Genomic DNA, 144,179 nt, shown 5'->3' with positions numbered 1-144,179 from the left:
CATTGGTGTGCAGTTTTGCACCACAGCTTTGCATGTTGTTTGCATGTTGTCTTTGTGGGTTTCCTCCCTCAGTCCAAAGACATGCAGGTTAGGTTAATTGGCAACGATAATGGTGTGAAGGTTGATGGTTGCCTACATGTGTTTACTATGTGGCAGACTGATGACATGTTGTACCCCAGCCTCCCCACCACATGCACAGGAAAGGCCAGTTAGAAAATGGATGAATGGATAGATATAATCTCATATCATGAAAGGAATATAATTATTTGCCCTTCTGTGTAGTCACTTTGCAGGTAGTAGTTTCCCCTTTTGTTTTGTTGCTGATAAACCTGTTTGAACAGGTTTTCCCAAAAGCTTTTCACTCCTCCTTACAATTTAAAATCTTCTGTGTTTTCTCTGGAAGACAAGTTCCTCATGATAGCCTTTGTTCAGAGATTTACAAGGTAGACTCTTGTTCTCGACAAGGGAAACATTTGATTTATTAAGCTGATAACTCCATATTAGGCACAAAGCTCTGAGGCACAAACTTTTCACTGTTGGCTCGTTTTGAGTGAATGATCTGGTTTCTGCCTGGAGACATTTAAATGTCAGAACAATTCAATAGAAAATAAGACTTAAACAAGAATTGTTAGAAGAGTTATGTTACTCTTTGTGAAGTCTTTTGTCCATTCTTAACACTTGATTTCATGTCCTTTGTATGTTTTATATAGACAACATCATTGAGTAAGAATGTCCATTAATTACTATAATCCTTGGCAACACCCACATCTGATTACAGGAGCAACAAGTAACTTTTATGTACTTTTTTCTGGTAAATATGCACAAACATTTATAGATCTTTAACTACACAAGCCATCTATAGCTATAGTGTCCTCTAATTGGCAGAAAACCAGAATGTCAGATTTAATAATAGAGATGAGTAAGTCAGCTAATTAGAGGAAGACATCCAACAAACAGCTCTAGTGTAGAGGTAATGTATCGTGATGTAAAACAAGTTCTCAGTGCTCCCTTTTGTTTTTTGTCAAACAAACATAATGCAAAAAAAAAAAGGGGCTGGGCGTCATTCATCATTTACCGAACAAGTCCCTGTCACAGATTAAAGAACAGAGGAAGGCTTTGACAGCCACACACGCAGAGTCAACTCATAAAAAAAAAAAAAAGAATGAGCAGGAAGAAAGGATAGAGAGAGAAGGCATATGTGTGTTTGTCGAGCAGAGCGTAGAAGAGGTAGAATAAAGGATATAAGAGAATTAAAGAGAAATGTGTGTGTGTGTGTGTGTGTGAAATCAAAGAGTAAGCCTGAGCATTTTTGATCTTATTGTCATATAGAAAAGAGTCCCACGCTCTGTATGACACTCTGTATGAACTCAGGGCTCAACACACACACACACCCACACACACACTCACACACACACACACACACACTCATGCCGTGTTACTCACACAAGAGCTCAAACACACATCTAGTGCCAGCATCACATTGAGCTTCAATGGCTAACAGTGTTTTGAAGTGTGTTTTTTGTATTCATGGCAACTCATGGTCATAATGACAAAAGGCTGCAGAACTGTGACACACATGATTGATTAGATGGGTGGATTCCCACAGATCAAACACTACGGCAGGAAGAATGGATTTAATGTAGTGAAAAAAATAGTTTCACTCCTACATGTTTTTTTTATCCTTTTGATTTTATCTTTCTAATTATATTTGCTATATTTTATTATGTTTTATTTTGGACTATACACATTATTGTTATCTTTACAAACGAGATAAGAAGACAGAGGACAGCGGGAGGTGAAAAGTCTGAGCAGAATAATGTTTGTTCTCTGTAAATCCGTCGGTGTAAATGCCAGATGAAAAATGTTATGCCACAGCAAACATGCTCTCACCAGTGTACAAGGTACATGTGGATTTGGGCTCACAGTAGGAAGCTGTACTTTGGTTGTACTGGAGTGTAACTGGCTTCATTATCAGAAATCCTAGCATGTTGACTGTGACCTGACTGAGGCCAGCTTTTTATCAATAATGCTGTGATTTATGCTGAACAATTACTGTATGATTTTATTCTGACTTGTGAGCGTTAACACGTTATTTCAAAAAGGGCTACAACCATTGTTAGCCTTGTTGAGCTTCATGAAAATTAGCTATTTTTGTTGTACTACTAGTAGCAGTTTGTTAATAAGTGAAACCCAATACAAACATAACTCCTTTAATTTAATTAAGTGAAGATAAAGTTACTGTCAAAATTTCCTAATTTCTCTCTCAACTCATTATTACACTAAAAATCACTGGGTTAAAAGTTTACCCAGTTTGGGTTAATATAGCACCAATACAACACTGGGTTAACTTAACCCGGTAGCAATGTGTTATTTTGACCCAGTGTTACACACAACAAGCTTTAGCTAAAAACTATCACAAATGTATTGTTTCTTGTACAAAATGATGTGTGTATGACATTCAAAAGATACACAAGTTATTAACAATCAATAACAAACCATGACATGTAATAGTGTAGATTATAACAAGCTTTAGTTTGGGTAAATAACCCAACAGTAAAATAAAAAATAACACTAAAACTTGGTCAAATCAACTCCTTGTCTGGAGTGGCTTTCTGGGTAACATTAACCCAGTGTTGTGTTGGTGCTATACTGGTTGATATGAACAACTTATCACTACGCTTCTCGTAATTATGATATGACATACGCAATCTGGCTGGCCTGCAACAGTCTGCAGATATAATGAACCATACACTCTAAACCATACACTGCTAAACTCGCTAACTAACTAGTATTTTGTATATTTACCTGTGGACAAGTACAGATAGTCTTAATTTTACAACTGGCATGTACCCAGTGTAGATCTTTGTACTGGTGTCTTGTCAGGAAACACTGGTATAGGCGCCATCATTCATTTGCCCAACCAGTAACCAGTAACTCGACTTCCCACCCACAAACACTAACAATTGTGTAATACATGACCAGGATGGAGGGTTTTGGCAATAACTGACAAAATAATCCAGGTCAGAAAAGGAGCACAAAGAGCACAAAAACAGCAAAAGAAAAATACATGCATGTAGGTTTTTTTGGTTTGTTTGTTTTTCTTGTCTTTGTCTTTATTTTCTCTTTCTTTCTTGCATTTTCATTCTCAGTAAAGGTTCGTTTCAGTTTTCAACAAGACTGAGGCAGAAACAAAATGAAAGAGAACAGACAGAAAGAGCCACACACACACCGAAGGAAAGAAGATTAACCTTGTGCCAAAGAAGAAGAAAAAAAACCTGACCTTGAAGCGGGATATTACGGAGGTCGAATACCCAATTGAGAAGAAATAATGAGTCTCATTTAATCGCTGCTTTGATGTGTCTCATGTTATGTATAGAGGTGAATTATGCAGATAGTATATCTTTAAAGTCTTAATCTTTGATCGTTGCGCAGCATCTCATCACACCAACTGTCACATGATGATTGATTTTACATGGTGGATTATGTCAGTGAGTCTGGACTGCACTCCAGTACCAGGACCAGCATCCAATCTGCTGCTGTCAAGCTGTTTAATTATGTTCTACTGATTATGGCATGTTTTTAAGTTGAGAATTAACAGAGATTACATTTTTTTTATATTTGTGAATGAAAGCAACTCAATCATGTCTGTGTAATTAAGACATAAAAAGAAGATCTGATGATGAACTCGAGATAAAGAGTGGAGGAAGTGAGAAAAGGAGGAAAACGGTTAAAAAAGAGGAGGAGAGACAAGTGAGAGAGACAAAAAGAATGATTCCAGATTTACTGGACAGGCACCAGAGTCTCAGCTGGTTGTTGGTAATCATGTTATCCCAGTAAGTAAACAGATTAACAGAAAAATTAACATCAAATACTCATAATATGTAGCAAACCTGTCACCCATTTACTGTTCTCCACACAGATATGAACAATAATGTTTTAAAGGGGACGTATCCTGCACATTTCCAGGTCTATAATTATATTCTGGGGTCGTGCTGGAATATCTTTGCATGATTTATAGTTCAAAAAAACTCCTTATTTATCTTATACTGATTCTGTAGCACTCAGTTCAGCCTCTGTGTGAAACAGGCCGTTTTAAGCCCCAGGGAGCATTTTTAGCATACGCATCCGACATCCTAACAGTTTAAAAAATAACACAAAAAGCATAATATGTCCCCGTTAAAGAACAAAACGATATTCCAAACAACTTTTGTGTTTAAATTTTCTTTGTCTTTTTAAAAAAATGTATTGAAAACTGCGATGAGAGCAAATTTAGTGAAAAAGACAAAAAGAGAAAAGCTTTATACACCACATGTAGTCAGAAAAATTTAATTGTGGTCTTTACTTACACTCCTCACTCACTTCTCACTACCACAAACACTTTTCTGAGAGTTAATGTAGGTCAGTAAGAAATTCACAGTGTCACTACATTTACATTTACATTTAGTCATTTGGCAGATGTTTTTATCCAAAGCAACTTACAAGCGAGGCAAAACAATTTCATTCTCCCGTTAAGAGGATGGAAACTGCAAAAGGAAAAATCACTATAATAAAGATGCGGTAGCTAACAATTTGCTAAATCTGGTGTTTTTTGTAAATAACAGCAGACTCGGCAACTTTAAAAAGTGTTCTTTGAAGTTCTTACCATATATTCAAGTACAAATTACAAATATGAATCCATTGTACAAAAGAAAGAAACAATCCACATAGGTGTTGTAACTAACAATTCTTTTCATTATCAATTAATCTGCTGGTTAATTTAGTCTATAAAATGACAGATAACAGTGAAAAATGGCGGCTGTAATTTTCCACAGCCCAAAGTGACATCTTTAGATGTCTTGTTTTGTCTGATCAACAATCCAAAACCCAGAAATATTCCATTTACAATTATTTTTAAACACATAAAAGCAGCAAATCTTCACATTTTAGAAGCTGGAACTAGCAAATGTTTGGCATATTTGCTTAAAGGACGACTAAAATGATCAATGAATTATCAAAATTGACTTATCGACTGATCGTTGCAACTCTAATCTTATTTCTAAAATAAATATAACATGTTTATTTACGTGTCACGTGTTGAAATGAAACCCTGCATGTGACCCCGAGTTGAAAGGTTCCAGTTATGACTGTGACAATATCCTTCATGCAGGGTTTAAACCTATTTTGTCTTGATGAATCCCTTAATTCATTGTCTCCTCACCCTCACACCCTCCCTCCATCACCGCTGGAACGCACATAATAATGATTCCTATCATCTACAGTAAATCCTCTGTGCCCTTCATGTCCCTTCCCTCTTTATATCTCGTGCACGTGATGGCTTTTCCTCTCCACCTCTCTCTCTCTCTCTTTCAACCCCTTTCTCTTTTCTTTTCTCCTCTTTCTCTATTTCTGTACTCTGCCTCTCCTCCCCTTCTCTATCATTCCTGTTTCTCTCCATCTTCTGTCTTTCTATCTCTCTTTTCAGCTGAGCTCTTTGTCTTTTTCTATAATCCTCTTTCTGCAGTAGTTTAATCTCCGCTTTTAAAAGACAAGTGGCTGTAGGCCTTTCGATGGCCCTCGGATAACTCTGTGTGTGTGTTGGTGTGTACGAGTGTCAGATTCTGCATAAAGAGACACTCGGTTTTTATTTCTACTTCGGCCCCCATGTCACAGTTTAGCCTCCAATAATAAATCAGAAAAACAACTTGTCAACCAGCATGTCTGTGTCACGGTCAGATCACATGTCTCGGCTTCCCCCTCGCTGCCCTCCTGCTCCTCATTTTATTTCTTTCTCTTTGCCTCCATCTTTTTTCTTTTGCGCTTCTCTCCTCTGGCTTTATCTGTCCTCAAGGTCAAAGCAGAGGTACGTCTACTGATGACATCCATAATTATATAGTGATCATAAACTGCAGACAGTCATATCTCTAAATCGACTTAGCTTGAAAGGAGTTATTGCAGACCTCGCAGTAGTCAGAAAATTATGTTAAGATTTTAGTTTGTGTTTTGAGATGGGTGAAAACTGGGGAGGAATAAGATTTTAGTATGAGTGTGTGCAGCAAATTACACGAGTTTAAGATCCAAATAAAACAATTTCCTTCATCGATAGTCGGCCACGTTAACAATCAGTAGTGGATTTATGAAATACAGTGGATCTTTTTCCATTATAACCACTGACGTGACCTATATTCAATGCAAAGCACATTAGAAATTTAAAGAACAGATTACATAAACACTAAATTACTTATGTATAACACAAAATCACTCCCATCTGTTACTATTCAAAGATTGGCCCGACAAACCTGATGGTGCAACAGGGCACTACAGCAAATCTACAGTACAGTTTAATCAATTAAATAATTAACTGCAATTAATCAGTAATCGATTAATCATTGACCTCCCTAGCTTAAATTAATGAAAGTTTTTCAACATCCAACACTGGAGCAGTCTTTAAACTAGAGCTAAGCTGTAAAATAGTGAACTTGTTAACCTGTCTGGTGCCGTAGTGCTTTGGTTCCCAACCTTTTTTTTTTTGCCTGTGACCCTTTAATATAAAGCAATGTCTCCATGTGATCTCTCGTCATTACAGGTTGCACGATTATAAACAGTGAGCAGTTCAACCAAAGAGAGATTTTCCCTTCTTAGATTATTTCATTTGAATTCTCAGAAAAATTGACAGAATTTCATTTATCAGAATTGTGTTTTTCTTTACTTCTTATTTCTCATCTTGCAATCTACTAGATTCATCTGTGACCCATTGTAGGGGTCTCGACCCTCGGGTTGTGAACACATGTTTTTGGTCATTGAAAACAGCAACCTGAGCTCCTTTCCTTCAATAAAACCAGTCCTTTCATGCTGTAAATAATAACACATTTGAGCCAGCTGGTCAGATGAATAAGAGTGCTTAATATTTAATATCCGTCCTGACATGGATATTAAAAATTGTCAAATTGATATATCTCAATAGTGTCAAAGTTATTTATTGGGCTGTCCAATCAATAAGCTTTTAAATCAGACATGGTAGGAGTCGGCGGTGACAAGAATTATGAGAGTATCAAATTGCTTATTTAATCAGCCAGGTGCTTCGGTGTTTGGCAGACTATAGCTCTCCCTTTCTGTCTCTTCCTTTCTATCTGTGCTAGTGATGAGTGATGAGTATCATACACATTCTGAGAAGTAGACATCGGGTTACTGAGGATATTGCTCATTCTGAATTGTGACTGATGTCTAAGATGTCACTCTGGTAATACTCCCGGGTAAGATGTAGAGCGAAATGTTGGTGTTTTCCTGGTGTGCACAAGTTATGGTTATTCATGCTGCCTTTGTTCTAAATGAAGTAGATTCAAGTCAGATTTAGAACAGATTTAGAGTTTATAGCCTCCAAATATTTCTTGAAATTGTCTCTTAACCTGCAACGACTCATGTTTCAGACTTTATTTTTTTTCTATTGTAAGTGTAAAGAAAATTCTCCAAACAGTGAGAGCAGTTTTTTTTGTCCTAGTTTTGAGAGAGAACATGAGACAAACATGTTGTGAAGAAGGACATCCGCATCAATGTATGCAGTAGTTTTCCTGTCAAAACTTCTGCTTTGTATATTTTAACATATATTTGGTTACAGCCGCTGCCAGTCAACTACAGAATAGGGAGAAGTGATGAACTGTATTCTAATGAGCCTTCTGAGTCTACAAGGTTTCCACTTCCTACAAGAAGAAGAAAAAGAAAAGTAGAAGTTGTTCTTTGACAGCGTTTTTGTTTGTTTTATGAGCATCTGCTCTTGACAAGGCTGACCTCTCGCTCTGGACCTCATTAGTCTCTCTCTCTCACACACACACACACCTACACACAAAATACACACACATCAGAGTCCAGGCTGGGTTTCTGGACCTCATTAGTTTTCCAATTAGCTGCTGTCATCTGTCAGCTGTCCTTCTGGTTACTCGGGGCAACCATGACACCGCAGCCAATTCTCTGCCCTGATTCGTCTCACTGGGAACAGGTGGACTTCCTGTTTTCCTTCCAGGACAAAGTCAAGACGATTCCTTTCTCTGAAAGTTCAAATGTTCAGATCATTTCGGAAACAAAATTTTAAAAGACAGCAGTGTTGTGTTCGGACTTAAGTAGCGAACACAGAGGATGTGTTTACCTTGATATATCATTGTTCATCGTGTATATAAAGAAGCCTGACAATCCCTGACGAGATGTTTTCTACGTTGAGAGGCTTTGACAGTCATGACGCAGCAGAATTAGTTTATGTAAGTTTAGGTTTTATATTCATTTACAAGCACAAAACTGATAAAAGAACAAAATCATGTGGATCAATAAATGTGAATATGATTGAACAACTCTTACACGTTTTCCCATTTGCTGTCTTTATGGTTATGTTGATAAATTATAAATGTGTTTATGTTAGGCAACTAAAACCACTTAGTAAAAAAATTACAATAAAATCATGGTCATCATGACTAACCTTGACCACGATTTTAAAGAAACTAGTGCTGACTGCTGGGAAAAGATAAGCAGCAACTTCCACATTGTAAAAATATGTGGTTTGAATCAACAGCCAATGATTTCATATTTCCCAGGAGTTCAGTCATTATTTGCACAAAGTCTTGTTGCCTGGCAGAGAATGTAAACATTGTTCATTTAAAGTAATACGAACAATAAACCAGTGCTGTCATTTCCTGGTGAGGACGGTCCTTTGATAAGTTTACCAGAATTAGCAAATTTAGTCATTTGTGTTATTCCCTGTCGCCTACTTACACATGAGGAGATGCATTCATTTCTCATGAGTGCTTGATATATCGTATTACATACAGCATCTGTTCAGATTTGATTCATTTTGACTGATAATTGCAGCACTACATGACATATTTACAATCATTGAGTTGTTAACTATTAACTTTGTTCATTATTTAGGTATGTAGTTGCCTTTTTTGAGAGCACATTGCACCTCTTTTGCCAGTTCTTTACTGCCCAGTGATCAAGTGTAAAAACAGAAAATGCTAAATGCTAAACATGATGTAACGCCGAAAATAAAACTCTAGTATGACATAAATAATACGTTTAGATTTTATTTTCATGTAAAATAAACTCGTAGTCGGTAAAACAGTTTAGTCAGTGAACTAATCAAGATGTTGACGTTTATCTGAACTAGAGATTCTGGGACTTAAATACAAAAAAAAAGAAAAGAAAAAACACAATTGCGAACGTCACAACAAAACACGGTTGTCAAGGGTGTGTGTGTACGTGTGTGTGTGTGTGTGTGTGTGCATATGCTGATTCACACGCCTGTGTTATCATGTGAATGTGGAAAATCTTGATGATTACTTTCTGAGGTGTGGCGCACAATCACAGACACGAACATGCAGACATACACACACACACATTTTTTTTTGCCAACACACATTAGCCATCAAACAGAGTAAATACAAGTTCCACTTAATGACTGTAATGTGAGCTGTTAATGATTCACTTTTACTTAATAATAGTGATATCACTATTATTGCTACTATTGCTATTATTGTGGTTCTTAGTTGTTCACATTGGTCGCTGTTCAGCTCCCACAGTGAGAGGAGAGGTTTGTCATATCACCAGTAAGCCTTAGAGTATGTTATCTTTTCACACACATCACTTAATATATGTGTATTTAATGGAGGGGGAAAATATAATTCACAGGATTTACAAAAAACTATAATAATAATACAGAAATACCTCCCAAACAGTAAACCTTTTTGGTGTGAAACAACAAACACTTCCATTGTGTGGTTATTGCTTTGTGAGGAGAGGTCCGAGCGTTTATCATCAATCACATAGTGTAAGAGACGACAGCTACCAACAAGTTCCAGAGGAGGCAGCACTGTTTAAGTTAGTCTGGACTTTGTTTTCAGTCTTTTCCAAGTAAACCAAATTACCCAAAACATCTAAAAACCTCACTCATCTGCCAGTAGGTTAGTTGAACCAGACACTCTCATAATAACTTGACATGATTTGAGCCTCTTCACATTTAGAGTTTGTTTTTTTTTCATTGGTCAGCATAGATTTTTTTATTTTTGGTTCACAGTCAGACCTCTAAAGCAATGTTAAAGCAGGTCAGTTCTATTTTCCTTTACTAAAACTAATTAGATCGTACTTGTCTGTGTCTCTCGACTGTATTGGTTTAAAAGACATGAAGAACTACAGCTGAACATCTGTCTTTCATTATTTTCCTGTGTTTGGCCATGATAGATAAGTGCTTACCCATTAAAGGCTCGTTTCAGTTGTAAAAATCTACCACATTTTTACAGAATATTTAATAGTAGCTTTTAACTGTGCAGCTTGGTGCTCCAGTACATACAGAAGTCAAAAAGTCACATATTTATTTCCTCATTTTGTAAAATTACACATCATCTTATGTCAACAAAAAAATATGTTGATGATATTTATTAACAAAATTAAGGCTGATTTGGAAAAAAAAAACACAAGAGGTATACTCTGTGTGAATACTCAGCCCCAGGTTCACTCTGATCTCCTTCCGTCTTCTCTGCTCAGATCAGACATGACATGTTGCCGTCAGTCGCAACGCGCAGCTGTTTTCTTTGTGTTTTAAAGCTGTTTGTAAAATCATTCAGTTGTATTAAGTTCCTATCAGTCACCAAAAAGAGCCTCAGGGGGGTTTATGTGAGAAACTGAACCGCCAATTAGTTTTTTTACTCTGTGATGAATCTGTTCCACACACACACACACACACAATAACTTGTATACACAGTATTTCTGTATTTGTTGCATGAGCATACATGCACAAAAATGCACGTGTGCACACAGGACGGTGTAGACTGTTTCGTACTGACACTAAATACAAAAACCTGATTTTAATGTTCATTCAAGAGGCTTCTTCAAGCATCTATGTAGTGGAAAGTTTGACTCCTTTTATGAGCTGGTCGTTAAAGTGACCTTGAACAAGACATTTCCTGTACAAAAAAGCAATAAAATCCAAAGACAGAGCAGAACCCTGCGTGTAGTTGTTGACATGTTAATTGCGCGTGGCTGCTCGTCTCCATGTTTGAGGTTTTCTTGCTCTGGAATCTGATCGGTCTTGGCCTTTTAAAGATATTTTACAATATTTTCACACCACACAGTCTCATAAGCGATGACATTCATACAGGACAATTCTGTAGCATCCAGTTTATGTCCAATGTAAACGTTCGCTGCCAGTGCAGGCAGCAGAAAAAGAAAAGAAAAATGTAGGTACTTTATAGGACAATTATCGGTTAATCTGTCAATTATTTTCTTGATTAATCAATTAGTTTTTTGGTCTATAATGTCAAAAAATGGTGTTCAAATGTTTTGTTTTGTCTTGACTCAAAATGATTAATTGTTTACAGTTGGCAACTAATCAATTAATCAACTAATTGTCGCAGCTCTAGCGCTTCAACGAGTATTATTCTACATTGATGTGTTTTAGGTTTTGCAGGTGTTACAGATTTCCTTCCATCCTTTTTTTTGCTTTCCCCATTCCTTTCTTGATTTATCCTCTGTTTTTGCGATATTGATTATAAAATATATGATTATATATGTTGTATGGAAATTCTTTGGGCCCTGGGAACTACAATTGTTTTTTCCACATTTAGATACTTACTTTAACACTTACTTTAATACTTTCAAAACATTAAATTCTTTTGTGTTGTAACAGTTACACAATAATTGTAGAGTCTGTGGAGAGGAGACGATCTGAAGAGTGATAACAGAAGTTAACAGCATGACGTGAAATGACAGCTCTCTCTCTCTCTCTCTCTGTCCCTTCACCCCAGGGCACTGCCATCTGGCCCTGCAACACACACATACACACACATACACAATATGTATGTATGCCCATTATATTCATGCTGGCTCAGATTAGATTAACTACCACAATCAAGTTTAGGTTTTCCTTTTTTACATAACCACATAGTATCAGATTTTCTCTTTTCCCCAAACCACCTTCATCAGATACGGCAGCGAGTGCAGATTTTGCTTCGCTGTTCCCTCACAGTTTTTCTTGTCTTCTGTTAGTCTATTCTCTCTCTCTCTTTTTTTTTTTTTTTGCTGTCGGCTCTGTCTTTAATCACAGAAGCATGTGTGTGTAACACATTACTGTTTCACTATCAGCACAAAACAGACCTAATTACAGTGCTATGGTGGCCACAGCTCAGACAAGAGCCATTTTGTGTGTGTGTGTGTGTGTGTGTATGTCCATTCCCGTCAGTGATGGAGGGCCATGGCATGTGTTGCTGCCTGGTCGGCTTGTAATCCCTATGGAACGGTTAGATAAAAGTTATGACCTTCTCTCCAGACCAGGATTAAATAGCTTCATAATTCAAATGTAAGAACAAAACTAAATGTTTGCTTTGTTGAGGGGAGCTTATTTGACCGCAAGGGATGACGTCTCACCATCTTTATTTATTGACTCAATCCTAAAATAACAAGCTTCATAATTGAACTAGAACTTCTGGGAACAAAACCTTATTCACAATCCCATTTATATTTATAATTACAGAGCTCTCTTTCTTCCAAATTTTACATCTGTGAATAAATTACTGCACAGAACTCATTAGAAACACTTTTATGAGGTAAAATGAAGTCAGGGATCACTGCGGTACTAAACACTGAGTCAGCGATGGCATGACTGAATGAATGTAACTGAATCATTTTATGACATTCACAAACTTTATTTAATGTGGATCTGTCACATCATGGCCAACATCAATCTGGAATATTGGATCAGTGCGTCTCTAAATTGTGCTTCTAGCGGTGTTTACTGTAATGAACGTCCACACAAGCCTGACAACGTCATACAACGAGACTGAGGCCAGATACAAGAATGAACAAAAGGTCTGAACGTCTTAGACATTTGCTGCTCTCGTAAACTATAGTTTTTCGAACACTAACGAGGGAATCTTCATTTGCTTTCAGACAATGAGAAGTTGCTGCCGCGGCTGTCAGCCAGAAAAAACAATATTCTGTATTATAAATCGGCAGCAGAAGGACACAATCTTAGACTGTATATAAAGATGGACGTAGCAAGGTGCGACATCACCCGTTGCTTTGCATTGGAACCAGTTTGAAGTCCAGAGTTGGAGGTTATGGTCCAAATCTTAACCACTGGAACCAGGACCTTCCAAATAAGGAGTGCGGGGTGTCGCCTTTCATGCTCTGGAAACAGCCCCCAGCTATCTCGGACCGCAGCGAAGGCAAGCTTCCTGGGAACACTGTAACATTAAACTTAACAAAATATTACGACAATAGTCTGACTCAGTGCAAATCCCAGAGCAGGGGAGAGCAGCAGGTGAACTAACTGTCAATCACAGCTGTCAATCAACACCCACACGGCAGACACCAAAGCTACTAGTCTTCAAATCTTATTAACGGAACAATAACCTCCAAAACAACCACCTGCACACTTATCAGCTAGCGGGCATCTGCGGCATTGCACTTCAGGGTATTTCCATATCAGCTTCAGCCTCAAGCCATGGTAGTTGGGCACAATGTCGCAGTGTTGTTGATGTTCCAGTGGGACAGCTTCAGGACCTCGGGTCTCTTTTCCAACATGAATTATATGCACCTTTTGCTGCCGTGCACATGCAAGTCATAATAGAAAGTTTGAAGATTTGACGAGTAATAACAGCTCCAGCAAGAATTTACTTTTCCCCAAAATAGTTTTCTTTGACATCACAAGAGGGTTAGTCTTGTAACATTTACTCAGCAGGAGATAGAGGGTTAGTGTCACATCAAACCACCACCTTTGAAGTTAGATGATGAATTACGTAACCACTGCGTCAGCTCTTATAAGTATTTTTATTCCATTAACAGTCGTGCAGTTGTCACTTTCTGGAAGGGGATTTACAACCAAATGATGACACAAATCCGTACGTTTATCTGCACTGCTTTTTACACAGTGTTACTACATGTTGATTGCTTCTCTTCTGACTGCTTTTATCTCTTGTCTCTGCAGTGCTTTCTCATCTTGACATCAGGATTTGTAGATGCAAATGTAGAAGCTGGGAAAACCAAGGCATGCAAAAGCGTTACTGAGCTCCTGTTTTGGCCTCTGTCTGCCTACTCCAGGTTGTTTTCATTCACTTTAGGGAAAAGGTCAGGCTTGCAGCTCTCGCCCAGTAGAGGAAAAAGGTAAGAGGAGAAGGTTTTTATAACTAAGGACCTAACTTTGAAGTTTGCTGATGGATTACAGAGCTGCTGTCAAGGCTCTTCTCAGAATGATCCATTCATTACAGACTCATACACTCGGGAATCCTCCTCCAGCTTCATTTGCAATATTTTTTCCTACATTATTTTGCATGTGTGGTCTGTTTACATGTGTTCCCTCTGTCAGTTTGTGTGTGGCAATCCTTGAGCAGTTCAACCTCACGGTATGTCTCCCAAGAGTCTTGAGAAGGAAAATAAAACGCTGAAATTCAAAATGTCAAAGTATCCCTGTAATTTTCAACAAACCGTCCTGCTGGGAAGAAGGTAAACACAGATAGTTTATGTGAACATGCCACTGCCTTCAATGAAGAATGATGAATTTCAGATCTTCTATCCGGCCCCGTCACGCAAACCTCTCCTCCGTCTCTGTCTTGTTTATCAGGGCTGCTTTTATTCATTTCACAACAGTTTGGAATCATTTTGTTGAAGCTGAGAAAAATGCTCAAATGATGTTTTTTTTTCTTCTCTTACTTAGCAGGGAAATAACTCATCACTGATTACTGGTAGGATGATTGAGTGGGCTCCAGGCAAACACCCTCCAGAGTCCAAAGAATTCACTTTTAATCTAACAGGAATGTGATCCTCTTATCTGTACAAACGTTGATGATTTCAGCCTGTCTGGCAGGTTTGAACTACAGTTTTCTATCAACAGACGTGAAGTTGGCACTATTTGGCACTTTTTCAAGACTGCCCCGGTCAAGACAGCAGCACAAATGAGTGACAGGCAAACAACATGAGACTGATAACAATAATAAGTCAGAATTAAACAGATATCCAAATAGTTATTTATTATATATATAGTTATAATAGTTCACATGATGAAACCTGAGCCTGTTCTATTCGCTGACGAACACCATGAGATGCAGTTGAAAAGTCCAAAATATGATATTAAGTTTGAGGACAAACTTCCATTCTCAAACAATAATTTTCCAGTTTAAAAACACATTTACAGTATATTTAAAACGACACAGGCACAATGTTAGAAATTGTATCTTATAATTAGCATGTACAAAATATTCTTGTGTGGAGTAAAATTATATTCATTAAAGTTGCAGTTATATGATTTCTGCCTAATGCAGCATTTCATTACTCAGGTAATTACCACTTCAGCTCAAGCACAGAGAGGCAGAGTATAAAAATAAGAAGCAATACCTCCACTACACTGGTAACAGAGATTACAATTTAAAAAAGAAAAGAAACAAACACATTCACTCATCTCTGATTTCTCTGGAATTTGTGTTCTCACATGTTTATGAATGTTGTTTACACATATGGCAAACCTGTTTTCTTGCAATTTCATCCGAAATGTTGCACAACTACCGCTCTCCATCCCTCCTGTCTTTGCTTTTTATCATTTTCTCTGCATCTGTTTATACCAGTATGTTTTTCCTGCTAGCTGACTATTTTTTTTGGCTCTGTGCGTGTGTGTTTTATCTATTTATTTTTTCTTGAAGTGACTATTTTGCCATAAAATGTAAAAAAAAAAAAAACAACCTTAAATTGTACACATTTGTTTTCAAAAATCAATAATTTTTTTTTTGCATGTAAACCACAAGAGGATAAATTGTTTGATAATTATCTCGAGTCTTATTAGTTGTAAATGTAAATACACATCTATGCAAGGATGAGAATATTTCTTTAAAAGAAAAGAAAAAAAAAAAAACATGCTCTAGTTTTCCCGACAGCAGGTCATGTTTTAGCTCTAAGCTCATTAGGCATTTTAAATTTCAGCTCAGAAAATAGCAACATGTTTTATTAATCTTGGATAGCGACTAAAATACATGACCTCAGTTTGTTTTATGATGCCAGTGAAAAACAAGCTACACACTGAAAACAGGGCCTTAGTTCACAGCATCACATGACATTTACATAACACATGAGCACGAATCAAGAGTTTACAACCGCTGGAACAACCTCTCATCATCTTTGGCAGACTTAAAGTTCACCTTTATAGACTTTTTTGAGTTTTTATGTAATTAGTTGATTACCCTTGACCATTTTATGCTTTGCTTCTTGTTATGACTCTTTTTTTCACACTATGTAATTAATCTGCCGCACGTGTATGAGAGAGAGTGATTTATTCAAGGTTAGGGCTGAGTATATCAATACTTTTAACACAAACTATGTTGACAATACCTCACACTTGTAAAGTGGCAACAACCACAGCTTGAAGCTGAAGCAGTGCAGCAGAACCTTAAAGTGCAATTCTAATGGCCACTAGAGAAAATTCCTGCCTCCAATTCAAAAAGCATCAACTTCTCTCTAGAAATACTGTCAATCATTTTTTCAACAAGTCATTATGGTCTCAATCACTGAATTCAAGCCCTCTAATAAGTGTGCCAGTAGTCATTTTGGAAATGATTGCTCCGTTAATAAAATTTGAAACTAGTTTCAGAACTCACACTGAGTCAGACTGTTGTCGCAATATTTCGTTAAGTTTAATGTTACTTGATTACGATACCTGCCCTGTTAGCACAAAAAACAAAAAACAATAAGTGACGTCACACCTCGCTATGTCCATCTTCATATACAATCTATGTTCACAGTATGATGACAAACTGACAGTGGGCTCTCTTTTGCTTTTGAAGAGAAACAGAAGGAACTTAATCTGAAGCTGGATTCAATAAGATCCAAACAGAACTGAGACCAACAGCTGCACTGATCCTTTAAGTCATTAAGATCCAGATGCTTTCCAGCAGACAGTCCACTTCCAGGATAGTTTGTTCAAAGACTTTTCCGTGGGTAGTTAGAAAACCAAAATGACTGCTGAATAATTTCCTCAAGTCAGGTTTCACCTCGATCTTAACCAGAAGGCATAAAGTTAGTCGGCTTCAATACTGCCATTATTCACCCAAACTAAACACGACAGGCAAAAGCAGAATAGTAATTGATTCTCTGTGTTCTTTTTAAATTAGTTCACTCTCTCAACACATTGCTATATACAAATGTTCACCACAATAAAGAAAAGCCCTGTATAGCTTTCAAGGTGGATTCGTTCACATGACCGAAATCAAACATGCAGCCTCTCGGCTTTTGTCTTAATCAACTCGACTTGAACAACGTGAAACAGAATCTGTCTCCCAGCATCTTTCAGTGCTTTTATGCACACATCATAGATTCCTCTACTTCTGCTTTTATTTCATGGTAGTGAGCACATAACACAAGACTGACTTCACTGATCCTGCCCGGAGGTGTCACCTGATAACTTTGTCTCCCACCCATCTTGAGAGGGTCAAAACTCCACCAATAGTTGTAGTATAAAAAAACAACTTTATCGTCACACCAACATGCTTAGCTTATGACCTTCAGAACTTTGGGTCCGCAGTCTTTACCGTCAACTTTTTTACCTGAATTATATATATTTTTTAGAAACTATACTGTAAGCAAAGACTCATAAAAAAAGGATTAAACTGTTCTTGAATCAAACCTCAAACATTTTTGGTTCAGACCAAAAGTATCAAAGTAGAATCAAAAACTGTCACATGGATGATTCACAGTAATCTTGTTTAAACAACGTTTAAAAAGAAATTGAGAAATTTGGCTTTTTTTGATTTGAAAAAAAAAAGAAAGAAAGACATTTCCTGGAATTGTAAAAATAAAAAACTTTCATAAATCTTTCAGTAGTACCTTTCTAATCCCCATCCAAAGTACTCTCCTTGAGATGTGATACAGCGCTTATCCCATTTCTGGAAATATGTCCTGCAGTCATCTTTTGTCAGCGTGTTCAGAGCCTCCTACGTTTCTTCCTGGATTTTTTCCACAGTGGTGAATCTTCTCCCTTTCCGTCCCATTTTTAATTTCACCAAGCTGTAGGCAAACGCTACCTAGCAGGAAATCCGATAACTACACCCTATTACTGTTGATGGCTTCCGGGAATGTTTGGGTCACCTAATACTAATGTATTAGCATTAGTAGAAGAAGTTTAAACAATACCCAGCCTGATATTAAATACACTATCCTGATTGCTCCCTGAGTTTATAAAAACATGAGACATTTTTACCAGGTGGACAAACAAATGGCTCTAAAACAACCCTACGGACAAAACAAATAAAGACAGGAATGCCACAAAACGGGAACAAACAAAAGAAACCAAATCCCAGATGATAAACTGAATTAGCCAGCCTTCGGTGGGCGCTTTGGTGATCCTTCTCCACCGAGATTTTCCTATATTAGATTTTAATAGAAGAGAGGAGTGAAGAGGCTAAGAGAGGATAGAAAACCACAGAAGAAGAAGATGATAGCATTATGAAGCGGTACAGGAATACTGCGGCGATGCCAAGATTCCCTGAGGGAGACGGAGGGGGATACGGGGGTACAGGAGAGGACAGGCTCAGCGGAGTGCACGTGAGACTGAGCGGGGGTGCGCTTAGAGATGATGAACACGTTTGCAGGCAATAATCTATAAGCTGTGTGTGCAAGCAGGGGAAGAGGACCGCATGAGCATGTGAGCCTGATGATCGTGCACGCAAAGCCAAGTTCTCCTGGGATAGAAGAGAATGATGATGAATGTGGATGCACGTGAGCTGGACTGAGCTGTGTGTGAATGTGTGAAAGAGAAACAGAAGAGGGAAAGATGGAGAGAGGTTGTTTGACTTGTGCTGAGGGGAAGTGGCGAAGAGTAAGGCTTCATATACAATATATTATACATACAAAAAAAAAGTGTTATTAAAAACATAAAATCAAGCAAGTGCTGGTCAAAACAAGGTGACTCTTTAACTTAAAGGATACAGTAGTTCACAATTTTCCATGTCTGTTTTAAAGCAATAATTAGGTGCCCATGTGAGCATTGAAACAGCTTTTTCTTGCGATAATCATCCCTCCTGTTAATACTGATCATTAACCTGTAAAAAAAAAGATGTATTTCTGGGGATTTATTAGGTCAGTTATGTCAGAAAGCTGCTGCAGAACCACGGCTAGTGTACAGTTTCTTCTACGCTGGTCTTTCTGTGGTGACTTGCTTGTCTTTCCTATCTTTAGAAATAATTTTACTTATTGTTGCATGTTGTCTATATGTCTGTCTCTGTAGTTTTTACCTCATGCAGGATGAAGCTCTTTTTTCTGGGAACTTGTGACAAAAATTTGTGACAACTTGGCAACAACAAAAAAAAATGACAGCAAGATATTGACTGCTTCAACATTCTGAGTGATATTTTGTTGCATGAGAAGGTATATTAAGTATAACCAGTAGAACCAGTATGCCAGTCAGTAATCTACGTTTGTGCGTCAGAGACATGCCTTGTTTTGTAAGACACCTTGGTCTTTTCAGGTAAACCGCCTTAAGAAACAGCTCAGGAGATAATTATCTCCTGAAACATGTGTTTTTCTTTTTTTTTGTCTGGAAACTTTTGCAAATAAACTCTGGCACACAAACACGTGAACGTACACATTATGTTGTTTGAGCAACTGTCAGTTTGGAGTTTGGCTGAATGACTTGACGACAGCGTAAACGCTCAACCGCACTCTCACTGCGAACTGAGATTTTGAGTGTTTACAGACGGACACACAAATAGTAACGTTTAAAGGCTTCAGAAGCTTCTAATTATGATTCAAGTTTATGGAGGTTGAGCAACTTGAAGATGTGGAAACAATTTGGTTTCACAATACCAACAGTTTGCTAAACATATTCCCATAATTGATTCCTTAAGATAAAAATAGTTATTTGGAATATTTTCCTGTTCTGCCATTTGACAAAAAAACCATCATCGGACCAGATCATACTGTCCTCAATAGATGATTTAATCTGTGCTCCAAGTCCTAACACTTTCCATTCACTTTATAAAGAAAGCTTTCATTTCCTATGCAAACAGTTGAAAATATGTTTGTATATTTTCTATATCAAATTCAGTATAAATATGAATCTGCTACATAAAAGTTTGGACTTTATCCCTGCAGTCTTTTTAATGATTAGTTGTTTTAGTGGCTGTACCAAATGTTGTTTCTGTACTGTATGTAATGCTACAAATGCATTTATATACAGTACTGTGCAAAGGTTTTAGGCACTAAAAGTAAAATGAGGATGTTTTCAAAAATAATGCCATGAATAGTTTTTATTTATCAGTTAACTTTATACAAAGTTCAGAAAAATAGAGGAAACCTAAATGAAATCAGTACTTTGTGTGAGCACACTTTGCCTTTAAAACAGCAGCAGTTCTCCTCAGTACACCTGCACACAGTTTTTCAAGGTATTTGGCAGGCAGGTTGTTCCTGTTACCACAGTTCTTCTGTGGATTGAAGCGTCTCAGTTGATTCTGTCTCTTCATGTTAATCCCAGACTGACTCCATGATGTTGCGATCAGGACTCTGTGGGAGCCAAACCATCTGTTGCAGGAATCTTTGTTCCTCTTGTTGCTGAAGATAGTTCACAATACAATAAAGCTCAAGAGCTTATTTTGATGATGATATTTCATTATGGATAAGAATTTAAAACATCTGAACTGCTTCAAATGTTTGTACAGTTCTGTATATCTTGATGATTCACTGTGATACAGTATGTTAGCTGATTAAAGACATATGTGCAGTTTTTTTTTTCCCCAGGCAGCCATACGTTTACATTCTTACTGACATTTGCTCATTGTTCACAGAGAAGCCTTTTCCCCTGTCATTCATCGTCAGTCTGAAAAAGACATAAACTGTCTTCATCGGTCTCTAAAACTTGTAAATCTCAGTTTAGTCCTCATGTGTGTCATATTAGTGCTTCCTGCAGGTTGCCACTGAAATGTGGCTCACCACAAGTTCACACTGTAAACAAAACAAGTCATCAGAAGTCAATCTGTTTACAAAGCTGAAAAACAAAGGACCAGATTCACTGTCCATCAACGTCAAATTAAACATCTTTACTTCCCGACTTATACTGTGATTCCCAGTCTCCTCAAAAACAGTTGTGCAAGTGAATAAAAGCGACATTAATAAAGTGAATATTAAAAAACAAAGGGAAAATTCATGGTTTGTCTGTTCAGCCTGTAAATCAACATGGATTGCAACACTTCACACAGGCTCATGTCACCAAATATTCACCAAACATATCAGACATTCAGAATATTATCCTCCACAGCATGTTTAGCCTAATATGGTTTCTCCTGTGAAGTCTGCATATGAATTTTCACTATCCCTCCCAAATGTTCTTACGTGTCCAGAAATCCCCACTTACGAAACACAAAAAAAAATGCATTTTTGCCAAGTGAAAATTCTGCTGATCACTATCATTTACTCCAAATTATCGTGTTTCCTCACAGACACCCTGACTGCTGGGTGGACATTTCCTGTTGCAAAACAAACATCTCGTCTGTTGTTTGCATGAGCGACGCCAGCATGCAAACAGTGCCTTTGCTTTTTTTGCAAGAAGTGCGGCGGCTTCTCTCTGCGAAGCACGTCTCTCACTTTTTTTTTTTTTTTTTTTTTTTTTACATAAATTTACCTTTTTGTCGGGCGAAGAATATTATGCCACATTAGTCAAATCCAAGCTATGTCACCAATAATGTCATTTGAATATGAAGACATGAATCATGCTTCCAAGTTATGGTCATGTTTTTCGTCTTCTATGCTGAATTAGTATTTATTTGCTGTCGGCGTGACTGCTAATCACATTTATTCCACTTTATACTGCTAATTTAATATTCACTGACATGTTACTTTTGGGTCACTGATGGTCATACATGAGTTTCAAAGTAAAGTATGAAATCTTGTATCTGATTTGGAGTAAATGTTTATAAAAATCTACAGAGTCTTGAATATCTAGTCTCTCTGACCCAATGGTCCATCATTTTTTTCAAGATTTTGATGTGTATGAATCTGTTTTTAGATCCAAACTAAGTCATACTTTGCCCATTTTTATATTTTATATTGACTCATATTTTGTCAATTGCTCAATAAATAACAGCAAGTAAATTAATATGAAATATTTAGTTCCTTTAACAGCAGACAGTCAAATGTTATGAAGAATGTGACATTATCAGATTCAGACTCTATAAAATATATGTAGTTTCTACTTCAGACACAGAGTTCTGGCTATCAAGTATATAGAGTATATATAATGTTGAATCTCAGCACGTTTTGTTTTTTTCTGATACTCTGTTGGGAAATGAAGCTTCAGATCTCATCACTAAGAGGATTGCTTGGGAGAAGACTCTGATATCTGGGAATGACTGTACAGTATGCTCATAAAATCCTCTGTCATTCATTCATCCCTGATGACACAAGATGACTTCAGGATGTGAATTTCCTCCGATTCTTGAGCACGTGAATGGAATGAGGCGGTTCAAAGCATCTAAACCTTAATCTGCAAATCATGAATGCACAATGTAGACTGAGCACAAGCACCTGAAAATATCAAATGACCCTATAATACCTGCATGCACGTCACTTAAAACTATCTAATAGTTCTTTTTCTTTAATTATAGATCAACAGTATGTTTTCTCTGATCAGAAGAAGAATACAATGCAATGGTTGAAGCAAAAATAATTCAGATTAATGGGATGGGTGAGCATTTAAAGTCTAATATTTCTATTAGTAACATTATTCTTCATTATTGTCCAAGTAAATATTATTGTACTGGCATTCTTATTTTTTTAATAAATAACAGAGAAGAAAAAAACATTGAGCTATGATCACTTATTAAATTATTGAACTGATAAAAGAATATTTGCAGATAAACCACTGACTTGATGGAGTAAATGTTAATTGATTTTGTAAGTATATTACATTAACAGGACTGAACTACAAACCAAAACCCAAAAATCATCACAATCTCATATCAGATGGGGAAAAAAAACAACGTGTAAGGATGTGAAATAAACTCATCATCAGATAAGTAGTCCTCTCCTCATCACTGAGTCTGTCCGTGCCGCAGCTCCCGGAGGCATCTCAGGAAAAGCACATCAGGTTCCGTCTGGCTCCAGCAGCGGTCCATGGTGACCTTCCATGAGACAGCTGTCCTGGATGGATCGAGTTCTCATCTCCTCACTACCTACCATCTCACTTCACCTTGTTTTGTCTCGCCTGAGGCGGTTGTGATGTTCAGTGAAATTAGGAGGTGATACATCGAGTGCGCCTTCTGGTAGGATTCATGGTGCTGTGGGTGAACCCATTATGTAGGTGGCCGAAATGTGAATGCATGGAGGAAGTGACTGTTGGCCTCTGAGTTGCGCAAATCAAATGACTGTGAGAGGAGGAATATGTGATATGTGGCTTTATACAACAAATTATCAAACTTTAAATGAACTTCCTCATCTGTTTTGAAGAGAAAAGTTTGCTTTCTCTGACCTTCACAAACACAAAACCCTTCAAGTTGGCTGCATCATGTGCAGAAAAAAAAACAGTAGTTAGTCAAATTTTAAGGAAACACACCCATTCCGATTCCCAGGATTTTCCCCTAAACTGACGGCCTCAGTGGGCTGAATCTGGACAATTTCTGGTATTTCACATCCCACCCTGCCATGAAATTCTCTAATGCAAGAATTCTCTTCAGGGTCTTGTCTAGTTTAGTTAAAACCACATGCTCATGTGGGTTGGCTTCCTCAGCTTCCCTCCTTCAGTGAATCCTGTGACTGTGTCTTCATGCAAATATGTTGCGAAGATGATGGCGAGGATAAGACGGTGAATGGCTGCATTGCAATGAAACCCACTGAAACGCGGCGAGCAGCTAAAAGTGTGTCATGAAAAACTATGTATGCTGAGTAGGCGTTGACTGATTCTGAAGTACGTCGATCATTTTACACAGCCATTGCGGGGGAAAGAATAGGACGCTTTGTTCAACATCAAATCGTTTCCCGTCCAGCCCAAAAAGAAAAGAAAAAAAACAGCCAGAAGCCACATAAAAGCATCAGAGTGACTCAGATTTAATAGAGATTCTCATTCAGTCATCATCATCCGGAAGAAGAAACAACAGAGCAGTGACTCAACACAGACGCTGAATCTTTTGTGCTTCCTTCCCATTCTTCAGACCTTTTTGTGTTCTTCTTTGGCCTCTCGTGACTCATAAAAAGACATGATTATCAACGTCAGCAGTGGCCAGAAGTGTAGGATTGTTATTGACGCTCTTGTGCACCTAATGCGCAATGCTGCGTCTCATTCTTGGTTTTGCTACCTCCAGTGCCGCCTTCATTCTTCTGTGTTCTGTATGACTCATTGACGTATAGCCAGCACTATCGAGTTCAACAAAAGAGCAGTAACATCAAGCGTATGACATGTGATAGGAAAATAAAACAAAAGGACCGTTGAAGTGATTTTTATTAAAGAAAAGTATTACATCATAAGTACATCATTTTAGATCAGACTGAACATGAGTTTGTCTCATTTAATTTGAGCAGAATTGATTTCTGAAACAGTCCGTGTTTATTTGCACCACACAGCTAATATACCACATGTACAGACATTAGCTGTAGGTAGCTAAACAATATGCTCTGATCTTAAAATTTAGCAGGATAGCCAATTCCTTCTCTTTCTTGTTTCCGCACATTCATGAACCGGAGCCAAACAGTGGACAGATGAGCACGAAATTCACTTAAGTTAAAATTTCACGCTGCCTCAAGTGAATCCATGTCCGCTTCATGTAAGGTGTGTTCACCCTGAATACGAAACAAACTTCATATAAAGTCAATGCTAAGATACAAGTGGATACAAAAACAGAGATGTACCGGTTCTAGGCAAGTGAATAGAGGCAAGGACACGTCCATGAAATATTCCAAGGCTTTATTGCTCCACTTCATGAATGCGTAGAGATAATAAGAAAGGTAGAAGCGTCTGGAGGACTAGAATAGCGATTTTCCATATTTTTCCTGTTGTCAACAAATCTCATGTGCAGCACCAAAACAACTTGCCAAACTCTTGAGTTTGTACTGAAGTTCTTTGAGAAATTTACAATGTACAATGTAGTGCAAAGTCAAGAGGTTGTGGCACAACAAGATGGCAAAGCTCTGTAAACTGAACCTTGTCTGTGGCGTCTGCCGTACAAGGAACTACTCTCCAGAGACTGATCGCTGTTATTAGTCTTTGGAGCCGTGGCAAAGGAACATGTCATCCGGTGCAGCAGAGTGGCTCACTGATGTGTTTTTAATAGTTTTTGGACAACAAAAGAGGTCTACAGCACAGAGGAATAAGATATATCAGACTTTGGATGCACATACAATACTTGTCAGTAGGATGAGTTCATTGTTGGTTTGGCTCTGCACATGAGACAAGAAGAAGAATATGGACAATCGCCAGCAATATCTGGCTGAACTGTCACACAAACAGCACAGTCACACTCCACACAAACACAATCGGTGCATAGGTTGCTAGCTAGCAACAGCTGAAGTCTGCACTGTTGGTACATTGACTGTTTGGGGCAAATGTACACGGAGTTCAGTGGTCAAATTTACATAAAACGGCATCACAGAGCCGCTAGCATGGCGTAGATTCTCTGTCTTGTTTAACTGTACTTCCCTGCCATATGTTGGATTTTGTGTTTTGTGTATCACTGCTGCCTCTAACTACCCAGTCGCTTATTCTCCTCCTTCAGGCAAACCAGTTTGAACTGGAAATGTACAATGCCTCACTTCCTGTGAAACAGAGGATACAAGTATTTCCATGGAAAAACCTACCTGACACCAGGTTATTAGATGTATGAGGCCAAATGTTCAGTTTACAGAGTGTCCAGGAGGGACACACACATCCATCCATGTGTGTGTGTGTGTCTGCCGTCAGCACTATTAGGCCAGTGGACATCTGCCTGGCCCGTGTTTGCAATCCCAAGTAGCCTGAGCCCAACAGCTACATAATGAGGGTACAAAGCAGCTGGTCTCTGTATGTGTCGATGTGTGAGTGCGTCCTTGCCTTAAAATGTGGACACAAAGCAGTCATTAGGTGTGTTTGTGTGTGTGTGTTTAGCAGATAGTCAGGACACAAAGCAGCCTTTATTGACAGAACGAAATTGTCCCGTTCCCCGCTGAGAGGGCTGTCTCAGGACAAGGGTTTCTGTGTGTGCATGCGTGTGCGCGTGCGTGCGTGCGTGCATGTGTACGTTTAAAGAATAAGGTCGACACGAACCATCGTCATTTGGATGCATGTGTGTGTTTTGAAGTGTGTGCATGCAGCCGTGTCTCAGTGTAGGTGTTTGTGTGTCTGTTTATGTGTGTGTGTATGCATAACTGTATGAGGCATTCGTCTTTGTGTGTGTGTGTGCGTGCGTGTGCATGTGTGTGTGTGTGTGTGTGTCTGTCTTAGGACTGAGTGTCTCATTCACAAATAGTTTCCACCACAGGTCAATAGCAGTTGCTTGGAGGCCGGTTGAGTTTGTGTGCCAGTCGGCATGCACACGCACACACACACACACACACACACACACACACACACAGTCACTCACTCACAGCCCGGGCTAGAGGTGGCTGTGTTTTTTAGAAATCTCAGCACAGCAAGTGGTATTCAGCTTATTGCGAAAGCGAAGTTCCAAACAAGTGTGTGTGTGTCAGTGTGCAGGTTCTGTGTATGTACATGCATTTCTGTCTGTACATTCTTGCATGTGTGTGCATGTGTGTGATATTCAAATTCAGCTCCTTGCTCTGGGTCAGTGGAGGGTGAGTGTGTGTGTGAGTTTTGTCTCTTTCGTAACATCCCTCAGCTCCTGCAGTTCAGGACTGACAGACAAAATCTTGGATTTGAATTTAAAATTCACTTCATTTTCATCAAAGAAATGAATTAGCACATTTTATTTACAAATTTTAGCAGTTTCGTACAGATGAGGTTCACTAAAAAAAAAAAAACAGATTTTTTTCAAATTATTTTTCAAACATAGTAAATCATCTTGATTTATTTACACTCTATTATGTTCCTCCTAAACAAAACGTTGCTCTCTTTGCTGCTGCACACTGTTCACCACATTTTACACTATTTACATGAGAAAAAACATGCTGATGGTTAGCAGGTTTAGTTTAGTGTGTTAGCGTGCTAATATTTGCTAAGTAGCTACATAACACAAAAGGCAGCTGAGGCTTGGTCACATTTGGTCATTTTGAACAGATTGAAATTTTTACTTAATGAGGATTCAAGATAAAAAGTTGTTTAAATTGATCCTTAAGGGGAATATGATTCTCTGTCTACAAACCAACATTGTCAACCTGCTGGTGGTGCTAAAGAAAAAGTCAGAGGATCATCAAAGTCATTAGGGTTCATCTTCAGGGGAACATGAATGTCTGTGGAAACTTTCATGACAATCCATCAAATAGTTGTTGAAATATTTCAGTTTTGAAAAATGTGGTGGACCGACAGAATGAAAGGAAATGGGGAACCCAGAATATTTCAACTTTTTAAAAATGAAAACAGTAAATAATGACCCTTCCATGATTGGGGGACACAGATTTAAAATATTGTTAAAATTCAAACTATAATTCTGCATCCTCAGGAGACTGCAGTCCCTTCAAAGAGTGAAATCAGAACAGTCAGCTGCTCCTTTTCTGTGTGTCTTTTCTGGCGAGCGTGCCGCCATTCATTCACATCGCTTTGTGTTTGTGTGAGTGGCAGCAGCTGAATGACTGTCTGCTCGCGTGCAGGTGAAAACAGATACTGTAGCTGCGTCTTATCTGTCACTACAGGTTGTAGCTGCAGCTCAGTGACATTGTTTTCCCTCCTCGTCTCTGCTGGTCATTGTTGTACCTCCGGCTCATCTGTCTATGGCAACAACAGGAAGTCTCAGGTGTCAATGTGTGTACTAGTTTACTTGTGTACTTGTATACATGCTTTGTGTTGTTTGTGTGTGTGTGTGTTACTCATGTATTTAACAGGCCCTGAGTGACATCATTCTGAAGTATGACATGTGTACCTTAAGGTCACTGTGGTCAGAGTTAATGAGGACAAACTGGTAAATAATTAAGCCGCCTCATCATGAACATAATGCAAAGTTGCTTCAGACACAGAATTCAAACATGAGGCAAGAGGCAGTCAATCAACAGAGGATTCAAAATGTTTGTTCTTTTGAAAACACAAACCTAAACCTATTATTATTGTTATTATTATTATTATTATCAGTTTAATTATTTCAGCTTCGCCTCTAAGACACCTGTCAGTTCGGCATATGGCTCTAAATACTACAATACCCATGATCCTCAGAGAAGAAACCCTGTCACAGCTGCAGCAAATACCAAAAAAAAATATATTTCTTTTGTATTCGTGAACAAAAAAACGGTGCCACAATTGCCAAATTCATCCAAACCAGAATTTTAAAGTTAATTGATTTAAGCTACAGATTGTGTTTTCTCGTTTTCTTAAGAGCGTATTCGTCTAGCCCACCGTTAGCAGCGCAGGTAACAGAATCTGAAGCTCTATGATTGAATGTTTCTTACCAAAATGCATCTTGGAAGTTAACTTTGCATTTTACTTTTTTTTTTTGTGTAGAGGCTTGTACCTTTGAATGTTTTTAAAAGAACCAGATTTTTGCGGTTTTTGCAGTTGTTCATCTCTTGAACTGATGATTCAACCGAGAAAGTTTCATATCCATTGGTCCAAACTTCCAAACCAGTCATTCTAAAGGAGAGTTACAAATAATGCATTATTTTATTTAATTTGTAGGACTTGATGAGTTTATTTGTGTAGTCCAGTGTCACTTAAAATGTCTTAAAAGGCCTTTCAACCCTGCAACTGGGCAGGTTCCTGATCCAGCCCAAGAAGTCTAAGAAGAAAAACCCTGATCCTCTTTTATGTTAAACTTCTCTCATGTTATGCCAGTTAAAACTCTACCTTAGTCAGGACGCTTGCATCAAGGTTTTAACCATTTTTTGCAACGATAACATGCATCTTAGTTTAGTGATGTGACATTTGATGGACATTCACTTGTGTTAGCAGCAGGACGTGGACATACGATATATGATCAGACAGTATATGAAACAACTTACTCAACCCCCCAGTGCAGTGGATGTAAACACCACCATGTTCATGTATTTTCCAAACAGTGTTCATATGTCAGAACATGAGATATTTACATCTGCAGTAGGCGACTCGATTTGTAGACCAGCAACGCATCAGTAGAAAACCTTCTCTGTTACTTCAGTTTCTAGGTCCTTGCCTACGCCAACATCACAATGTATATCCTGGAGCCTGTGAATGAGTGGCCTTTCAGTGTGTGAGATCTCAGAGCTATCCCATTACATGACGTGTGAATTATTCAGGGGTCTGGTCATGTTTCCATGGGTGTGCACGTTGTCTCGTGCCAGCATTAGCTTTGTGACCTATATCATGTTCTCAGCCTTTATGTTTACTTGTACAGCCTCGAGTGGAAATAAATCTGTCAGCGTTGTTCACCCACCACGAATGTAAGACTAAATTGGATCAGATGAAATATTCTCTCTGATCCTGACATATAATACATACAATAAAAATGTAACTCGTTTAATAAAATCTTAATAAACTCTGACAACCAGAATATCTTTTAAAGTTCTTGTGATTTTGATTCTACTAACAAATCCTGCTTTGTAATAGGTCTTTAGATTAGAAAAGGATCTTGGTTGTGGCCAACTGAGGTTAAGGTATGATTAAGTTTGTGAAAAAGTGAGGTACAGATTTAAAATAATACAGCTTTGGAATTAACAAATAGAAAGTATAATACTTTACAATTTTTAGATATAGCATATGAAAAACAAGTTCAGTAAGTATCTTCTATGTCAGGATGAAACACTCCGTCAGAAGTGACGTTGTAAGCTAATAATAATAACTCCTACGTGTTTTCATTGTCTTGATTGCCTGTCACAGTGATAATGGTTTTCTGTGAGAACAAGATTTGACTGACACGCGGTTTAAAGCTTCTCTGTTTGTTTAACAAAAGTCAGGAAAGTAACAAATGGTTGCAGATGTCAGTTTCAAGGTGCCAGTTTAACGTCATGAGCTCTGACTAAGCTCTTGTAAATTGTAGGTAAAAGCAGTCAGGAATGTTGAAGGTTAAGCAAGTGAGTGACTGTGGAGACAGCGGGCGACGCACCGACAAGCTCGATAATTACTGTACAGATCAGACTGTTGTCCTTTGATCGCTGTGTTCAATCCAGGTTAGAAGTATAGCCTGTTTACTTTTTAGTTTGTTTAAGAAAAGTTGTTTACAGTCCATATTTTATCATGAAACAATTTAATACTCCTCATGGCAGTAACTTAGAATACAGGTGAACACCACCTGTTTCAATAACAATCACTTGAATAAAGATTTAATTTTTTGTTTTTTTCAGTAGTATTAAGTTGGGAATTTCAGTCCAACTAAGATGCAATAAATGTAAACTGAACCAAGATGAGATTTCATTTGAGTTCTGTTCATTCTGTGCAGATCTAAGGAATATATCTCATATCTAATCATGTGTAAACAGAGCTTTCACTCATTTGACCTCTTTGGCACATTAACCGTTCACTCTTAGAAATGTGTTAATCAACCACAGCTACGATTTAGAGGAACAGTTTGTTTTCCCATCCATGTTTTTTTTCTTCCCTTTCACACTCTTGCTCCAGAAATCTCAAAAATTAGCATTTTTTCGACACTGTTTATATTCATAATAACAAATTATGTGTGTGCACTGATGTAACAAGACAGTCTGATCAGGTTCAGCTGAACCTCTTGAACCTCCTGAGAGCAGTTTTAGCTCAAAACAACTGCTGCATTTCAGAGCGAACATCTGACACTTCTGGCTTAAAAGTTAACTACTTGGAACTCACATTTCCAGACATTCAAGCCCTTCTAAAAAAGGCAAAAAGGTGCTCAGCTCGTTATCGCTACAAACATATAAAGTGTAATTTTCCTTGTCACGCTTTCCGGTCATTGTAAACATGGACTTGCACCAAATCTCATAATGGCTATTTTGTCTTACTTGTAAATATTAAACTAAACACCTTTGAAGCTTTAACTTCCAGGTTCTGACTTGATTCTTGATTCTCACCTTCCAGATTTTCACCTTTTGCATTTTAGGGATATTTGTGCAAACTTTTACATCAGAGTGCAAAAATACTATGAGGAACACTTTGAGCCCTGTGTTTAAGGTTTTGTTTCACCATAACTAATAGAAGTGTCATATTATTTGGCAGTTAGTCTCCTTGGATGAATAGGAAGAGTAATGTAAAATATAAAATATTATGTTTTGAAAGAGGCTGATCCCTAGTTAAGGTTAAATCTTTGTGCTGAGGAATGATACCCGACCTTTTTATGAACTATGGTAAGGGAGGCTGACACAGCTGCTGTTTTGTCAGTTCACTGTGTGCCGGGCACCTCCTGGTTGTTATTAGTCCGTGACTCACAGAGAAAATAAAAAAATAGCTTTGTTTGATTTTATGTGGTTGGAATAACCTCAGAAAAACGATTTTCTAATCAGCAATAATCACTGTGTTTTGATGAATCGGACATTTCAGAGTATTTGAGCCAATGTTTGACACAGACAGACACATGTGGATGCTATTGCGAAGGTTAAAAAAAAAAGACAATGAAAACAACAAAGATAGTGTGTTGAAACTGGCTGTTCTGATTATTGTAATTAGATGATGGGGAAATTGAGATGCTAATGATGGACTGCAGTGACACTCTGTTCAACTTTATTCCAGCTTAGCTGCCTCATTTTGGACTGGAACTGAACCTGAATGAATCTTTATTTTGTTCAATGAAATAAAATAAAATATTCCCTGTTGCCATGAAATTGAATTATGTAAAGAAGGTAAAAGAGGCAAAAAAAGAAGCAACATTACTACTTTATTTTCAACAATAAGAAAGGGAGGTTTTTTTATTTATGTATGTAGAAGCCAATACCAAAACCTCTATCTGATACTTTGATCTTGCTCAGGAAAACCCAAAAGATATTTGGTTTGACATCACAGAAGACAAAGAAAAACATAAAATCCTCACATTTGAGAAGTTGCAACCAGCAAATGTTTTGCATTTTTGTGTAAAAAAATGACTACAATGATTATTTGATTAATTTGCAGTCAATTGACTAATCAATTCATCTTCGAAGCTCTAAAATTTAGGGCACTTCAGCAGAGCAGACGCTTTCTGACACAGACACTTGAATCCAGATCCTCCAGATGAACATAGACCTGAAATATACAGTTGGCTGTTCTGTGTGTTACATATCTGTAATTATATCTGAAAATTGGGAAACTTTCTGGATAGATGCTGCATTAAATTGTGTCCAAGGAATTTCAAAACAAACCGAGATGGACAGTCTGTTAAATTCTGTGCATTCTTGTGATGGTTACACACTCCATGGACCAAAACCCTCAACTGCTGATTAGTGGAAAAAGAGACAAAGATTCTTTGGAAATGTTTTGCGTTATGACTATAGATGTTTCTGTTGAATTGCGCCTTTTCACTTCTTTTGTTTGTTTGTGTTAGTACAGGCCAGTGACAGCGTGAGAGGAAGCTGTTGTGATTCCTAATGGGCACCAGTAGATGTTAATAAAAGCCATTGATCACTTAATGCCCCTTTATGATGATGATTTAACAAACACAAAGAACCAAACAGGGTCAATAAGAAAAGAAAAGAAGCTGGAAAGTTCTGGTCCTCTGGAACTTGATCAAGGGCGTGTTTTATACAGAAAAAGTTTCTCGGGGTTTAGATTCCATCATTTAAGAGATTATTAGCATAACTGCGGCTCTGTAGCCTCATTAGCGTTAGCTGTTTATTTTGGAAAGAGTTGGACAGGCGGCGTTTTGGCCTGAAACAGGAACACTCAGATTGTTTGTTAAACCACATTCAATCTGGATCCATTCTGACATCAGCCATTTACATTTTTGCATTTTTTCCTGTTTGTCTTTTGTGATGTTTGGCTGGATCACAACAGCGGGGCCAGCCCTATAAACGCCCAAGACTGTGACTGACTGACTGATGGTTGTGTGTCGAGGGTAAGCCTAGATTTGCAAAACTCTCACAAGCCGCATCGAAATATTCTTGTCTCACTGTTTTATGATGTGACAACGCTGTGGTTAAAGTCTGGTTAGGTTTAAGCACAAAAACCACCCAGTTAGGGTTTGAGAAAGATCATGGTTTGGGTTAAAATGATCACTTGAAACGTTGTGTGGGATAAAGTTACTATTAACTACAAATCCTGTGAGAGTTTTGCAAATCTATGGGTTACCATCTAGACCATCGGTCAGCCAAATGCCGTCAACTCCAGTATCTGTTTCAAAGTAGAAGCCCTCTTTACTAGGTTTTGACCTAGTGTTGTTGTTTTTCATTTGATCTGTTCGCTTTCTTTCTGCCTGCCTTCCCTATAAACAGATCTCTCTCTTTCTCTCTCTCTCTCTCTCTCTCTCTCTCTCTCTCTCTCCAACAGTTTGGGAAATCTGGTTGTTTAGCTTCGTATTCACAGTCAGATGAGGAGATAGTTATCAGTCTCAAGTTCCTTTATCACAAAGACAAACATGTTTAGACTAACTTTGCATAAAAGGAACATGAAAACATCTCGGTGACAAGAAATCTGCCTTCCAAACAACACAAACAACATATCTTACAACTACAAACTACAGCAAGAATCTAATAAATTCATATACAAATATTTGGTTTGTTTTATTGTTTTCAAAGTAATTTTGTATATTTATACAGTGTGCAAAATTAGATGTATGATATTTTTTCCAATTAGTTTTTTATTCAGATCCCAGAAAACTCAAATGTACAGTTTTCTGAGTTAGTAAAGGTTTATTTATTATTTATTGTTTTATTGATAGGTAACAAAAACACAATATTCAAAGCTAACAGGTCTAACATTCAGGTTTAGACTGAATAATTCAGCAGATACAAGAATCTCAAGTAGAACATGTTGTCTTTTGTGTCCACATAGTAACACATCTTGTTTATAACACTTCTTACACAAAACATTTTTTTTTTTTTTTTTTTTTTTTTACATTTCTCAGCATGAAATGTCTTTTCCATGTGTTTTATTGAGCAACATGGTGCATGTAAGGACAGCACACTTTTTTTTTTTTTTTTGTACTGACTTTGGACTTTTTTTTATAACACAGGAAACAAACAAATGGATAACATCTCTCTTGCATCTGTTCGCTGAAGCCTTCCATCTGTTTTGGCAAAGGAGGGAAAAGATAAATTGATTCAGACCAGATTTCAAAATGCAATGCAGAAGTGTTTTAAGTGTGTTTCTATGCACAGACTTGAGATTTATCATTTTATTAATCCAATATGAATGTACTTAACTGACAATCAGCCATATTAAAATGATAAACTATCAAAAAGAAATCCCCCAAAGCCTCTTTACATTCATCAGGCTTAAGGAAGTATCAGTAGGAAATTTTAAAGGGGAATTCCAAGACCTGCAAACCCTCTAAGAGTTGTTCACTGACTCTAATTGCTAGAGCAGTCCTTCTTTAATGCTTCAATACTTGCTGTTTTGATAAGCAAGACTCAAGCCAGAAATCAGTCTCACTAAATAAGTAGATCTACATCGTTTGACCATATTTCATGTTAAAGCTCCATATCTCTTTATAGCTACAGTTCAAAACTGGATTGCATATTAATCTTTATGGCAGACATTGTGAGTTCTGCAGCGTGATGTCCTGAGGCATCGTAGTACTTCCAAAGAAATCCTCTTTGAAGTGTTTTCACCGTGGAAAGCTTTTTATGCTTAGTTAGATCTTGTCAGCTGAGCCGTAGACTCAGGACAGAGGAGAAGCTGTTTTAGACACTTTTTGCTTTTTCCTCTCCAGACGCCAAACATCAGCGTTTCTCAAAAGAGTCGAGTAGACAAAAACAACAACATGGCAGATACCGGCTCATGATACTGTAACGTTTGTATTCTCTATTCATTAGAGGCAGACAGGTATATCTTTTCAGCCTTTACAACTCTACAAACAGGTTATTTCGGCTGCTGTCATGTTTGAAGCGGAGGAGGATACAAACTTCAGGGTGAGTCATTGCAGTTTTTGTGGGCTGCACTTTCTCACCAACACGGATCGTATTTCCACCTTTGGCTGCAATCTGATCACGTTCATATATCATATCATTGTACTGCATGTCGTGTGGGTTTACACTCTGCACGAACTTGTTTCACCTCATCCAGACAAAACGTTCAGATTTATATCACATTATGATGGGGATGGCTGCACAAACATATGCTTTGATTACAGTGTAGACTTAAAGGAGAACTCCACTGACTTTACACATTAATACCAGTTTACCAGTTTATGCAGAGTACTACTCAGCCCATGAAAACACTTGTATATTCTGAGACTCTGGAGGAGGAATGTCAAGTTCATTGCATGTTACAATGTTCTAGATGGGTCTAATAAAATCTCAATCTGTATCAGTTTGAGGCATGTCAGATGATGCGATGAAACCCTGGTGAATTATAACGCTACGATGTTAATAGAACAAAAAAAAAAACAGGTGCAGATCTAGAGAAATATCATTAACTCACACCATCCATCTGCAACGCTCTCATGTTTTGAACATGCAACAACATAAACTGGCCAAAGCACTGTAACTTCTCTGCACCAAAAACCTCAAAAAAGAAGAGGAATGAAAATTGTAAAATTGATTTTGGCAGCCCGTCTTTGTTCACAAAAGCTTGACATCAGTCATTGCTGGACTTTTTACAATATGATCTAAGACCACAGTCTTTGATCCTTTGAAGCACATTTCTCTCACAAATATTAAATGATATCCGGGACGACCCGAATCACACTGCGTAAAGTTTTGTGTTCATTGGATGCAGTCTTTAAAACCCTTTCCCCTCTCAATGCTCGCTCAACAACATTGTTAGCAAACCACAAATAGAGCTCTGGTTTCCCAAAATGTAGGGCGGTCGTCATATAATGAGGAAACAGATCTAAGTTCTGAGATAACCTGAGGGAAGGGTGGAACATTTAATATGTTATTTTGTTCAACTGTCTAACTTACATACTAGTCTAAGAGAAAAAAAACATCAGGTAAACATACTGTACCTGAAAATAGCCCCAGGTCCATAATCAGGTCACATCAGAACTGTTCAACTGTAGATTTTGTTCTCCCCCCATTGGTGCAGCTCTGTTAGTTAATGAAATATCTCAATATTTTTTTGCTTTGATGTTATCTAGGGTAAAAGACTTCCTTCTAGAAAGTTCACAAGTCCTGGCAGAAACTTGGAAAACACTAAGCCTGAACAAATCCCAAATCAGCTGCAAGCTAATAGATGAAATATGATTGCTTAGGGTTTATGACTGGGATAGTAACACCAAATCACTCTCAAAAATATTGCCAAGAGGTACACTCCTCCATGTGTTGTGTGTTTTCTGTGTGTGTGTGTGTATGATTAAAAATGTTATCCTTCACCTGCTGACTGTCTGTCATAAAATATTGAACAAACAAACACACACAGAAACCCTTCAACTTTTAGTGAAAATACATCATTCAAGCATCCATATAGTTTCATGAAGCACATACACAAACTGCTGGTCAAATGGAAGAATGATAACTTTTTACCTGTCACTATAGTAACAGTGCCTTAGTCAGACTTTTAGTGCGTCTGTGGGACCAACACTTTCCATGGATGGAAATTAGCTGCAGATATTCATGGTCAACGGATGATGGACACTAATGTGACCTCCTGACCTTTTCATAATTCTTGAATGTTAAGCCTTAATACTGATAAAGGTTGCCTGTTTCCAGACCTCTCAATCGCAGCCCACATGATTTGTTCAACTGCTCAAACTGCTTTGTTGTTGTGGTTGCTGGCGGCTGTTCACCCCATTTGGAGAAATGATTGACCAATCACAGTTTTGTAGCTTGTTTAAGATTAGTGTGGTCCTCTTTCTGTGCCTGAAGAACAGCTGCATCCATGAAAAATAGTGACAGAAATACAAAGGTCCACAAAAATGGGAACAAGCAGGATTTCTGTCCATCAACTTACAAAAATTACAACTCTTAAATCTACATATTTCTCAGAAAATCTCAGAAAAAAAGGTCAACTTAAACTCTCCTGGCAACCACTACCACAGTTTACGCTTTGACTGAGAATGACATCCGCAGGAGGGATACATTGTTGTTACTGTGTGTGTGTTTTTTTAAAATTATTTCTTAGTTTCCTTATTTTTATCCCATTTTACTGTTTTTCCCTCTGCTGCCTTCAATTTCACATGAAATTCTGTTGTAATTTCATGAATTTCCCTGCTCAGTCAGCTGTGTCCAAAGTAACCCAGATGCAAGTGGAATCAGCAGTCAGCTTTTAGAATCTGCCTTAATATGGTGTAAAAAAAAAATTACATAACATCCACATAAGCCAGGATCAGTGTCATAAAATACCTCAAAATAGCACACGTTCTGGGACTGAACAAATGCTGCTTTCATGGTGAATTTGATTGCTGTCAGAGCCGGTGCCTGATGGTGTGGTTGGTTTTTACTGTTGACCTAACATCCATGTCATCAGGGACCTCCGAGCACATTTACACACCTACAGAGATGTGTGTGTGTGTGTGTGTAAAGGTGTCTTTGAGGTCTGAATTGTTGCATCAAATAATTTGCCATCATAGTTTATTCTTTAATTGACTTACAATCGATCAATCAGTCAGAATTATGCACTTCACTCTGACTCACATTGTCATTCGTATTTATTCTCATTTCTTTTTGGCTGTGCTGCTACGGATGGAAGTTTTGTGTTGTTTGTCTGCCACTTTGGTCGAGACTGAAATATCTCAATAACTGTTTCCAACTCAATGAATCCAACTAACTTTTCCTCCATTTTTGTTTTTTTAAAAATGTCTCCACATCTACTAGATGGATTGGCACAAGTTTTTGGTTCAGACATCCCAGACAATAAATCCTAATAACTTGTGATCCCTGAACTTTTCATCTCGCGCCATCGTAAGGTCAACATTTTAATTCGTCCAATTCTTATAAGCAAATACCTGCAAAACTAATGACAGTTCTTCTCCAGCCTCAGCTGTATTTAATGTAACATGCTAACACTCTAAACTGAGATGATGAGCATGGTAAACATTACAGCTGCTAAATATTTTAGCATTGTCATTGTGAGCATGTTATAACACTGATGTTAGCATTAGTTTAATCCAACACATGGACCCATTGATTCTGCCGCAGCCGTGTGTTGATGAGTTTTTCACCTTTTTTGTGTTGAGCTCAACAATCTTCTCAGCATTAGAAACAATCCACCATGTTTTTTCACTTTGTTTCTCATGTTTTTCATACCCTCTGTTCTGTTTGTGTAGTTTTTATTCCACATTGATACAACCTGTACAGTATTATTACTACCCCTGCATATCCTGGGTCTGTCTTTCTACACAGATATTTTGGAAATACTCCCAGAATGCTCTTTTTTTTTTGTTGTTTCACCCTGGTTAGATCTCATACACCTTCAGTCCTGTGGACACTGTGTGCACTCACCATCATTCCACAGGAATATATGTCAAAACAGATCAACACTTGAGTGACCTGCTGAGCATTAATGGCCTGTCTGTTTACTTGGTAACTGACATGGATATAAGAGATTTCAAGTGGGAATGTCTACATCCACACACACACACACACACACATATATGCTCACTCTCTCAGCTTTTCACTCTCACTCTCTATAAAGGAATTTACAGACGAGAGACAACTTAAATTTATGAGAAGTTTCTCTTTTAGAAGCCATGTGAATCCAAACAAGTTCAAACTGATGGCATGTTTGTCTTCTCTGTTATTTTGTGTCCTAGCAAGTAATTTTATATCACTGCACAGGTTCAGCCTGTGTAACAATCACTCAGACTGCGGACTGTAAAAGGAACGAGAGTTTCTTTGAGGTCTACAGCATTACACCAACAGAAGAATTTAATTTTGGCAGTATCTATGGTGTGAGAAGGCTGTTCATTGAAAAATAATTCAGGGCGCACAGAATACAGATCTAAAATCAGTTTTCAATTTCATGTTAACTTGGAAACTAAATGTTGTATTATTTTAGTCTTCCAGATATCATTTTTTTGTTTAATTAATTGCATCATTGTAGTTTCACCAGTGCAGTTCATTTGCTCATATAAAAGTAATACAACTGTCTTAAACAGATTTTAAAATACAGTTTTTAAAGGTTTAAAAAAATAAGGGGCATTAAACAAAAACATCCCAACTCATATGAAACTGATATTTATTCAGCTTAACTTAAATGGTAATAAGAAAGTCTTGTTGTTGTGACCCAATAAAAGTCTGGCTCACAATCCCTTGTAAAATAGTGATCTGCAGACGTGCTGATAGGTGGATTGGACAGAGCTAGGCTAGTAGTTTCCCCCTGTTTCCAATCTTTATGCTAAGCTAAGCTAACCGTCCATTGGCTCCAGCTTCATATTTAATGGACAGATTAACATAGATCTTCTCATCTAATTCTTGGCAAGAAACCAAATGAGTGTATTTCTCAAAATGTCAAACTATCCCATCATTTTTACTTGACACTTGTGAGGAAAACTTACTCATAGGTCGTTTTAAGAGTTTGAACAAACAACCAGTTCTAGTCATCAAGCCTCCAGTCATCCTCTCCCTTCAAACCCTTCCTGCCACCAAAATTTAGCCTGGTGGCTGTAAACTTATGAAACCAACCGTGATGTGAACATGACAGTTTAAACAGCAATTACATCTCTGCCCAGGGCAGTTAGCCTCTCCCTCCACTCCACCTCAGTCACCTGAGAGGAATTATCCTCTCACACCTGCCTGTACGCACCTTTTTGCATACCTCTCTGTCTGTTTGCCTGTTGGTCAAACTCAGACTCACGCAGAGCTACAGATGCATTTGAATGTCCACAGACTTCATGGAGATAAGCTGTGCGTGCAGGAATGTTCTGTCCACTGGCTTCTGGAAAAATCTGTTGCAGGGAAACAAACAGCAAAACAGCCACCGCGTAGCATCCCATTATTACCAGTAATTACTTCCCAGCATCAGCACACCTGTCTGCATGTCTGTATGAAATGTCCCTACATGCCTGCATTACCAAACATGTAGAAGCCCTCATTATTTCCTGCAATTATCTTCCACACCTGCCGACCTGTCTGTCTACCAGATGACCTGTCTATACGCAAATAGTCTTTCTCTGTCACCGTATTTGGACTGTGGAAACAGGAAACAGGAGGAAACCCCACAAAAAACATGCAGATAGCATGTAAATAAGTAGAATGCTACAGTGAATGTAGGGCATTTAGCTAAAGCAAATTTGTCAAAATATATGAATGTTACAAAATAATGAAAATATTCTCGACATATACTCCCTTTCATTAGGAACTTACATAATATAATTTTATGTTTTTCCATGATTTAATGCACATCATGCAACAGAGGACTAGACTGTGAGTACTGTTCTTTCTTTTAAATCTAGATCTTTATAAAGCTTCATTTCCACCTATTCAAAGTCAGTAAATCAGTGTTATTTATTGTTATAACTTGAAGCAATTGACACTGATCTGACAAGCCCCATGATTCATTTTAATGCTGTAATACCAAACAAGCAAACGTTCATACCCGCGGGTTTATATAATTTTATATTTGAGGAGTTTTTTGTCTGCTACAATCACATCCCCACACCTACTCCTCTAATCTTAACCCCAAACTACCCCCAGAAGTGAGGATTAGCTAAAATTACCTGGCTTCAAAAGACAGTCAATCACACAGTAGACAAACAATAATACCAGGTGAACCCCCCGAGCTTCAGGCACGATGCCCCCCAGAAAGAGAAAATCCATCTTTAATGAGAACGGAGAAGAATTCTGTTTATGTTCAGTTATTCTTACTTAACCAACAATCCAGCAAGAGAACAGAAGTTGTGCTTGTAAACTGATGATGATGCAGTAACTGTTTAGCTAAGAGGGCTCTTCTCTACCAGACAGGCATTCAAAATGTTTAGACGTGTTAGAGACACAGTTAGTCAGTCTGCCGCTTCGTTCCAGACTGAAATATCTCAACAACTATTGGATGGATTGCCGTGAGATTCAGTTCAGACATTCATGGTTCCCAGATGATAAATCCTTTATTGACCCTCTGAGTTTTCCAGTTGTGCATCAAGCATGTCAAGGTTTTCACTTATCCTGAGAAATATCTCAAACTCTACAAGATGGATTGGCACAAAATGTGGTGCAGACATTTACGGTTCCCAGACTAATAACTTTGATTATCCTCATTTGACATTCCTGGTTTTAAGAGAAATGTCTCAACATCTCTTGGGTGGATTTTCAGGAAATTTGGCACATACATTCATGTTCTCTAATGATGTGATGATTTTCCTCTAACTCCATCATAAAGTCAAAGTTTAAATTTTTCCAGTATTTTGTTTTTCAAATACTAATAAAACTAATGACATTCCCATCAGCCTCAGATGTACTTTATCTTTAGTGCTAAATGACAAATATTAGCATGCTAACACGCTAAACTATGGTAAACATGGTAAACATTTTATCTGCTGCATCAGCTATATCATGAATATTAGTGTTGTTTAATAATGTCCAACCTGAGAAATTAAGGCAGGAAAAATATGATATTTTCATTTCAAACATTTTTAAACTTAACACAATCATTTCTTGTTTAAGTCTTTTGTGAAAGTTTTCTTAATTAATTTGTTCAAGTATCAAATTTACCTCAATAGTTTAGAACTAGCTACATACATTTTTTTTAATGTATTCATTTAATATTTTTTATGATATGATAGAAAACAAATCATGTTACTTATTGTGGACTGTTTTTGAAGGTTATTATCTAAAGGTGATCAATTTCAGTAACACATGATTTCTGTCACTTAGTTTGACCACAGATTTGTTGAGAGAGTTTTTCATCAAGCTTGTATCACCTTTTCATACCACGGACATCTTACTTCAGAGCAAAAATCTGCACTTGACAGTGTGAACCACCAGGTCAGATTTTATTAAAGATCTGTTGGATCGCTTTGTGGCACAAAATAGTAGCTGAGTGCTTCCAGTGGTAAAAGAAGGTTTTCAAGTTTCTGTCAGTAACAGATGGTGTAAGCTGTGAAAATCTGACGGAGAAATCATCTCTAACATGTTTATCTCCAAACCTAACTAAAATTATAACAGCATCTCTGACATCTCTGTCATTTCAGCTACAGGGTAACATAAAAACATGTCACAACACACTTAATTTGGAGTAATATTCAGATGCCCTATTTATACCCTGATGGGTATAATCAACCTGAAGAGTTTTTGCGTGTTTTAGTTACAGACTGCAGCCTGTATTTAAATATCGAGACGTTCAGTCTGGCTGCCAACACACATCACTCACAAACATACTCTCTCCTTCTCTCTCTCTGTCTCTTCTCACACTTTTTACTTTTATCATTCTAAACTAAACAGCTCCAAACACACTTCACACACCCCCTGCCATGTTTGACTTTGGGGTAAACTGTACAATTTTCCCTGTGAATTACGTCTGCACTTACACCACTGCCAAGTCCACTAAAAGCCATTAGACACAGTGCAGGTTAGCTCACCCAGACAAATTGAGTTTACAATCTAGCAAGCAGGCCAGGTTTGTGTAACTAGACGTAGTCCTTCTCTGTGTGATGAATTCAGTCTGGTTGAAAGAACTGGAGGTGGTCACAAAACAGCTGGCCTTGTACTCAAGCAAGGGAAAAACAAATTTATTCTGTAATATAATAGTTAGAATATAAAGGTTTTATTACAAAAAGACAACTATCATTTGAAACTCACAGTAATTCCTCATCGTTAAAATGATTTGATATGATAGTTAATGGATTTTAGGTCATGTTTTTCTGTAGCCACTACAAACAATGTTTTGATTCATGATACAAGAAGAAATATAACTATAAATTTATAATCATCAATATGACTTTTCTCAGGTTTGGATTATTCACATCTTTTTTTAGGAGGAAAATAAATGCTCAAATAAGATTACAATTAGAGTGATGATGATCTATAGGACATCACAATAACTAGCAAACTATCAGCATGTCTCAGTTTCCCACCAATCTGAGTCATTTGTAGTTTCTAAACATGACATTTTCACAACTAAGAGTGGGTGAAACTTCTCAAGAAGCAAGCAGCGAAGTCAAAATAGATTGTTAAAAGTAAGTGTCCTTCAGTCCCTCAAAGTGATGTGAACACGCACACTTGACCAAACCTACTGATAATAAACAGAAACCGGACCAAACCTAAACACTGACAATTCCAGGATCGCTAGGGGAAAAAATCTAAAAATATCTCCATTTATAAAGTAAACTGTTAAATAACATCCACTTCAATATCAAGCACATTTGGAACATGATTGATATGGGTGGATGAAGGGATATTTGAGATCATTAGATAGTACTGTCGGGTTATGTGAACCACTGCTTCAAGGCTTTACGAGTTTTATTACAGTTTATTTATCTAAGAACCTGGCACCAACCTCCTGGTAGCATCTGTAACCAATTTTGGTACAAGTCAGATAATTATATTCTCTATTACTGTTCTCTGTGCTTCGTTGTCAAAGCTGCTGCTTTTATATATAGAAATAAACAAAACAAATACAACTGTTGAATTATTCTCAATTTCTTCAGTGAGGTTTTGGTAAATGACAATATGATAAACTTGAAAATATTTCAAAAACAACATTTTTGACTGATTAATGATGTCATTTTCATCATCATTTCAAGGCTGATTCCTTTCTAGTTGAAATCCTTTGTATTTGATAGCTTCTATTTCTGCCTTTAATCTCTTTCCTCCCTTTAGCATTTAGTGAAGCTGAAGTGATCTAATGGATCAAGACAACAGACGTCCGACTGATTATCAGTCACTTCAACTGAAGACTGAAACGGACAGCTCGCCGATGTCTGTTATCCTGAGATCAAAACGACTTGAGATGGATTCACACAGCATCCGTGTCCTGCAGGGGTCACATACACACAAATCTGTCCCAGGTTGCTGGAAATTATAGCTGACATCACGACCTATTGTTGTTCATAATCTCAGGATCAAAGGTTTGAATTTTTTTTCTATGTGTGACTTCAGGGTTTTCCATGTTCAGGCAGCAACCTGGGATAAAGTCCTCTTTTTGTTGTTGTTGTTTAAAGCCTGCTACTGAACTCCACACAGTGTGTTGCATAGTCCGTCCTGAGGTGACATCAAGAGAGATTCACAGTTGATTTGCTCACCATTCAGGTTGCACATACAGTACATGTTAGCCAATAAATACCAACGACACACATCAGGCAGCTTTTTTACGGATGTACATGCTTGCGCTCACGTAGGAACACACACTATGATGGACATACATCCATGACGATACTGTATAAAAACACATACACACACATGGCGCAGACGGACATTTCATGGCCGCTGGTTTGAGTAATGAAAGGAGTTGATTGCATCAGAGTTCAGGGCAGGGAGGTGAACACACACACACACACACGCACACATACAAATCCCTCATGATGCAGGACGGTGATGAATGCTGTTTTATCCTGTGGTAAGAGTGTCCCAGGTGGGAGGGGTCAGACCTTCTTCTCAGGGCTATCTCTTACAGGCCAATAGTTCAGCCTGATGGCGTCCCCAGATACAATGGCTGCATTTATTCATATGCAGCGAAGAGAATAACAATAGCTCATATATTCATAAAAACTACTGCTGTTTTTTTTTAATGTCTTAAAATTCAAAACAAAAGAATACGAAGAGTGACACAAAAGATGTTCTGATACTGCTGATTGGTCATTGCTGTAAAATGATGGTCGATACTGTGCAGGAGGATTTCAAGGATAATACAAACTGAAGTGTCCTAATGTGGAAAGCACTTACCACAAGCAAAACAAAGAACTTTTGTTCAAATTACATAACATTTTTCCTTTGACTCATCCTATTTAGAATTTATAAGCAGTAGACACACATTTAAATACTATAATGTAGTTATAAGCAGATGTAAGGACAATTTCACATGTTTATTAATGTACGGTAGGATTTGTTAGCAATCATAACGTCTACTAAGACATATTTTATATTATTAGGGCTGCAACTAATGATTATTTTCATAATCAATTGATCTGTCAATTATTTTCCCTATTAATCGATTAGTTGTTTGGTCCGTAAAATGATGAATTTGTCCCGACCAACAGCCCACAACCCAAAGATATTCAGTTTACTATCATAGAGGACTAAGGAAACCAGAAAATATTCATATTTGAGAAGCTGGAATCAGAGAATCTTGAAATTTTATTCTTACAAAATGACTAAAAATGATTGATTAAACTAACTGATTAAACTAATTGATAAATCAAATAAACATTGCAGCTCTATACATCATTACAACTGTTTTACTATATTGTCGTTATACTATATACGCCAGCGATAGGGACAAGCAGACATTAAAATATCATACTAATAAATACTTTAAAATATCACTATATTTGGAAGAAAACTAGTTTCATGATATGAGGCCAAATATAGTGCTGTGGAATCAGACAAAACAGAGTATGAAGGAAGTAACCACGGGAGTGACGTTACAGCAGCCGCCGAAAGCGGGGCATTGCAGCATCGACCGGTGACCAGTGAGCATTGTCAGAGAGAATAGAGACAGAGTGAAAACTCTACATTTCAACAAATTTTGTGGTGCTTCCATAAACCTGACTTTGTTTTCTGACAGAATATTATATCAGACTTTAACTCTGAATACAGAACAGCAACTGTGTTAAGTTATCTGTACGTTAACTTAGGCGGCTGCATCCAGTTTGGCAAAAATCTGGTGTCCGGCTCCTCTTCATCAAAAATAGGTAAAAGAAACAGTTTGGTTGCAGTTTTCACCCCTTCATTCATGAGTGTTTTCCAAAACAAGCTCTGAGGTGTTTTGACTGTCCAATGGCATTTCTGGCTTGTGTGCAGCACTTGGTAAGTTTGCAAAGATTCCTGTTAACTGACTCCAGCACGCCATTTGTATTATGATCCTTGCACACCAGTAAGATATATACAGTCTTGATGAGGAAAAAATGTGTAAATGTAAACAAGACTCAATAAAGAAATATAACACTGCTCACTAACTTTGTTTATGAAACTTTGTCTCTGTGCTCGCCCCCTGCTTTCTGTAAACACACCATCAGTGGATGATCGGACAGGACGTGCACAATGCATTCTGGTTGTAGGATTTCCCCTTAAGAGCGATATGGGAAATCTACAGCCTTTTTCCTGTTTTCTCTACTTATAAGGCACCAATCTCAAAAAGAATTGCACATTTCTACTACATAGGGGACCTAGTTTTAAGAAATCATCATATTCACAGCAGTGAATTTTCCCTTTAATTATCTGTTTATACACCAGCTTTCTTTTATGGACACCCAGGCAGAGTTATAGGCTAGTGGGTGACAGCTAGCCTAATGTTATGTGAACAAACACAACCTATACTGTGTATGATAACAACTATATTACAGTATGCTACCATTTATTAAATGTTTGTATGCTGCTAATATGTTCTCAACAGGGACTTAAAGTAAAGTTTTACCAAATTATCATCATTTTTTAAGAGTTTGGATTAGTCTGTTTAACCCTTGGTCAAAGTTAGCTTAACAACAGTTAACAGTTAGCAAGTATAGCAAGTGCCATTGCTATGGATACCTGTATACTGATTTAGACGGACTATGTTGGAGGTTTGAGCATGAAATTTCAGTCTTGACCTACATATAACAAAAATATCTCAGCTCAAATCAAATGTCCACTTAGTTTTACAGAGCTTTCAACCAATATGTCACGCTCTTCATTCAGTAAAGGGAGCTGAGCCGTTGCGATCGAACTGTTGTGTTACAGTGGCTGGGTGTTTGACGTGATCTCTGAGGTGACGTTAACGGTTAACTTCTAGCCAATCAGAAACGAGTATTTTCTGTGACCATGGCAACCAATATAAGCGCATACATTCATTGTTGTATGAGGAGAAATAACGACAGGAAGATGTTGGATAATGCATGTTCTTGTTTTTAAGACATCGAGCAGCACTGTCACTGTCCAGCAAAGGGGTTAAATTCAAGGATGCAAGACGTTTATTGTCATTTCACCACACTTACATTTATACTTTCCAGTATCAAATACATATGAAGACATGAAATTGCGTTTCCCCGGCTTGTTGAAAAGGTAGAATAAATGCACAGGTATCAAAATTTTTGAAGAATTAAAATTAATTTTCATGAACAGGGATTGTGCAGAAGATATATATATATACATATAAATATGGCAAATATTCTACAATTCAGAAATACAGAATAGACGTAGTGCAGGAGGATCAAGTGATCCAGTAATTGACCATAAAACTTTGTTGAGACAGCATATGAACCGAAAAGTTTCCATCTTTCTCTGTTTTTCTAAGTAACCCTGCAACGCAGCTACTGGACACACACAAAAAAAAAATCCGTTCGTGAAATCTATGAGGTTTATCAACATCCCGCTAAGTTTTCTGTCATTTATATCGTGAGGACAGAAGCTGTGGGATATAAACTAACCAACAATCTACCACAGCAGACGTCACCACCCTCATTTTGGTGGACAATATGTGTATTTTGTGTCCTCTCTTTCTCCCTCCCTCCCCTTTTCCATGTTCTCCACAAGTGTTTGATTCGCTGTCTGGCCGTGCTGCATATTAATGAGATGGGGACAGCGGGCTGCTTTTTAAAAGAGCTGCTGCCTGCCTCTCCACAGCGACAGAAGGAGAGAGAGAGAGAGAGGAAGAAAAGGGGGGAGAGACCTAAACGACTGACTGGAGGTTCATCCAAGCGCTCAGGACGCACAATCAGCGCTCCAAAAAGGGACTCCAAAAAAAGAAAAAGAAGCAGAAACCCTTCAGCGCTCTTTCAGTCTTCCCATCCAACAGTGCAAGTGGATGTTATTTACACCTCTAAAGACTTGTGTTCATTTTTTTGTGCGTTTACTCGCATAGACTGACTGGAAAGCTCGGATTTTGAGGACAGCTGCTTGTTTTTTTCAGAAAAAGAAATCTTTATTTTTTACTTGTGAAGACATGCATCGGTGCACAGCAGTGCTACTTTTGTTAGTGGTGGCCTTATACTTCCTGAGCGCAGAAGGTAAAGTTAAAAAAAGCTGATTTGTTTTACTTTCTATGTTGTAAGATTGTGCTTTTTTTGTTCTGAAGTTATGGTGATGTAACTGAAAATCAACAATAGGAGGGAGAAAGCTTTTGTATGGTTATTGATCCCCTTATTTTCTTTTTTTTATGTGTGTCTAAAGAGAGGGATGTGAGAATTAAGTACAAAATTAACTTTTCCTATCTAAAGTTTGTTTGAAACATGTGTGAAGTTGCTGCCAAAGATCCCAAATCTCCAGCACAGGTTATGAAAACAACTTAGCTGTAGTGTCTCAGTGGTGTGACTGCTGGCATCTTATGTAAAACTTCATATTGACATGTATATGCAACCTGCTGCATTCAAAACACTCAATTCAGCAGCTCTTTCCTACTTTATTCTATCAGTAAACACAGAGAACTTGTTAATTGCAGTCTGGGATGTTAAATCTGATCTCATCATGAGCCTGAAGTTGGCATTTGCAAGCCTTTTTTTTTTTTTTTTTTTTGCACCCTTAACACCACTCTGAGGCTCTGTGCATTCACTCTGCGTGTCTGGCAGCAAAAGTGAAGCTTACCATATGTAGCTGAAATATTTTAAAGCCAATATTCACAGGGTCAGTAGGAGGGGAGAGAGGGGGGCTGGTGAGAGAGGATGGAATGAAATGTCTTCTTTATGATTAACAGATGTACAGAGGAACGTATTTTGACCAAAAAACAATCTGCAAATCTGTCTTAAATGTATTCTAAATATATTCAATGCCTGGGAGGATGTATATCTGTCAACTTCTGCTACTTCTACTATAAGTTTGTATTTGTCAGGAGCATTATTAGTCTTTATCAGCTACTTTAGAAGCATGTCCACATCAGTTTTAGGCAGGAAAGAGGAAAAAGTGTCATTAAGTTCATAAACTCCTTTGACATATTGTTTTTATTTTTCATTTTATATGGTTTTATAAAATGTTTTACAGTTTTATAGTCGTTCATAAGTAAATCGGCACACGCTGTTAGATAAAAGACACCATCTCCTCCTGTATAGACTTTGTGAGAGGCATTTACCTCCACCTAAATTCCCATCACACAGTCCTGACATGAACACGGATCTATAAACCTCAGCGTCTCCCCCGCTTTTATTGGTTTCTCTTGTCCAGCATGTCTGTGTTAAGTGCTTGCACCGCTGTTGGGCTAGTGACAGATTTAGTGTCCGGCGGATGAGGACAGAGGAGAGCAGGTGATGGATGAAGGAAACCTTGGACTATCTAGGTCGTCACCTCCCAACACAAATATTACAACCCCCCCCAAAACCAATTTCCTCTGCTTTTATTCAGCAGCGTAAAGTCTTGACAGCTAGAAGAAAGCAATTGAAATTGATAAATGTATAGATGCTTTAGAAGTGTGACTGCATGTAGCTGCATGACTTCTCTAAACAATAGAGCATTTCAAAGAGAAAAGTGCACGAGAAGTAGGTTTTAAACCATTGTAGCAGGACAGAAGAAGCCACAGAACTTAAACTTTTCTTTAACCACTCGAATTTGAAATCAATTAGTCTGAGCTGCATCGTGTAAAACAGCAAATCAGATAATCTTGCTGACGTGCAGCAGATAATATCTTTTATTGCAGCAACAACATGGATGCTACAGTGAAATTCAATAAGAGACAACAATGAAAATGAATCCAGGAGTTTATCGTTCAATCCCTGACAAAGTCTAACATGTTGTATTTTGTTATATGTGAATGTTGTCAATAAACCTAAAATTATGCCATTTTTTTTCTCAATTGAAAAGTTGATGTTTTAGAAATACTTGTACTAACTGTGTGAATAGAAAAATATCTCACTACTTTTAAAACATTTACTGCGTTGTGTAATAGATGAATCAAAGAGTTAACTGAAGGAAAAGAGTGTTTGTAAAGCATGTAAGCAGCAGACATAAATAGTGGTAATCCTCCTTGTCACTGTGTAATTTAAATATAAACCAGAGACTTAATCGTGATCGAGAGCCAATTCGCTGTAATCAATTTTATATCCGTGTCAGTTTCAAAGCTGGAAGTAATTACGAGCCTGACTTCAATAATGTGTCACACAATTTGCAAAAGTTTACACGTGATAGGTTTCCAGTATACTTTTTGAAATCCCTGCAATACGAGTAAGTTCATTGTGTTACAGTTAGAACAACATATGTTTGTTTTCTCAACAGCCTACAAGTGCAGGTGCACCAGAAAAGGACCAAAGATCAGATACAAGGATGTACAGAAGCTGGAGATCAAACCCAAACACCCGTTCTGCCAAGAGAAGATGATATTGTGAGTCATACTTTTATCTCTCTTCCTCCATCACTCTTCTCTTCCACTGCTTGATCTCTTTCTTGTGTCTCTGACTGCATCCTTTCCTAACTAGTCTTTTACTTCTTCTCGCTCTTTCCTCCATATCCATCTCATCCTTTGTGTTATTATTTTTCCTTCACCCCTTGACCTTTATCTACTTATCTGTCTCTCCTCTTGCTTTTCTTCCCTTTCCTCTTCTGCTCCTCCACTTATTTTCCCACTGTTTCTCCCTACATGTACTCTGCACTACAAGTCATACCATCAGCAGTATTTGTATTTTCTTGACACACAGATTTACAACTGCAAGTGTACCGTGACTGTACTCTAAAGTACTATAAAAAATATTTGGCAGCTCAACTGTTCGGGCACTATCAAAATATCCTGTCATCAGTGCCTGAGGACTTAGGAGAATTTACAGTGTGATGATGAACTGACGATTTAACGACACCCGGCATTCAGGAGCTGGAATGATTTATTGTTGGAAAAGTGATGAGAAAAGAAACACAGCTTTCCAAAACTTTCCAGAACTTTTAGGGTGTTTTCCACTTAACCATTAGCTTACTTTCCAGACTTACAGTAATAAACTGAAGCATCTCCACTGTAAAAAAAAGGCAAAATTCGCATGCATACAGTGAATCATTATTACATATAATATATAAATGTATGTGTACTTGACATCTCAAAAGCTGATTTCTACCTTTTTTGGTGGGTTGTTGCACCCCAACCTACAGCCTCCATTCCAGTTTTTTTTTTTTTTACCTTGGTTTTCAAATTATAAACTGTCTATTTGATCCTTTTACCTTCTCTGACTGTCTGCCGTCTGACCTCTGACCCATTAAATCACAGCCCAAGCACATAGACGGATATTATGTTCAATTTGAGCCATCATGGAATGCAGCATGAACTCCTCTGATGATAACTAGGCCTCTTCTTCAAGAGGGATCCAAACAGAGTCAACGTAGCCTGTGGTGCAAAGACAGACTCTCTAGCCTTAGATAAATAAACTTACATTACATATACAGTTTGTAGTATATTTTTTTAACTATGATCTGAGTTCAAGTGCCGGGGATCAAGTCTCACACGTAGCTAAAGATGTGAGATGGGATTTCTGTGTGGAATTCATTTGAAGTGTTTCATGTCAAACCTACAGTACATGAAGGGAAAACAGATGGGAATATGTTATGTGAGCCTCCCCGGAGTCAGTTTATGTTTATGGCCGAAACTCTGCTGCCACCTGCTGGCAAACTATGATATCACACAGTGAACACAATCTGGATAACGCAGAAGCAAAGTGAGAAAACAGATTCTGTGGATGTGATATAAATCTTTTTACACAGTCACATTACAGAGACTTACAGAGACTAAAAAGCAACTTAATATCAAAGCGATGTCCCCTTAAATTGATTAAAATAAAAAACAAAAAAGGTTGTGTGTGTGTGTGTGTTGAGTATTCTTCCCAATTCGTAATGACTCATGTGTTGAGCTCTCTTGACAGAACAGAAATGATGTGAGGTTTATTCTATTATGAACATGCCATCAAATTTTTTTAAAGATTTAATTTAGATTTTCACTATTACACACATGTTTGGGCAGTAACAATAAGAACAATTACACCATTTTAATTTCACTTTTCAAAATGGAATTTATTAACTGTGCACATATGATAGCAGCAAAGTTATTCAAATGGAACTGAGATTAGATCATATGAATCCCAGTAATTCCAGTATTGTTTAGCACTAAAACCATTACATGATAAACTGATCAATTAATCATGTATCAAACAAAATGATAAGGGTGGTATAAAGGCTGAGTATTAAAGAAGTCACATTAAAGTATAAGTTATAATAACAATAAATAGTGACTAAAATTATATAAAAGTATGAAGAAACATTGATTAGATTGATTAATTATCTTAAATGTGTGTATCCATGCAAAACACACTCTGAGAACATTTGGTTTGTGTCAACTCACAGGTCTGTTTCTGTGTGAGCGTACGTTGCCCGTCACCATGCAGCCATTATTACAGGCTGGTCTATTAGCATGAGATGGGGGCCACCAGCCGCCGGTCCCCCAGTGAAAAATGAGCCTCAGCGGGCTCCGGAAAGCCACAGAAAGAAATGGAGTGGGAGAGAAATGAGCGAGAGAGAGCCCCCCCTGGCCTTTTTTGTGGCCGCTTGGCTCACGGCAGTCAGTTTGGCATTCTTAGCGGCCACTCCTAACAGCACACACAAGCCAGCGAGGCCTGAAACCTCCCTGTTTTCTCCTCGTTTCTTTCTGTTTGTTCCATTTTCTCTTTCTCCTTCCTCTTTTTAATTCTGCCATTTTCCACTTTGTCTTATACTTTCTCTTTTATCTCATTTTCACCCTCTTTTTATTCTCCTCACTCTCTTTCTTATTGATGCTCTTTCTATATTTGTCACTTTCTTTTTCTGTCTTTTCCTTGCTACCTCTCTTCTTCTACCCTTTGCCATGTCTTAGTGGAGGTTGAAGGATAGTATTCAGATTGATTACTTAAGTAAAAGTAGCAGTAAAACATTATAAAAATACTCCATTATTTGAGTAAAAGTACACCAACAAAATGTACTCAAAGTATAAAAATGACTGATTACACAAAAGAACTCATCTAAGAGTGTTATATTATTGTTAATATTATATTATGGGATTATTATTATTAATTTATTAGTATGTAAGAAGCATTTGGAAGTAGCTGGTGGAGGTGGAGGTCATTGTACTACTTTTGCTACTTTCTAAACTTTTTGGTTATTTACTTTATTTAAGTTTTTAGATCATAGATCTTATGTGAAATTTTAATCTGAAAAGTAATAAATAAATACAATATTTCTACTTTAAATGTATTGGATTAAAAGTATAAACCTCACATATGAGTAAATGTACTTTAAATGTTCATCTCTGGTCTTTGTTTTCCTCTTCTACCTCACAACCATCATTCCCTTTTCTTCATTTCTTTCCCTTTGACATCCCTCTTTTAGCTCTCTCACTGTCTTCCTTTCTCCCCATGTGGTTATGAAACATTTTGCCGACCATATTAGCCGTTCGAGCCAGTGGCTGCACTTTAACTACCCAGTTGAATGACAATGAGGAGAAATTAAAGCTCATATTAACACAGTAATGAGGTTATATTTCCCTCCTGCTGAGGAGCCATGGGCAAACATTCAGGGTACGTTTATTACAGCCTCACAGATATGAAGCCATTGGCATGAACGCATACAAAAAGCACTTTCATGTTCTCTCAATCAAACGCACACACACACTCAAAGCACAGTTCTTCCATAACAAAGCATATAGAGCTGGCCAAGTAAAGCCTCAATAGCCAGACAAAGTGACAACTGAATGGGCAGGAAAATAGATGCAAAACTCTTTAATCTAATCCTTATAACTACTGAATGCATCTTTTTTATTGAGAGTCGAGTCTTTTCTCCTGAAGTCGACTCATTTAACATTCATGGTTTGTCGAGTCTTTGAGTGTGTCACTGGATGGAGAGGCCCCATGGCATGGTGGGAGTTTTTCCCACATTTCTCTTGTTTGGCCTGAATATGCCACATGCAGGCAGAGTGTCTCTGCTGTTGCCTTAAGCCGAGGGTTACAGACAGACCATTTGATTCAATGAGCTTAGATGTCACATTTTTTAGTGGCAGCTCCATAATATTGCTCCATTGCCAAGAAACAGGCGACCCTGTGCAAGCTGAATCTTTTGAATGTGAGGGCATTTCACTGCGGAAACGTTATTGAGGGCAGCACAGAATAGCAGCTGAAATCTGGGACAAAAAAACATGTCAACTGTGCTACAACTTGACTCAAACTGGCATTCAGATGGGTTTAGTCAGAATTTCTGTTCTTCTCCACTTCATATTCATCTCGACCGTCTCTCAAACTATTGAAGTTGACAAATTTATTGTGCAGCCAGCAAACTTTTTTGTAGCCAAATGATTGTATTGTGGATTGATTTAATAGTCAGATATTTATTGCATAAATATATTTTCCTCACTAACCACTTTGCCATCAGTCATTATACAACACAGTAGCAAGCTTATTTGTCTGTGAATATTTTGTCAGTAATAGTAGACTTTTTGATTTTTTTAAACCTTTCTCTTTTTGTCTCTTCATCTCTGCGTCCCTCCTCAGTGTGACGATGGAGAACGTGTCCCGGTTCAAAGGGCAGGAGTATTGTCTTCATCCCAAACTTCAAAGCACCAAGAATCTGGTCAAATGGTTCCGCATCTGGAAGGACAAGCACAGGTAATGGATCATGACTAGGGTCATTTTAAACTCGAATTAAAACGGTTTTAAAAGAGGAATCAGTCAAGTAGTAATGAGTGATCTGGTGCTTGTCATTTCCTTATACTTCTATTGTATCATTGTTTGTCAATTGTTTGTGTCTTGTACTGTTTTGTATGTACTTTCTTGAATTTTATGTATTTTAAAGGCCCATCTAGGGACTAGGCTATAAAGATTGCAGCATGTGACATTAGTTCATGCTACATACTTGTTCCTATACAAATAAACAATAAAAACTACTGGATAAAATCAATATATATGGACAATCGATTAGTTAATGTATTTTATTGCATGTTACTCCCTTTTCTCTATTTTACAACTTTACAACATACACTAAAGACAAAAGAGTAAATGTATGTGATAATTGCTAAGTATTTTCATAAATATTAATGACTCTGGTGGCTGTTGCAGTTAGTTTGCAGATGACAGCACTAATTATTATTTAATGTTACGTTTTCTGCAGTATAATAGATATAATTAGTAAGACATAAAGCTAAAAAAGCTCAGAATTTACACACAAAAAACACCCTCACCCTATCTTACCACTGACTCTGAGTCATAGCTCATGTCCAGCGGCTTTTCCTGTGATGCTTTATTGATTTGTTTTGCTGAAATCCCTCCTCTCACCTGACCTCCTGACTACTGGGGAGGTCAGAGGTCAGGGACAGCCACAAACAACAGCCCCATGGAGAGGACAGATATCAGTGTTCTGCTGATTACAGAAGTTCATTTCCACAGGGACTCTGTGGGTTACAGGGTGATTAAACCAATGTCCTTCTGCTTACATCCACATGTCTGCCAAGTTCAATACAAGGCACTTTTGATCTCTATTTATCCACAGACTAAAGGAAAACACCTGGTGAAAAAGGTAGAAACTTGAACAAATGTTTGAAATCACAGATAAATTAACTATATTTTTTTTCTACAGGGTGTACGAAGCCTAAAACCTTGGCAACCCATCACGTGAGGATCAAGTGAGACGAAAAAAAGACGACAACACCACCAGGACTGTTTTTGTGAAGTACAAGATGTAACCTGCAATCAAACTGTACTTCTCCCTCTTCTGCCTGAGATCTGTCAAGCACATTAAGAGATATCTACTGTATAGTTCGTATATAAACAGGTGGGCTTGTTTTAGTCGGCCATCAGTCTAGTCACAGTCACTCACCACTCCTTTACAACTGTAGTTATACTTGTCAAATAGTGGACGAGACACCACCGTCTGTGTTCAAACAGTTGTAGGTTTGTTCGGTTATTATTTAAAGGGACTTTGCTCTTGGCTTTTAGGCTTCTTTCCAAGTGAAGAATGTGTAATTCTGAAGAGACGGGGAAAATCCTCCTTTGAAAAATACAGTCTCAGATTTTCACTGCTTTGTATTCAGCATGACAGGTATGATAGTTGTACAATGCCAGCATTTAGGATCTGGTTACCCGTGTTTAAGAGGTTGCAGCGATAAAGGTTCTCGGTGAATTTAATTCTCTGTATTTGTCGAGGAGAGTCGGTCAGTGTGTGGTGACTTATAATACAGAAGTTACTATTGTTCAGTCAGATAGAGGGGATCCACCACAGTGTGTGTGTGTGTGTGTGTGTGTGTGTTTACCATGCCCATGCTAGTCATATGTGTCAGACAAGTACACCACTCTGCAGCAAACATTTTGTAATAATAATATCTTACTTAACCTGCAGGGTTTAGTTACAGCAGACAATAAATAATACAAATAGTTCATTTGTGCCATTGCTACATACAGTAAAGTCTGTGGATTTGAGCTCATTCAGTAACTTGACTATTGTATTCATTAAGAAAACAAAACTGTCTGCAGTTTACATCTACAGAGAAATATCTTACATATATTTTCACTGGTTGAAAGATTTTCATTCCACCTCTTGAAATAAAGTAATTACGCAATAACTGACACATAACTATTGAGCTATAATAGCATCCTTAAAGGATAAGGCTGTCAATATTCTATATTTTCATTATTGTTAATAAATACCATGAAAATAACAAAACCAACAATGTGTTGGTCCATCTCAAGCACTTCCTGACCTCCCAATGTTGTCAGAAACTCATGTGCTCCTCCTGTTTAAAAACTAGTTGGTAATATACACTGTCATTTTTTTTAAATGCTAAATAATTTCCTAAAACAGCTGGCCACTGTGGCTTTTAGCAAATGTTACTCAAACAGAAATGAATAATGTATTTTATGGGGATTATTTTCAGCTGCTGATAAATACATGTAGTATTTGCAGCACCAGGACAGTGTAACAGTGAGGGTCATGGATGTGTTTTTAACCGTTTTTGGACAATAATGGAGCTCTATGGCACAGAGGAATACGATATATAATGTACAAAGGCAATACTTGTTAATAGAATAAATTCATCATTGGTTTTGATGTATTCATGGGATTTGTTGACAGTAAGAAAAATGTAGAATATCATCAGAGTTGCTTAAAATGGACATTGGACTGTGTGATTACGTTGGTATGAAAATGAGCATTACCAGTGCACAGGAATTCAAAAATGTATATTTTTGCATTGAAAAGGGACAATTTGGCTAAAAATTCAAATACTCCTAACTATAGTCGCTGACCACACACAAAACAACATAATTACATTACAGCATATATTTAAATATAAGGCTAATGATCATTTTAACTCTCTCCTACAGTCTATGTGGGTGATGATACTCTGCTCTTTAATAATCCTTTCTCTCCTCCAGTAGATCTCCTGAACAATAAATGTGTTATTATTTTGTATGCTGTGGATACACTTTGTAATAACGACTGTCTGGTGATGTTTTGTTGCCACCAAACAGAATTCACACACAAATATATCTGCATATATACAAAACACCACATTTTCTTTACCTTTTGAAGAATGTGCATTACTCTTGTTTTATATCTTATATATAAATATATATAAAGAAGCATTTTGTAAATGGACCATTATAGCCTATATGTTAGTGAGAATGAATTCACCTTAAGACTTTATAGTGTCATGTATATTGTATTACTGAATTATAGTTGTTTTGCTATTTAAATCTTGGTTTGGTAACAGATATTTGGAGGGTGAGTGTTTGGACTGGCCCACCAAACACACAGTTAAACATTCCATTGAGTGTAAAACAATAAACTCAGCAATAAAGTGTCTATAGAGCAGCTTGTGTTTGCATTTCATTCATTGAATTAACTATTGTTGTTGACTTAACTGGGACAAAGGAGAAACAATGCTTGCAGATCCGTCGAGAGGAAACAAGAAGCTTTTCCTAAATCCAAACTACACACTAATTCTAAACAGGATTTGAGTTTGTTGTGTGTTCACACTGGAAACCTGACCGAATCCAGTATATTCAAAACTGTCAGCGTGCAGACTGAAAAGCACTTTTCCAGTGTGCTGTTGATGTATAGGTGGAGACTAGAAGAGCTGCTCACAGCTGTCTGATTTAAATGTCAGATAGTGGTGAGACAGCCCCAGTATGTTCTCAGAAAACAAAATAAATAAGTAAATGGTTAAAAAACTAAAGTTTATTCACAATGTTTTGCAGTGGCATCATAAAATTACAGTTTAATTGGCATCTGGACATGCACATGCTGTTTCCTGTTAGTATGAAACTAGTATGAAGTCCCCCTCCACTCAAATGTGTTTTTCTCCTTGTTCCTACTGTTGGATGTTTAGCTTCACTGCAGAATGATATACGTGCAGAGTTTGACACTAGAAGGCTGTTTTCACATTTATCTGCTGAAGGAGGAAAGTTTCTCTGCGCTCACCTTCAATCTGAATTTAAGGCGTGTACCTACGAGCATGATTTGTGTCATCTCAACTAGTCTGGAGCCAATCTTGGTCCAGTATGCAACTTAAACAAGCCTCCAGTGCCCAAACACTGAGAATGAACTTTACAGTGAAGTAAGAGACATGTTGTGTCCAGCAAGTTAAACTTAACAGATTAATCAATTCTGGATTTTTCAATGAGGGAAGAAGGGGTAAATGTCATTTAAAAAAATAAAACAAAATGAGGTAATGCAACTTTTTTGTTGGAAAATCATATCAGACACAAATTACTATCCAACGCAGAGTATTTTTATGTCTTAAAACATGCCTGGTGGGGATCTACATATGTAGATTTCTTGTATACTAACTAATGATTAGTTATAGTATGTACTGTGTACAATTAGTATGTAGTATGGAATTGAGACTACAAGAGATTTAATACTACAATGGTGTGAATCAATAAATCCACCAGGGGGCAGTACAGACCAGCTGATCATCAGGGTAAGTGCAGGGGACAGTGATATAATGGATGTTGGCAGTTAACGATAGACATATACCAGTATAACATTCAAATAAATGTCCTTTTCAGACATAGACTACTCTACATATTCACATAAACATTAACTCACACATACATATTAAGGAAATAAAGGTAAGAGATAAATTATCTAAAAGTCATGAGAAGTAATATTACAAGTTTACCCAACGTTTCCGGTATCAAGCAATAATGATCGCATATTCTTTAACCACAACGGTATTAATATTGCACTTACCACATCAGAGTCACAACGTGGTTCACATGAGAGCTATTTCGTAAGTATTTTTTTTTTCAAAAAAATTATGAATGGTGGGAAATAAATGTTTTGGACAAGTAACCTACAAAAAACAGTAAAGCCAGTATTATGAATCTTAAAAGCAAGCCTGAGAAAATGATTATTTAAGACTGACATCAGTGAAGAAGCTTTAATATATTGATATTAATAATAACTTAATGATACTCATATGCTGTGATGAGATTCTCATATATAACAAATAATGTACTGTATGTATAAGCAGCAGAACTGGAAAATGCTTAATTTCAAATGTGACAATATATATGTGTGTATGTATACTCATTCTTCTCATTTACTTGTAATGTGACACATTGTGTTTACACATTTTTTTAAATTCTAGTAGATCTGTACTTATGGTATGTACATCTTTTTTTTTTAATATATATATTTCACACTTGCTTTGGTAATGTAAACATATGTTTCCCAATAAAACCCCATTTGAATTGAACTGAATTGAATTGAGGCGGGGTCAGTATTTGGCAGCTGTCTCCCGCTGTGTTGTGAGTGGGAGAGGCGGGGTCAGTATTTGGCAGGTTCGTCCCTTGTGTGTATGTGTGTGTGTGAGAGAGAGAGAGACTCGCTAAGCAACGACCTGCGGACGGGCATCCGAGCAAAAAAAGAAAAAGAAACAACAAAAAAACAGGAACCACATTAAATTCGAGTATCTTCTGCGATGTTCCCGACGTTATCCCTACACTGTCTGCTCTGATCTCGTCGAAGTTGCCGTGAAGAAATTGATGCATCTTGCTCCGCGGTCCTGTTTGTTTTGACCTGGTAAGGTACCTCGGAGCGACTGATTAGCTTCCTCTGCTAACAGCGCTTCTTCTCCTGCTTCACTCAGCAGCATCTTATAGGCTAAATGCTAGCCCGCTAAGCTAACTGTGTCTATCGCTTTTTGTTATCTGTCAAGTTAATTTTCTGGAGCTGACAGGTATTATGTAAATATATCCACTGCGGTTGTATCTTTATTTTGAGGTTAATATATAAATGCACAGTGGACCGTTTAAACCGTTTTAAGGGTTCGTTTGTGTTCATCGTTAAGCTAACGGCTAACAGCTAGTAACGGAGGAAGGTTAGTTCCATCACATCTGTGGCTCCTCCGCAGGCACAGCAGGCAAACCCGAAGATAGGACAGTTATTTAAAATATATGTAACATGGTGGGATGACACACTCACAGTCAAACAGTAGCTTTTTTTCTTTTGCTTTCTGTTTTATCATATTGTGGTGTTATAGATGTTTTAAGTCTGTCTGTAGTTGTTGCATCAACAGTGTGAGATTAAACGGTCATTTCACAATCACCTAAACGGGGTTTTACCGTTTTTAAACGGTTATTGAAAACAAACAACCGTTCACAGAAACATACATCCTGTGTTTCGGATGTGCGGTTCATCAGTTCGTTTGAACTGTAACTTAAGCCGGTAGTTTCGCTTTCTATCCAGGAGTGTTGCTGGTTAATGTTCATCTTGTAGCTACACGGATGCTCCTGCTCGGTTGGTTCAAAGTGTCTGTGCTGGAATGTTCTGGTGTTTTGTGGCACAGGCCTGCTCCTGTCCTGTACCTGATCAATAGATATTGTAGGAGTCATAATCGATTCAACAAATTCCGTCATTAAGGATGTGACTGTGCTCACTTTCATTTCTGGGCGCTCTGAAATCCTTTGCATATTGCATAATCGTATCCGGCCCTGAATTAGGACGATTTGGTCTCTCCATATGGTGTGCTATAGGCGGTTATAAGTATTACAAAGCTACACTGTAGTTACTCGAAGCACAAAGATTATTGCATACTCATATACAAAAATACACTTTAATTCACACAAATGCATATTGAAGTAATTTGATTTTAAAAATAAATCGCTGTTAAAAAATGTGAAGTTAATATTGCAACATTGTAGTGCTGAAATGTAGAGAATTACTCGATTAATCAATTTGTTGCGGTTTTGCTGTTTTTCTTGTTTTATGTAAATCTGTAATTTACCTCTTTTTTTGACATAACCAAGCTGTATGAAGACATCAGCTTTGGCTTTAGGAAACTGTAACAGGCGTTTTCACTATTTTTGACATTTTATAGACTTAAAAATTAATAATTGACAAAAATGATCATCAGATTAATTGATAATGAAAATAATCGTTGCAGTCTTACAACTAGTTAACATGACTGCAAACTATCTTTATATTGTATGTGTCAAATCAGAATTACAGAGGAAGTCTCACATGAAAGGGAATTCAGAAATAATACTAAAAGTTACATGAAGGGCTAGAAATTAAAAATTAATGGAAATAAAGCCAGAATTTTGAATCCAAGTTTTAAATAGAGCAAGCCAGAGAAAAGTGTGTTCAAGACTGACATAAAGAAAGTTATATATGTGTCTACATAATCATATTCTGGCAGTATTTTGGTGCTATGGGGGCCTCTGATGCTTCTTTACTACTTGCTGGCTATGTGGTGTTGAGCTCTTCACATATAACAATATACCAATATACTGTATGTATATACAGATGTGGAATATGGAATAAGAACCTTTAAATATATAGTAAAGAAGCGCATTGGTAAAAGCACTCATTGTGAAGAATGGTCTCTTTTGCCATTAATTCATATGCTTTTAGATAACTGACTTCAGTATCTCAGCAACAGCAGAAACCCAAAACAAGATCTTGCAAAATACTTTCCTATAGCCCAGTAAAGTTTAACCATTTAGCAAAACAGCTAGGTTATTGTGTAAGAGAGAAAGCAGATATGTCTATAGACTGACAGGAGTAAAGGTCAACTTTGCATTGGTGCTGATGTTAGTATAACAGTTGTGGAGTCAGCTTCAGTTGTACGCTACAGTTTATTAGGAAGACATAGCTGAAACTAATGCAGTCTAATACAACGGCACTGCAGTATATCTGTTCTCCAGGAGGGTTGTGATATTCGGTTTTTGATTTTAAAAAGGTGGTGATTCAAATTTACAGTCATTTTGGAGGCTCTTTAATTGTATTGTGTTATACTCAGATTGAGGGTAGACTAAATATTAGAAACACCTGTCAGTATAATGAAATGCATTTCAATAGTACCACAAATATTATTCTCTTCATGAAGGAAGGATTTAAGATGGATTTGCTTTAAAGGGTTACACCAAAAGCTCTTAAGCTACTCCAATGCCATAGGTTACGGTGTATCTAATGCATGCCTCCATAAAAATGTAACTAGGGCTGCATCGATTAATCTGTCACTTATTTTCTCGTTCAATTGATTAATCGTTTGGTCAATAAAATGTCAGAAAATGGTGATGACTGTTTCCCAAAGCCCAAGGCGACGTCCTCAAATGTCTTCTTTTGTCCCGACCAACAGTCCATAACCCAAAGATATTTAGTTTACTCTCACAGAAGACTAAATAAACCAGATAACTTGGAAATGTTTTCTTTTTCCTTATTTTTCTTCACAGCGGACAAAACAGTGAAAATGCAGTAACAGCATGAAATAGTCCCATGTTGAAATGTGGAAGACTTTCCCTCGTTTGCTCCCATCATTAAGTGGATGATGAAGTGAAAATGTAAACACTACTATTACTATGGCTGATATATTAAAGCAAGATCCTAATCACATATGATACACCCGTTTTTAGCGTTGTGGTGTTGATACTAATGGGTGAAATCAGACGCTGAACTAAAAAATCTAAATCTATGCCGTAGGAATCTACGCTGGGACTCCTGTTTACCGTTTGTGTCAAGTATAAATCCAGCTTTACTTCAGGGTTGATGTATTAGACTGCATTAGTTTTAGTTAGGGTTGCAACAACTGATTGTTTCCATCACTAATTGTCTGCTGATTAATTTCTAGATTCATTTCTTGAATTTGAACTCAAATTGTTTTGTCCGACCAACAAACCAAACCCCAAAGATATTAAATTTACTGTTATACAAAAGTAGAAAAATCGTCACATCTGAGAAACTGTAACCAGTGAATATTTTGCATTTTTGTGTAAAAAATTACTGAAACAATTAATCACTTATATAAATGTTTTGTTATTATGTTTTCTGTCAATCCACTTATCGATTAATTGACTAATCATTTCAGCTGAGGCTAGGTGTACCTAACTGGCAGCTAAGCATATTTTTTCTGGCTAACATGACTAACTAGACCAATTAAAATCACAACCTACTAGTTTGGGTCCCAAAACTTCATTTGAAAATATTTCTATTGAGGTGAAATATTATATTAAAGTCACTCATCTAAAAATAAATCTGATTTTTGAATGTTAAGATAGCTTAGTGACAATATTAATAAGATACAAGGTCATTGAGACACATGAGATATTGCCATTATTAGCATTCACTGTAATGAAGTGTAGTTAAGCTGGACCTGTAGTCCTTTATGTGAAGGATCTCACGTATGCACATACCATCAATGTCACAACTCCGGAGCCTCCTGCAGTGTGAGATAAGACTGTGTACGCAACATGACCCATAGCTTTTATATGGAAAGAAAACACGTATGCACACTTGCGCACAAACACACACACACACTGCAGTTACAGCAGTGTCATAACCACCCAGCTGCCTACAGTGTGGGATTGTTGTTGCCAGGCCAGTGAGTGGTTGTTTTAGACTCTGTGGACGGGGGCCAAGCTAAACCAAATGTGGTCCAAATCTCTTTAAAGCTGGACTCACACTGCTAGAAATTCACCAGATTTAATCCCAGTCTGCTTATATTCACACATGTATGAAAAATTTGTTTCATAACCTCAATTTAATTGGTTAAAGCATCATTTGTTGTTTTTATAATTTAGTATTTAGCTGTCGTTTTTTTGCAGTGTAAGAGTAGGGTTAGGCATTTCAAGCAAAAATACTATTTGATATTCACTGGGAACTACCCCCCCCCCCCCCCCACACCCGCATGCAAACACGTACACACGCACAAAGAGGTGCTTCGCTCTCAAACGACTGTGCATAGTTGTTGTAGACGTGTGATATGCTAGCTTTATTTGGCAGAGCTTGCACTTCACCTCATTCGCGTTTATTTTTTTGAAGGAGCGCCACTCCAAACTTTTTGACGGCTGTAGTAGTCTTTCCACGTTTCTCCTGTTTGTACAGTAGCATCTAACCCACCTCACAGCGCTGTAGCAAATACTATACTTCCATCATGCGGAAAAGAGACGAACTGAGCATGCCACACACGTTTTACTGGCACCAGTAAAAACAAGGGAAAATAGATTTTTTTAAGACAAGATGATAGTCACATAAAATATTCAAATGTATTTATAATTTAATGACTGTTTGAAAATCATGACCCACCCCTACAAGACAGAATGAAATAAAGAATAAGCCGACATTCACATCATGCAGCGAATTCAAGGAGTAGTCAAAGCATTGCAGTTGGATAGAAACACTGTGATGCAGACTATAAAGGATAAGAGATAAATCAATATATGATATAGAAGCCTGGGAGCATCTTCTGGTGTACATCACACCAAATTGGGCAGATTCTCATGATGTGGCACTGACATGGCCCTGAGATGATCCATTAAGTGTCTGAAATAATAACAAGGAAGAAAAAAATCATTTGTGTTCATGTGTTAAAATATTGGAGAAAAGGCACACGAGCAGTTTCTATTCAGATTTATACAAATATACAATATATACTGCATCTTAATCCAACATTTGGATACATGTCACATCTTTGTGTTACATGTGTGCGATGTTTCTGTCATGTGTTCTTTGCCTGTAAGTTGTCACCCATTATTGGCGGAGTATTTGGAGAGACATAATTTTATGAGAGGCATGGACTAGAAGGACATAATCTTTGTTGTGCCTGTATGTTGCTGTATGAATTGCCGTTGTTTGAGGCTGAGTACTGTACTGGACCAGACAACCACTCGACAACCAGAAGGCCACAGCTTGAGCGCGAAAGAAGGCAGATGGAGAAATCCTCTGCCGAGCAGCTGGTTTGGCTGAAGTGATCTGAGGATGACAAGATGGTCTCAGTAGGTTTAAGGGCAGCGCTCTAACTGTACAGCATCTGCTGAAAGTGTGAAGCCACCACAGAGATTGCACAGTGATGAAAGTCACATGACTGGCAATACAGAAAGTGGCTCAGCCTATATTCGTAACCTTTGGCACCATTTTCTGATAAACCTTTTGACCTTTCTGTATCAGTTAATATTTTCTAGTCTATAAAATGTTAAGAAATTAAGCATTGTTCAAGTAAAAATCTAAAAGTATCCTGTTTATAGTCAAAGCTACTGTCGATTGACTGATTTAATTGGCTCGACACTAGTTACATTTAAAGATCAAATTTCTCATCTTCATTTCTCAATCTTGCTCATTCAAAAACAAATCATCATTGCAGCTCTATTAAAGTTCTAATATATAGTTTATCCACCTCCAGGAACAATTAGAAGTAAAGTTGAGGTCAGTCAGTGTATCACCAGGTAGATATCACTCAGTGAGTGCTTCTTGCCCAGCAGGTCTTAAAGGGATGCATTGCTAATACATGAGCTAATAGATTAATTCGACCTTGACCTCAGAGCTGAGCTTTCCTAGCTTAAACTTGGCAGTAGTGCTGCTTGGCTCGGATTGTAGAGTAAAGTAATAAAGTCTGTGTTCTGGCTGCGGACCCAGTGATCCGAACCAGCCAACGCTGCTCTGGAGCCATTTCAGTCACGTTAGACCAAGAGTCCTTGCTTTCCCTAGATCAATTAGAATCAAGTATTGCCTTTCTGGGAGTTATACATAGAATTGAATTTTAAAAGGATCTGGACGCTTAAACTTGTTACTCTTATCAGTACATTTTAGGCAAGTGATCTGGTGTCATGTCACAGCTCACGTAGGTTTTGATAAATCAGTTATATCTGCAACTGACTTCATATCCTGGCCTCGAAATTTAGTGCTTAAGATGTGTTTTTGTTTTTTGTTGTAGTTTTTTTTGTAGAAGATTTGAAATCCAAGTAAGGAACTCAATTGCTGTGCATGATGGTCACTGGCCAGTGCAGCTGTGCCTTTAGTTCAGTTTGTTTTTAATGGCAACGTTCTCTGAAAATTAATTTCTAGAATGCTGGTTACAGCTTCTCAAATGTGACCTTTATGTGTCATAATAGTAAACTGAGTATCTTTGGGTTTCGGACGGTTGATTGGACAAAACAAGGCCTTTGGAAAATGTCGCCTTGCTCTCTAAGACATCATAACAGGTATTTTCCACTGTTTTCTGACATTTTCTTGACAAAACAGTTCATAGAAAAACATCAACAGATTAACTGATAATGAAAATTATTCTTCATAGCAGCCCTGATGTCATCATACTGTCATAATGTGATTCTGCTGATACTTAATAATACTGAATCCTCAGCCCCGGTCTTAAATCAGCATTTCATTCGAAACTCGCAGCATTTTTGTTGCTTCAGTTCTCCAGGAAAGTTGTAGGTTTCAGTGTTCGCACATTGGTCTCTCACTTAGGCTATATGGAAAGTATTCACACACGAGATGACTGCTCCGGATCAATTAGACATATTGCTCATTTTCAAGTGGCAGCATTTTGGCAAAAAAGTGGTGAGGTGGAAAATTCCAGATGATTTTTAGTGGCTCAAATGGAAAACTTTGTGTCAGGTCTAACACCACACACGGGTTCAGCTTGGTGGCTAAGTAAAACGGTCACAACCTTACCTGCACTTAACACATATTTCACTGTTTTCGTTACTAGAAGAGTTGTGGTGAAAGAGAGAAGGAAATCTAACTAGGGCATCTTGAACAGAAAATCTACTCTGGTGTGTGTTCATCACATGACGATGACTCAGATATTTTCTAGAGCTTTTATAGTTAAGGGCCTAAGGTGCATAAATAAGCATTTGACTTTTGGCCACAGAGCAGCAATTGAGCAGCATTGATCATTGATCTCAGCTCATTTGTCTGTCCCTGTTTTGAGAGAACACAGCTGCTTAGATTCATCGGCTCATAAAGGTTTCCCATCAATAATAATTGCATACATTTATATACTCCAAGACTGTGTTAAAAATGTTCCAAACATTTAAAGGAGAGCAAATGTTAACTATAAAGAAAGCCACTAAAATATTTAAATAAACCGTCACTTTCTGTATCGCACTTTCTGCACTGCCAGTTTGCTTGGTCACTGTTTGCATCCCCTTTTCTCTGCTCATTTGTCAGCATACTCTCACAGCTGGTGTTTTGATCTATTGTTTACACACAGGCTCACACTCACAGATGGAAATGACAAGACTTGTGCTATCCTGTGTAAACTATTTGTGTCTGTGTTAATTGAGTCTTATTCAGGCCTCGCATAACAGAGAAAAGACTGTTTATTCAATGATATTCAACAACAGGCTTGGGATTTCCTCATTGATTCACTGTAGTCTCACTTCCTCATTGCACCGGCACTGCTTTCATAGAGCTGTCGCGTCTGTACAGAATATAAAGACAACAGATGGAGAGAGGGTTTTTTTTTTTTTTTTTAATGCAGCGAAGGCAGAACCGTGCTGGCTGGTATTTTAGTGTGCAGTGGTCTTGAAATTTCCATCAGTATGAGACAGACTGAGAGGCAGAGGTGATTAAGATCAATACTAAATCAATAAAGCTCAATGTCATTGTCTCAGAGGGGGCTGAGCCTGGTGACTCTGGCAAGCTCTGTGGTGGTTTGGATCACACTTAATCTATGATGCACTGATGTTGCTGTGAATTGTTTTGTGAATCACAGTATCACATGAAAACATTCACGTTACGCACATTACACATTGCATTACTACATAGTAATTAACAAGAGCTGCAACGATTAGTCGATGAATCGATTGACAGAAAAATTATCGCCAACTATTTTGATAATCGATTCATTGTTATGAGGAATAAATGCATTTGAAATGTTTACAGTATTGGTCTGAATATAAGACAAAAAAGTGAGGTTGTCTTATATTCAGGGTCTTATGTTCATAATATCAGATATTCTTTTTGAATGGATAAAGTACTGATGTAAAACTGACTCCTACGCAGAGTGATGCATTATGGGTTGTTTGTAGCATAAATGTTGCTAGGCTAACGAGTATCTTAAAGTCTGTTTATTGTGAATGTGTTAGAGTCAGTCAGGACTAAAAGAGTTTCATTAGTCTAGTTTAACCTGCAGGAGTTTCTGAAGGTTTGTGTAACGTGTTTTTCTGCCATGGACGAAATAAGTTAAATTCATGACGAGTGAAAACGAGTCCAAAGCGTCTTCTGATGTCTCTACTGCAGAAACGGAATATGTCAAGCTGTCAGATACCACTGTGACAGATGATAAGGAGCTCAAAAAGAACAACAGGCAGTCTTATTAAATGCTAACTACCAGAGAAATGAATTTTTGACCGCTTCCAAGAGCCTGGTAGGAGAGTGTGTGAGTATGTAACTATACTATGATGTACGTTAGACCTCTGAAGGGACAACTGAAATGATTATAGCCTACGTGGAGCATAACAGAGTAGGTGCTATTAGCAAGATCACTTTCTCACACATGATAACAGAGAATGTGTTATAAACCACATTTAAATTTCCTTTCGTCATAGGTGGCTCACAGAGTTGCACAACAGCATTGCTAATGAAAAGTTACTCTCACAAGAACATGAGTTTGACTACTTACAGAATAAACGCTCTGGGGAAAATTGTGATGCACAAATGCAAATAAAATGCATAACCAGATTTCAATCAGAGGTTGCAATCAAAACCTGCTTTTTGGTATTCAGAAAGAAAAGAAAGTTTGATGGTTTGCTTGAAGAGTCAATAGGCAGATAAACTCACAGAAAAAAGAAGAGGAACGTTTGTGACTGTTCACCCAGATGGCAACCAAGCAAACTTTATGCAAATGTCCCGAACAAAATGCGGCTTTGCTTCGTCTCCCACAGTTGCCAACACAGAGCTGCACTTGTTTCCACTGTAGGCGTTGAAGCTTTTTGCAATGTCACAGGCTCTCAGGCCAGCAAAGAATGGACCTTATTCTACTGTTTCCCCCTAAAGAGCACTTGTATGGCAGATCAGTGACTATGACAACCTGGAGTATAGTGAAACAGAGCTCAGGCTACAAGATCACCCGTTGAGAGAAACTTCCTCCTCGTTCAGCAAATGCTATTAAGCAGGGCACTTAACCCAGAAAGTGTGGCAGTGGAAGTGTGCAGTGGCAATTAACTGCTAGCTGCACAAGACTTTGGTTGTACAGGGGTGAAACCGCATGAATGTGAGGTGTGATGTTGCTCTGTTGGTCTGAGTACACTGGGCTGCAGATATATCCGTCAGATGATTCAGGATGTAAGATCAGTTTGACGCTTAATTCAAGCTTTCTCACTTCCTTTTTGTTGGTTTTCAAATGTACACAGTATAATCTAAAAATATTTCTTTAAAATTGATGGTTATGTTTTTTTGTCGGATGCTCCCTACATCTTCAAAAATAAATAACGAGAAGATTCTGCTAGTTGGGTGAGAGAAAGAGATAACAAGGCCTGAAAAAGCCCATATCCCCCGAAGACATGTGCTTATTAATTCATCACTGACAGGGCTAGCCTGGGAGGAGCAGCTAAACTAGGCTAGGGCAGTGAGCTGCTGACACTGATTCAAGGGCAAAGACCGGCTTTACTGCCTCTCTTTTTTTTTTCCGCCCCTGCTCTGCCTCTCTTTATCTCACTCGCTCTTTTTTTTTCCTTTCATGTCCTTTCTCCCCGCTACCTTTTCTCTTGTAATCTTCCTCCGTCATTCTCTTTCTGATGCCCTTTTAGTTTCCATAACTGCCTCTCCTCCGTATTTCCTTCATCCATCTGCATCTACGCCCCCGAGCCTGATTTGAACTGCTGATGTCTGCCTGTAAGACACAAAGCTTTTCTCAACTGTAATTGAACATTGACCCACTATAACTTAACAAAGCCTGGCAGGCATCAAAAGTAAATCTTTTGATAATGATTTGTAATTCATATCTGGGAATTAATAATTTTATTGTGTTTGTTTCTTGTATTAATAACTCATGAATCACTTTTACTATTTACTTACTATTACTTACTATTTACTTTTACTACTTTTGCTCAATAAAAAAATCTCATTACCAGTTAACAAATCATCTGTTCATAATTTACCTGTGTTATGTTTTTGCATTTGACACCCTTTAGCATTGTGGTGAGAGGGTAAGAAGACTGACAAATGACACAAAAAAGACATAAGTCAGGGTTGACAGACAGACGAAGAGGCACATTAGCTAAGATTCAGAGTTAGTATTATGTGCCTACATAATTCATTAGAAGAGATCGGCATATTACATAGACCATAGCCTTATTCACTGTCCCAAAGTCGTTGGAGAAAGCTACATTTCGGAGAAGCGGCATGTGTAGCTGCTCATGAATTGCTCCGTGAGGACTTTGGCACAAGGATGGGGCTGATGTCTGAATGCTGACCTGCACATTTTTGCAGATTAATCCCCACTATGCATGCCTATCTAAGCTGTGATTAAGAGCCATAGTGAAATATAAAATAACCAAATTCATGGTTGGAGAGGCATAAAAAAGACAGTTAAGTACAGAGATGTAAAAACAGGTTAATGTAGCTAAGACATGAAATTAAAGACTTATACATGCCTGTTAATATTCTTAGTTTTTTTTATTGGCCACTAGAGCTGCATGATATTGGAAAAAACTGACATTGTGATATGCAAAAATACAGAATACAGAAAAAATTTCACCAGATAAATGCAGTGTGTTATTCATGTACAGATATACAATTAACTTTTATATTTTTTATCATTTGAGTCCTTAAAAAGTCTATCCTCTTTTTAACAAAACAAACTCCCCTCCTACTTCCACCACACTTGCTTCAGCCCTCTGCCAACCCTCCAGAAATCAGCTCGGACTCCTCCACATTCAGTTTCATATATGTGACTCTGACACTGGCATGGATAAGTGGAGAGAACAGGTGGAGAACCCCGTGACAGTTAACTTTTTAACTTTCAACCAGCACCGGGAAGATGTGCTGCTGATAACAGAGATACACTCATTCAGAAGCCGCCTCACGTATCTGAACGCCTGCCTCTAGCATCCAGACAACATTATCTGTGACAGTAACTGCATCGCATGCATGTTTACAGGCAGGTGATATGCAAACTTTGTGGGCACAGCGATCAGTTTGTCATGTGCTCTGGTGAAGGCATGCACTTGATCAGTTTATCAAATAACCAAAACAGGCAGCTGTCATTTTCAGGTTGTGGTAGGCTGTGGTAGACTAGTGGGGCCTGCTTTGATTGTTTGATAAATTGATCAAGTGCACGCCTTCACTAGAGCACACTGGGAACTGATCAAACTCTGTGTATCTGTGAGTTAATTTGCCTAAATTGACAGCAGTGCGATTATTGCACATGTGCACCTTGCAATGTCAATGCTGTAACATTATATCATGCAGCCCTGTTAGCCATCATCATAAACAACCCAATTTAGCCCACTCTTCCCGTGTTATGCCCATTGATTGCATATTTACTTGACCTTAGAGTCAAGGAGGCCATCAGTCCTCACCTGTGTCTTACTGCCACAAGTCAAACAGGAGAGCTCGGCGTTAACGGCAGCCTGCAATGTGCACTAGCAGGTTTTAGATCAGCTTTTACAACAGCTAACCTTAGGCCTTGTTGAGTGTGTCTCTTTGTGGTTTTTGATAGGAGTTCAGTTTCCTCTCTGTGCACTGGTAAATTGTAGACCACAGGCTCATTTGTGAACCCTTTTTTTTTTTTTTTTTTTTTTTTTTGAAACCCCAGCCCACATCCAAACTACAGTAGACTGATACCACTGTGTGTACTGTAGGTGTGCTGTTAACAACACATGAGCCAATCACATCAAATTAAGCAGTAGCTCTATATTAAGCATGTTGTTGACTTCCTGTTATGCATCTTGTTGCAAAGCAGTTCAACATCCTGGATGGCTAACTGGCCTAATGTTAGTTGTAAATTAACATCGTGACAGATTACGAGTCGAATGTAAACTCACAGTATTGTGCATATCACTAGATTTTGCACACAGAATGGCATTAAAAATGTATATTGATATATTTATCTGGCACGGTTTATTTTCGTAGGTTTATATTTATATTTTCCAGTCGGTTGTTTAACCACGTGAGCCAAAAAAAGTGTGACACCTGACAGAATATCTCTAAAAGCTATTACGGGAACTGCCGTGTTTAAATGGACAAAGTGTGACATGCCATTTTCATTCCCTCTGTGACAAAACAGATGAGTATCTCAGTCACATGTTCAGTGATTGATGGGTGAGATTTTTATCTGTTTGTCTGTGTTCTCATGCAGATACAGTCCACACCTCTCCATACTATGTCTGTCCTCATCTGTTTTTGGCTGTGTGTTTGTTTAGATGTGACAGTTCATGCTCAAACCGGTTGTTAGGAGTTGTCTCATGATCGCTATGAGTTGTCTCAGGATCGTTATGAGTTGTCTCAGGAACATGGGACGTATTAACATTGGAACTGATGACTCAACACAGTAGGCATATATGCAGAAATGACAGGTATTCTTCCTCTTTTATGGAGATTCAGGCCAGAGGGCAGACTTCATGTTCCTCTCTGTTGCTTCAGAGTGTTTCTATTCTCTTCGTACCGTGAGATTTAAGTAAACAGCCTCAATAGGCTCACTATCCTAGAGCTTGTGTTGAGTTTGTGAGCAAAGAATCTATTCTTTCTTTTTTGTTGTTGTTTTTAACTTGTGCAACTGATATAAATTGAGTTAACTTTGATGGTTTTTTTTTTTTTTTTTTTTAAGTTCTCGGCTTTGGCGCAGAAATCTGATCGATTTTAACTTCTGAGGAGGATCCCAACTGTCCAACCTTTCTCTCTCGTCACTTCCTACTTCCGTGATGTTGTTTGACCGTGACAGTTTGGCCAGTGAAGATAGACTATGCAGAGTTTAGCTGCTTTGATCTTTGATTTTAAATTGAGGGTTATTTCGGGGATTTTATAACATGATGCAAGTTAGAGGAAATTTGCTGGTTTATTTATGACCTCTTGTGAATATTTTATCTTTTTTTTGGTCATGCACTTTGTTTTGATGGAACTGAGGCATATCACAGATTAATCATAGACATTTTTTTTTTCTCATGATGCATATAAAACTGTCATTATGAAATATGTCTACGCTCCTCCATTTGTTTGCACTTGTTTGATTTTGCTTATATCTGTGATGGTCATTTCAAATATTCATTTTAAACATGTCAGGAAACAGATCTTTTAGTTCAAAGTGAATTATTCAGGACATCAGGGTTTGTTTTTGTTGAATTTCTTGCACCAGTCCGGCCATCTTGTCTTCCCTAAATATCCTTCTTCTGTTGCTGTAGATTTAGTATTCAGTTCATTTCATGCAATGTCTCAAATGTACTGAATCAGTAACTTGGTTAAATGTCTCACTAAAGTTACACTTCACAAAGTAGGACAGCTGTTGCAGATATTGAACCTGTGACCTTTCCGTTAAAGGATATTTCCTTTAACCGCCGCCACACGCGCATACTGCTGTTAAGGCTTCTTCTCTGTGTGCATATTTAGAATCAAACTGAAATCTGATATACTGTAGGTTTATTTAAAATTTACCACAGCCACCACTATGGGCTGTTAGTGAAAACTCACTCTGAGTCAAGAAACATGGCGGAGACAGATTTCCAAATGTTTGCATACCATACGTTGTGCTGTCTCTTCTCTCTGTCAAAGCTCCAAGAGATGATTTTTCTTACAGTAAAATATTAACTCAATCTTAAGATTTCTAAAGGATGAACAAACTGTTTAGCTTAACTAAAGGTGGTATCTGTAACACTAGTTAGAGGTGGAAAATATTAATTTTGACACTTTCATCATCAGTAGGAATAAGCTGAACACTTACCGCATGTTTAGATTGGGCTGCGTCGGTGGAAGTGTGTTGCTTCTTGTATCAGTGAGATGATGAAAGGCCTGTTTGTGTAAGAGATCCATACATTTGAAAGCTTATCAGTAGTCAAAACCCTGCATGAGGGATTATAATACCATTAGGAAGGATTTTACAACAATGGAAAGTTGTCGTCCAACAAATATTTTATCTGTTGTTGCGAAGATTGCAAGGTAAAGAGTAGAAATGATGCATTGTAGTCCACTGGAAATGTTTGCTTGCTTGTACTATTTTGGCCAATGCAACGCCTTGCCACATCATGTCGCTATCTTTTCTTGTTTTGTTTGTTATTTTACCCTCTGTCTTGGCACCCCGCTGCGTCAATACAGTGGCCCCATTGAAATGAGTCTGACCACAGCCTAACACTGTCTTTTTCTTAAGTTGTGTGGTCTAGCACACTTTTCTCTGTGTTCTCATATTCTCTGTTGACCCCTTTCCCTTCTGGTCGTCTCTCTTTCCCCTCTCTCATTCAGTTTTTCTTTCTCTCAGCGCTCTGCTTTAACTTTCTCTTCTTCCCTTCTAACAATGCCTCTCATTGTTGAGCGGGAGGCTGTTAAGCATGATATCTGGGATTAAGACACACAGACAGACAGACAGAAAGAAAGAAACACTGACAGAGCCGTTCTAGACTGTTCCATTACTGGCCAAATCCTCTCTACAGAGGCCTTTTAGGGTCAGTTTTCATGGTAGACGAGGCAGTGGTTTGGGAACATTGAGTTCCCTAATCTCCTGATGTCATTGTCCTCATCTGTCTTTTAAAGCTCAAGTGTGTCGAGACTGGCAGTAACAGGGCCACCCTTGCTTAAAATATGTACTGTATGTATAATATGTATGTATGGTACTGTTAGGTGCCCCGGGTTATACGTATGACAAATGGTCCTGTATATGGAAAGTACATTATAATTAAATGGAAGATTTTAGGGAAAGGGATAATGTGGGTTTGAGCCCATTTTTTTGAGTCATTTTAAGAAGAAGATGTCCAAATTCTGTGATTCTAGCATCTCTAATGTGAATATTTTTATTATGTTTTTGGGTTGTCTGTCCGTCCATTCTTTTGTCCCCATCTCATGAACACGATATCTCAGGAACGCCATGAGGGAATTTCTTTAAATCTGGCATAAACGTCCATTTGGACACAAGGATGAACTGATTAGAATTTGATGGTCAAAGGTCAAGGTCACCTTGAAAAAGTGGTGATTGTGTAGTTCTTCTATGCTGTGGGGTTGAAGATGTGTATGAAGCATCCACGTTTAGTATTTGTAGCTTCTTTGCAACAACATCTATATCTGAAGCTTTGTCTACTGTCTTGGCTACAACTTTGTGTTCTATCAGAATCAGCTTTATTGGCCGAGCATGTGAACACATACAACGAAAATACACTTAATACCTTTTATTAAATTCCTTCAAAGTCCTCTCTACAAATATTACATGAATCTGGACAGACATGGATGTAAACTGCAACTTGACTGGTTGGTGAGGTGGTATTTCTAGTCTGATTTCTTTAGTCCTCTATGATAGTAAACTGAATATCGTTGGGCTGTTGACTGTTGGTCGGGACAAAACAAGACATTTGAGGACGTCACCTTGGACTGTGGCAAACAGTGATGGACATTTTTCACCATTTTCTGATATTTTATGGACCAAACAACTAATTGATTAATCGAGAAAATAATCAACAGATTAATTGACAATGAAAATAATCATTTGTTGCAGCCCTTATTGAAATAAAACAATATAATTAATGTTCTACTTTGCTAACAAATAAAAAATGTCTGCTTTATAGTTTTTTTAAATTTGTTTCAGTTGTAAGCACCCTGACCCAATACAGGAATTTCAGCTCCAATAGTGGGATTTTCTGTGGCTTTTAAATAGGCTTAGACCCTAGCAGTGCCAGTTCAGTTGGTTTTGGAAAGCACAGAGGTTGAAGAATGCCTTTAGAGGACTTTTCAATCTTTATGAGCAAACATAAGACTCTTGAATCCCCCATTTAATAAGCCTAAGTAAAGAGGAAACCTTGAAATAAAGTTGGGCTCTTCAGCAGCACCAAATACAGAGTACTGAAGATGAATATACTGTCAAGAGTTCAGTAAGAGGGGGAAAAAATAATATCGTACTGATAGAAACAAACAGGATGGGAAGATATGAGATAAGGTTTTAATTAGGGATGCAACTAACAATTATTTTCATTGTAGATTAATCTGCCATTTATTTTATCAATCAATCAACTAATGGACTAATTATTTTGTCTTTAAAATGTGAGAAAATAATGAAAAAATTTCAAAAAGCCCAAGGTAACATATTCAAATTTCTAGTTTTAATATTAACCAACTGTCCAAAACCCAAAAATATTCAGTTTACCATCATATATGACAAAGAAAATCATAAAAATCTTCACATTTAAGAAGCAGGAACCAGGGAATATTTGGCTTTTTTTCTTGAAAAGTAACTATAACAGTCAATCAGTTTTTCAAAATTATGATTAATTTTCTGTCAATCAATGAATCAGCTAATTGTTGCAGCTCTAGTTTGAACATCTACAACAAGTAAAACATCTGTGGAGGATTTGGATATGATATCCATTGTTTGACATTTTATTTATACTGTATTGTCTAAGACACAGTAGAGATGAAGGGCTTGGACACATCAGACCACCTGGGTAGTTCTAGCCGAGGTAGCATTGACTTGTAACGTATTCTTTGCCAGCCCTTTTGAACTTGATTTACACCCGAAAGAAGCTCTGCTAGCCATCATGCTGATAAAATACTGTGATGCTTTGATGAGGCATAAGTGAAAGGTTCCTCCATGTTGGCAGAACAGGGTATATCCTGTCTACTCCTGTTACATTGTTTGCGTACCAGTGAGTCATACAGATTTATAGGTCAGATTTGAACAAATCTAAACTCCGTGCCAAGAAAACCTCACAAGGTAGCTTTGCAGGTGAAAGCAAAGTGAATCTTACTCTAATATTTTTATTATATTTACGACTGTTGAGAAATGAAAGGAGTAGTGGTTTGACCTCCCTACGCTGAGGCCAGAACACGACCGTTTCAGTCAGAAAGCAGGGACCTCAGTGCTGTCGGTGCTTTAGAAAGATTAAAAGACTGAAAAGATTTAATTTTGTTTGGTTCCGTGTAGCTCAATGACTTACAGCATGGCACAAACACTGTAGGGGTTGCTGTCATCTTTGGAGCTATAAGTTACAGAAATGTATGCACGTCAACCTATATATAATATATTACATGAAGCACAGAAAAGCCCTCTTATGTTCTTTGTGATAAAATAGGAGTTTCTTGAGGAACATTTGGTTCAGAATGAAATGAGAATCACATCTGCCAATGAGCAGATTGAACGAAAAACTAATTTTCCTCCCTTGAGTCAGTGAAGTCCCACACAATGCAGTAATAACATGTGGTTCGATATTAATCAAAAAAGTCGAAATCTAAAGCTAATTTTAGTATCAGTGCTTAGTCAGTCCCTTCTGCTCTGAATGTAGATTAGCTTTCTTTCATTTTCCTACCAAAAGAAAAAAGAAAAAAGTTTAGAAGAAGCAGTTTATTGCATTACATGTGAATGGATGGTAAATAATTAGGCCTCCTTGTTTTTTTCCTTGTATCTAAAATAGTTGAAATTGCTTTTTCCTTGTATCTGAAATGTTTAAAGCATTGCACAGACTGCAGTTTTCAGGGTTTACAGTTTCTACTCCGTGGCACAGGATTTAATTTCCATGTGGTCGTTGCCAAAATCCTTGTTATTGGCTTGGTCATGTTAGCTGATTGAACATTGTTTGAGAAGCCTTTGGGTATTGTTATGATGTAATGATCTGACTCTTTCAGCAGATAAATGCTTCTAACAGGTTGGAAAGAGCAAACCCCTTTATCCTTTGAAAGCACTAAGCTGGTTTTGGCGAGAGAAAAACAGACAGGGAAAGTTAAGGAACAGATATGTTTCTTAACTCAATATTTTCCTTCCATGGCAATCACTCTTCCTCCTCAGCTCTACTCCCCTGCTCCTCTTGACGTAGAGGTGATGCACACCGCGTAAGTAGGTCGGGTGGCTTGTGTAACGTGCAACGTAAGGATGAATGAAGGCGAGGAAGGGAGACAAGAGGGGTAGAAGTAAAAAGAGGGAAGACAGAGCAGAGACGCGATGAATGAGAGAGTTGTTCTGGGAAAAGAATGAGCACAAAAACCCGTCCAGGCCTAACCAGGTGCGTGCAAGCATGTTAAAGACTTTGCTTGTTTTCCAGCTCAGTATTGCAAAATTAGTGTGCGACATGGTAGTGTAGAGATGTGCAACATGGCTTTAAATGTGTCGGTATTTTTTTAAAACTTTCAAAAGATTTTTTTTTCTGATCAAAACAGTCATTTAGACCAACCGGTCTTTAATAAATGTGCTCAAATCAGCACAGACGAGCGTAAACTGTCCATCATTGAACATTACTGAGCACTTTAATGTTTTTGGATAAATAAGAAATACAAATTTAAAGTTGTTGGAGAGCATTTTAAGTAATTGGATCCAGGATTGAATCTTTTTGAATCCCTTTCTTTTTATCTTTTAACATTTTTAAATGTTTTAAATGATTAAAAAAGTTAATATTTAAGAATCTAAAATGAAACAGTTTTGCATCATCAGCAAAATTATTTATTTTCTCTTGTCTTTTCCACCCTTTGTGTTTTTCAGCGTCTTTCTGACTCCACAACTCTCTGAAAAGTAGAACAGTGTTTTTAATATTTTACTACACGGTCATATTCCTATACACACCATCTCAGTCAACCGGGACAGCCTCAAAGGACAGTTTCTCTCTTCATGCACACTTGGACACACATTCATCCTGCATGTCTGACTCACACATTCACTGACATGATTGCCACACACTGGATAGTAAAGCTATTTTCATCTCAGAGCCTCGTTCACACTCTCGGTAGCCTCATCAAACACACCCATTCTTATGTATAGCAACCGAAAGCCATGCATGCAAACACATACTTACACTCTGAAGTGACAGCACTTAACAGGCTCCAACCCGAACACACACACACACACACACACACACACACACACACACACACACACACACAGATTCAAAGTGACATTTCGCACACATTCTGCATGGACATGTAGGACACACACACACAAAAACACATCATCGTTTTCTAGCCTGTGTCAGTTTGATTATTGTGTTTGGTCCTCGCCTCCAGCAAACTCTTGGACAGCCTGACATCTCAAGCCTTGGAAGTCGGAAGATGAGATTAGAGAGGAAGGAGAGGAGTGAAATAAAAGGGGAGAGAAAGATAAGAAATGAAGAAAGGTGGAAAAAGAAAGAAGGAGGGGAAAAAAGGGAGTAGGAAATAGAGAGAGGGACGGGAGAGGGAGTGCAGAAAACAAAATTGTGCAATTCTTTACCCTCACTGGTCATCTGAAGGCGTTTTGTGAAAAGCTATTTTGCATGTGGTTTTGTAAGCATTTGCTTGATTCATTTAATTAATTCATTGTGTTTATTCTAATTAATTGCATTGAATATGGGTTTGCTGAGTTTGCTCTTGTATAAACGGTCTGTAGCCATTGTCAGATAGAGGCAAAAGTGGGTATTCTGTATTAAATGAATGTGTTTACAATAATGCTTTTGGCATTGAGAAGTCATTGATTGGGTTTGTTAGCTCCTCACTTCCCAGAGATCTTGTGGCATTCAAACACAGTGACCAGTCTTCTTCCCTGGTTTCTCTGATGTTAGTTTTCCTTCTTTGGCTGTTCAAACATGGTAGTTATTCTATAGAGGAAGACATAAGATTGTGTTAATTCAACTTGCTGGTAAGCCCAGATGGTATGGAAGTAATTATCTATGGTACCCACAGTGCATCTTGAGTCTGTTGGTTAGTCCAATTTCATGTGTTTAATATTTAATACATTTGTATTACTACTCAGATGCTCAGTACAAAGGTATTCATCGTCATTTATTACATATTACAGTTCATGGCAACATATTCTGATCTAGGATTTAATAATAAGCAGAAGCAATAAGCAAAATCTGTTGCTGTTTCTGCTGCTAGAAACATAAAACGTATCCTTTCCTGTGTACCAGAACGTTATTGTGAGGAACTGACACCAAGCGTAAAGAACAGCAAACATGAAAGTTATAGATATATTATAGATTGAGTCACTGTTGCATTATTTAATAATAGACAGTAAAAAACTAGATGTTGATAAACATGCAGAGACATTTTTTAACTGTTCCATCTTTGTCTCCTCACATCTGTCTCCACCCTCACCTCTTCTTTTCTCACACTATCTCTCTCGATCTCTTCTGCTATCTTCTCTCCTCCCTTTGTTCTTTTACTTGTCTTTCTTTTCTCTCGCTCTCTCTCTGTTTCTCCTCAGCGTAGCTACAAGAGAATCCTGCTCGAGGGATTAGCGGTCCGTCAATGAGGAACTACCGGCTCATCTTCTGCCACAACCTGAAGCAGCCATAGATGGTTCAGTGGTTCACTGGCTAGGGGAGGAGCGGATAGGACACACTTTCACTGCTACACGGTGAGTACACACACGCATCCACACATGACTTCATGACTTGACTAGTTTTGCACAGCACTAAAACAACTTCTCACAACAACAAGAAAACAAATTAAAGCAAACTTCCCAGAAAACCTCTTTGTTGACGACCCGCCATGTTGACCTGCAGCTCCAGCCGCCACAGTACAAGAAAACTTCCTGTCCTCTTTACATTACGACTTCCTCCTTCTAATAGAGAATAACATGCTCACTCTAATACAGGAAACCTTTTTAACATCATATGCAGCTTGTTGAAAAATACTGTAGGTACACATACTGTACTGTATGTATGAAAGAACATGAGTATTTTAAATAAACAAAATCACTTCATAGACTCAAGAAGGTCCTGAGTTTTGAGTGTTTGACTACTGGTCCGAATCTTCCAGTTAACATCCATTTACACTCGAAAACTATCTAATTAGCGACTAACTATATTTAGAGAGGCTCACTGCCCTGTTGACCCGTCTAAGCAGGAAAAATGCCATGTTATATAACAAGCTGGCCATAAATACAACAATAAACTGGTTTTAAACTGGTTATCAAGAGAGCGAGAGGAACAGCAAACAGTCGACCACTTAAAACTGGAAAGTCTTTGTTTTTTGACAAAAAGAATCCCGTTCGACCACTCACATGACTGTCTGTGAGAGACAAAAAGAGAGAGAGATGATGTTTAAAGGGTGAGAGTGAGTGAAGAAAGATTTGTGCAAATTTTTGAGCAATACTTTTAAGTGGTTAATATAATATTTTTGAACTTTGTTGTTGTTTTAACCTGCCACTTACTAACTAAACTAGCTTAGTTTGTCAAAAAAAAATGAGTTGGTTTGCTCTAGTGTAAACAATCACATTGAGCTCTGACTTTAACACTGCAAAGGGAAAAAATAGTCAAGATATTTTGGTGATGTTCCTCCCCTAAGTCAAACTTTGAACCGAAATGATCGTTGTACAGTCTTGCTTGCTTTGCATTGATTTCCATCCCATTGTCAGAGTCAGTCATTGATGGCATCCTCTTTGCATGGGAACTAAGGGATGATGTTTACAGAGGACATAAAAAATGCTGCAGGGATGGGAATTTAATATGAAAGCAGTGACCTTTTTAGATGATGATGATTATGTAAGCGAGAACTGGAGTGTAAAATTGTGACTTTCACCAACACAGAACCATGTTTATTTAAAACATTTAAAACATCAACAGTGGGGAAAAATAGTCAATAAGTTGATATAAGATGCAAAAAGTACAAGATGTTTGGACCAGATAACAGCACTACTCTGTGCAGGAGGAAATCCCGATTTGCTAATTTAGCCGCTCTTTAATTTAGCATAGACACAACACCTACTTCATAATCCCTGTCTGACCGCAACATCACCGCTGTGCACTCACTTACTTTATGTAAACCTTTCTGTCTCCTTCTCTTCCTGCTATGACTCCACAAATGCAGAAGTTTATTAAACTTTTTTTATAAAACATAGATCCTATATTTTGAAAAAAACAAAAACAAAACATGTGATCAGGGCTCATCATAAAAATGTGACCTACTTTTGGCCGAAATTCACAGTTTTAGAAACCATGATTGGTCATATATATATATATATGTATATATGCAGTGGTCATAGGTACAGAATGCACTGTAACATACACTTTTGCTCTCCTCCTCCTCCTCCACCCGTTCCTCCTACTCCATTTCCTTAAATGACCAGGTGTAAATGCCTTTGCAGTCCAGTAGCCAATTGCTGCTGTCCATTCTCCCCTTTCTCCTCCCTCTTGGTGAGATGACAGGAGGGGAGGTTTGAGGGTTTTGTGCTCATTTCTTTTGTTTGTGAACAGCAGAGGAGGAGAGTTTGCGAGTGAGTGTCCCTCTGTCACTCTCTGTTTATCTCCTTGGATCTCTATATCACTCTCAGGCTTCATGATTGTGGTTTCTCCAGTCTTTGGCTGTCAGTGTGAGTACGACCAGCGGCTGCTTATGTTGGCGTCCATCGCACACCGAGGCGCTTTTATGCGTAAAATCCTTCCATCTTACTTTATGTCTACTCTCCTTCCTTCTGCTTCTCCTTTTCCTTCTGAAGACGTGAGGTCTTGGCGGGGTTGTGGTGAGGAGGAGGAGGAGGCCATGAGGAAGAGCGTGTCTCCGTTGCCAGGCAACGAGGGCGGGAGCTCAGCCAGCACCACGCGGGTTTTTGGCGTTCCGTTGGAAGAGGTGACACGCACGCACACAATCAGTGGCCACGAGGTTCCTGCACTGGTGAAAGACATCGTTGACTACATTGAGGAGCATGGTGAGTGATAGACACACACACACACACACACACACACACACACACACACACATTTGTGCTACTGATCTTTGTTTTCCATCATTCCATATCTCATACATCAATCATAGAATATATCCATGTGACTCATACACCCACATGTTTATGATGATTCATGGTCATTTGTTTGGCAAGAATTTGACAACATTTGTTGGAATCAATTAAGTTTTATAATCCTTTTTCTCTTCATTACTTTTTTAAAATAACTGACGAATCAACAGTAATGACTTGTCATGATTTAATGGAAAATGGTAACCAAAGTTTTACTGCAAAATAAAAGCACTAATTATAGCATACAGCACTGTCATTATGCATACCACAAAATATACAATAATATACAATATTTCATACAATAATTCACCAAATGCTGAGTCAAACACTGATTTAATTTGACTCCGTTTTTCACATTTATGCTTTGTTTGGTTTTCTTTTACTGAATAGTGTCTTCCCTGGTTAAACTAGCTAAAATAACTCCTACCTTTAGCTAGGGATAAACGATAATATCAGCACATCATTGGTATCGGCCGGCTTTAAGATTAAATATCGGCATCAGCCCCAAAATGAACATTTCTGCCAACACGACAGGCCGGTTCGTCGCCTTCTCCTCCGCGGCCTGGCTGTGCTTCCCTCCACGGACTGTTTCACCCTGGCGGTCCTGGTGCTTCCTCCGCAGGCTCCAATTCACTCAACTGCCCAACAGACCCGCTGCTTCTTCCCACCTGAATTTACCGGGGATTACGGGTCAGCTCTAACTGCGGCTCTCTGTGTGGAGAGCCGGGGTTAGCTGGGAGGCTAGTGGAGGGTGGCTGGCTGTGTTTCCCTCCGGCAATGCTGCTGCTAATACTCCGCTAGCCTGCGGAGGAAGCACCAGGACCGTCAGAGTCAAACAGTCTGCAGTAGAGCTGCTGTTTTTGGCTACAAAGATAGGAAACACCTCGGCTGACAGGATGTACCACTCTGCTTGAAAAAATTGCTTCTTCCTCTTTTTGGTTTATAATGGCAGGTGGCAACCAGCGTATTAGGTGCATTATGGCAACCTTCTCCTTCGGCATGTGGCATGTTAAATCCGAACCATCGATCCTGTCTGTCTAATGAACTCAAAGAAAACTCTACTGCTCATCACACTTGGCAGGCTCATTAAAGTTTTAATTCTGAGCTCCTGATCTCCAGTCTTCCTAAGTTCTCCCCTCATATATTGTCTTTTTGATCATACTTATTACAATCTATGATTGCATGCATAATAGTCTCCTCAGCCAGGTGGGACAATATCGGTATCAGCCAAAATGAGTTGGAAAATATCAGCATATCGGCTATTGGCAAAAAATATTGGCATACAAAATGCAAAGACACCTAATTGGATAATTGTAACTCTGGATCATGTTTCATTTATGTATGTCAGTATAGCTTATTAAGCATTAACACTTCATCAGGAGCTTCAATTCAAATATATGTAACTTTTCAATGCAGAAACAGCACATCCTCTCAACCGAAGTGACATCTCATAAGACTTTAGATTGAAATGGGAAAACAGAAACAGAATTGCTGATACAGGCTTAAATCCACAGGCAGGCACTGCACCTCTGTGTATTTATATTTTGAAATCTATTTGGTCCCTCTTATCACTTCTAAGTACATATTTCTGAGCTCTTAGTTATATCTGATTGCATTCTGTAATGTTTCACTCCTCCCAAATCACTCTGCTGCTGTTGACCTGTCGTTCTGCCCTTGTAGCACGATAAAACAAAATATGTCTTTAGTGGAGATCCAGTTTATGTGATAAGATGAACTTTGAATGCACCGGCAGATGGTTCCACGGTCTGCTTCCTTCATCATTACATAACAGTTCTGTCAACTGCAGCTCCACTTGTGAAAACAGAAGAGCTTAACTGAAGAGAGGAACCCGCTAACGTCCTGGCCCTGGGCCTTTCCCATATCCCCACTGGAAAATTTCTCTCCAAGCCTCGGAGAGCAGGAACTTCAGTCTTATGTCATTTTTTTTTTAATAAGAGCAGGTTGGCAGTTCAGACTTCGGAAGCAGGTCCTTTGCTTGGAAGGAGGAGAGGTATAAAACATGGTGACAGCAGAGTCACTCCGGCTGTTTAACCAAAGTGTTTTCAAAGTTTTCAGAGTAACCATCCTTATACAGAATTTATCTGTGATGGTTTCCATTCCATGAAGCTGCTAAATAACATATAGCCCACACACAATACAACTATATTGTCTGTAGGCAGACTCTTTATGCTGAGGGGCCTTCACTGCACTGTTGGTATGAACCCTGGAGGCATGGATAAAGATTTCTTGTTTCCCTAAATCTCATTATCTCTGGTGTGTGTGGAGTTAGGTGTTATATCAGATAAAACTTGATAGTATGTAAATATCTATTTGTAGAATCAATTTACTTTGTGTCTCACAGTTGAAGCAATTTGAATCCACCCACAGAATAAAGGAAATGAAGGGAATTTCCATCCGTTCCGAAGATCAATATGGAATGAATATTCAGATTTAGCAAAGAGGTTTTTTTTCTTTCTTTCTTATTTGTTTTGTGTGCATTTGTAAGGTTTTTTTTTTTAGAATCTGAAGATTACAGAGCAAGTCAACAGGACACGAGGGCTCATAAAAACCAATCAGTATATCCAGTGTTGCAAGTCATGCACATCTCAAGTAAAACAGAGAACAGAAAAAGCTTCCCTGTCTATTTTCCTCACTGAGTTGTCTATTGTGCAGTGACAAAAGACATGTTCTTGTAAAACCTGTCAAGTCAGTGGAGATTTTTTTAGCTGTTGGAATGTAGCTTCACCTCAAGTCTCCTCAAGTGACCAGTGAAGCAGGTTGGCCATTTATGTGACCTGGGGGTTGCTCGACCATATGAGGTTATGTAATAAGTCTTTAATCCTCCCGGGCCTCTGCTGGTGCATTAATTAGAATGGTGCTGCCAGTCCAGAAGTTATTCAGCCAGTGAAAAGGCCTTAGTCTCTCAGTTACTTTTGTGTGTGATGCCCGAGGTTCTAGCAGGAGCAGGGTACCGAAAAGATGGGATTGAAAATGGGAAGCAGAAGTTTGTCGGATCACAGCTGTGGTATCTTTGACAGATTAAACTGCTCATATCGTTTTTAACAGGGAATGGCTGTTTTAGTAGATATTTTGGCGTGTTGGGGAACCTAAGGAGTCTTGTGAAAAAGGTGGACTTCAATATTATATTATCTGGTTTATTAATGGATGAGAAATCAGAAGTGACCAGGAGTCTGGAGGAATCACCAGGCAGACCTTTCATAATCCACAAGCCACAACATTTCCACCTCAACATCTTAAAGCATTACCTATTGTGTAATGAATTTGGGGAGGTTAAACAAACCAGTAGTCATTGAGACAAATGCTTACTTGGAATTTGACAGGATTAGCAACAAGTGACAGCACTGGAAGTGAATGGAGAAAAAACACAGTACATAACAAACATAACATTATACAAGATGAACAGATCACACATTATGTAAGGAGGTAAAAATGTTGGCCCTGACAGGAATGATCTGATGCTGCTGGTTTGTCTTTCTATCACAAACACCCAGTGATGTTGTCGCACTAAGGAATGGTAACAGTCAGTGTAGTCTTGCTTCCTTTTTTTCATACTGATAAGAAAGGAGTTCACATACACAAACATACTTGAATACACAAATGGGCTTACTCCTTGTACGTTTATTCTTATGTTGACCTTACATGAACTATGTACCAAATTCAGGAACTGGATCCTACAAAGTCTGCATTTCTAGACTAAATGAGCTAAAATGGCTCGAAAGGGTCGGCTCAGTTTCAAAGGCTTTTCCAAATGTGGTTCAGAAATGCAGCTTTCCTTTGCCAAAGTTCTAGACCTCAACTGGTTTATCCTTTGCTGCCCTCACTTTCCCATAATCCCTTACATGCCAGACAGTTCTTTATTTTAGATTCCAAGTGATCCTCAACAACTCCCAAATTGGGAAATATCACATGGCCACACTGTATTTACTATGTATTTACATCCAGGTGATTACTGGTTATTAAATCACATCTAGACCAGTGAAAAGAACAGACAGATGTGAATGCATTGAATTAATCAGAATAAATCTAAATATTTATTATAGAAATAAGTATTTATCATTAACCTGGTACATGGTTTGCCAGTTTTCCATCATGTTTTGAAATTAAATGTCAGAGCTCATACTGTAAACTGAGGTATCAAACAACTCAGCAAGGTTTACCAGTGGTGCTAACACTTTGGTGACCATATGAGGGCAAATTCCTAGTGATAAACCTGGTGTTGAACTTTACAAGTTAGAGAGGAGCATCTAAGTGCAGCCGCAGCTTTGGACCATGTGAGGCTGGACTTTGACATTTGGAAAGAAAGTGCAGGTTCAGGCCAACAGTTTCTATGAAGAACCGCATCCATCAGTGGATCCGGCTCCTACATTTGAACACAGCTGTTGACTACATTTACAAATGCATACAGGACAAGCACACAAAAATGTTGCAAATGCAGAGACCATAACCTATCATTTTTACTGAAGCCACTTCCATTTTTTTTTAGCTGCAAAGGAGTTCTTACAGCAAAAAAGACTGATTATACACTCACTAAAGTTGCAGAACAAGCTGGCATACATACCCGGTATATCATTTTTACAAGACAACTGAATTTTACAAGCCTTTGGCTGATATTAATACCAAGCCTCAGCTACAATCAAGTCCTGCACTCAGAGCTTAAAGCACATATGCAGATGGATGATTAACATACTGGAGCTGTGGTGAGCTTATGTTCCCTCCTATGATCTAAATCTCAAGTAATGTTTGGCTTTTGGTTTATACCCCAGCAGGTTGTGCAGTTGAATGAAATAACTTTAAACAAGTTCCAAATTAGATTCATTAATGTCTGTCCAGCAGAGAAGCAAGCAGGTACAGAGGTGATTTATCAGCACCCCAGATGTAATAAGAGTTTCAAAAATCACACGTTTCTTGCTTTGTTTCTAATACAGAAATATTAAATAGTCTACAGCATGTCTTTAATGTAACTAAGTCCGTAACCCAAATGTTCATCTTTTTTTTTATTGATGTATGTTTCAATATGTCATCAGGTCATCTGGACTTAGAGGGGCTCTTCCTGGTTAATGGCAACGCAGAGCGTGTGGATTGGCTGCGCCAGCGCTATGACAGTGGTGAGGAGGTGGAGCTAGAGAAGGAGGCAGACCTGGCATCAGCGGTCAGTTTGCTCCGACTCTTCCTGCAGGAGCTCCCTGAACCCGTTATCCCAACGGAGATACAGGGACACATACTACAGCTACACCAAGGTGTGTGACAGGGACTGTTTTTCCTCTTCTCATGCCATTCTGTCTTTTTTTTCGTCTCTCACTTACACCACCCTCATGCTCTTTTTTTTGTGTTTGTATGTTTTTTTTCCTCTCGGTTTCAAAGTTAGCTTGTGCAGTTATTTTTGCTTGTTACTGAAAACGGAGCCTTTTTTGTTCTGCTATCCTTTTATACTTCCTCCCTAAACCCAGTGTGGGGCTCGATGGTCTTGCAGATGTACTTCTTAGTGCTGAGACCCGCTTAATATAAAGGCACAAAAAGAGATGGGACCAAAAAGTGTTACGACTCTGGCCATGCAGATTTTGGTTGTCTAAGATGTGAACACATAGCGCAGTGGTCAGATCAGTAACCAGAGTGGTAACTGGCAAAGTTCTGAGGCTTTTTTAACACCAGACTTGTGTGTGTATCTACTATATGGAGGTTTTAGTCGTCGTCTATTCTTTATGCCTTCTGTTTATCTCTTCGTCCTCTGTTTGTGTTATTCTATCTATTTAATATCAAACCCTAAGTGTTCATATTGTCTACATGTGATTCAGAGCTTCCTTCTTATGTTCGTTTAATTCCTTACTTTAAGGTGCTTCCGCCAAATTTGGAAAAACAAAGAAAAAACATGTGAATTACTGGAAGTTATGTGGGATTTAAAAAAAAAAAAAAAAAAACAGCTGTTCAAATGTGATGCAGATATATGCACACATTTTATTTGTTGTTTTTGAAGAAATGTTTTGTAGCTGCATGGCCTAATTAACAGCCAGGCTCATTATTGGAATGCATTATTTATCGAACTGACAAACAGCAGACCAAATCCAGTCAGCAAATTAAGAGGTGGATTAGTGTTTGTTTTAATAGGCAACGTCTAGTCTTGTCAACAAATCTCCCACTTCCGCTGTTGCTCCGTTTCTGTTTGTCCTCTTCACCCTATCCTCTTTTGCCTCCATTATTGTCACAGATAATCTGTTCTAATCCCTTTGTCATGATGGTGGTTGTTCCTGTTGCCGTCATCCAGATTACAGCAGTGGGGGAGTTTGCAGGGACTGTCCGTGTCATAAATTAATTTCTTATTCTATTCTATAATGGCACTAAAAGGATTACCTTTCTTGGGCATTTTCCTCCCAGATGCGGTGTGCTGCGTCACCTCGTTTCACCTCTCCTTGAGGATTGAACGTAATCTTATCTGTGTCTGCACATTTCCTCTAGTGAAGAATATTTAAGGACAACTGTTAGGGAACATGAAGGACTTGATGACTCATAAAAAAAATCACTCCGCAGTAACTCCAAATACATGAATGAGAAGTGTTTAGCATTTAGTACTAATGGTGATTGTTATGGTTATAAACCAAAACTCTTCTTCCTGTAATAAATGTTATTATGACATGTGGTATAGGGACTACTTGTGACGAGGATGATGAAAGTTCTGAAAATTATAATGGTTCATATATAATCATAACCTGTGTTCTTCTTTTAAACATCCCCAGAGTACAGCAATGAGGAGGAGCTGTGTAGAAACTTGAAATATCTGCTGCAGCAGCTTCCCCAGTTGAACTACGGCCTGCTGCGTTTCCTGTGCCGCTTCCTGGCCAGCGTGGCATCATTTCAGCAAGAGAGCTGGAACGTTGGGGCGCTGGCCGCCGTCTTCGGACCAGACATCTTCCAGTAAGATGCCTGTATAGGGCTGTTTAATAAATTGTCACAGTCACTGTTCCTTTGCAAAATAATCCGAGTTGTCAGATATTGTTAGCCAAGGGCAACAGAGTTTGTTTGTTTTTCCACATTATCCCTCTTTTATTATTGTGTGTTTCCTTCATTTTCCATCATTTTTGCACAAATGATGATGATGAGATAGATGCCAAAATAGGATGTGATTAAATTTCCAGTGTCAAAACTGTTAAGTTTTATGCTCGCTGTGGTGTGGTGCTATCTAATTGTATTGCATTATACTGAGAGGCCTTTCTAATGTTTTGTCCATCCTGTTTTATATCAGTGAGGCTGAACAAAATATTAGAAACACCTCTTAGTATAATGAAATACAACTCAACAGCACCACAAACTTCAGCCTCCAAAATGACCATAAAGTTAAATCAATACCTCTCTGAAATGGTCTAAAAGTACCTCAGAATTATGACCTACATGAACATAGGATTTATAGCAGAGTTGATGTAGTAGACTGCATTAGTTTTAGTAAGGTGTGCCTCGTAAACTGGCAACTGAGAATACATACACACAAAGGAACAAATCTACACACAGGCACTTACACAGATGTTAGTTTATACAGCCGCTGTAATTATTTAATATCCCATGGGTAGCATTGCGCAGCCATCATAACACACTCTTCTCTTTCCTTCCATCTGCAGTCTATCAACAGAAGGAGAGGACCTTCGGGACCAGGAGTCTGTCAGCAGAGTCCTGGCGGAGCTGTTGGACAACCAGGAGGGCCTGTTTGACTCAGAGGACGATGATGTTTCCACCACCAACGACTACAGCTCTATTAATGAACAGGTACTGCCCGTCCCCTTTGTTTCTAACTTCGTCATTTTCTCTTCATCTCTCCATCTATCTCTTTTTATACTGAATCTATATCCCTTGTTTGGTAAATAGTAAACATAGCACTTCACTTTCACACTTAATGCAAATGGTTTTGCAAAGGCTTTTTGAATTATTTATGACATCTCCACATCAGACAGCATGTGAAAAGTGACAGTGGTGTAAATGTAGTTGAAACTATAGAGAGGTTGTCCTCTATTAAATTAATTCCTTATTTTAGTCTTTGGTCTCCAGCCGACACATCTCCTCCCTCCTGCTGAAATTTTTTCCCCTTTGGGATAAATAAAGCGTGTTTTATCTATTTTTGCTCACCCCTCTATCCACAGAAAGGGGTCTGTGTAGTTACTTTCTCCCCACCACATAATCACATTCTATAAATCTACTGTATGTATGATAAATACCTCTGAGTCAGTAATATATTAATGGTGATAAAAAAAAAACACAGGATAAAAACAATATCAGTTAAGAAGAGAATACAATAGAGAACAAAACATTATCTAAACAGTGTTGAAAGGCTGTTTGTGTAGCCTTGAGTCATGAATTCACTGTTAACATTCCTGACATGATAGCTAAGAAGTCCAATTACAAAACCCATCAAAATCCTCTTTGTCTTCCCCTCTCTTGTTTTTTTTTCCTCCTTTTTTTTAACAGCTAGGACTTTTTCTTCCTCTTTATTGAAGCTCAGACAGCAGAATGTGGCACTGAACTCTGCCAGGGTTCAGGATGAAATTCCTCCGGGGTTGACACATAAGAAAAGCAGAGAAATTCTTTCATGAAAAGTGAAAGATTAAAATTTCAGTACACCATCCAAGTGTTTGCAATACTCAGCCAAGTCACAGGGATGCTTTGAGGAAAAAGACATGATTTCAGATTTAGCAGGGAGAGATCACAAATAAAGTTGAGTAATGTGGTATAAAACGTTTTTAGATAGTGAGTGATTTCACCATTGTCAAACCTCTTCCTATGCATAATATGCTCAAAAGAATCTCGCATTGAGGTTTTAAGTTTATAAGCCCTTCATTGTTATTGTTGGCACCAACAGTAATAGATGTCATTAACATTCAGACTATTAAAGATATTACTACACTGTTTCACTTCTACAAATGTTTGTGGACACCAGTGATACTAATTTGTAAAACTTACAAGACCAGGGTTTATTAGGGTAAACATTGACAGGGACTTACTAGACCAACAAGGCTGTGAGTCATTGATTAGCTCCAGTACTGTATGTCAGGCAAAAATGTATTGTAGGCAATGCTGGTATTCAGCTGTACTCTCTTGCTGTAGTTATTGTCGTACATATTATTACGGAACAGAAAGTTCCTTCGTCAATTTAATGAAGAATCTAGAGGAACCACACCCATACACACCCATACACACACACCCACACAGACACACACACTCACACAGCAGTGAATAAACTCTGTGTGTTCGTTCAGTTTCAGGAAAATCTGAATCTGACAACAACTATAATTATGAAGCAGGTTTAATGAGCTTATGCCAAACATTTTTTTTCTCAGCAGTTTGACTCTTTGAATCTGCTTTATTATAAATTCCTGTCGTTCTCTTACACCTACACCGAACACACAGAACGTGACTGGCAGACTAAACAAACTGGAAGGCATTTCCCCTGTTGCCCAGCAACACAACTTCACCATCGGGCCAACAGTACAAACAATGGCATGGTTAACATTTAACTTAACAGCGGCCTCATTACATTGTATTATTATATGGTAACGTATACACAAACACAGTAATTGCGAGACAAATACGCGATTGGAATCTCACAACGCCTTTCTGCTGTATTTCCTGTCTCGTGTAAGAGCACATTCACCACAGAGACACTGTAAAGATAATGTTATAACGTTGACGTGAAAGGCCGCAGACAGTCATTGTGAAAGTCTGGCCAGGACAGAAAGAGAAACTACAGTATCTACAATAGGTCACCTATTCAACACCTCTACAACTACCTGCTTTGTTCCTTTGTTACTTCGTTAGTCCTTTCCTTCCTGTTCCCTTCTTTCACTGATTCCCTCCTTTTATACCATCTATTTTAGTGTGGTCTTTGCCTTGTAATTCTGTCTTTGAGAGTGATTATCTGCTATGTCCGTTTACTCAAGAAAAAAAATTAAGCTCTTAGAAAAGCTCTGTCTTGTAGAGGAAAGGTAATTAAACTGAAACTTAGACCAGTACAACAATAGGCTCAACTACAAATTACTTCATACAACTCTTTGAATTAAATCTTTGTTTTCCAAATGAAGTTTCCTTATCTTTGTTGATTTCTCCCACTGTCCTCAATTTTTGTGCCCGGGGAGACAGATGAACGAGAATATAACATTACCAGGAGACAGAACGAGCGAGAGAAAAGAGAGCAGACAGAGTCAGTGGGAAAAAATCTGCAAAGACAAAATATCTGTGCACCGATCCATGTGTCTTATGTAAGAGAGAGGGCAAAAAAAGTGTGCGGGGGTATAGAGTTAGAGGCAGAGAAACTCTGCCAGGAAGAAGGGGGAGAGATGGTGAGTGTGCAAAGAGAGAAGAGGAAGAAAGACATGAAGGGAGGGAGGGGAAGGATAAGAAAAGAAGCTGACGATGATGTAACCATGGCACTGACACCTCCAGCCCCTACACTACACTGGGGATGTCTCTCTGTGCAAACAAACACTCATAATGCCTGGTAACAACCTGGTAAGAGACTTAAGAGTAAGTTATAAATGCCCCTGAGATGTTAGCTGAAACAATTCCAATTAACTGCAGTAATTAGACACAAAGCATATTTTAAGAAACGTAGGGACAGCGTGAAAAATGGAAAGAATATAAACGGAGAAGCATTTGAAAGATGGAGGTAGACAGAAGACGGTTTTGTGGCATGTTCGGGCAGAGCTCTGCTGCCTAACTAGTTGAAAATCGAAGCCAAAAGAGATGGGCATGGATGTACCAATGAGAAGTGCTAAGTTGGATTTTTGTATTTGTTGGCAGAATAAGATTCAGTTGAATTCAGTTCAGGTGAGAGCAAGGCTGTGCCGAGGCTTGTTTCTGCCATGACGATAACAACGGGTGTGTTTGTTTTGATTCCTTGTTTGAAGAAGCTTTTTTTTTTTTTTTTTGCAGAAGGATCTGCATAGAAAAAAAAACCAACTAAGATCAGAAATAGTTTTCCTATTTGTTGCCTTATTGAGATCTGCAGAACTGCCAACTGCATGGATGATATTATGAATATCCAGCAAAGCACTTTACATACAGCGTGTCATTTCTATGCTTGTGCATTGGTGGACATTAGGAAACAGGCAGCAGAATTCTCTAAATAAATGATGAGGAAATCTGTCACAGGACTTACTGTGAGAAGGAGCTGAATGTCCCTTTCACTCATGAAAGATATTCATTAAGGTTTCAACGATAACATAAGTGTTCAAATCCATCAGTGATGCTGCCTGTGAGAGAACTGAGAACAACCTTCTTACTTTACATCATTCAACTTTTCAACTCATTGCTGTTTTCCAGTAGTGGCATCAATTAATGTAATGGTCTGAATGACAAAATCCTTTACTTTAAAGGGAACATATCATGCTTTTTTGGATTTCTTGTTTTTTATACTGTTATGATGTTGGATGTTAAACATAGTCAAAGTTCCAAAACTTAAGGTGAATATAAGATAATAAGACTTATTTTGAACTGTAAATCATGCTAACTTATACCAGTGGAGCCGCAGAATACAAATACATACCTGGAAATGGGGTTGATAATTCAGTGACACCGTGTTGGACAGAGTGTCTGTTGTCTGTCTACATAATTAATTAGCCTCTTAATGAAAGTCTTATTTTTCCAGGTCTGTCAATTTAACCTTAGCAGATAAATGAGTCAGGATGTGTCCTATTACTCGGCCTGTGCCAACCGCCTCTGGAGCTGAGCCACGTTAGCAATGCTACAGTGAATGTATAACTGTATGGACATAAATTAGAACGGGGTGAACGGAGTAATGTTACAAATACCAGAGGATGTCACAGCATTAAGCAGAAGGGAACAGCCTTTATAGGTTGGATCATATACACTTGATGATCCTGTGACACGGTAATAAGCTGTTGAGCAGTAACCTATTTCAGCTGGAACATGAAGTTATTTAAGAGGAGGTGACGGCCTAGTTGGACAGCAGGGGAGATGTGTAATATCTCTGTACGAGGACATATACTACAAACACCCACACACATACACTTTCCTTTCATAAACCTTTCTCTGTTGCCTCTTTGTTGATTCGTGTTGATGTATTTATTTTGACTGCATGTCATGAGTGGTCAGTGAGAATATGGATGTCTGTAAATCAGTTGCTAACACTTTTTGGATCTAAGGACGAGCGTTAGATCACAGAGCCCACTCACTGCTGGAACTTTAGGCCAGAGGGCTTATCTCCAGTGGTACTGCTGGATGTAAACAGTCACACAGGCAAGGATGAACGAAAACACACGAAAACACACACACACAGGCTGAGAAGAGGAGAAATTGAACAGTTTGGACCTTTTACACTAAGAGCTTTTTCAGTGCTCAAATTCAACCACTTGAATGCTAAAATGTTTATTTTGAAGAATACGTTTTTTTTTCTCTCTCTTTTGGGACCTCTTTGTACTCAAAGTGTCCTCTAGTTTAAAACATGATCTCCCCTCGAGCTTAAATGTGAGACACAAGAATATTTGAACATATAATTCTCTATCACGGATTAGTCATACTCTTTATTTGTTGTCTATGTTTATTTAACTAATCCGTTGTTCTCATCGGCCGTTTTGATGACATTCCTCCACCAGCCAGACACACCTTGTTGAAAGGTGCAGCAGGGCAGGTAGGGATTAGATAATTGACATTTAAATGATCAGATATGATTATCTTTAACATATGGATGGAACCGGCTGGATGACTAAATTAACTGGCAACCAAAAGTTGTTACAGAATGAAAACTAGATTAAATGCAGTATTTACGGTAGGTTTGTGATTCTAAAACTACAGGTCAGCAATGATCAGACTCTAAAGCTGGAACTGTCAGCATTGGTTCTTGTGTGTTTGTCTTCTTTTCTGAAAACTGCAAAATTGGGCCACATAGTTAAGGCCAAAGCTGAGACCTGGTACATGTTGTATAAATCTGTAGTGTCACACTAACACGTCACCTCCACAGTTGTGCATGTTAGCATTTCAACAGATATTAGTGAGATTAGACTTTTTCCTACAGTTTGTCTTTTTGGCATTTTTTTTCAGTGTCAAACATGATTAAACCTCTTAAATGGGACATATTATGCTTTTTGTGACTTTGTGTTATTTTTATACTGTTATGATGTTGGATGTCTATGTCAAACATAGTCAAAGTTCCAAAATATGAGGTGAACATGTGTAAAAATGCTCTCTGAAAGTTGCTAAGGTTGTTCTGCAGGTTGCTCGCTTTGTTCACTTGCATATTTCATATCGGATTCGGGCTCGATCATGTATGAAAGTAAATGAGAAGTTTACATTTTGAGTAAAGAATGAAAAAAATAATAACTGGAATCCTATTACTATAGGTTGTTGACATAGCCTCTTGAGCCACTGGAAGTCTGCCAAGGGTTAGCTTCCTAAAGTTAACCAATCGGAACAGAGCGGGCTCATCAGGAGGGGGGGCCTTAAAGAGACAGGAACTAAAACGGTATGTTTCAGACGCAGGCTCAACTGAGGAGCTGCATAAAGGACCAGAAGAGGATAAATATATCAAGCAAAGATATTCCAGTAGAATATAAATATAGCCCTGGAAATGTGCATGATACATCCACTTTAAAAAAAAAAACCAGTAACCTGCTCATTTTGTGAAGAGGTACTTTCCAGACTGAATTGATTTTTCCCTCACTTTTATCAGAAAGAAGGGGCCACACAAAACAGCCTCGAAAAGCATCCATTTAGGTCATAGTTAGAGACTTGTACAGTGAGTCCCAGACACTTGTCATTGTTCTGTGTTCTTGGCTCACGAGCCGTTCAACTGTCGAACTAATGATGTCAGTCAGACCCGTTGTTTGCTCCATTTTCTCTTCCTAAACTCTGGACCGGACCTCTAAACCAGGGCCAAGATCAAGACCTTTTGTTCCAGGGCGTTCTTTGGCCTGCGTCTTCACCCACTCGGACACACACACACAAACACACACACACACACACACACACACACACAGACACACACACACACACACACCACGCAGAAACGCAGCCATACACACATACACACAGTATAGGCACACTGACTCTTTTGGTATGTTGATACCCACACAGCCTGCGTAATACACTCAAACACACAGGAACTTCTTTTTTTAAACTCAGTGATTTGTGAGTTAATGTGATTAGAATTTTCCGTAGACTTAAATAAGGGGATAATATTTTCACCCCGCCTTCTTTCTCGCTTTATGAATGACCATGCTGGGTCATCCTGACAGGGGATTTAACAGCTCTTATCCTCTAATATTGTTACATCACCTCAACAGTCTTCTGATAACTTACTCAGCACAGCCTTGATCATATTCAAAACTCTGTGCACACCGTTTAAACGAATATCTGTAGTCCAGGGGACAGTTACACAAGCTGTATTATACAGTTATACAAGCTTATTCAAGCTTTATTGTTCATTATGTCAACCGCTGCAAGTATACGCTAGAGAAGTTTTATGTTTAAGGTGATATCAAGACTTGTTTTTCCATGTCACTGATCAGCGCCCTTGATACGATGTACTCTTGGAAAATGGTGTATATTTCAAGGTCATATTCATGGTATTGTTCATTCATATTACCAGCGAAAAGCTTTGAATGAATTTACATGATGATGTAAATCAGTAGACCAGACTTTCAGTCAAGGACCTAAGAACAGATTTAACATGTTATCAGGAGCAATTTTACACAGAGAGAACATAGATCGAGATGGTGATGATAGCGGAAAGCTGTTTGTTGATGATGATTTAATGGGGAGGTGTTTCCCCGCCGTCTCATCCAGATTATCATCTGTCAGTTTCAGTCGGGAGCATTTGAATAAATGCAAAATGATGATTAAACTTTTTTTTTTTCTGTCTGTCATTTTTTCCTTCTCTGTCTCTTTCATTGTCTTTCTTTCATTGTATTTCTTTCTGCTTCATTGTCTTTCTTTCCTTCCTTTCTTTAACCCTTAACCCTGTCGCGTATTACTTGTAAGGGTTTCACATCTATGATTTCCACAACACTTGCCAATATTCAAGTTTACTTTTGACATTTACTGACATATTCTGACAATGGATGTTGGATAAAGTACAGGGAGTTGCCCAGAGATAAGGTGCCCTATTTAACTGCAATTTCAACAATGACCACAAACCACTAGGCTGTGTGCACAAGTATAACAGGCAGCATTGGAGTGCAAAAAGACTATGTGAGGTTGGATAAGAGAGTGTGGTGATTAATCATTATTTATCAACGTTTTCTATCGGTTAGTCATTTAGTTAATGTTTTACAGACATCGATAGCATAGCTCTGTTTTATTGCGCGACTAGTTGAACTTTGAGAAGCTATTCAATGCCGTGATTATAATAAATAAAATATAACACATAAAAAATTAAAGGAAAGCAGTCTAACATGACGATTTCTTTTACTTAATCACACACACACACACACACACACACACACACACACACACACACACACACACTGAAGAGTCTTGTGAGTCATCCACCTAGATCTGCACATGTGAAGATGCAAGAATTCCGTGACAGCCAATAAGAGCTCTCTGAGATGCTGCCATAGCAACGACACAGTGACAGCAGCAGATGGGGTTTGCTGTTGAGAAGAGTGAAGCGAGAAAGAGAACAGAAGAGAGGACAAACAGTATGACATAGTCAAAGAAGATAAACAGGACAGCGCTGCTAAAGAAAGGAAACCTTTCTGTTTCTCTCAGGGTTTTAACTGACAGAACATGGGAAAGCTCTTGTGACCTGGCTGTAGCTTGAATTACATGTCAAATGTCACATGTCACATGGCAAATATATAACTTCTTTAAAGAAAGTACTATTTTACCTAAAATAAAAACAGAAAGAGGTGTGAAATACCACAGCTCAAAAGATGTGTGTCTTGTTCACATTCTGTCTGAAATTTGTATTATGACGAGCTATTTCTGTCTACATGTTTACCCCCCTCCCTTCCTTTTTTCAGCATCTACCTCCTCCCTCCTTTTCTCCCTCCCTCCCCTCCTTCCCTCCCCCAAAGCTTCATCACTCCCTCCTCCTTCTTCCCTCCAGCTATATCTGCTTTTCTACTGTCTTCTTTATTCCTTCTATCCATTGACTTGACCGCTCCCTTTTAAACCAGGGCTTTTACTGCACTGGGAAATAAAAAATGCAATATTGATCTTTTGCGTTATGTATTGTGATATTGTAAAGAAAGTTACATAATTACTGAATTTTACTGCATGTATTGCATGCTGTTTTTAACTAACTTGAAAAGAAACTGTTTCTGTTCCACGTATCTTTTAAAAAAACAAAATAACAGATGAAGTCATCAGTTCTTCTGCCAATTATTTTTTCAATTTAATCTTCTCTTATTAATCTAATTGCTCTCCCCTCGGCTCTTTTTACTTCTCTGCCTCGCCTCCTCTCCCTGCTCACCTCTATTTGTCCTTCCAAAGAAAGTATTACAATATTACTAATGTGTCATTCATTAGACTGGTCTATATTTAGACGTCTTATGAAACAAACTATGTGCAAGATAGCAACAGGATATTACAGGCTATCAACACCTTTTCTTTGAGTTTCTCTTGCCACACATGTTATCTTCTCTGCTCATTTCTTTACCCTGCAATTCGTCCCAAGGTGCTAAAATAAAATAAATAAAAATAATGAAGGAAAGGTTGAATGGGAATTATTAACGAGTAGCCCCTAGTTACATAATCCCTGCAAATTCAGAAGGTCAGCTGCTAACATCTTTTTTTCCCCCCCTAAAGACATTTTAAGGCAAATTTGGTAACAAAATTATTAAAATAAATCTTTAGAATAACTATGATCTTTGGGAAATGTGAACATCATCTCAACTCTTGTTAATTTATGGAAGTGAAGACCTGGAACTGAGACTATTCATCCGCTCCACTGACCTCCCTCATGAGGCTGTTAAATGTCAGTGTGAAAAGGGGGCACAGAAGTTTTTAAAATTTGACCTTAATCATCATTTAATGTTTTCTTTACCTGAAGTATTCTAACCAGTGTAATGCATTTTTAGTCATCAATCAAGAAACTACAGATCATATAGGATACTTATTTAAATTTTTTTCCCCACTTAAAATCAAATAAATAGACCTCAAGACATTTCACTCTTATTTCTTTAAATTTAATAGCAACATTTTAGCATCAATCCCCCAAAATAAAATAAAAACAATCACAGATCAGACGAGTCCATGTCCTGATAATTAACAATATCTTAAAATGCTTTTTCATTTCTGTTATTGTGCATATTTTTAGCGATGACCTTTTATATTTCTGTCCTCAGATCACAGAGCTGTTGGATGATGAGAAGTGCGAGGCCGAATGTGAAGAGCTGCCTCAGGACGGGGAGGAGGGTCCCGCCTCCTCCGACTCACCACGACACACATGCACTGATGACGACCCCGCAGCCAGGTGAGACATACGGTTCCTTACTGTTGTGTCACCCCAGAACGGGGATGACGCATCGAGAGAAAGAGTACAACTTGTGACAAATGACCATGACGTTACCGTTATATGGTATTAATCATTAGTCCATCAGGTCGAGTGATTCATTTGATTAGTTAACTGCTGCTTTGTCTTGATTTACACTGCTTTACTTTGGTTTATAATAGATTTAAGATTAGTAGCAAAAAAAAACTAGATGACTGATTCCTTTAAGACATTCGATAAAGTGTATTTGCTTACAGTAGATTGTTGAGTCAGGCCTAAAGTTGATGTTTCTTGGCACAGGCGAGGTCAGGGTAGTAGGTAAGGTTACACTGCTTTCTCAGCGCTGCGTACGTCATTAGTAGAACATTAATCTTTTCAGCTCCACACAAGTGTCAAGTTCTTTTGAATGGGGTCACGAGCTGATAAAATATTTAGCTTCTATTTTTATGTTTGTATACTTGAAATTTTCTTGGGTTGTGTTGGTGTCAACAGCAAACAGAGATCCTGAAAACATACCAACACTATGCTAACAGTTAATTAACTGCAGACTGTTGTAAATTGCTACATGTTAAAATTGAAGATTGTATTTAATTAAATATTCAGACATTCATAATTATATACAATAATATTTAATTAAATATAATCTTTGTTTTACATGAATATTTATTTAACTTCTTTTCACTACACTCTAGATTCAAATCACTGCATAACATCAATTGTTCTAAACATTTATTCATTCTTCACACTTAAAATGAGTCAGCTGCTCAATCTTTAACATTACAGTCAGCCGACCAGTGTAGCGAGAACTCAATCCTCCAACAAGTTTGCAAATTGGTTTTTACAGTTACAACAGTTTCCAGTGGGTCACACTAGAGTCAGTTGATGTTTTGTAACTGGTAACAGATCTGACTCACATATGCAGACACTCACGTACGCAGGCCTCTACTGAATGACCAGAGTTCAATCCCCCCTGCAGGAACATCTTCTCAGGTTCTTCTGATCTGTTGATCTCCTTTAAGTGAATTACTGAACACTTGACTACTGTGTATAGAAACCTATACATTTCACACCATGCACTCTTGGTCTCTAGCATACATTTAAAATGTTTGAACAGAGAATGTATGTTTGAATATGTAGATGATGACGCTGATAAATAAGGGAAAATAACATCCGAAGCCTTTTTTCATATATTATTATTTCAGGGAAGATTTTCAAAAATGTAACTTTTCAGCCCTGGTGAAGGAAACAGCTTTAGTCATCATGCTAATTTTTATTTACAGTTAGTCCAGTTTAAATCAAAGTGTCATTTTATTTTGTCATCAATTAAGAGCACAGGACAACACTGTATTTTTTACAAGGTCTTGATGAGGGGGGGGACTGTGCAGATAAGCTCAGCACAGAACATAGACTGAGTGAGTAAGTAAGGAAGGAAAGATTTATTTATAGACGACTTTTCAAAATAGAAGTTGCAAAGTGCTTCACAATGAAGTATTTAGCATAAAATATCAAACAGGCCAAACAGTAAAAAACTCAAGAATGACTAAAGGGAATCAACAAAACAGAAATAAATTCAACAACAGAGCAAAACATCGGTAAAGAAAGACGAGGGAACATAACTTAGTATTATTTGTCAAATGTTATGTTTGAAGAATACAGTATGTTTCAAACTGCAGCTTGTCTCTCATCTCATTGAGGCTGCATCGGTTCATATATGTATTTATTTATGTTTTCAAAAATATGTATATAATAAAATAATTAGATTACTGTCTTGATGTGTCTTGGATCCTGACACATGATTTTTAAAGCAGAACTTTGTGTTGCCCCAGTTGATCAGTAGCGTGCTACCTGTTAGATAAAGACTAAGTTGTAAAGAACTGCAGGACAATAAATCAGTCTGCTGTGATTCTTTACAACACTGACTGTGCTCTACCTCTGTGTGTGTGTGTGTGTGTGTGTGTGTGTGTGTGTGTGTGTGTGTGTGTGTGTGTGTGTGTGTGTGTGTGTGTGTGTGTAAGGGTCATGCTGCTAGTCTTGTTCTACTGGCCTTTAAGATGATTACAGACAGTAATCCATAATCCACACATACAGACATACTCACATTTTCTTACACTACACAAACCCATACCCCGTTAGGTAGTTTATTGACCTAAATATCACAATACAATTATAAAAATCATAGTAAATTATATAATTTTACATGATCAAATATTAAAACCTGGTCCAAACAATATTATACACAAAACAAATCTGCAGGCAAATCTGCAAATCTGCTCTTGCCTGCCAGTGAACTAAATACATTTGAGTTATGACCAAATTTTTCTCAGATCTCATGAGTCTGAGGGCATAAATGAACATGTCTTTTGTTCTGTATGCCTCTGCCACAGGTGCACATGTGTACGACTCCATCCTCCTGGTTCAATATGCAACCTGTCAGAACCTTGTAAATATTATTCTCAGATGATCTTCAGTATAGGATCTACTATGTACATATGTTATATACAGATATATACAGATATACAGCAGATGGACAGTTAATTCAGGGTTTAGTTCACATTATGTCTTTTATTTGCTTCTCTCCCTTCATCATCTCACTCACATGATCTATACTTCCTTACAAAATATCAACTCACTGTAACAGAGATAATGGCAAACACAAGTTTCAAAGTTTGCCTCATTGATTTTTGCTTTACTTGACACCTGTGTTAAACAATGAAAAAATATTATAATATGCATACTATTATAACTATTTACTTACTTGCTTATATTTATTGAATTTATGAAAGAATCAAATCAAAAATTTGTGAAAGAAAAAAAAATCATTCAGATTTTAATTTATTAAAACAACAAAAACTTTCAAATAGTGGGTTCAGATTTACAAATTCTGCATGTTCCAAACAGAAAGACATGACACAGCTTTTGTCCCACTTCCCACAAGAGCAAAAAGTGAGGAAATGGACATAAATGAAGCTAGAAAAATCCAGCACTCTTGTGATTTTGAGGAACCAGGCAATCTCAAACTTTTTCATGTCAAGAACCTCCAAAATAGATGCACAATAGACCACAGACCCGTATCTGAGAGGATTTTGTCTGAAAGAATCCCCTCTAAGAAGATACATTCCCTGGAAATTAGTGTAATAAAAGTGAAATGAATCTATTTGTCCTTTTGCTGGGAACTCCCTGCAGCCCTCTCAAAGACCCCTGTTGGTCTTCACATCCCAGTTTTGGAACCATTCTTCTAAACAACTTGATAACCACTTTACAAAGTGGATAAAATCAGGGATATCACAAGAATCAATACATAGATACTTCAGATACAAAGATACCAAATCAATACCAGCATTTAGAAAATTATACTAATACCAGTGTTTTTGCTATCAGTGGTATCAACACTTCACTCTATAACTCTGTTATTATTCTAATATAGCCAAAGTGTGTTTGTTTAAATGCTGAAACACTTAAAAATTCTGTCATACTTACAAAATGAGAGCACATAATCACACAGTTGTATCTGTTGTTACAACATGATATTTCATACAGTTCCTCTAATTTGCAATGATAATTCTTTGGGCTGTGTTGCTTTCTACTTGAAGGTTACAGGCCAATATTTAATTTGTAACTCTTCTTCTAATGCAGTCTGTATACCAAAATAATAATTAATGTTTATAAAAAGTTTTTAAATGAAGGAGTGTGTCCTGAATGGGATTTCTGGTTGGGATGTCTGATGTGTGTGTGTCATCTGTGCATCAGTGTCCACATCTTTGGTATCTTAGTGGTTTAGTAGTTAATGCCTTGTTTGTGGGGCTACACAAAAGGATTTATGTGTGAGGGATACTGGAATAAGGCTCTATGTGGCAGCTGCAGGAGGAGGTACTGCAAATTAAAACGATGCTGGCTAGACTGTTTTGATCTTTAAGTCTCATGTGATTGTTTTAGTTGGTATTAACGCTCCGTTAGCCGTGGCTAGCCTGCGGCCAACATTCATGCGACCTTGTCTAAGCTCAGTGTCTGGTCCGGGGGATTACCGCTGTATTTGTAGACCCCGGAGTCTACAGCCTACATCACAAAACCATTTAATTAATGTTTGCAACCCAGAGCTTCAGAAAATACATCTGTTTAAATTCCTGAAACTATCAATCACTTTGAGTCTTTTTGAACCCTTTAGTCTCACTGGCCCCATTTAAATCTTAAGAAAATTATGCTTTCTCTCTTTCATTTGGGAATAGAGCCTGGCCGATACTTGATTTTTAAGACCAATGCTGATACCGATATTTGAGAGTAAAAAAATTCCGATATCGATATATTGACTGATATTCTTTAATACCAAATGTGGTTATCAAACACTTGTAATAATTATGAATAACTATACACACATAGAGCAATACATATATATATTAAACTTAAGAAAAAGGATCAAATATACATAAAATGCTGCCTATATAACTTTTAAAAATTTAAATAAACATCAGACAACATATACACTGATACCGATATATTACTGATATATCTGTGATAGGTCATATCAGTCAGGCTCTATCTGGGAAACCACATATTTAGGTCCTTGAGTAACAAACTTAACACAAATATTCAAATCTCTGTAATTCCAGGACAAGCAACATACTGCAGATGATCAATTACTTAAAGGTACCCGGCTGAGTTTTTGAACGCTAGCAGTGTCATGGAGCAGCGCTTTTAAGCTTGGGCGCCCGTTTTGTTCGTATTGTGCGCATGCGCTCGAGGATGCATGTGCACGCGACGTGACGTGATTCACATTCCTGCGGATTGTTTCATGCTATTCTGCTGATCGGCAGTTGGTGGCAGTAACATGCAAAGAAATGTAGCAATGCACCAACAAAATTACTAAGGTATGTGGTGTACCCCATTGTCAGTAATTCTAACCTTAAGTATTGCTACTAAAACTACTCGACTGTTTTGGAATAGCTCGCTACTCCGTTAGTTCTTCTTTGACACGTGACTGGTTGTGACGGCTCAGAAATAAAGAGTCTCTGTCTAGTGACTCAACATTAACTGTGGCTGAGTTGTTTGTCTAGCACTTGACAGACAGGGAAGTCTGTCTTCTGAGGCTGTTGCAGTGCTCCCTTAATAGACCCTGACAGCCAACACACACACACTGCATGTTGACAGCCTCTGCTCATTTCAAATCTATATATAATCCCTGGTATTTCTCTTCTGATCTCTCCTCTTCCCGCGTCACTACTTCCCTCCTTCTCTACCCTTGATTATATTCTCGCTGTCTGTGGAAAGTATTTTTTATGGGCCCACTGAAATTTTCTGGCAGGCTGAGGAACAGGGCTCTTGGGATACACTTTTGGCCCCTGTGAGGAGGAGAGGAGCAAGAGGGAGCGGAAGGATTCATGGAGGGAAAGGAGAATCAGGGAAGAGAAGGCCATGAGGGAGCAAAGGGGGGAGGCAGAGGGATTGAAATTGTCTTCACTTGTGAACGATTTATTGATTGTCAGTCTGAGTGAAAACGCATTATCAGACCTCAGGAGGGAAGAGGTCAACCCAAAAGATAGAATTTAAATACATTATAAAACACTTGTCTTCAATTTTCCTCCCTTCCTCCAGTCTTGCTCGTCATTCCCCATCATCACAACCATCACACCATCCTAACAGGACTCCAGCACTGTTCTGCACATGAAAGACCGTCTCCCGTTGCAGATAACCAGTCTGTAACCAGGTTCTGCTTCTTGGTAAATCCCCGCACGAGATCTTGCTCCATTTATTTTTATGTGGCTATAGAAATGATTTATACTGAAGTGTGACACCACACCGGGCTGGAGAGCTCAGTTTTTTCGGTGTGAGCCAACAATGTGCACGTGTGTGACACAGATATATTAACGATATAAGTATCTCTACTGGGTTTCCTGGATAGTAACTAAAGGGTCATGTACACACAGGCACAAACACACAGTATCTTTCTCTGTTAGAGAAAGAGAGGCCTCGAATGGAGGATCTAAGGATAGAGGATGTTGTATGCTAGTCAGATTGTAAAGCTCTCTGCAGCAAATTTGAGTTATATAAATACAAATTTACTTTCTCTAACACATGATCAGCAGGAAAAAAATGCACTTCCCATTGTTTTCCTATAGTGAGAGTGAAAATTCTTGGGTTTTATGCCTCTTTCCTGTACTCAAAGTTCACTTTCAACTTGGACCCTGGGGTGGGGCGGGGGACTTTGGGACGCCGTCCAGTTATCCGACAAACCATTTGAAGCATATTGACCCCTTAATGTGTGAGACTTGACCTTACGATGTTTCTGTAGTGTTATCACATACGTGCTACAGAGGAGTGCCCTGTTCCCATGTTGTACATATCCGTGACAAGTATAGGCTGGTTGTTATATGTCCGCATGATCACGGAGATAAATTCAGTATATAGGTCAGTACATGAGTCAGCTGTGAGCTTATGGTGGTTTGACCTAGTTAATAGATCACAGCTTTCATCCATGACTGGCACCAGTTAAGACAGGACTAACATTTTTTAAATATATAATCTGACCAAAATATTAAAAGGCTCCATGTAACATTTTTATAGTGAAATAAAATGTATTAGAGTCCAATATCAATTGGTTTAAATATCCCATACTTTGACTGCATTTGCCCAATTTAATTCTGTTCTGTACTGCAAGTAGTTTTAACCCCACAAGAGCTGACGAGTCAAAATTTAGGATTAAAATATATTTAAATTAATATTTTCTGAAATTGAAGAAAGTTAAGAATCTTTTGTGAAAAAGCTCAAACCCCACAGCAACAGCGGAAGAGATAATACAATAAAAAAATATTGCCTTTTGGCAGCTGATGTCCCTGAATGCATCGACAGGGAAAGTTTTCAAAACAGTCTCTGTCTACTTTATAGTACATACTGCACCTTCACATTGCACAGTGATATAGAGAGTAAAGTCAACAAACTTTATTCAAATAGTTTCAAGAGATATACTGTACATCTGTTATTATATGGTCCTTTTGAGACTGGAAGCACGAAGCATTCATTCTTACTTTTTAAGATTAGATATATAAAATAGTTGACACAGTTGGACTCATCAGCAATTATTGTTGAAAAAGAAAAATAACTCCTTCCCCTCTTTCCTTGAGTTTGTCTTACTTCACGCCCTCCTTTCTCTGGTTACCCTCAACCTTCGCTTCCTGATCATGCCGAGGCCAGGGGGCCAGCACTGGGCACAATGTGTAATATGATAAACTAACTGACCTAGATAGCACCACTTGCCCGCATGGGCTATCAGTTGTCACCCACAGTTTTGGTGAAGCTGTCCTATCTGGCTGTCTGGGGAGCAGTCACGTTCCCAAACCATTACGGGAAAAAAGATTTATTTTGATTGTCATCCCACACGCTGCAGCCTCTGTGTGTCAACATGTTGCCACAGTAGCTCTATTGTGTCAGTCACAGAAGATAAAGTTAAAGTTCTGGATTAGAGTTTGGCAAAACTAGCAATGAGATCATGAAGGTCAAATCACCATCAAACAGCAGCCAAAGTCAAGTTAATGATCGATAACCGTAATGAGTTTCATAACATCTATTGCCTCCATTCTTCCATCTTTATTTCCTTGAGGAATTTCTGGAATGTTTCAGAGTTTAGACGAGTGCGTCTCAGACAGGAAAACTGGAAACAGGAATTAGAACTGGAACGCTTTTGACGTCACTTTCAAGTATATTTTATACCATAGTTTCACTTATTGCCTTAATTGCATTGAATGTATATTATAACATTGCCACTGAAACAAAAACATTTGATTGTCTGGCAGGTATTTAATATCCTATAATATTCAATAAATCCTGCACATTATATACATAACAAAATAAAATGACAACAGAGGTGCATGAAATTGCAATTAGAGCTGAAACTAATGATTATTTTCATGGTCAGTTAATCTGTTTTAATTATTTTCTCAATTAGAAAATTGTGAAAAACACCCATGACAAGTTCCCAGAGGCCAAGGTAACATCTTCAAATACCAATCAACAGTCCAGAACTCAAAAGTATATAACTTACTATGATAAAATACTGAGGAAAAAAAAAAACAAATCATCATGTTACATTAGCTGGAACCAGCAAAATGCAGCATTTTTGCTTGATTAATGACATAAATATTAATCGCCCATCAAAATTGTTGGCAATTCATTTCTGTAGATCAACTATTTGATTGATTTTTTTCCAATTTGATAGCAACAGTATTTGCTGACAGTTAAGATAACTGTCACTAGTAAAACAGGTTTAACCTGAGGGTTACCCTTAATATGAAAAAAATATCATTCTGCTTTTTTTTACTTAAGTTGGGCTCAACTTTGCCCTCAAAAGTCATGAAAATATCAGTGTTAAGAGACACTTCTGGAAACTGTGCACCATCATAGACATAATCCACTCAGACGGTGTTTTTATCTTAAAGCATTTTATAGTTTGATCATTTTAAAGACAATAGAACTTTGCCACATTGAATCTTGGTCTCTGTGGCTTCTGATCGGGCAAAAACACCAAAAATAATAAAAAAAGGAAAATACTGTGTTTACAGATTACACAAAACTGTATGATTTATGTAGCCTGTATTTATAGTCATTTTTTGTTTTGTTTTGCTCAAACAAGAGCCACATTGTCTTGAATAGAAGTATCACTAAATCTTGCTGGCAGCAAGAGCCATTGTGTGAGTATTTTCCCATTGTATGGTATTGACAGTTTCTTTTGTATAATATAAACTTTTACGTAACAATACATTCAGTTTCTGATGTACATTCACTATTCAAATATGTATGTTTGTTGTTGTATACAGAGGAGTTGTTAATAAGTGCCACTAGTGCTCACAGGCTATGACTTGCATCTTAAAATGACTTTAAAATGATGAAGCAGATTCATGTTTTTATGATTCGAGCAAAAATGTTTTTGCAGTCTGTGAAGCAAAGTGGTCTGAGTGAGTCATGATGCAGGACTTTGATGGAGTCGGTAGCACAAAGTTAATTTATTTGGTTTTGATTGAAGCTTCTCCTCGGTCATTTTGTTGACTATTTTTGGGGTTGTTTGTTATTTTTTAGTTGCTTCTCTTCAGGACTGAACATTGTGAATCATTTTTGAAGTAATATAAGTAATATAAAAAAACTACCAATCACTCCAACTCAGATTGAATGAGATTAGGAAACAATCAAATGTTTCTGTCTGACCTCCCTTTCTTGCACTTGGTAAAAGCTTGTATAATCTCTAGTATGATTTTGGTTCTGACTTTGATTTGAAAGAGGTTGATGCACAGAAACATCAGGACAGAATGAACTAACCTACTTTTCTTGGAAGTGACGTGTGAGTGTTTTAACTCAGTTGTGAGTCTCAGTGTTCTTTATTGTCCCTGAATGCCCATAATCTTATCACCTACGCAGCGTAGGTACGAATATAACAGATAAGCACGTCTATTACATCCTGATATGACCCTCTCCTTTTCCTCCGTTGCTTTTTCTCCCTTGCTGTCTTCCTCCATCTTCTCCCTCCCGATGCGTTCGTGTTTACATTTTTCCCTCTGTGTCACTTCTCCCTCTCTTTCTCTCTCTACGATCAGCACTTTATATATCACTGTCATCTTTATGTTCAGTAATTTGCTTGATTTATTAATGCATCAAATAGTCTGGAAGGCTGAGGAAGAGCTGCCATTACAGAAGCTCATCGTCAGTGATATAAAAGACATAGGTTTGTGTCTTTGCTGATGTGGATTGTGTGTGTGTGTGTGTGTGTGTGTGTGTGTGTACGCCATTACACAGCCCACCGGACCGGCTGTAATAACTGCTGAGTCTATAGTCATGACGAAGTGGATCAAAAAATTAAACCCCCTCCTACTTTCTGCCTGATGATTGGCTCACAGATGTCTTTCCCTCTTTATGATTGGCTCCCAAGTTCAGCCCCTCCCACCCCATTGGTCCTCCCAGGGTTGTTGCCTGGTTACATCAGAAGCTCGTATATTTGAGCAGAGGTCTGGATGTTTGCTGCAGCACTTTAAGAGACAGAGTGCAGAGTGAGACGAGCTCACACACACTCATTCAACAACACACACACACACACAGTGATTCAGAGGACACCACAGTATGCACCCAGGCGATACTCTGGTTCTGCTGCTAGACCTGCTGGTACTGACGCTGACCCCTCAAAGTCCTCAACTGGGATAACCTCCCCACTGGATACAAGGTGGACCCGCAGACCTGCCAGACTATTAAACTGAACATCGACAGCAGAAAACTGAAGGGAGGAGAGACAAAAAGGTTCAGCCAGAACAAGCTGAACAGCTGGATATTGTTCTTGCAGGAGATGTGTCAAGTGGTTAACAGGCAAAAAGAAGAGAGACACAGAAATCGTGCTGAGTTTGGTTAGAAGTCAAGCTCACCTCTCTGCTGGATGTTTGAAAAATAAAAAAAAAACACACTGGACTTTAATAACCTACGTGTTAGCTCGCTGACCGCTGCCACAGACACACTTGGAAAGAGAGACACTGACAGAAACAGCCTGCCAGACACAAGAGACAGCCTTCACACTGAAACACCTACCAGGCTGGATCCACTGACATAAAAGCAAAACAACAAACGACACAGATCACAGTGAGAAAAATCCCAGCCGGAAAGATGAGAATGGCCTGTGACATTCTGCTGCAGAGGTAAACATCAGGGTTATGTAACTCCTCTAGTCTGACTGGAATAAATGATTGGATGATGAATCAATGAATGGATGCAGGATAAAGCAAATATGTGTTTTGATGGTGAAAGAATGAATGAATGAGTGTTGGAGGGAGAAGCGTGAAAAAAAACAAACAAAAGGGCAACAAATTGGATGATTAACAAAAGATTAAACAGGAAAGCTGGAAGAATGGATTAACGTGTGAATGGTGGAATGAATAAGTGGATTTGAGTGATATAAACCTTCCACTTTTTTGTTATGAATGGAAGAATGGAGGGAAACGAGCTTCTGGATTGTGTTTCTGGCTCATTGTTTTGTTCCAAGGAGAGGTAAAGAGATGGAGAGACGAGGAAGTCTGTGTCTTTTCTCTTACAGGAATAGAAACAGCAGAATAAGATCAAAGAGAAGCTGGTCATGGCATTACTTAACAGCTGATATTATGTTATGCAATCTAAGTATATGGAGAGCTGGGAGGGCTGGCTGAGAATGTGTCAGCAGTTTCTTATACAGAGGGGAAAAAATGACAGTTGTCCCTTTTTATGAAGCATTTTTTAAAATCAAGGCTTCATTCATTAAGTATCCATTTTTAATACTGAGTCATGCATCTTCTTGCTAATAGGTCCACTTGTAATAGGAGAAAATCACATTTATTGGCAGTTCCTGTTACAATATTGAGCACTAAAGTACCCTGAGAAGCTCTTTGCAATAAATTTGAAAACCATTTTTAAAAAGGTTTGCTCATTATGTGTCAATTAGAGAAGCAGTGAGGGGAAGAAGGCTATAGTTTGTATTTTTGTGTCTGTGATGGTAAATCTGGGGCTTTACTGAAACCATTGGTCGATTAATATTAATGTAAATCAGTGTTTCCCAAATCCCAAGATGCAACCGCAAATATCTTGTTTTGTCCAAATCTACAGTTCACTATCCAAAGATATTCAGTTAACTATCACAGAGGACAACAGATACCAAAAAAAACATTCACATTTGAGAAACTGGGACCAGAGAATTTTAGCATTTTTTCTTTGAAAACAATAGAAATTGATGAATCGATTATCAAAATAGTTAGCGATTAATTTTCTGTTGATTTATTAATCGACAAATTGTTGCAGCTTTAATGTTTTTTTTATGATTGTAACTGACATAATTATTTACCAGAGCTGAAACAGGTTGTCAGTTAATTGACAGAAATTGAATCTGCAGGTTTGATAATCGATTATTTGTTTCAGTCATTTCTCAAGAAAAAATGTCAAACAGTCTCCACTTCCAGAAAGTCAAATGTCAGGATTTTCTGAAAGCAAAGTATCATATGATAATAAATATTTTGGGGGTTTTTTGCTGTTAGTCGGACAAAACAAATGATTATAGGATGCCACCTCAGGCTCTTTGAAATGATGACATTTTACTGACAAATCAATAATCAAGAAATGATCATCAGATGAATCAATAATGAAGGTAATCATTAGTTGCAGCCCTAAAATTAAATATCTTTGGGTCTTTAACTCTTGGTTGGACATCAGCTTGTGCTTCAGTAAATCCTGACAAGAATTCTGCACAATCAATTTTCTGACATTTTATAAACTAAACAATCGTCAGATTTTGAGACACTGAAATGTGCTCTCACACAGTGATCATTAAATAGTTCATCCAGTTATACACATCCTCAGCCAGTGCTGAAAAAATAACATTTTTAGTGCAAGCTATCAGCAATGTTGCATCAGCTCCTCATGACTCTGCAAGAGGAATGATAATTGAAGGAGGAATGAGGAGGTCGAGGAGAGGCTGTGGATGATTTGTTGAGTCAACTTAAGAAAATAGATCATTATTCTCAGATAGCCAAATGTCTATGGGGTAATTAAGGGAAAATGAATGTAGGAGCGCTGCATTGGTCGTTTATTGTCCCAAGTGCAAAGCAGCTGATGGAAACAAACAAATGAGCAGTATCCTTGCAGAAAACCAAACACAGATCTTTAATGTATCTCTGAACTGCTCTGTGCTGGAACAGTGGACGGTTTGAATTCAAACATCTGCTGTGAGGCTCTCTAAGAGTTTCTTGGCCCCGACATGAAGGACTGTAAATGTTTACTGTTTCAGAGGCAGCAAGAAGAGCTGTTTATAAGATGTAAGATGCTTATGATTCTGTGTGTGTGTGTGTGTGTATCTGAAGTAGGTTACGTGGGGGTCCGTGGGTGGGTGGACTGCAGCAGTCCGTGGTACCTCCCAGGAAGAACAGAGCACAGTCAGGTTTGCTGACAACAGCACCTCTGTGGACTCACTTACACACATTCTTTCTGTTTTTTACATGGAACCATCAAAATATTTGTCGAACATAACGTAAGGACATCCTTGATCAGTCTTGTACCTCTTTACCATCCGTGCTCGGAACACAAAGTTACTCTGTTGTCATTTTAGTGCAGCAGACAAAACCAGAATCACTCTGAGATGTTTATGTCTTTAAGTCAGCTGAAACCTCTGCAGTATATACTCTTAGCTGGCCATGTGATACTGATACACTTGCCCTATACACTTTATGTGATATACAGTACTAGCATCTGTTGGGGCCAGTTGACGACACAGTAGCAAAAAGTGACTTTGGTGAAACATGCTACAGCAGAGAATGTGAAATCTTAACTGGATGTAAAATACTGCGTCAGAGAAAGCCCAAAGTGATTCACATAGCAGGATTAAAACACAGGCAACAAGTAAATAAATATAAATAAATAAAATAAAAGCGAAATAGACAACAATAAATAACATTTTGCAACACTAAAAATTGCAACAATAAAACAAAGTGTTATATAGATAAATACAAGTCAATAAAATAAACACCAGGGATAAAAATTATATAAAAACCAAAGATTAAAACTTAAAACTAAAGCTAAAGCTATAACATTGCTCCAAATTAAAATTAAAAGCCAGATTAAAAAGGTCCTGTAATTTCCATTTAAAAATACGGAGAGAGCTTCTCGTTCTAATATCAGAGGTGATCCACAGTTTAGGGGCATAAAAACAGAAGGTAGCCTCACAGGTACTTTTATGGGACACATAAGGAACATTAAAAAGAGAAGTGGTGGAGGACCTTAGTGATCTAACTGGAACATAAAATGAAAGAAAATCTCTGAAGTAGGGAGGAGCAAAGTCATTTAAAGCTTTATGAACAAGTAAAAGAACTTTCAAATCAATCTGAAAGATACAGGTAGCCAGTGCAGCGTCTTGTGATCCATTTTGTTTGTTTTAGTTAAGACTGTAGCTGTAGTTTTCTTTTAGACTTAATAGGTAATCCAGTAAAAAAAGAATTACAGTAGATTAAACAGCTAGGCATAACAGCATGAATGAGCATTTCAGAATGTTTCTGAGTAAAAAAAGCTCTGACTTTGGCGATATTTCTGAGATGATGTTTTAATGACCTTGTTAAAATGAGAATTAAAATTTGTAACAGAGTAAAATCACTCCCGAGTTTGTGACTTGTGTTTTAATGTTTGCTAAGACCACCAAGCATTGATTGTAGTTTTTCTCTTGCTGCTTTGGGTCCTATTAAAAGAATAGATAGAACGTTTTTCCTCATTTAATTTTAAAAAGTTTTTATCCATCCATACATTAACATCAGCGAGACAGTCAATGAGATGCAATGCAGAGATGTACAATTGTATATCATCAGCATAAAATTGGTAATTGACGTGGTGATGGTTGATAATGTTTGCAAGTAGCATATATAATGAAAATGAAAGTGGGCCGAGAATGCTTCCTTGAGGAATACCATATTCAATACCATTAGTCTCTAATACACAAGCACCCAGGCCGACAAAAAAAACTGTCTACCAGTTAAATAAAACTGAAACCAAGCTAAAACATGGTCAGAGAGACCCAGTAATTTCGTTGTCAGTTGTTTTGAATGCTACACTGTGGTCGAAGAGTAGATGGACAGCCACGTTGTTTGAATCCACAATAATTCTCAGGTCATTTACAACTTTCAGTAGGGCTGTCTCAGTGCTGTGATTTGCTCGATAACCAGATTGGAGCTTTATAAAATGCCATTGTTGGTTAGATGAACAAGTACTGTAGTCGATTATAAACAGTTTTTTAAAAGATTGCAAAGGAAAAGTACAGTAGATTAGAAATGGGTCTGTCATTGTTTAGCTCTGAGTAACCTAGATTGGATTTCTTGAGGAGAGGTTTTACCATTGAAGTCTTGAAAGCTGTGGGGAAGATGCCTAAATTAAGAGAGGACTTCATTATACTTGTTTTTACTCGGGAGAGACTTTGGAAACAGGAATTAAACAGCTTGGTTTGGATGATGTCTCAGTTAGACACTTGGGCTTGCTTCTGGGAAATAATGAGATCAAGTCGTGGTGGGATGTGTGACAGGCCGACATACAGAGTAGCATTCAAAGTTGCTTTCAGTTTGTTCCCTGCCTTTGATTTCGTGACAGTCACAATGGAAAACCCTGACTTACATAAATAGGTGGTGGTGAAAGGCAACGGAAATTTGATTGCCAATTTTGACAGAGAGGGATATTGACTGGCCGCCAGTATCCAGAACGAAGCAAGGTCAACTCGTGTGAGCTGAAGCTTCAGGCTCTTGTCTGCTAATAGTTCCATCAGTTCATTTTCCAACACAGTGGACGGAGCAATGTTTTCTGAAGCAGAATCCACATAGAAAGGGTCCTAAACCCAAAAGTTTCCATGTCGTGGATCCTCTGGGAAGTAGTCTGCAAACTTTCGTGACAACTGAGTCAAATGCTTGGCTATAGCCCTGGATATGTTGACAAGAGGAGAGGCTTCTAAAGTTTCACAGGAGTGAAAACATGTCAAATCATCCCTCCGTGACTCCTCTTTTCCAAAGAATAAGTTTTTTCTTGAAGCCCCCAATTTTGTCTGAAACCAAAACCACTGTGCTGTTTCTGCCTTGTATTGATATATTGAGCTGATTCAACTGGTCAAATATATCTGATAAGTAGGCCAGTTTTGCACAAAAGTTACCATCAGTGTAATGCTCATCAAGAGGGGAATACTGCTGTACCAGAATTGTGTGCACTTCTTCTCTCAGTTCAAGAAGGCGATTAAGCAAACGTCCTCTTGAAAGCCACCTTACTTCACTGTGGTAACTAATCTGCATCAAGTCTTTCGGTGTTGCTAACGTCAGTTGACTGATCCAGCTTTATGGCAAAGTATGGACTTTATTTATTCTTATTTCCACAAGTTGGCATTCAATGTCATCACTCATGTCAACAATTCTTCTGCTCACGGTGTCATTGGAGAGTGGTATCAACTGAATTTTGTTTGCAGCTGCCTCCACGAGTAACTCCTGGCACATATCCACAGTGCTAGTCAGAATAAGCTCCTCTGCAATCTTAAAGCGTTTCTTGCTACAGGCTACACAAGCAGCAACCATATATCCAGCTGTCAAAGTGGCTTTTGACTGAGTTGTTAATGTTGTGATGACTTTCCATTGTGCCTGAAGCCCGTCCCTTTTCCTTAGGACAAGGAAAGAAAAGAAAAACGTTTTATTTCTCTGTATGGTCCTTTCCATAATGTTGTCAGACACTTAAAATAACAATCTGAGCCTGTCAGTGGCAAAAACAAGCATTTTTAGTGGACATACATTGATAGGGCGGTATTGCCCCATTGGATTACATTACAGCCTGTTTTGCAGCTGCTGGCTGCAGCGCGCTTTCTCAATACTGGACCGGTTTCAAAAAATGTTGTCCCCATTAGTCACGTAGACACAAAAAGATGGGAACAGATGGTCCAGGTTGAAAAATACAGAAGTTTCCCTTTAATTTGACATTTTTTATTTAAGTGAATTCTTGAGAACATTTAGATATAAAAATAACTGGCTTTGTACATTACCATAAATTTTAAAAAATCTCATTTTAATCTAACCATATGGCAGTACAACTGCCTCTGCGGCCCACTAGATGGCACTTTGAGGCTCAGTGGTTGAGAATGGCTGTTTTATAGTATCATTGGCAACTAGCAACAAGGTGTGACTCTTTAAGATGTTATCAAGGTCTTATCTCCGTCTCTGGCTACCGCTACAGTCGAGGCTGCAGGGCAGGAGCTGATCTAATCCGACCTACTTGGAGCACTTTGGAAAGCCAAACCTTCATTCGCCAACTACAGTAGTGCTCCCTTGGCACCCTTGAACATGTGGCAGCTTTAGCAAAGACTTTTAACAGAAAATAATACTGAGGCTTTCTTAACATGGTTAATAGGTCTTTAAAGATTTGTATTTAACAAATAACAAACAAATTAACAAAACATTATTGTTTCATTGCCCTTTATGATTGAAAGTTTCGTAATTATTGCTCCTGATTGGGTGTGGTAAGAAATATGCTCTGATGCACTTGTAACCGCACCCAGCAGTAATTTCATGCTGTACTGACAGCCTGGAGAACATTTCTAAATCTCTGCAGCACGGCGTGACGTTAAACCACTTGAGCTCAGCAACAGATTTTCAGCAGGTCTTTTGAGGGCAAAAGTGACATTGCAATTGTCCTTGTGTGTCGATTTACTGTAAGATTTCACAAATTGATGTATATACTTATATGCTGCATTTACTTTTGTAAGAGCAGGGATCAGTGGGTTGTTTTTCACCTGAGCATTACATTTTTTAGCAAATTTTTGAAAAGAGAAATGGAAGTGACAGTGATATAAGATTTTTGAAATCTCAAAACGAAATGGAAAGATGCATCATTTTGCCTACTTTGTCAAGTGGTGTGTGAGTTGGTGAAAAGCACATTTGGAAAATAATTTGTTGAGCTCAGTAGTTTGATTGTTGTTGACCAGTTAAGCAAAAATGCAAGAAACTGAGTAATTTTTTCCCCTCAAAATATAATTGAAATCACTTTCTTGTATAGCAGAGCCAGGGGTGCTTCTATCTGCCCTTCATGCTGTCCTAGGCAGGGAAGAAAATGCCCAAAAGGGCCCTATAAAGAGTGTCATATACGGTCCTTTAGGGCTCCAGCGACACTGATAGAAATGTTATCTTTTGTCACATAGGGAGCTTGAGGAGGGCAGGAACGCCCCAAAGGGCCCAGCAAACAGTTCTAGTTCAGGTCCTCAGGGGCAAAATGGTGTAAGATCAGATATTATCTTTTCTACTTAGGGCCCATGGAGATTATGTAATGTCCTTGAGGGCCCTATCAGGGATGTATTGTTAATGATGCAGCCACCTAGCACGCTCCCTTAGGGTGCAACTCAGCAGGACAGCCTGCTGCCAGATGTTATCTGTGCTTTGAAGGGACCGTCGCTGATGTAGGGAACATTCAGGGTGCGTTCCAGTTTAAAGGGCAGTTCTCCTTGTTTGCTCATTCGAGGAGAAAGGATAATTTCACATGACAAAGGATCTGTTATGGATAATCACAGATGGACAGAATCAGCACATATTGCAGAGTCAGAAGCTAATCATCATCTAAGTTCTTAATCAGTCAACCAGGGAGGACAAGAGAAGGTCGTTTTTACAAAGTTTGTTTTCATATTTCATTACTGGTGTTTGTCATTTGTATTTTTAGGAAGCATTTTGGCAGGATTATTGTTTGATCTCTGCAACACTAGTTGTCTTCTTCTTTTCATCTGTCTCTCCATCACAAACACACAAACATGATCAAGGTTAGTGTCATAAAGTGAATGTGAGATGTCTGTTACATTCAAGGTCAGTAAGAAAGAAAGGAGGAGGATATGAGACCTAAGAAAAGAGAAACATGAGGGAGGGAGGAAGAAGGAGAAGTTAAGTAAGGGAGGAGATGATCTAAAATAGATTTTTGTATAAAAGGATGATAGGTTGGAATGAGAGACAGGGAAAGATGGAATAAAGGAGGAAGTACAGGTGAAAGAGGCAGGTGAGAATAATCAATGAAGAGATAAGTAAATGGAGGGAAAATCAAGGAGAACAGGAGAATTGTAGAGAATTGAAAAATTGGATAGCGGAAGAAAAAGATCCCTAATGAAGAGAGAAAAGAAAAACAGCAGAAGTGATGAGAGGAGGGCAGAAAATAGAGAAGAGCACGGGGCAAGAATAGAAACAAGAAACAAGGGAAGGATGAGAAGAAGGTGGGCTTTATCGTTTCCTGTCTTCCATTAATTATTCAATCTGTATCGATCTACCTGACGACTTCTTGCTGCATTAGGTGTGTGTGTGTGTGCGTAAGAGCCACACACACACAACAAGGTTGTATAACTTCAGCTGCTGTTTTTCTAATGAGATCTGACCACCTGAGTCACACACAAACACACAGTATATATGAAACGTACCCATGCACTTCGGCATAATGTGATGAACGACCTTGTGTTGTGTGTGTCGGGGTGTTATATAAATCTGGAGTCCTGGTGTGTCTCACAGTGTGTGTGAGTGTGTGTGTGTGTGTGTGTGTGTGTGAGTGTGTTTGTGACGACAGCGGCAGGCAGCTGAATCAATGGACACATCTCAGCCACCTCCCTGTTTCATGCTCCACACACACACACACACACACACACACACACACACACAAACACTTCCTTGCTTATGGAGAGACATCGAAGAACAAATATGACCTGACACACATACACACACACACACACATCCTTCTATCTGATCAGAAGGGTTTAGCAGAGCTCTGTAGCCTAAATAACAATCTGCCCACCCAGAGTGGCGCCACTGACTGAAACTTTGTGTATCTGTGTGTGTGTGTGTGTGTGTGTGTGTGTGTGTGTGTGTGTGTGGTGTGTTTTTTGGGATTCAAGATTAGCAGCAAGAACATAAACTCATCACGCCAACGTCCACACATCCTCATTTCATTCTCTTCTCTTCCTGTACTTTCTCTCTTGTACACACTCTCCAAACACACTTTCATGGTTGGCATCGTTATCATTCCTCTGCCCTGTTTTTCACACACACACACACCCTCCAAGGTCAGTTCATGTCAGTATTGGAAGGGAGTCGAGGAGTACGTGATGTTCTAACCATGTCGTCCTCTTTCTGTCCACAGCTCCCACCTCTCCCCTATATCCATCCTGCCTGCTGACTCTGCTGAGTAAGTACACACACACACACACACACACACACACACACGCACACACTTGAACCAGTAATTTTATCACCTCACGATAACATACACAGGCACTTCTTTGTGTACACACTCTCATTCACGCACCACAGCTTCACAGACAGATGTACGCATGCACACTAGACTACACAAAATAAATAACTGTGATAAATCGCAGTCAAGCTGTTATATCGTCCACACTTATCTATGTATCTGTGTAATATAATAACAAGAGAATAATAGAAAAACTGCAAACAAGAGGCGAGAGAGAAGCAGGATAACTGAAGTGTGAAGAGAGCCTGAAGGACCATCTGCACAAAAGGCAGATAAAAATAACAGGTATCAAGAAAGAAGTGCAGGCAGCTCTGAGCGTAGAGGTTCAGAGGAAGTGACGAGGAGGAAAGCTGGCCTTGTGTTTTGATTATAGAGCAAAACCAAAGCATTCTGCATGTCTTTGCGGTTTTAGGACTGCAAGGACATGAACTCAGCAATCACATGACTGTCAGGCCTCTGCTTCCTCACTGCATGACATTGAGACAGGATAAAATCATTTTCTACGGCGCTGTACGTTGATGTTAGTTCACGACCTGAAGGCTTGAGGGCACAAACACAAGTTGTCTCAGGGTTCAGGAGTAACACGTGAAAACTGAAATTCACGTTTTCACCTCGAATGTGTCAGTAATAAATAAAAACATTATAGCAATCATTTACATTTTCTTACACAGCACTTTCTTTGCCTTTTTTGTTTACATTTTCAGTGCACTACTGACATGTGTTTTGTCACACCTTTGTATTTTCTTACAAAGTAAATGCATAAATACTAATAGTCACACTTCATTTAGATGAACAAAAACTGCGCTTGATTCAATAAAAATGGCAGCAAGTTCTAGGTTGGAAAATGGATGAATACCCCCATCGCTTCCGTTGTATGGGCAGTATGAACAGGGGGAATGATTATGGCAAGATAACCCTGTTTCAATGTTCATTTGGGCATCTGACTGTTGTTTTAAGATGGACTTGAAAAATTGTGAAGCCGTCCTTTAATTTTACTCGCAAGTTGGAGAAAATTTGTCACTTGCAGCTCGCTGTCTGAGTTTCATACATCAGAAGTGTGGTGAGCTTTAAGGTGTCATGCGAATACATTAACTGTTAGATTGCTGCAAGGCCCCCGGTTGCCTAGACAATGATTTGTGTCCTCACTTTCCTTTGGCTTCCTGGATGCGTTCAAAAGTCCTTTATTGGGAGGCTTGGAAGGATTTAGACAAAACTTAAGTCGACACCAGCAGACACACTCTGCACTCTGTGTGTGTGTGTGTGTGTGTGTGTGTGTGTGTGTGTGTGTGTGTGTGTGATAGATAGTTTGATTAGTAGAGCTTTCTACAGCAGGAGTCGGAGTAGCTATGTGCACAGTAGTGTGTGTTTGTGTGTGTGATATATCCTCACACACATTTATTTGATGTCAGTCCAACAGCTTTCATGTTTCATGAGGATGAGGTCTAATGGTGTAAACACCATGTAAATGACAGAGAAATTCAATAGTATCAATGTACATAAAAGAAAAAGAGTTGGAGAAACTTGAAGAGATGAAGTATGATCCATCAGGAGAGAAGTTGGTGTTTGAAAGTTTCAGTTTCTACAAGGTATCCGACCTCAACTTCTGTCTACACTGGAGGAGAAAGACCGCTAACAGCCGGCAAGAAGCCAGAATAAATGAGGGAAGGATACATTACACACTCGTGGTCTAGCAAATGAAGCAAGCTAAATAAAGCTAAATAAAATCTCAGTAGATCTTGTGGATCAAGCGGTGCACGTCAGTCTGGAAGCGTCTAGTGTGAGTATGACTGCTGTTGTTGCCTTTTATAGGCCGACTGTCCTCCTCTCTCCTCCCTGGCCTCTTGTTAAGCATTATTAATCCTTCTATGACAGGACCAGGTTATCTTTATCTATATAAGGCCTTGTTTATCAGCTCAGAATGGAAAAGAAACCTTTTCGATGATTATAAAGCCAACAATGCTTGATTCATTATTAAGTAAATAGCATGAATGAGCACAGTAACTCTCACTGTGTGTATCTTATTGATAGATATATTCTTAGATTTGGCAATGAGATAAACAAGAAAGTTTGTGTTATGATGCTCCAGTCATTTGTCTGTTAATTGATTAGTAGAAGTCTTTCATTAATTGAGGATGATGACAAGTAGGATTATATGAGGAGGCTTACATGTGCTCCCAGAGATGAAGGTTTTAACCTTCGCATCATTACTGGGTACCACTGAACCTCACTTTGAAAATAGAAATCTTAATTAAATGGATGAGCAGTCCACCAAGCTTATTGGATTCAGCATAACTGAACAGACGAGTATATAAATTAATCTCATGTAAAGACTGTTTAATGAACAATAGAGAGAATTACACAGCATTAAACTCCATTTGAAAGGATACTAAGTATATTCAACAGTTTACTCAAGGGTTATTTACCTGGTTAAACATTAAGATGATCAGTTTTTGTTCTGGTCAGCAAAAGGAAGTTGGATTGGGTTATGTAGCTGTGTCGATTTGTCGTATAGTTTTATAGTAACATTTTTTTCCAGTAAATGTTTTGTTCCCAAATTTAAAAAACACACTTTGCAAAATATTGTTTTACAATATTACAAAATGTGTCTGTTGGTTGTCATCTATATGTTATTTAGAAAGGGAAGAAGTAGTTCATAATTTTCCAGCCCTGAATTAAACTTATTGCTTTGCAAAATTAACTGACTTAGATTTTGTCTCTGGTTATCAAAACTTAAATTATTCTGCATCTATCAGATAGATCACAGGTTGAAGAAGCACGTATGTCCTGCATCTTTGTGGTTGTTTTATTTACAGCTGTTTGAACTCGGTCAGCCTTGTGCGTTCAGGCACTCAAAACAAAAGTTGACTTTGGACACAATTAATTTATGTGGATTTACTTGGATATTTTTATTGGCAGTGGTTGGAATTTTCCCACCATGGAGTCCCATTGCTACTGAATAAACAGAGAAAACATGGTCATAGGATCTCATCCAAAGTCATTGAGTAAACTCATGTAGACATTTAGCTTTGTTTCCTGTGTCGACATAGTCGCTGGTAAACTGAGCGGTCGCAGTTTGCCCTCATTAAAGTTGAACTAAACTCATTCCAGCGGAGGAGACGTTGACTACATTGTTACTCAGTATGAAACAAGGTTTTAAACAGAGATCAGTAACTTAATTCCTTGTCAAAGCTTTAAAAAAATGGGATCGCCAACACGGTGTTAGTGTTGTCCACTGGGGTCACTTTAATAAGCAAAATTATAAGTTGTTATGAATAAAATATGTCTGCCAGCCTGAAAACGTCCTTTATAGTCAAACATTACCATCATCACTCACCACATATAGTAAAAAAAAAAACATAAATATAAATCTTGTAAATAAAATAATTAAGTCGATATGTTTGATGTTTTTTCAGGATAATTGAGCGAACCATCAGAGCTGCAGTGGAGCAGCATTTCTTTGAGCTGAAGACCTCCATCGACCAAGACCTCAGCAAGTACGACAGCCAAGGGTGAGAGTCCATAAAGACACATAAATCAAACAAAAACCCGCACATACACTAGATACATCAACATAAAAAACAAATACACTTGCATCGAGTGTAAGAACATACATATCAAGAAGTTCTGTACACTTACATAAGCAAACTTGTTTTTCCTTTGTGCACTTGATGATAGAAACACAGATTCCTCAAGTGACATTGGAGGACTTGAAAGAAACATATTTGCCGTTGCGAACATTGTGTACAAAGGCGTAAATCCATCCAGATGGTTCAGGTTATCAGTAAACATGTTGACAGCAGCGATGTTAATAAGCAAACTGTACTTGTTAAGTGGAGCAGCTGTTCAAAGGTCAGTCACCTCTGAGACGAAACAAGATCTTGACAGGTTGGTGATATTTGTAGGTTTCCGACATCAAGGAGACAAAAATGTGACGCTACATACTGGAGTAGGTTAGTCTGACCTTCAGCCGTGAGCAGCAGGGGTGTTGATTTATTAATGTAGGATAAGCTTAAGGTACTTTGATTTTTGTATTGACTTATTCAATTTTGTTTTCTAGTGAGCCTGCAGACCAAGTTTGCCATGGAGACGAGGAGCAACAAACCGACCCTGAGGACAGTCCTTGTTACACAGACGGGGAGACCCCACTCACACAGACCGAGCAGCACATACCGCAAAACCAGAATGACGCACAGGTCAGAGGGAGACACGAAAACACACACACACACAGTCATACCACTCATTTACCATCACTGTTTTAGTTCCCCTCAGTACACAAATTAAAAACGAAATCCACGGTGGAGATTTCCCTACACGCACACACACAATAGACAGAGCCAGACCATTTTCTGTGTGGGCCAGCAGCATACTTCCCATAGCTAACCTCCTTCCTGTCTCCGTCTGTCGGTTCATTCCAAGGCTGAATGTTTGATATTATCAGCACAGTCCATCTTTGTTCTGCTCTGATTGCTACAATAGCTGGAATTCTACTGGGGTAGCAAGCAGAGACAACAACAGGCCTGTTTTCACAAATACACACACTCAGGACACAAAAAGATCAATGAATACGCCAACACATACAGGCAACGTTTTGTTCTTACTAACATGTAGTCATGAGAGAATGACATCAGGCTGGAATATACTTGATAAGAAGTACTGTTCGGTCTGAGAACGGTGAAAAGCTTCTTTGTGAACGGGTGGTCTGTGTCGTTCAGTTTTTGTAACTTTCTGAAACAATCTGAGGAGTCATGTCCACTTTTCACACCTTTTCTAGGAGTACGTAGGTGTGAAAATGGTGTCAAGGCCTCTGCAAATTCTTCACATTCAGATAAGAGAGCGCAACCAAAATTGGGATGAACTAGGATCATGTCTAGTTGAAAAGTTGAACCATTATGTAGTCGTGCTTGTTACTTCAGTACTGTGTGGTCGTATCTTTTTCAATGAGAGCCACATGCATTTTTAGTAAGGCTTGTCACGTTGGAAATCAAAACGACTCTATGCTGCTACCCCACTGAGCCTCAGTGGCTGTTGTCCCAAGAGCCATTTTAGCACCCAGATGGCAGGAGAAAGGTGAGGAGCAGACAACATGGCGGACAGAGTGAGATGTGTCCTGGGAGTGATGGGAAACGTCACCGCTTTAAACAGTAATCTGGGTCCAGTTCTTTAAATACATTGGCAAAGAGAACTACAACACACACACTGAAACCTTTTCCTTTTCCTCCTCATTACAACTCAGTCACTCCTCAGTCAACCTGTTCAACTAAAACATCATAATTTTTAACCTGCAGTGAAACATTTGTATTGGGGAACTAGAAGTCAGTGGGTTTCAACCTTTTGGGCTTTTGTGGCCCTTCACGCAGGTAATGACCTTAGTGTACACATGAGTTATGAGTAGGCCAAAACTCTCACAATGTTTCATCTAAAAGGACTTTCAGAAGTTTGAAGAAGTGAAAGTATTCACAATAAAAAAAACAAAAACTTAAATGAACTTTCATTTTCTTGGGAAACCTTGGAGGTTTCTTTGGAGGAAACAAAATAAACTCAGTTAAATTATATAAATGACTCCAGTATTTCCTGAGTTATGAATAGATCCAGGTGTAATCTTTATGACTGGTAATGTTTTAAAAGACATTTAAATTTCATTTAGATTTCTACCATTTAAAACAAAGTACGAAAACGCGTTTGTTCATTCTGACAAGAAGTGAAACATCATGATGTGTGACGTTATTCAGAAAGGGGATGTACCTGTTTATGTGAGATTCCCAACTACACACAGTTTTTATTCTTGCTCTTGTCTACTAGTTCGGTTTCTCATTCATAAACACAAGAAAACTAATTTTCAAATCTTTCTGTTGCTTTTTCCCAGGATTCATCGGACTCTGGTGCCGCCCTGGAGGAGAGCTCGGGAATGGACCTGGATGCAGACGCTGTCAGAGATGCTGAGAACAACATTAACACTGCCAGGTAAGTCGACCGACCGGCAGTTTGCTTTCAAGCCTTCAGAAAGTTCAGTTTCATCTGAAATCAAAAATGAAAAAAATTAAAGACGGAACTGGAAAACTAGAACTAGAGGTCAAGACATCAAGGAGTATTTGGGCTAAATTTAGACTTAATTTAGACTTAATTTGAAGTACAGATAACTGTGTGTTCTATGCTGCGAACTCTGTCAATCTCAGTGATGTTCAGACTTTCTTTCCCACAGAGACATTATTTCTCTCACGCGCAAACAAGAAGCAGTGATGTTTTCTTGTGCAGATCACTTGACACCTTACGTTTAAAACATCACTTTGAATTGAACTTTAAATGTAAAAATGGTTCAGGCAGCCAAACCATTGAATGATGTTTCACACCTATTCAGTAAAAACAGGCAACAGCCAATCAGCAGGATAAAACAATCAATAGACACAACATTGGTTTCAGTTGTAACAAGTGTGAGATTTCTCACCTGTTGAAGCAGCAGCTTTGTGACAGACAATCATTCATGATGGGGGGAAAAAAAGGCTTTTAGTTGTGTGACTTTAGTGTGACGTTTCCTCAGCTGTTCAGATCTGCCACAGGCCCCACGAATGTCTCAGGAAAACTGCAAATAAGGTAGTGAAATGATGACTGAAGTAGATATTTTTATGATGAGAGTTAGTTTAAAAAAATGCTTTTGGTGCCAGGAACCTTCCGGGACTATGAGACTGAGAAAACCTTTGCTGGATTTTTCTACACAGCATCAACAAAATCAGTTTTACAATACATGCAAGACTCCTGATGAAGTACCGTTTGGGAAAATACTTGAGAAATTAATGTGTTAATCTCTTTGTTGGTAGAATTTAATCATACAATTATTCAAGTGTATCTGATGTTTATTTTGTTTGTTTTTAGGCGGGACAATCAACCCTGTGACACCATGGAGCAATCTGATACCATAAGCTGTGTAAGTATCAACATGTGGGAATATTTCAGTGTTTGTCTCATTGTGTTTTGGCACTAAAATGGTGCTGATGGTGTTGAAAGTTGTTTGATAAATGAGCGTTTTAAATAAAGATGAATTGAATTACAAGCACAGAAGAGTAATTTAGGTCTGTATAAACATGTAGTAAAATCTATATGTCACATTATCTGCTGCACTTTGCTTTCTGTTTCCTTTCTTCATTCAATTGAATTTCTCCGTCTTCCACCCGCTCTTTCTTCCTTCTTTCTCTTCTCTCTTCTGTACCTTTTTATATCCCATTTATTTGTTTTCTCTTCCCTTCATTCTCTGATTCATTAATTTCATTTCATTAATCTCTCTTTCTCTCTTCCTCTTCCTCCAGGACTTGACTTCATGCAGGTGTGATCAGAACGCCAACACCAGCGAAAACAACAGGAATCACCTGTCGCCATGCCAACCAAACAGTGGCCTCTCCCCCCACCTCCAGCTCTTTCCTGACAACCAGTGGGAAGGTACGCACAGCCTCGTCTCAGCTATTATTAACATGAAACCAGAAAAATGAAAATAAAATGCAAATTAATTGAAGATATTTTGAGATAAAGTGTCAAATCATTTAAATAGTATTAGAGATTGACATGATTTTGTACATCAACTCAATTTTTTATTTATTTATGGATCTATACAACATACATACATGGATTTCATTCCAACATGTTTCCAAAATTATTATTTTCTCCCAGATTGGTAGAAATCCAGTGAGTTATATTGTCTTATGCAGCTGTAAAACCTCTTTCTGACAGAGCAAAGAGACTGAACTGTCCTCAGCTCATCTTCTTTAGGAAAATCTTCCAGAATCGTTTATTAAAAAATGTTTCCCAAAGATCTAAAGAAAACCTGAGCTGTCACTCTTCTTCATTTCCTATAATTCTGTTAAATATCTACATCATCATTTGTTTGTAATTATAATAGATGCTCTCACTTACACTGAATGAATGTTGATGAGTGTTGTTATGAAAGATTGACCTCACAGCTCGTCTTCTCTGCTGTCCCTGTCCCTCCTCCTCCTCCTCCTCCTCCTCCTCCTCTCCCCTCCCCCATCTTGTCCTCCTTCCATCCAAACAGCTTCACCCCCTTCCCATCTCCACCTCCCTCCCATAGACTTCTCATGTATGCATCTGCAAAAGGAAGGTCAAGGTAAGTAGTTTCACATCTTCCCACCCGACCACCAGTCTACCCATCCTTCCTCTCATCCGTTCACAGGGGTTGTTTACGTTATTTCTCGGTGCTCGTTCGGATACAGGACAGGAAACTATTAAAATACTCTCATAGTTTTAAATATGCTCATATGATACGGATAATAAATAAAGCTTTGCATGTAAAAACTCTTCCTTCTATCAGATTTGAAACTGTTAGACTCTTTTTTTTCCTCTTCCTGCTGCAGCATCACTGGGCTGATTTGACGAGGACACGTTTCCTCTCTGAATACTTTTTTTTCCCCCTGACTCTGCCTCTCCGTGCCTCACACTGCCTTATTATCTTTCCGACTTGACTCAGCTCATTAACATGGCGCTGACAGTCAACACAGTGTTAATCAGACTAAGAGTGAGTCAGCAGGGTACCGAAGAAGAAAATTAATGTGTTGTTGAAAATATCGGCTCCCCCCCGCCCAGGCGGCTTTTGTTTGTTCCGTGTTGATATGTACCTTATCTACCTCACGTGCATCATTATTGTTATGATTAAACGAATCTTTTCCCTCTTCTCCTGCCCTCCTTTGCTTTGCTCTGACTCACTACTCTCTCTCTTTCCTTCTCTCTCTCTCCAGATCCCGTCCCGGCCTACAAATCCTGGCAGGACGACAACGAGAGCGGAGAGGCGCAGCTCTCCCCGCTGGCCGGTCGCATGGTTCCTCTCCCCCTGTTGCCCCTCGAAGAGGACGGGGAGGAGGACGAGGGGGAGGGAGGACAGGACGCCTCCCCTTCCTCTTCCCGCTCCCATCCTCACCTGCTGGCACGACGCTTCCTCGACTTCGGGGCGCACGGTGCCCAACGCTTCCTCCAGCAGGACCCAGACGCCACCTCGCCCACTAAAGCACAGAGGTAAGGCGGAGCACGAACATCCAGCTGCAGCAGTGTTACTGGTTTTATCACATCCACCGTCATGAGTCAGAGCAGAAATGTTTGGGTCGTGTTTGTTGAGTTTTGGACTTTCATACTTGCGTCCTCCGCCACTCCAGACCGCGGCGAGCATCATTCGGCTCCAAAGAGGCGATGAGAGGAGGCGATTCAGTGACCCACCAACTCACCAAGAAGCTTCAGCACCTAAAGAAGAAAATTAAACAGTTTGAAGAGCAGTTTGAGAAGGAGAGGAACTACAAGGTAAGAATGGAAATGATAAGTGACTGTAAAAAGTTTTTCATATCGATTGTTTATATTACAGAGCAGGAAAATCACTGATTTAACTACAACATTTAAAAAACACTATTCAAAAGCACAATGGATTAACAAAAATCATTTATGGATGGAAAATTCCAAAATAAAATGAATATTTGTAAACAGTGAATTAACAGAGGCCTGTAAATCAGAGCTGGCTTAATTAAAAACAATTTATGAGGTGTATTTCATAGTCTTTCATTCATTTCAACCATTGGTAAGTTATCGTTGGCTACCTGCTGTGATACAGACATTAAAGAAAAGTCACTCTGCTTTGTTCTGTTATCATTACAATTACAGATTTAACACGTTTAATTCAAAGAATTGTTGCTGCTTCCACACAGTAACAACCTCTGTTTTTTTCATTGAAAATCTGAGTAGCTGTTAAACTAATAGTAGGTGGTTAATTATATTCCTCTGATCCCTTAATATTGAGCATTTTCAAGACTTTGGAAGTTTATTTATGTAACACCTTTAAAGGGCAGAGTATCACAGAGTGCTTCGTAAAATACAGCAGTCATAAAATACAGCTAAATACCTAAATTGTTGTTCCAGAAATGTCCTGACCTTTTCACTGAAATACCGACACTTGCTCTCTCTCCCCCCCGTCTCTCTCTCTCTCTCTTTCCAGCCCTCTCATGCAGACAAGGCAGCTAACCCCAAAGTTCTCAAATGGATGACGGACCTCACCAAGATCCGCAGGCAGATTAAAGGTAGAACCACTTGTTCTTTGTGTGTGTTTGTTTGTGTGTGTGTGTGTGTGTGTGTGTGTATGTATGTTTTGGGGTTAAGAGTGTATGTGTGCCATCCTGTTCCATGCTGGACAGCTTGACCCTCCCCACTCCTAACCTTTGACCTTTGTAACCACATTGCATGTATGCTGGTCTAACACACACACACAAGCAGACACACACATGCCAGGGGTTGACATGGCTCTCACATGCGTGGCTCCCACCCTCCAGTGTGCTGGTGCGTCCTTGTGAACCCACATTCATTACCTGTGGGGTGAGTTCAGTATGGTGAAATACTGCATCATAAATACTAAATCTCATATTTCGCAATATTTAGAAACATCAAAGAATAGTGTTAAAGGAATAATCCACTAATTTAAAGGTCAGATTTTAAAATGTGGTCAGAGAAGTGTTTGTTCTTTGATAAACTGGTGTTTATCACCAGCAAATATTAGACTGTAAAAATCATTTTCTGCACTTTTACGTGTCTCTTCGTCTCTGTGCATCATCTCCTCATACTGAACGAACCCCATGACACAAGTCACCTCCTCTCTGTGTGAGGTGACGGCTCTCCTTTTCTGAGAACGCAGTGGCCGAAACATTTCTCTCTGTTTCAAATCAAAAATTGAAAACAACAATAACGCGAGCACCCGCTCTCCACTTTCCTCCCTCCTCCTCCTCCTCCTCCTATCGCCCAACGACCGATTGATTGATTGATTGACTGATCGGCCAACCAGGACGCCAGCACCACCTTTTACCCAGAAGCACGCTGAGGCACCAGGCTTTGCTCCATTCACACAGACGCCACCATGCCCCCTCCTCCCCTTCCTCCTCCTCCTCCTCTATCTGCTCACCTCCCCATCACACACTCACCCCCCCACTCCACCCCTACTCAGGCCAGAGCTCTAGACCGTATCACCTCAGTAAGTACCAAACACTCAGTAAGTAGACAATACAAACACTACTGAAAGTCACAATAAGGCGGCATTGTGAGAGCATCTTGCTTCCTTGTTTTGGTGTATTTCCTGTTTGAAACAGCATGTTGGCACGGAGAGCTATCTGTCAGAGTGTGAAGTCATGTGATGTCTGTCAGGGAGAGAACGGTAGTTTTAGGATTTTGAGTTTAAAATAAAAAAAAATGTATAAGTAGATGTGTTTAGGCATTAAATATTTGCTCACCGTTTTGAAAAATCTGTTTAATTTCATTGTGACATAGAACTGTACAGTAAAGTTTATAGAGACATTAGAGCTGTAATGATTGCAACTACTTTATAAATCAAATAGGCTAATCGTCATTTTTTAAAGCAAAAATGTTTCATGTCCTGGTTTCAGTTTCTCAAATGTGAGGATTTGGTGCTTTTCAGCATCACACAGGACAGTAAAGTGAATATATTTGGATATGGGACATATATATATATATATCAACAGGTATATTTGTTGATGGGACAGAGCAAGATATTTGAAGTTGTGCCTTGGGCTCTAAGATATTATAACATGCATTCTCACTATTTTCTGACATTTTAAAGACTACGCACTTAATCAAAAAATAATCAGCAGATTAATCGATAATGAAAATAATTGGTAGTTTTAGCCCTAAGAGACATTATTCCAGTGTAATCACTTATCTAGTAATAAAGGAAAACACGCAGTGATATAAATTCAGTCGTGTTTTTGCAAACTGTAACTGCTTATCCAGAGTTACTGTAGCATCTAACAGTCTCATCTGTAACCATCATCTGTAACCACGTCTCAGAGGCTTTTAAATGTCTTTATTATTTGAAGCATTTCACAGTCAGATGCTGTTAGGAAAAGGTTTTTGCTTGCTGTATTTGGGTTTTGACTTGGTGTTTTGGTGTTTTTTTGTTCAGGGTGTGTGTCTGATGTCTCAGCATGTTTGTCTTTCTCCTCATATTGTGACCGGCTCACCTTAACCACAACAACTTGTCTATTAAACTTCTGCATGTCTGATCGGCCAGTGAAAGATACTTAATGTGTTAGATTCAACTTTGTTTCCCCAAACGCTTTCTACAACTACTTTTCTTGCCCTGGTCCCCTCTTTCGTTCTTATTCGTCGCTCGTCTCCACTCATCGCTTTATCCCTCCCTCCCTCAGATGCCAAACACCGTGCTGAGAGCGAGCTCGGCCCCCAGACTCGTCCGCGAAGCAACACTTTACCCAAGAGCTTCGGCTCCACACTGGACCAAGGCGCTTATGAGGCGACGGGGGAGGTCAAGGGTCAACGTCCTACCAGGGAGGAAACACTGGACCTGATCCAGCGCAGGGTCAAAGGGAAGAGGCAGGAGGACAGCTGGCCTGATGACATCAAGGTGAACGGCAGATTTTTCTCAGACTGGATCAAGACTCTGGTTAAGTGAAACAGCAGTTAGAGAGTCATTATTTTCTGTAATGTGACTTATTTCTGAGTGAAACTGAATATTACGGCTGGTATAGTTACTAGAGGGCTTTGGATTTCATTGGGTCATCTAAAAGTGAGTGATAGTACAGAACCGTTGGCCTCCACCCACATCTCCCTCAACTAGATCAGGGTTTGAAGGACGAGGGACAAATGAATAAATTAGAACTCCAAGTAGATTGCAAATGTTATATCACTATTACATTATTAACTGTGTCTGTCGTCCTGTAGAAAATGACAAAGGAGCAGTTGTCCTGTGAGAAGACAGTCCTTCAGAAGAACCTGCTGCACTACGAAGGCCTGCACGGTCGACCGGTGAGTTACATACATCCTAAATCCTGACTAGATATAAGTTGTTCTGTGAAACCGCTCGGAAAAAGAAACCCTTTGAAACCTTTTTCTAACCGGCTCTGTTTCTCTCTCCCAGGTGACCAGAGAGGAGCGTCTGGTGGTGAAGCCTCTCTACGATCGATACAGATTGGTTAAACAAATGCTCACCAGAGTCAGCATCACACCTGTGACAGTAAGTACACAACATGCGCATCGTTACGGACACGACCGCCCTGCAACAAATCCTACCTGCATGAAGGTTATATCTTTACACTGCATTAGTTTTAGCTATGTGTACCTAGTAAACTGGTAAATGAGTATAAAAACACTCGAACAACTTAAGTATTAATGATGTTATTCCTGCTTTACTGCACATTTAAGACACTCCTCTCCTGTAATAACCTCCCCTCTCTCTCTCCTAGGTGTCCCCCTCGAGTAAGCGGCGAAGTCAGACCCTCCAGCCCATCATCGAAGGTGAAACTGCCCATTTCTGGGAGGAGATCAAAGAAGAGGAGGAGGAGGAGGAAGAGCAAAAAGGAGGAGGAGAAGAAGAAGATGACAGGGAGGAGGAGAGGGACGAGGAGGAGGAAGAAGAGGAGGAGGAGGAGGGAGAGAGCAGCGGCGGGGAGATGCAGAGCTCTGAGGTCATCATAGCCATTGACCCCGTGACCCCGAGCGACGGGCCAATGAGGAGCCAGAAACAACTTGACAGACAGAGTGACTGTCCGATGAGCGACAAGAGCCAGACGGGAGGTCCGATGAGAGCCAAGCTGCAGGAGGGGTCGGGGAAGCTCGCTCTGGATCTGCGGCTGTCCAGCTCCAACGCCTCGTCCATGTGAGAACACACACACACACACACACACACACACACAGTTAATGTGCATCCTCTTACACACCTGTGGCACATATACCAGTTATTTTGTTGCTGCCTCTATTTTAATTATTTTCATCAATGAAAGAAAATATAAATAAACATGTATATGACAACTTTCCCACATGACTGCTTACTGTGGGTGTCATGTGACAGTAATTACATAACTGTAGCCACTTTCAGATATTCAGCACCTCGTTACGTAAATATGTATAACGTCACAACAGCAATTTTACTGTCAGACCTCGTTAAGATTTCTCTTTGCATTTTCATTCTTTCGCAGTTTAAATCTGAACTGAAAGTTAAATAATCACAGTCAGAGATGATTAAATACGTCTCGTTTGCCGTTGTAATATTTCAATTATCATTTCTTGTGGGCAAAATTAAATCAGATTAATAAACCATGAAACATGGAAAAGGAGCCAATTTAAAGTTGTTGAGGAGATCAGTCTATAAAGGGTTGTTCCCTTCGCAGTGCACCAGAGTACCATAGAGAACTATAATCAGACCCAGTTTCCCTCCATAAACATTTAGCTTTCATCCCACTAATGAATATCCAGTAAAATGATTTACACACAGCAATTCAACCACAGTCCCAGTTCAACATCTTGTCGCTTTATGCTTGTACACTTTGACTTTAAATTGAAATTGGTGAGTGAGAAGATTTGGCAAGCGCTCACAATCATTAATTAAGGCTTAAATTGTAAAATACATTGTAAGATTAGTTGAATTTTTTTTTAAGAACAGTTATTTCTCAATATCAGCATCTCAGCTCACCGCTCCCAAATATAGAACAAGCATGTGACTATTTATTTAACGCTGACGAGCTTTAACAAACATACATAACGAACACCTGCAGTATGTCTGAATGACAAAAAGCCATTTTTAACAGATAGATGAAGCCAAAGTCACATGATCCAGGTCTGTTTATGAAAACACTTTACATTCATGTTCGCTGGACTGGATTATTCAGTTTGGACAATTCTGTTAAAGTGCTTTTATTAATTGTATTAATTAATATAATTCTGCTCTGTGTGAGAGGGGAAAAAAAAGCTCTGATTAATTCCAACTTTGCTGACTGTGCAGACACCAGCAGGAATAATGAGAGACAGGAAAACAGGTTTGAGCTGCTGAGTCACTAATCTGTGTAACGTGTCACCAAGCTCATAGCTGGAGTTACCACACACACACACACACACACACACACACACACACACCTCTAATCAGCTCAGGTTTGTACATCCAGGTCTCTTACCCGGACATGATCCTGACAGCTGACCCCTCAGGCCACCGCAGTTCACTTCCTGCTCAGCGACCTCACTTCCTGTCCTCCTTTTCTCTCTGAATCTTGAATTAAAGAATCGAGTCCAAACAGTCGCTGTTGACTGTTCTCCTTTTTTTTCACTCACATGAGTGTTTTTAACTGTGTCCTCATGTCTCTCGTCATCGTCCAGGCCAGAGCTGCTGGAACAGCTGTGGAAAGCCAAAGCGGAGAAGAAGAAACTGAGGAAGACCATCCGAGAGTTTGAGGAAGATTTCTATCAGCATAACGGCAGGTAGGTGAACACACACACACACACACACACACACACACAAACATCCAGTCATTTCAATCAGTATAGTATATAGTAGTAAATAGTAGAATGTACTAATCCACGTGTCTGATAGTGAGGAGTCTGAGCTCAACAGTTAATCTATAAGGTGAAAATCTCTGTTGATACTAAAGTCATTATCAGACTACACAACAGAGATTAGATGAGTTAAACTGGGTGATAAAGGGGCCTTAAAACCCTGCTTTGATTCAGGAGAGAGACGCATCAGACTACATTAAACACCATCTAATCACAGCTTGTGGTCTTTGTACGACCTGTATAATGTGAAAAAACTACCAGGCAGGACGAGCCGGAGACTTCAGGGATCTGAGAAAACGTTCCAGTCTCAGTCAGGTTTGGGAGATTATGACTCATGTAGAAGGTGAAACTGGGACTTCATTAGGACATAAAAATTCAAAACTCGTTTTCTTCTCTCTGCTGCAGAAACGTTCAGAAAGAGGACCGGGTGCCGATGCTGGAGGAGTACAGGGAGTACAAGAGGATCAAGGCCAAACTCCGCCTCCTGGAAGTCCTCATCAGCAAACAGGATTCCTCCAAATCCATCTAGACCCACCATCTGCAGACGCCCGCCGTCCCCGCACACATCAGCTGTCATCACGGCAGCGAGGACCCGCCCACCCAGGACGTCCCTCAGCCCATGAGACATCATCACACCCCGGAGGGTTCGAGAAACACTCCAGCCGAGAACCATATCCAGATCACTTGAGTCTCCAGAAAACCACATCAGATCAGACTTCATGACCTCCGCTCGTTACGCTGCATTCATGTCGTGGGAAATAAACATCAGTGTCTGGCTGGTTCAGAGTTTTGCTTTGGAAGCGTTTCTGAGGTCAAAGTTTTAAGTTCAGTATGCCGTGATTTAACGTGCGTAAACACTGGTTTTATTTATAAAGGCTTCAGCTGGAGAGACTTTAGTGTCGCCTTCATTTTGCCTGCAGGAACCTACAAGTTCTGGTTCTTGGTGTGTAGTTGTCTGATGGCTCAGGAACAGGAGTTTACAGGACTTAACGTCACTGTCTGCCTCAAAACGGACAAAAATGTTTACAGCATTTGTTTGGAGCTCAAGCAAACATTGGTTCTCGCTAATATCAGTACTAGAAGCAGGGATGGAGATTTATTTTGTTATTGATGTTTTAAACAACTTGGCAAAATAAGAAGTTAATCAGTAAATTAAAAAAAACACGCCTCAAATTATTTTTATCGGTTTAAATTTTGCCAAATCTTTGCAATAAATACACTGAAGGAACTTTTAGCTGCCAGGACTATTTTGCTAAAAGGCCCCATTAGTGAATAAATATGCAGTAAAGCTTTGAAAAATCTGACATTTTTAAGCATTTTGATCACAAACTGACTCAAATCTTTTGTTTGATATTTATTATCTTTATATGACTGCAGATATTTTCCTCGTTCATGATGTCAGAATGAAGTAATGTGGACAAACAGGAGCTTCTTTGCCAAAACTCAGTCTCAAGGTGTAATCAGCCACCTAGAAGGTGACGTCCATATTTACGGATGTTTCCCTCCCCGACATGAATGCAGCCGGTCAAAGTTTAAGTCACTCCTGCCGCTTCCTCATCATTCAGCCAATGACCTGCGTTTCATTTGAGTGACAGCAGCCACGACCAATCATTGCTGCCTCAGCTGCCTGCATATCATTTAAAGCGGGTCGCAGTTAAAAGCATGGAGAAAAAAAAAAAAAAGGAATCATCATCACTGTGTTTCTCTTCATCATCTTCATCATCATCCCAACTTGACTCAAGACTTTGCACTTGTCTTCTCACGTCTCGTTTCCTCGTCTTCTGAGGAAAAAAAAAAAAAGACATTCTGACTTTTTAATTTCAAAAACTTTTCTTTTATCAATCTTTTGTTCCTCATGTCATTATTTTTTTTCCTTTGCGCTGAGGAATCATCATTATGGACAGCTCGAGGACTGACATTTTAGACGCTCTCCACTCGATCTTTGTTCGGGACGTCGCTCCGTGTGAAAAGTCCCTCCTTCACCTTGCTTCAGGGAGACACGATTGGTTCAAACCGCTTCCCCTTGGCGCGAGGTGATTATTTTATTCTGTCGGTTGAACTTCATTTAACATCCTCACATCCTGAATGCGCCACCTTCCGACTGATTTTAAGATTAATTCACCAGTTTAACAACTTTGTGCGTGTATTCTTGTTAAAAAAAAACAAAAAAAAGTATATACATACATGTTTGTGAGACACTGCTGTTCATGTTTTTTCTTGAATGAAAAAGAATATTTGTTGTATTCCAAGAGAAATGGAAAAATAACTATTAACTCCTGGTGTGATCTTGGAGCTGTTCGCTTCAGTTCGGGACTGATTCTCTTTTTCTTTTTCCATTCTTCAGTATTTTTCTTCAACTTTTTAAAATTCTATTTTGGCAATATTTGTCAGTAAGATGTACAGCAGGTTGGCAAACGGTGGTGTTTACCTGTATTTCTCCTTCACAAATTAACTCTGTTTCCCATGAGCCTCTTTCACAAAAAGCTGGTTTTAAGTGTTTGTAAGCTCTAATGTCTGCGTTTGTCAGTCATAGGCTCGTGATTTTGATATTTCTGACAGAGCTTTTACGTAAGACGCTCATAGGAAACAGTCCTACTCAGATTCACAGATTATATGATGTATATTTTTTCTTCGGTTTTCTGCAGTTCGGTTTGCTGCATGGAGGTGCGGCAGGTTTCTGAGGGATCATGGGTGATAAATGCTGAGAGGTGCCTTTGATTGGGCAGCGTCTGGTCCACGTTTCGTCCTCTTCTCGTGGACTACAGGCAGGAGTAGTCTGACCAGGTTTGGTTTTCTTGTATCGTTAGGTACACGGTCGGTTTCATAAACACCAGTGAGGGGACAGTCAGCAGTTGCTGTGCAGCTGGTTTGGCTGCCGTTGAAAGACTCAAAAACTTGTTCATCTCTGGTGGTCGCTGATAGAAGTTTGATTGTAGCTTTAAAACACGATGAGGTGCCAACACTGCCAGCACTGATTTAAACGCAGAGGAGCATCTTTGTCTTTGGTCAACTGATATTTTCTCCAAAAACCGATGATGTGTTTGTTTGACAGAGTCGGTGCTGAAGGTCTGATTAGTACCTTTTGCATGTTAGTGTCCACATTACTTGTAGGGGAGAAGATTTTTACAACCAAGTAGGAAAACACAAAAAAAAAAAGAAGTCCTCTCTTTGGTCGAATCCGCAGTTCTTGTAAAGTTTCATTTCCTGCTGGCAGGTAAAATGAGGACAGGTGAGGAGGAGACAGTCCAGGTTGAAGTTTGATGCATGCCAACGAGTTTGTCCTCTTCATTCTTCTTCATAGAAGCCATGTTGTCTTGTATCAGGCAGGATTCGAGAGGTCGCGGTGTGAAATGAGAGGACGCATTTCTAAGTCACTTAATTTGGCCTGAAGCCGCTAAGTTGGTCAATCCTCTGTTTTAGCAGGTGAAGTTCTATTTTAAGAACCTCTCTAGCTGGTTCATTGTTGGATTTATAAGCTAAGAGGCAGATAAGACAAAGAACATTTCTTTCTGAACTGATGTACAATTACCCGTCTGGATCAAAGTTGACTGCGGTCAGTTCTGACGGTTCGAAGCTACGAACGAGTCCAAGAGTTGAACTTTTGTGTTTGTGAGAGCTTGTAAAGAATACGAGGGAGGGTGCAGTGTGTGTTTGTCAGGACGGTAAAGTTCAGAGGTTTGATGTAAAAATAAGATGTTATTTGCACAGCATTCACAGAATGCAGCCCTTTTGTGTTTTTTCATTTGTATTTCTAAAGATGAAGCACTAATTCTATACAAATATAAATATATACTGTATATAAAAAACACCCGAAGGAATGAATGTCAGAAATGTTTAAATTATTTCAAACATTGCGTTTGGCCCCATTTGGTTCATTATATTTGTGATGCCCTGAGAATGTGTTTTTTTTGTTTTGTTTTTTTGTTTTTTTTTAAATAAATATTGCTATTACTATCATAACCATTATTTTGTGTGTGATAATGACAATAATAATCATTTTGTATCTACTCACTAACTGTAAAACCAGCTGTAGAAGTTAGTCTGGCACTGTGTGTGGCTAAAGCAAACATGAACCTGCTTGTTTTTGATTTATTTTGTCGCTCTGTGTAATATAAGCTAATATAGAAGCAGTACTGTAGTGAGCTTGCATGGCAAAAGAGAACATAATAGTATGAATAACATGATGTATTGTTTCTATTATTTGTGCCATGAAGAAGCAGCAATAATAAAGTTTGCGTGGAGGTTCTGCAGTTTTTGGGGGGTAATGATGGATCGACTGTGTGTCGGCGTGTGTATGTTTGAGGTACAAGATTTTTCTTTTTAATTTTGTTTTATTTGGATCACTTGTTTTCAGCCTGACGCACACATTATCATACACACACACACACACACACACACGCAAACTGCTCGGATGTCAGTCGAGTGTGTCTTTACCACTGTTGTCAGCATAATGTTCATGTTGGCGCTGCTTAAAAACCAAAATATGAATACATTTGTTTGACAGAAGGTAAACAGGGATTGAAAAGCCAATGACAGACGTGTCATATCTGAAAACATTCCAGTTTTTATCATCCGTCAAAAAAAAAAAAAGTGGAAACAATTTCATCGTCAATCTCTGAAGGGCTTTTTCTTTTAGTTTCGTCTTATATTTTTTAGTGTGAACAACGTGAACCGTCGACTTGTTTGGCGCCTGGTTTTTCTAAAAATATTTCAAACAAGCAAGCAAACACTTTTTTTTTTTTGTTTTTGTTTTGTTTTTCATTGTGCCTGCAACAGAGTGGTAAACTTCACATGTGGTTCATACGTTGTTAAAACTGTAAATGTATTCTGTCTCTCTGTCGGTGTACAGTATGTTTCATCTCACACTTACCCATCCAACATGCATGGTTGATTCACAGACCTGGAATTCATAGCAGACGTCACTGTCGAAGATGTCTCACAGGTCATAATCCTCCTGGAAACGTACAAACGATCAGGTTTTAGTTTGTCGAAACAGCAACGGAAGAGAAAAAACAATATGTCTTAAGGTTCTGTTAAGAGAGTAAATCTGCATCTTGTTGCTCATAAACGTGTTCAGGAAAGTTAGAACATTTGTTGAAAACTAAAAGGTGAGAAAATGGATTTGTGCTGCAGTAAATGCGTCTGAATTCTGTGTTTAGATTTCTGTTTTAATCACAAAACTCCTGTTAGAAACAAAAACCTGCTTTTTTTTTTTTTTTTTTACACTGATTTTTGCTATAAATTCCTTCAGCCGGAGAAGATTTCAGGAGTTGCAGGTCACACAATCTGCTTCCTCTTCTCCTTCGGGGTCATCTAACATGTGATACTGTGTTTTATCACATCGATATATTGTATGTATGTATGTAGCTATAAATGTTTTCTTACTTTGTGAATGCTTTTTTTTTTTCTTCTGTTGTTTCTTCATTAACAAAAAAGGATGAGAAAATACAATCAGTAACATTAACACATGAAAATAAAGACTAAATTTACAAGCTTGCCACATCATTTCTCCTTGTTCTTGTGTCAAATAAATCTTAACTGTTGTGATAAAAGTGAATTTATGCCTAGACAACCTACACTTAATAAAAGATTGAATAAAATACCCAGAGATTAATTAATTAACTAATGATTCTTTAATCTTCACATGAAAATTTTAACAAAAAATGTGAGTAAAACTTCACCTTTTTTCAATGTTTCTAGTATTTTATGATATTATGGTACAATATGCAATCATGTAGTTCAATAAATATTAATAAGAAAACTGATAATGAAGGAAAGACCACGTACAGTTTACATTAATAAATAAGTAATTAAAACACTAAAATTTATTTTTAACTTGTTGCCACTGTTTGTCTGGTGCAGTCTGTCTTTTCTAGGGGATTTTTTCATACTTTTCACCAATTTATCTGTTATTTTTTGACATAATTTTGGCCTTTTAAGCTCTTAAAACCTCATATATTGCAAAATGCTGCTACTTTCCTCGTGAGGTTTTGACTATTTTGTGAAGAAGTGTAGTTTAATACAGTAGCTAATGATCAGTGCCCTCTAGTGGTCAACAACAGCAGAAATTAAACTTTAAATTAATTAAATACACCTGCCATCACAAAACAGACTTTTTTCACAGAAGATATTTTGACATGTGACAGTATGAAAAGCACAGGTATAATTAATAACATTAACAAGTCAAGTGCTCCAGGTCAAATGTAACGGCGCCATCTTTAATGTTTATTAGTCACACCTGTCACTTTCCTGCTGTGACAAGACAAAATAATGTCTATTAATGCTGCTGCAAATCTAAAACTGTAACTAAATTAGGAAGCAAAGAGACCCAGCACCTCACGGATTAAACAGGAAATAATAAAAAGTTGTTTTGAATCTATAATTAATATCTACAGTTCATAAACATTTAAAGCACATCTGCCAGTCTTGATTAAAAAAAAAAAAGTAGAAAATTAAATCACAAGTCCCAACAAGTCACCTTCACTATTTAACCACATTTTCAAATATCAGACTGACAGGCTCTATGTCTCAGTGTACTTAAAGTGTTGTAATGTCATGTTTGACGAGTTAAAACATATTTAATTGATGGTTTGGCAAATGAAAATCGCAGCTGTCCTGACCTGACAACTCCACCCCTGTAACTCATTACACAACTCACTTAGGGACTATTTTCTTACTAACAATCACTGGTGGAAGAAGATCCTTTAGTTGAGTAAAAGCAGCAATACAGCAATGTAAAAATACTCCATAATAAGTCAAAGTCCTGCATGAAAAATCTTACTTAAGTAAAAGTACATAAGTATTAGCAGTAAAATGTAGTTAAAGTACTGCAGTAAAAGTACTTATTTGGTGCCTCTGACTGATATAGTATTATATATGACATCATTAGATTATTAATACTGAAGCATCAGTGATTAAGCAGCATGTTATTGTTGTAGCTGCTGGAGGTGAAGCTAGTTTCAACCACTACTTTATATACAGTTAGATAGTTTAGTCCAGTGGTTCCCAACCTAGGGGTCGGGCCCCTCCAAAGGGTCACCAGATAAATCTGAGGGGTCGTGATTAATGGGAGAGGAAAGAAGAAAAAACAAAGTTCTGATACACAAATCTGTTTTCACTTTTTGGACTTTTTCTCTAATCTTTGATTTTTGGTGAAATATTGGATCATTTATTGAAATGAAACCATGTGAGAGGTTCAGAGGGAAAATTTGGTGGAGCTCATAGTCATCTGAAATGTGACCCCGACTACGAACTGCTTTTTGTAAGACGTCAAAAGCCAAAAAAAGTTGGAAACCACTGGTTTCATCTTTAACCATGTGTTGTATTTTAAAAGCTTGTTATATTATCATTGTGTATAATCTTCATCTGAAAAGTAACAAACTCTCAGATAAATGTAGTGTAGAGTAGAAAGTACAATATTTCCCTCTGAAATGTAGGTGAGTGGAAGTATAAAGTAGCATCAAATGGAAATACTCAAAACTGTACAGTACTTGAGTAAATGTACTTAGTTAATTTCCACCACCGCTAAAAAAATGACTAAATATAACTCGTCGACTAATATTTAAGGCCGTCATCAGCAGTATATTATCTCAGACCACTCGAGGAAACTACGGTTTAGTTACATGAGATTTAAAAAAAAAAAAAAGTATCTAAAATAGCACAGAACACCAAATAACCGCTGTAACGTCACTTTGAAAATGTCGACGTTGCTATGCGGCCGAGGTTGCTATGGTGACACGTGAACTGTGGCGTAAAGGGTGACCGTTTGTAACCGTTGGCAGCGGATCAACAACCTGAACCGAAACTGTCTTCAGAGCATCTTTTAGAAAGTTTTGTGCTGACCAAGTCTATCAATACACATTTGGACTTGTTTTAGCAGGAACATCACAGACCTAATCAATAACGGCTGAATGATATTTAAATGAACCGCCATTGTCCCGACATTGTTGATGCTGGTTCATCTGGAATGATTAAAGACGTTGAAACCAATAGGTGTTATGTCGAAGTCTGTACCCCCTCGAATAATGTTCCCCTCATGTTAGAATTGCGTTTCCCGTAGCGTCACCTCCGCAGTTGGAGTCATGACTTATCTTATGGTTATGGTTATGATTATGGTTAGGCTAGCAGGGATAACCGGTTGGAGTTAGGGTGAACGTGTGGTCAGGTTAAGCACCTCAGAAGACGACTGGTTAGGGGGAAGTTTGAGTGCAGGTCAAGGTTCGGGGGAAACATATCGACGGGGGAACAGACTTAAACACGACACCGGCCTATGTGTCACTTTCACCAAATTGATCAACAAAACTGCATATAAACAGCTTTCTGACGAGATAAATAAAAAAGCTGTTTGACTTTATCACAATAGTATCACCGACAACTTACTCACCTGGATTTCCAATGAGGCCGCCATGTCCGCTGCAGCTAACTTAATGTAACTAACGTTACATCTCTTTAATAGGCCTTGTTTGTTTTGTACAGAGTCCTGTGTGAAGTGTCCGCTGAATATAAAATCAATAT

The 144,179-nt window shown here is 38.4% G+C and overlaps 2 protein-coding genes across 7 annotated transcripts; both read left to right on the top strand.

The window, feature by feature from the left end:
* Positions 1 to 47,736: 47,736 nt before the first annotated feature.
* On the top strand, positions 47,737 to 57,906 carry cxcl14 (chemokine (C-X-C motif) ligand 14). Its single transcript, XM_042419540.1, has 4 exons — positions 47,737 to 48,131; positions 50,323 to 50,428; positions 54,594 to 54,707; positions 55,675 to 57,906. The coding sequence occupies exons 1-4, from the start codon at positions 48,068 to 48,070 to the stop codon at positions 55,688 to 55,690; spliced, it is 300 nt and encodes a 99-aa protein (XP_042275474.1). The 5' UTR covers positions 47,737 to 48,067; the 3' UTR covers positions 55,691 to 57,906.
* A 1,982-nt stretch (positions 57,907 to 59,888) lies between these two features.
* Positions 59,889 to 136,801, top strand: fam13b (family with sequence similarity 13 member B). 6 transcript variants are annotated; one of them, XM_042418088.1, is made up of 24 exons: positions 59,891 to 60,123; positions 80,620 to 80,767; positions 82,850 to 83,059; positions 88,192 to 88,404; positions 89,896 to 90,073; positions 90,772 to 90,916; positions 100,450 to 100,577; positions 120,234 to 120,278; positions 123,758 to 123,853; positions 124,402 to 124,537; positions 126,208 to 126,305; positions 127,212 to 127,263; positions 127,643 to 127,772; positions 128,383 to 128,454; positions 129,083 to 129,356; positions 129,494 to 129,635; positions 130,321 to 130,402; positions 131,158 to 131,343; positions 132,533 to 132,786; positions 133,065 to 133,148; positions 133,261 to 133,356; positions 133,586 to 133,998; positions 135,489 to 135,590; positions 136,071 to 136,801. In XM_042418088.1, exons 3-24 carry the CDS (start codon positions 82,894 to 82,896, stop codon positions 136,192 to 136,194), a joined length of 3,216 nt encoding a protein of 1,071 aa, XP_042274022.1. In that variant the 5' UTR covers positions 59,891 to 60,123; positions 80,620 to 80,767; positions 82,850 to 82,893; the 3' UTR covers positions 136,195 to 136,801. The 6 variants fall into 6 exon arrangements, with proteins under 6 accessions (XP_042274028.1, XP_042274022.1, XP_042274023.1 ...); XM_042418089.1 differs by having other exon boundaries at positions 80,615 to 80,767; XM_042418090.1 differs by having other exon boundaries at positions 59,892 to 60,123; positions 132,533 to 132,747.
* Positions 136,802 to 144,179: the final 7,378 nt, after the last annotated feature.

The sequence above is a fragment of the Thunnus maccoyii genome, chromosome 8 (assembly GCF_910596095.1).
Source record: "Thunnus maccoyii chromosome 8, fThuMac1.1, whole genome shotgun sequence".
NCBI lineage: Eukaryota > Metazoa > Chordata > Actinopteri > Scombriformes > Scombridae > Thunnus > Thunnus maccoyii.
This window is presented reverse-complemented; position numbering and strand designations above follow the sequence as displayed.

Bases quoted from the DNA above. Each gene is read 5' to 3' on its own strand.
- cxcl14 (XM_042419540.1), top strand. From the start codon at position 48,068: ATGCATCGGTGCACAGCAGTGCTACTTTTGTTAGTGGTGGCCTTATAC. The intron at 48,132-50,322 runs GTAAAGTTAAAA...TTTTCTCAACAG, and splicing joins ATACTTCCTGAGCGCAGAAG to CCTACAAGTGCAGGTGCACC. The intron at 50,429-54,593 runs GTGAGTCATACT...GTCCCTCCTCAG, and splicing joins TGCCAAGAGAAGATGATATT to TGTGACGATGGAGAACGTGT.
- fam13b (XM_042418088.1), top strand. From the start codon at position 82,894: ATGAGGAAGAGCGTGTCTCCGTTGCCAGGCAACGAGGGCGGGAGCTCA. The intron at 100,578-120,233 runs GTGAGACATACG...TTCTGTCCACAG, and splicing joins GATGACGACCCCGCAGCCAG to CTCCCACCTCTCCCCTATAT. The intron at 130,403-131,157 runs GTAGAACCACTT...TCGGCCAACCAG, and splicing joins GATCCGCAGGCAGATTAAAG to GACGCCAGCACCACCTTTTA.